The sequence below is a fragment of the Aristolochia californica genome, unplaced genomic scaffold, assembly GCF_029961685.1.
Source record: "Aristolochia californica isolate CCGP_79_NKW_82.1479 unplaced genomic scaffold, dmAriCali1.0.hap1 SCAF_12, whole genome shotgun sequence".
In the NCBI taxonomy this organism is placed as follows: Eukaryota; Viridiplantae; Streptophyta; class Magnoliopsida; order Piperales; family Aristolochiaceae; genus Aristolochia; species Aristolochia californica.
Genome location: NW_027181793.1, coordinates 25,116,305 through 25,228,637, shown reverse-complemented (window position 1 = coordinate 25,228,637; position 112,333 = coordinate 25,116,305). Strand labels below are relative to the sequence as shown.

General features: G+C 39.6%; 19 protein-coding genes and 1 non-coding gene across 28 annotated transcripts; 11 read left to right on the top strand and 9 right to left on the bottom strand.

Moving 5' to 3' along the window:
- Positions 1-3,847: 3,847 nt before the first annotated feature.
- On the top strand, positions 3,848-7,520 carry LOC137945994 (uncharacterized). Of its 4 annotated transcripts, XM_068792128.1 has the most exons (7): positions 3,848-4,178; positions 4,290-4,345; positions 4,450-4,504; positions 4,898-4,978; positions 5,075-5,116; positions 5,195-5,345; positions 7,202-7,520. In XM_068792128.1, exons 1-6 carry the CDS (start codon positions 3,971-3,973, stop codon positions 5,308-5,310), a joined length of 558 nt encoding a protein of 185 aa, XP_068648229.1. In that variant the 5' UTR covers positions 3,848-3,970; the 3' UTR covers positions 5,311-5,345; positions 7,202-7,520. The 4 variants fall into 4 exon arrangements, with proteins under 4 accessions (XP_068648229.1, XP_068648228.1, XP_068648226.1 ...); XM_068792127.1 differs by having other exon boundaries at positions 5,075-5,332; XM_068792125.1 differs by having other exon boundaries at positions 5,075-5,345.
- Positions 7,521-7,964: 444 nt separating this feature from the next.
- Positions 7,965-14,843, top strand: LOC137947047 (nucleoid-associated protein At2g24020, chloroplastic-like). Its single transcript, XM_068793337.1, has 7 exons — positions 7,965-8,222; positions 11,944-12,095; positions 12,187-12,287; positions 12,385-12,424; positions 13,253-13,324; positions 14,309-14,365; positions 14,634-14,843. The coding sequence occupies exons 1-7, from the start codon at positions 8,129-8,131 to the stop codon at positions 14,706-14,708; spliced, it is 591 nt and encodes a 196-aa protein (XP_068649438.1). The 5' UTR covers positions 7,965-8,128; the 3' UTR covers positions 14,709-14,843.
- A 1,359-nt stretch (positions 14,844-16,202) lies between these two features.
- LOC137947046 (serine carboxypeptidase 24-like) lies at positions 16,203-20,448 on the top strand. Its single transcript, XM_068793336.1, has 9 exons — positions 16,203-16,505; positions 18,016-18,123; positions 18,238-18,333; positions 18,411-18,503; positions 18,776-18,861; positions 19,066-19,466; positions 19,573-19,668; positions 19,886-19,991; positions 20,071-20,448. Exons 1-9 carry the CDS (start codon positions 16,214-16,216, stop codon positions 20,212-20,214), a joined length of 1,422 nt encoding a protein of 473 aa, XP_068649437.1. The 5' UTR covers positions 16,203-16,213; the 3' UTR covers positions 20,215-20,448.
- Positions 20,449-20,788: 340 nt separating this feature from the next.
- Positions 20,789-23,598, top strand: LOC137946341 (uncharacterized). The gene is made up of 3 exons (XM_068792601.1): positions 20,789-20,910; positions 23,083-23,233; positions 23,314-23,598. Exons 2-3 carry the CDS (start codon positions 23,084-23,086, stop codon positions 23,359-23,361), a joined length of 198 nt encoding a protein of 65 aa, XP_068648702.1. The 5' UTR covers positions 20,789-20,910; position 23,083; the 3' UTR covers positions 23,362-23,598.
- A 1,087-nt stretch (positions 23,599-24,685) lies between these two features.
- On the top strand, positions 24,686-27,830 carry LOC137945529 (magnesium transporter MRS2-1-like). Its single transcript, XM_068791465.1, has 5 exons — positions 24,686-25,313; positions 26,417-26,545; positions 26,624-26,959; positions 27,033-27,080; positions 27,203-27,830. Exons 1-5 carry the CDS (start codon positions 24,738-24,740, stop codon positions 27,431-27,433), a joined length of 1,320 nt encoding a protein of 439 aa, XP_068647566.1. The 5' UTR covers positions 24,686-24,737; the 3' UTR covers positions 27,434-27,830.
- A 396-nt stretch (positions 27,831-28,226) lies between these two features.
- Positions 28,227-32,982, bottom strand: LOC137946272 (uncharacterized). 2 transcript variants are annotated; one of them, XM_068792499.1, is made up of 3 exons: positions 32,831-32,982; positions 31,775-32,027; positions 28,227-28,628 (listed from the first exon to the last, which is right to left on the bottom strand). In XM_068792499.1, exons 2-3 carry the CDS (start codon positions 31,908-31,910, stop codon positions 28,534-28,536), a joined length of 231 nt encoding a protein of 76 aa, XP_068648600.1. In that variant the 5' UTR covers positions 31,911-32,027; positions 32,831-32,982; the 3' UTR covers positions 28,227-28,533. The 2 variants fall into 2 exon arrangements, with proteins under 2 accessions (XP_068648600.1, XP_068648599.1); XM_068792498.1 differs by having other exon boundaries at positions 31,775-31,936; positions 32,831-32,981.
- A 444-nt stretch (positions 32,983-33,426) lies between these two features.
- On the bottom strand, positions 33,427-36,563 carry LOC137945908 (pentatricopeptide repeat-containing protein At3g25210, mitochondrial). Its single transcript, XM_068791997.1, has one exon. The coding sequence runs from the start codon at positions 36,415-36,417 to the stop codon at positions 35,203-35,205; it is 1,215 nt and encodes a 404-aa protein (XP_068648098.1). The 5' UTR covers positions 36,418-36,563; the 3' UTR covers positions 33,427-35,202.
- A 656-nt stretch (positions 36,564-37,219) lies between these two features.
- LOC137945808 (early nodulin-like protein 13) lies at positions 37,220-38,164 on the top strand. The gene is made up of 2 exons (XM_068791842.1): positions 37,220-37,532; positions 37,645-38,164. The coding sequence occupies exons 1-2, from the start codon at positions 37,349-37,351 to the stop codon at positions 38,001-38,003; spliced, it is 543 nt and encodes a 180-aa protein (XP_068647943.1). The 5' UTR covers positions 37,220-37,348; the 3' UTR covers positions 38,004-38,164.
- A 5,043-nt stretch (positions 38,165-43,207) lies between these two features.
- Positions 43,208-45,687, bottom strand: LOC137945190 (probable N-acetyltransferase HLS1). The gene is made up of 4 exons (XM_068790967.1): positions 45,514-45,687; positions 45,153-45,304; positions 43,752-44,196; positions 43,208-43,627 (listed from the first exon to the last, which is right to left on the bottom strand). Exons 1-4 carry the CDS (start codon positions 45,685-45,687, stop codon positions 43,208-43,210), a joined length of 1,191 nt encoding a protein of 396 aa, XP_068647068.1.
- Positions 45,688-59,901: 14,214 nt separating this feature from the next.
- LOC137945726 (transmembrane 9 superfamily member 8-like) lies at positions 59,902-64,014 on the top strand. The gene is made up of 7 exons (XM_068791720.1): positions 59,902-60,231; positions 61,235-61,399; positions 61,492-61,601; positions 61,696-61,804; positions 61,893-62,005; positions 62,177-62,327; positions 62,436-64,014. Exons 1-7 carry the CDS (start codon positions 60,127-60,129, stop codon positions 63,591-63,593), a joined length of 1,911 nt encoding a protein of 636 aa, XP_068647821.1. The 5' UTR covers positions 59,902-60,126; the 3' UTR covers positions 63,594-64,014.
- A 1,502-nt stretch (positions 64,015-65,516) lies between these two features.
- On the bottom strand, positions 65,517-65,588 carry TRNAK-UUU (transfer RNA lysine (anticodon UUU)). The gene has a single exon. It is a non-coding gene; the product is annotated as a tRNA-Lys (tRNA).
- Positions 65,589-65,920: 332 nt separating this feature from the next.
- LOC137945828 (putative receptor-like protein kinase At1g80870) lies at positions 65,921-69,587 on the bottom strand. The gene is made up of 2 exons (XM_068791874.1): positions 66,948-69,587; positions 65,921-66,731 (listed from the first exon to the last, which is right to left on the bottom strand). The coding sequence occupies exons 1-2, from the start codon at positions 69,032-69,034 to the stop codon at positions 66,725-66,727; spliced, it is 2,094 nt and encodes a 697-aa protein (XP_068647975.1). The 5' UTR covers positions 69,035-69,587; the 3' UTR covers positions 65,921-66,724.
- Positions 69,588-71,110: 1,523 nt separating this feature from the next.
- LOC137946134 (uncharacterized) lies at positions 71,111-75,989 on the bottom strand. Of its 2 annotated transcripts, none has more exons than XM_068792334.1 (7): positions 75,247-75,989; positions 74,498-74,539; positions 73,738-73,820; positions 73,550-73,650; positions 73,242-73,451; positions 72,484-72,578; positions 71,111-72,396 (listed from the first exon to the last, which is right to left on the bottom strand). In XM_068792334.1, exons 1-7 carry the CDS (start codon positions 75,386-75,388, stop codon positions 72,149-72,151), a joined length of 921 nt encoding a protein of 306 aa, XP_068648435.1. In that variant the 5' UTR covers positions 75,389-75,989; the 3' UTR covers positions 71,111-72,148. The 2 variants fall into 2 exon arrangements, with proteins under 2 accessions (XP_068648435.1, XP_068648434.1); XM_068792333.1 differs by having other exon boundaries at positions 73,236-73,451; positions 75,247-75,983.
- A 609-nt stretch (positions 75,990-76,598) lies between these two features.
- On the bottom strand, positions 76,599-83,934 carry LOC137945447 (leucine aminopeptidase 1-like). Its single transcript, XM_068791341.1, has 10 exons — positions 83,680-83,934; positions 82,012-82,423; positions 80,524-80,718; positions 79,865-80,090; positions 79,636-79,762; positions 79,384-79,479; positions 78,331-78,408; positions 77,604-77,664; positions 77,266-77,453; positions 76,599-76,996 (listed from the first exon to the last, which is right to left on the bottom strand). Exons 1-10 carry the CDS (start codon positions 83,884-83,886, stop codon positions 76,868-76,870), a joined length of 1,719 nt encoding a protein of 572 aa, XP_068647442.1. The 5' UTR covers positions 83,887-83,934; the 3' UTR covers positions 76,599-76,867.
- Positions 83,935-87,657: 3,723 nt separating this feature from the next.
- LOC137945966 (uncharacterized) lies at positions 87,658-91,358 on the top strand. 2 transcript variants are annotated; one of them, XM_068792086.1, is made up of 5 exons: positions 87,658-87,902; positions 88,009-88,069; positions 89,187-89,294; positions 90,262-90,601; positions 91,131-91,358. In XM_068792086.1, the coding sequence occupies exons 1-5, from the start codon at positions 87,762-87,764 to the stop codon at positions 91,150-91,152; spliced, it is 672 nt and encodes a 223-aa protein (XP_068648187.1). In that variant the 5' UTR covers positions 87,658-87,761; the 3' UTR covers positions 91,153-91,358. The 2 variants fall into 2 exon arrangements, with proteins under 2 accessions (XP_068648187.1, XP_068648186.1); XM_068792085.1 differs by having other exon boundaries at positions 90,244-90,601.
- Positions 91,359-92,362: 1,004 nt separating this feature from the next.
- On the top strand, positions 92,363-95,654 carry LOC137945725 (uncharacterized). 2 transcript variants are annotated; one of them, XM_068791719.1, is made up of 6 exons: positions 92,363-92,626; positions 92,920-93,663; positions 94,513-94,570; positions 94,671-94,754; positions 94,838-94,979; positions 95,117-95,654. In XM_068791719.1, the coding sequence occupies exons 2-6, from the start codon at positions 93,180-93,182 to the stop codon at positions 95,483-95,485; spliced, it is 1,137 nt and encodes a 378-aa protein (XP_068647820.1). In that variant the 5' UTR covers positions 92,363-92,626; positions 92,920-93,179; the 3' UTR covers positions 95,486-95,654. The 2 variants fall into 2 exon arrangements, with proteins under 2 accessions (XP_068647820.1, XP_068647819.1); XM_068791718.1 differs by having other exon boundaries at positions 92,363-92,649.
- A 182-nt stretch (positions 95,655-95,836) lies between these two features.
- On the bottom strand, positions 95,837-103,688 carry LOC137945852 (probable WRKY transcription factor 3). Of its 2 annotated transcripts, none has more exons than XM_068791910.1 (4): positions 103,208-103,688; positions 101,938-102,530; positions 101,667-101,780; positions 95,837-96,505 (listed from the first exon to the last, which is right to left on the bottom strand). In XM_068791910.1, the coding sequence occupies exons 1-4, from the start codon at positions 103,589-103,591 to the stop codon at positions 96,064-96,066; spliced, it is 1,533 nt and encodes a 510-aa protein (XP_068648011.1). In that variant the 5' UTR covers positions 103,592-103,688; the 3' UTR covers positions 95,837-96,063. The 2 variants fall into 2 exon arrangements, with proteins under 2 accessions (XP_068648011.1, XP_068648012.1); XM_068791911.1 differs by lacking the exon at positions 95,837-96,505 and adding an exon at positions 101,031-101,196.
- A 1,292-nt stretch (positions 103,689-104,980) lies between these two features.
- On the top strand, positions 104,981-107,990 carry LOC137946537 (protein POLAR-like 1). Its single transcript, XM_068792880.1, has 4 exons — positions 104,981-105,228; positions 105,453-106,181; positions 106,623-106,993; positions 107,473-107,990. Exons 2-4 carry the CDS (start codon positions 105,578-105,580, stop codon positions 107,686-107,688), a joined length of 1,191 nt encoding a protein of 396 aa, XP_068648981.1. The 5' UTR covers positions 104,981-105,228; positions 105,453-105,577; the 3' UTR covers positions 107,689-107,990.
- Positions 107,991-109,115: 1,125 nt separating this feature from the next.
- Positions 109,116-110,993, top strand: LOC137946544 (pentatricopeptide repeat-containing protein At2g35030, mitochondrial). Its single transcript, XM_068792886.1, has one exon. The coding sequence runs from the start codon at positions 109,206-109,208 to the stop codon at positions 110,847-110,849; it is 1,644 nt and encodes a 547-aa protein (XP_068648987.1). The 5' UTR covers positions 109,116-109,205; the 3' UTR covers positions 110,850-110,993.
- A 619-nt stretch (positions 110,994-111,612) lies between these two features.
- LOC137946758 (uncharacterized) lies at positions 111,613-112,131 on the bottom strand. Its single transcript, XM_068793065.1, has one exon. The coding sequence runs from the start codon at positions 112,129-112,131 to the stop codon at positions 111,613-111,615; it is 519 nt and encodes a 172-aa protein (XP_068649166.1).
- Between the last annotated feature and the right edge of the window lie 202 nt (positions 112,132-112,333).

The window sequence follows — 112,333 nt, the reverse complement described above, 5'->3', positions numbered from 1 at the left end:
CCTTAAACAAGCTTAAGTAGCTTCAAATGCTTAGTTCTACAGCCTTATCTTGATCTTCATCCTCTTGAGTGGCTTCTCGTGCAGAGATACTAACCTAAAGATCCCTCTGCTTGTAAGCTCAGATACTAATCAGCCCAGAAAACGATTAACAAGGGATGTGCTGCAGCCAAGGGTCCAAGCAGCACTTGTGCTAAATAGGTATCTTTAGAGAATAGCATGTAGTGGAAATTGTCTCTGGCTATTGACAGTCCTCAACATTAAACTCTTTGCATGTGATAAGCTAGATGATTCTGATAAATAAACCAGTTAATATGGGTTAATAAGATGCATCAGAGAGCAAAATACTGTACAATATATAATTGCAATGAGTAATACAAGTGTACTAGATTTATGTATGTACGTACGTATACCGAAGCAACTTAAAGATCCCATGATCGATTAGGAAGCTGTGCAAACGTTCCTGTGATTGGGCTGCAACCACCAGCCACCATCTTCTTGTAGACTCCATAAGCCTGATCAGTATAACCGGGCATTATTCATCATACAATTTCCCTGCTTCATCCGCCATCCCAATCTTCCCAAGATTGAGTATTAAACAGTTGTATGTAAAGATCAGGACAAATGCCTTTACATTCCACTTCTGTGAGAAGTGATAATGCTTCCTCTACTTCGTGAATTTTCAAACCCATTAATCATAATATTGTAGGCAAATAAATCAGGTTCAAGGCCTTGTAGCTTCATTTTCTCAAGTGGAGAGCGTCAGGTACCCTGCCTGCTATGCCAAGGCTGTGCATACGATTTGACATCGGGTTTAACTCCTTCTCTAACCATTCGCTGAAATAATTGAAGTGATATTTCAATTTCATCTACCTTCCCAAACCCATTGATAAGAATATTATAAATAGTGCAGCTAGGCCTGCATCCATAACCCAGCATCTATTCAAATAACTGTTTTGCTTCATCCAGTCTGCCTAATTTCAAGAGTCTGTCTAACCCAGCTAGGCCGTATGTGTCAGGTTAAGGCAAAAAATCCCCACTAATCAAATCATAGTAGAAGTCCAAAGCCTGCTCTAATCTGTCTGCTTTGACAAGGCCTGAAATGATGAAATTATATGTTATGTTGTTTCCCTCACACCCCTTAAATTGCATCTCTTCATGAAGTGCTAGCATCTTCAATCTGGTTGGATTTGGTAAAATCACCATGTAATGAATCGAATGTCAAAACATCAGGAGCACAAAACAGTCCTCTTCATCTCTTCATATAGACCCCATGCCAAACCTGTGTGATTGGATTCAAGGAGACCATCAAAGAGCAATTACATGTCTTTCATAGCCTTTGGCCATCAATACCGCTCTTGATCTTGCACAAAGACTTGATTAAAGTGTACAATATAGCATTGCCATGACAAACACTACAAAATACCATCTCCTCACTGAACGTTTTTGCTTGTTCTATTCCAGCTTCAACCAAGATCCCCTCCATGAGGACTTCCCATGAAGAGCCATTGATTTGGAAACCTGTGAGTAAAGTTAGGGACAATTTTCAAAGCATCCTTGAATTTCTTCACCATTCCTGGAAGAAGGCTCCTTAAAGTTCTGAAGTCACAAAATACTACATTTCTCATCTGATGGTAGAGCCAGAATGTCTTTTCAACTCTATGCTCTTCCTTCAACCCATGAATCATCGTGTGGTAAGTGAAAACATCAGGTACACAACCTTGTTCAGTCATTTTGTAGAGCATTTTAAAGGCCGCCTCAACCTTCCCATTCTAGCAGAGGCAATCAAGAGTGTGTTAAACGTTACGGTATCAGGGGGACAGCCATTTACATTGATTCCTTGAAACAGTTTCATTGACCTTTCCTCTTCACATTCTTTGCAAAGCCCAAACAACTTGTTATATGTCAAAATTGTGGGTGGCACATTCATCTCCTTCCTCCGGTGGAAAATGGCCCATGCATCATTCTCTCTGTTAGCCTTATACAAGGTGTGGATCAAAATAGTGATTGTTCTGTCACCTGGATCACACCCTTTTGCCGGCATTTCATGGAACAGTTTTACATCTTCATCTATTTTCCCATCCTTTCTGTAGCATTTAATCATGATTGTATTTGGTGAAAACCAATATGAAAACAGCTTTTGCCCAACTGGGCTGGCCTAACTCTGCCAGACTATAAACAAACATTAAAAGCAACTACATTAGGTAAAATTCCCCTATTCTTCATCTCTTCAAAAGTCTTAAGGGCTTTTCGAGGCTATCCTGACTTCCTGTAGTAGTCCATAAACAGGTTACAAGTATAGGTCATAGGATGAGAGCCGCAAGCTTCCATTTGATTGAAGAGATGTTGAACTTCACCCAGTCTGTTTACTGTTAGAAGGCCAGTGACAAAGTATTATAAGTCTGCCGAGTTGGCAGAATTCCTTTATTTTTTATGGTATCAAATATACTAAATGCTTCATCAAATTGTCCTCCTTTGCAGAAAGCATCCAGAAGAATAGTAAAAGCAACAACGACGGTAACAGAACCATCGGTTTCCATTTCCCTCCAAAATTCTCTCACAGTATCTAATCTCCCCTTATCTCCAAACTTGTCCAATAATGTCAAATATGTAACTCTATCTGGATTCTAGAATTTTAAATGCATCCTTGATTCTACCACTTTGACCAGGATCCTAATACATATTGTAAATGTGACATTTGGTTTCGATCCCAGTTCTTTTATCTCCTTCAAGAGACCCAGAACAGCATCAGCATGCCACTTTTTCCCCAATGCAAACATGAGGACAGAGAAGGTCTTCAGACTTGGTTTAAGCCCTTCAGATACCATTCGCGTACAAACATCCATAGCTCCTTTCCAACACCTAGCCTGAAGAAGTAAACGTATCAAGCCTTTTGTATGAATAAGCATTCAAGACAAAACCTGCCTTCTTGATTTTTCCAAGAGCAGATGGAGCCTCCTCTATGCCTCCCTCCATGCACGTTAATGATATCTTGAAAATTATTAAATAAGAAGGTCCAAATTTCTCTTATAATTTGTTTTTACATCATATCACGCAGTAACCATCTCTTCCGCTTTCTCCTGTCGCCTCATAAGCTTAAGCGCGTAATTGCTGGACTCGGTTGAAAGGACAACAGCATTTAGCTGGGCAGAAGATATGAAGAATCATAAAGCCTCATTAGAAAGATGTCAGTACTACAAGCACGTCTTTTGAATTCAACCCTTCATAGGGTTTCTCCACCAAATAAGCCTCACAAAAATGCTCTCCCACAGACCCATGTGCTCGTTTTTTTCTGTGATCCAAATCTTCAAATGTTTGATTCGTTTTCGTTTCCCAAACGCAGTATATCCAAAACATGCGACCTTGTAATCATTTCGCTCATTGCCGCAGAATCTCGAGGAGCAGAGCTCCATTATACTCATAACGAATTCAAACACACTAAAAAAAACCAAATAGTGCAAGAAGATGAAAGGGAGGATGGGAGTGTACAGCATTTTCCCCGCGACGGTGAAAGATCTTACCAGCTTTCTAACAAGTAAACGAGAAGAACATGATGAAGAGCGTCAAATTTATCCGAAGCAGAGTTTACCGGGCGTTAGCTTGTTTTGAATTCCTGGTAAGCTAATCCGTTCAGAGGCGTGAGTGAGAACCGTTTCTTGCCTCCATTTGTGTCGAATGGTCCCACCGTGTCGACTTGGACATATGGCCTGATTTATTTAGTCCGACAGGAGAGCCAAATGGGCAAGGAATAGTCTTTTATATGACCCGCGAGTTACCGAACATCCAGAGTCTTCTCAGTGAGACCATGTAGCGAGCAAAAAACCTAAAAGCTATAAAACTGAGGAAGAAGGGTTGTTATGGTTTGGAATTTTGATTCCTGAATACTCCCACCGAACTCAGTACTTTGATTCTTCTCGTGCTTCCATTCAATAGTCAAAGGTTGTCTTCTCCTCTCTCTATTCTCTGAGCAGTAATGGGGAGGAATGACGGTGGAAACCAGATAATCCCGGAAATAGTATTGGAATCTACTGCGAAAACTCTCTCCAACTTGGAAGAACTAAAATCCCACTTATTTGACTTCCTAGCAGTAGCTGAACCAGATGCTTGTGCAGAGATGATGCCGCTACAGCGGGCTCATGCACTTCTCACGCTGGCGAAGACGATCTCCACTCTCTTCACCCGTAAGCCATGCTAAGTTGATTTTATATGCGAGAGATTTCTTTGCTTGAATCAGTGTACATTTAGGTTTCTATAAATGATTCTATAAATGAACTTCGAAATTCTTCTTGCAGTGAGATTAAGGTGTGGTGGAGTTCACCCAGATAACCATGCTGTAAAAACGGAGATGGTAAGTTGGTTCTGAAAATTTATAGTTTTACAATTGAAATTTCTTGGGCGTTTGAGAATACACTGACCTTACGTATTTATTCTTTGGTCTTTGTTGTTAAATAGGAGAGACTGAGCTTGTATCAGGAGAAACTTGAGCGTTTTAATGACTGGAATAAAGGTGATTCGCATTAGAAATCCAAAATCGCTTGTTCATATTTCATGTTAAAGTGGCTTTAGATGGTATCTTAGTTCTTTTCCATCTTGGAGGAACGTTCGTGTGGAGCAAGATAAGACTCTGCTTGTAACATAAATTGGTAGTTTGTTCAGGATACTCATTCCCGGTCCCTGTTTGTCAGATTGTTCTACATAACCATCTGTTTGAGAAAGTATGCAACAGTTTAGTTATGCATTAAGCTTGCTGCAACTTAGGTGGTTTGTATCACCAAATTGATCTTGTGAGGTTATCGCAAAATCATTCCATAAGAGGACTGATGCTGCACTTGTCAATCATATAGTTATCCATTTATCAGTGCCAGTTTACACAATGCTTGGGTGTTATTTATTCTTTCAGCACCTTTGCGACCTTCTACTACTCTCAATTGCCATGCCGCCACACGTTTCATTGAGCATTCTTTGCCTGATCTGACACCAGGTTTGTGTCTAAATTTCTCCCTTATCGAACTCATTTTTTTTTTCTATTTTAAATTTTTTCTAGAGTTAATCTATAGTCATAAATTTAACTTTTCAGAGCAAAGACAAAGTATGCAAGCTATAAGTAGAACAGAGGGAGGTAAGAGTAGTTTCCATGAAATTAGAAGTCAAAAGAAGAGAAAGTGGCAATCTTCTGATAATCAGTCCGTGCGGGTAGCTGCTCAGGTGTTTCTTGAGAAAGCAAGCCAAGAGCTTCTTGGTGATAAAGAACTCGATATGAAGGGGCCCTTGAGGGATGATATCTCAGATGATGAAGATGATTCTATGGCTTAGCTCTCCCAGCTATTATGGTTAGGTGCAAGAAATGAGTGAGTTGATTGATTTGCTTTCAATTTTGTGAACCTACTGACTTTTTCATGTTTTTGGATTCAATATATGGTAGAAGTTAGTGGGCTCTTGAAATAAATCTCTTCACAGCGTTTGCTATTTATTAGGTGATATTTCATTGCTTTATATCTTATAGAATTTTAGCAATGAAATTGTTAATGTCATACTCTTTAAGTTCTGGATGCTTTCTGTCTGTATATGAACTAAAAAAATTCAGATACAATTTCTTTCTACTAAAATCCACTCATACCTTGTAGCCTGATATCTTAACATACCTAGACACTTCATGTGAGAATAGCATTGTTATCTAGAACATCGAAATTATGGGTGATTGGTGATTCATTTCACTACTTCTATCCTTCTTCCTGGTATCAATAGTTGCTTCTTTATGCATGATTCCCTTCAGCCATGGAGGTATTGAGATATGTTTTGGGAGGTTTTAGATATTGCATCATCATTTTCTTGTATTTGGTCTCACATTCCGAGATCTGCAAATTCGGCAACAGATGTGCTTGCCAAGCAGGGAGCTTCCTTGCATTCTCTTGTTGTAAGGATCTGCTCCCTCTTCCTTTGTAAATTTTTTCTCTTGTTAATATAAATACATCTTTTTAAAAAAAACAAAAAAAGTTGCTTCTTTATGCCAAAACTTGTTGTTCTTCTTTCTTTTTATGCATTACCATTAACTGATGCTCAAGAACTTAGCATGTCGGTAAACTGGCATGGCATGAGAATTGAATTACAGTAAGTGAGAGTGGCTTTTCTTTATGGGCTGAGAGCCTGCTCGGATTGTCATGTGAAAGCTACATTTCTGCTATTCAGAGAACCACTTTGATAATTTATAGAACATAGTCTTATGTTTTCTACTCATTTTACTTTCAAGAATAATTAAGAAGAGAATCAAAACATAATAATAGTAAGAGGCTACAAAATGTTGCTTTGAACAGTAAAAAAGTACTCCTCAGCAGTCTAAAAGGCACCCTAAACTAATTCCATTCAGTAAAAGACAACAACCAAGAAAACATTTTCTTCATCTTTTCCTTCCTTCTTCTGTTCAATTTCAATATCTAGTACTATTATATTATTTAAATCTTGTTTTTGAAATTGCATCCCTGTTTGTAAGTGGTTGTTTACAAGTATCTTCTCTGAATTTCACATAATTTTTATGTGGACCCTCCTGAAAAACCTAACAGACCCATCTAGGCTATTTCTGGTTTGGTGATTTTGGAAGTTCACTTAACAGATTATATCTTCTCCTTATCAGTAAATTCAAACAGGCTGTTTTTTTACTTCCATTGCCTGTATATAGAATTTGATTTTTTGCAACCACAACTTATTGGTCTATTAAACAGAAATGCCCAGCCAGTCTTGCGTCTCTCGAAGATTATTCATTTGTTTATCTTTTGCCTTCACCTACGTGGTATCAACTGTTCCTGTGAAGATATTCATGAAACTGCTGCTGATACAACCTGGAACTGGGAATTTATTTGATTGACTATCATTTGTTGTCTCCATAAATGTATTTCTAATATATTGGTTGAGTTAGCATAGTCTTTCTGCAAGGGGTTATTGCAGTCCATTTTCTTTCTAGAGCAGCCTGTGGAAATCCAGCAATTGTGCGATGTTATAGAGGGAAAATTACTCATTCTGGTTGCAGCTTTGTCTTTTTGTAGATGACTGAATTAGTGTGTAGTATCTCATCCTCTGCATTCTTTTGTCCTGTGAATTCTTCTTTGTTTTACCAGCACAATGTGATTATGTGAGTTGTTATTCCATTCAAATTGATTCGTCTACCCTTTTCAAATTATGGTTTCTCTCGCTTTGCTGTCATCATATGTAGACACTTTACACCGCCTTGAAGGGGATTGGGGAATCTGAAGACGATGCAACTGGATCGACTGTCTTGCCCTGCGACATGATTTCAGCCTGTCGGCGTCAAAATCCTGTGCAAATGCACAAATATATCACACGAAGAAATGTCTGTGAATGGAAGAACTATCTGACGAGCATTTTATGAGTATTCATAGTGGTTTCACTCCTTATCGGTCGAGGATGGAATGCTGTAGAAATCCTAAATGAATCATGTTCAGCAACTTTTATTCATTTAGAGATAAAAATAAAATTCGATGTTAAATTAAGAATTAAGCTCTCTTAGATTGTCTAGGTCCTATAGAATATTATTTTACTTAAAATATAGTTTTCAAATATTTACCAGCTCTATGAATCTTCTCTAATGGCCGTGTCATGTTTACTCTATCAAAATTAATGCAGAGAGTTTAAATATGGTCTCTTCAAAGTCTTGTTTAGTAACAGGGCATATTGAACATGTCACATTGAACAGATAATAAAAATACTCGCTCTGACTGCGTAACTATATCGATATCTTGTTATCCGCCTTATTGACAAAAAATATTTCTATCTTCAACTAATTATATATAAAACGAAATTATTTCTAAGGTAAATTGATGAGTTGTGGACCAAGTTTTGAATCATGAAGACGGGGTTAAGCCTCAAGGGGCCACGGCGGCGTTGCGGACAGGGGTGAAAGGTCATTTTGACGCATAGGCGGGTGGGTGATGCTGAGTGCTGAAGCTTCCGACCCGCTTTGCTGCTGAATTTCCTAAAGAGGGATATCCCAGATGACCGGTACAAAAGGGTATTTTCATTCATGAAAACTATATTGAAGCCTCTGACTATATCTTTATCCTATGAAATAAGCTGCACTGCTCCGGCTCCGCTGCATTCCCACCCTTGAGTCACTCCTCCAATGGCAGCTACAAGTGCCCTAACATGTCAGATTTCTAACATCCACAAACTAAATAACAGCAGCAGACACCGTAGCTGCTCTTTGGTAACCATCGGTAAGTCTCATTCTGAGGTTTTATTTGTCGCATTTTCTTCGAGTTTTGTGCTCTAATTTGTGTGTCTTTTGCTCGATTCATCCAATTGCTGCCATTTCGTGCTGTTTTTTTTTTTTTTTTTTTTTGCATCGTCATTATAGATGCCCAATTTTTTCTAATGTTTTTTGCTAGTGTTGGTAGAGTTTTTCAGGGTTATTGTTGATCATTTATCGCATGAGTCGCTTTCCTTTTGTTCTTTTAGGAACAACATTTTTCGTATATGGGAGTGAATGCTTATCCTTACAACCTCTTTAGTTGGTGTATATGTTATTGAGAGTGGATATTTTTTATTTCAAGCTTCCTTTAATCTTTTTCCGTGACCTTGTGATAATTATAACGATGTGAACCTGTTGGGTTCTCAAATCTGTAATGCTTTTTTCTGTTCTCGTTGGGTTCTCAAACCTGTAACGATGAGAACCTAGTTGCAATGAAGTGTAACTGACTGATTGTTAATGGCTGTGATTCATCAGTGAAGCGATGAGTGTTATGCGATTGGAAATAATGGGAGTTAATAATTATTAGAACTTGTAGTCTCTAAATTATACTGACTATTTTTAACTTGTGAAAGTTTTGATTCATCATTCCCAAGGTACAGTTCTTTTCTCTTTGCTGGACCTAGACGAATTGAATTGTATCAATTATAATCAGGACATAAGTAATGAATTTCAATCTAACAATTTTGACGAAAAAATCATAAGGTACTTTGTTGATGAATTGCCACTGTATACATTTGATTAACATTAGAGTCACAAATTTCTATCAACTCAAACGTTGATCGGACAGTAAGACATAACAGAACATATATGGCAAAAGAATGATGTGAACATGATAGGGAACTCATGGAAGGGAAGGAAGGAGCTCCTACATTACCTAACTCTATTTTACTTCTTTTGTTGATTGATCAACCCAGACAAAGCTCTAGAGGCCATGACCAAAGCCCATTGCATTAGTTACCGTCTTTGAATTCCCAAATGAAGTAAAACTATTTGACATTCATTTGTTCATATAACTTCAGATATTTTTGTCTTTTTAAACCATTTTTTTTCAATTGCAGCCAAGTAAACTAAGAAATGGAGGAATTAAAGAGAAAGAAAGTGGAGGAGAAGAAGAAGAGACGAGAGAGGAAGAAGGATTGCATTGGGAAGCAGTCTCGTTAGGGTGCCTAGTTAATCCCTAACCTATTTATTAAACATCTTAAGCGATTATAAGGAAAAAAGTCCATAATGTCCGTACTGCACCTAAATCACTTGCAGCCATAAAACAGCAGCAGAAAAAGACAAAAATTACCTAATTAGACATGTCTAATTAATACCTTTCTAACTATAAGCTTAGGACGTAATATACCATTTAAATTACCAAAATGCCCTTGAACTTTAACAAGCTTCATGTCTCTTCTGAACTCCACATTAATGCCTATGGCCATCCTACATAGATGTAAGTGTTACCAGTATTATCAAATCCTCTCAGGATCCCTAAGTACCATTTGACAACAGTAATCTCATCACCATGTTCTGTTGGCCTTCCCAACCTGTTCATCCTCATGCAACACTAAAATGTAACTATTCTCCAAACACACATTGACTGATCTACCAAATTTTTTTCTTTTAAAGAATTCTGTGCAATAGTTTTTTTTCTTTTTCTGGGTGGAAACATATCTGGAAACACTTCCATAACCCTCTCAAACTGTTTTAATATTCAATTTTTACTTTCCTTGCAACCTCTTGGAATTCATTTTTCTGAACGTTTGTTTACATGTAAGTTCATAATATGGCCGGTTGTATGATTTTGGCTTATTTGCGATACTGCTGAATGTATTGTCAGAGTGGTTCCGTCCACTTTTGTTAGAGTTTGTGGTTTGAGTTAGGTACTTGGCTTTCCGCACCTTAAACGGCTAGTCTTTTCGGGTTGTATTGGCTAGGTATCTGACTCAGAACTCCGAAGTTAAGTGAGCTTGGGCAAGAGTAATTATAGGATGGGTGACCTCCTGGGAAGGACTCTTGCCTAGGACTTTGACATGGTATCAGAGCTAGGCACGCCACGGCCCGTGTTCGTATCCCGTGAGAAACGGCTCCAGAATGGGCGGGGTGGGTGTCAGAGTGGTTCCGTCCACTTTTGTTAGAGTTTGTGGTTTGAGTTAGGTACTTGGCTTTCCGCACCTTAAACGGCTAGTCTTTTCGGGTTGTATTGGCTAGGTATCTGACTCAGAACTTCGTAGTTAAGCGAGCCTGGGCGAGAGTAATTCTAGGATGGGTGACCTCCTGGGAAGTACTCTTGCCTAGGACTTTGACATGTATTTCCTTATGAAATCTAGAAAGCCTATTTGAAAGCCCACAATGGACGCTCCTATATATACCTGTGGGCAGAAAAGAGTGCCAGTAAAGTAAAATATTGATGCTGGGCTACTGTTATTAGCTTGCCCTGGATTCGTTAAAATTGTATTTTAATTCTGAGGCTGGAGACTTAGATCATCCACATCGTCAAGCCTCTTAAATGGCGGGTGAAGTGTGAAAGAAATGGTTTAATTGGTTCTTGCAGTAGACTGAAATTTAGATGGCTACAAAATATTTACAAGTAAATTTTTTTCTATATGACATCATCTTCATACTTAAAAAGTGTGATCTTGGCTAGCAGGTTGGCCAAATGGTCAATGGGATGCATCTGGACATGATGCCCTATGGCTGGTTCTGATGATCATTCCAAATGCATATGGTTTGGGACTGCAAGCATGCAATTTTTTAGTACAAGGTGGATATGTGCAGTGTATGGAATGCATATGCACATGCAGGCACAGACATGACAAACATGTAAAAAGTGAAAATCAAGTAGAAACCATAAGAGAACAGACATGGGTATGAAAGACTTAAGAAGAAAAACTACCTTCGTTTTTTTCTTTTTTTCTTTTTCGTTTGGAAAAGTATCTACATTTCTTATGTGGGCAATCATTGAGAACATTTGTAGTGATTTTTTCATTACAAAAAAAGACATGTAGTCTGAAATCTGGCAAACAGTTCTTGGAACAGGTTAATAGCTGTGTAATACTTATAAATACCCTGTTCAAGCAATCTCTTTGGGTGTACAAGAGGCCAATGAAGGTCAAGCCTAATCATTGAGTTAGTTTTTGTTTTTTGGCTGAAGTGAAATTAGAATTGCACAACAGTTGTCTTTTTTGTATTTCTAGAGTTGTTTCCTTGCTTCTTCTGTTCTGTCTTGTATGCAGAGCCTTGTTTGGGCGGTTTGTTGGCTGTACTAGATGTTGGCATGTCTAGGCCATTACAGGTTACTGCTACAAAGAGATTCACTTGATTCAGCAGATGATATGCATGCATAGACAATAGTGATTGGCTTCGTTGAAATAATAAATTTAGGTGGTTAGGAGCTTCCAGATAATTTGGCTTCCGAATGCATGCACTCATGTTCTACTAGAATCGAGCAATTTAGTATTTCCATTTCGCTTGTACTGTCATGTTCTTAATGCATCTGAATTGGAAATCCCCGACTATGTTGTTGAAGTTGTCTTTAACCTATATTATCTGTCCATGTTGTACGAGTAGCCTCAGTTGATGTTGTCCAGGGTAAAACAGATACTTTGTTGTGTGTTTTGTTGTCAGTCATGGTGAATTATATGTGCTCCTTTTGCTGAACCATTCAATGTCTTAAGTGTAAAACTTGTGTGGCTTAACAGCTGGAGAAGAGAACTCAAACTTGCATGCATTTGGTCAACATTCAATATCATGGCCTTGGAAGAAAACATTTCACAAAAGATCTGTCATAGTCAATGGTCTATTTGGAGGAAAGAAGGAGAGTAGCGACAAGAATGATGATGCGCCTTCTAAGGTGAACTAAGTGAATCTTTTTAATCAATATCTTTGTGAATCTAAGAAATTTGTGCTACTTTATTGGCTCACTATAGAGTGTCTTATTGCAGGCAGGAATATTTGGGAATATGCAAAACTTGTATGAGACAGTTAAAAAGGCTCAAATGGTTGTCCAAGTTGAAGCAGTGCGTGTGCAGAAAGAACTTGCTGAGTATGGTCTACCAAATATTTTATATCTTCTTTATTTTCTTTTGTTGTTACTGTCACAATCTCTCAATGAAAACTTGGATTACCTTTTCTTCTTTCAGAACAGAATTTGATGGTTTTTGTGAAGGTGAACTGATCACGGTATGCTACAAGTCAATATTCTGTTTATTGTTGTTGTAACACTTGCCACCAATCTGGACTCATCAAGTTAACTATTTCAAGTTGAGCATCAAGTTTCCTGTGTTGCCCCTTGGCCCTTGAAACATAATTTTGTGAATTGTTTGTTTTATTTAGCTACAAGTGCAAAAGATATAGCAGTGAGCCAGTGGCATACCTTGTGATATCCCTTGATACCTCAAATGAAGTGGAAAGTCTTGAAAAAAAAAGGAAAAAAACAGCATGTCTACAACTTCAATCCACTGTCACGAAAATGTGTATTGTGCCATCTGGAACTATTGCAGAAACTGAAACTTTCTTTTCCCAAGCATGTTGTACTTCTTAAACTAGCAGTTTTAATTCGAGTGAGTCTTTCATCACGATTGAAATGAAACTTGCCCATACCATCTATTCTTAAATGCTACCCTGTATGCCCCAGTCAGACTTGAACCAAGAGCTTATTCTAGAAGCCCTCCATGTGGTGATTGAGCCAAAGAACCAATTTGCATTTTAATAGTGCACCCACCGATATTCCAAACTTTTCCAATTTATTTACTGATATAGTAGCTATTACCATTTACTAGTAGCCTGTAGGGAAAATTGAGCAGTGAATGCTATGATTTGTATACATATAAAATTAATATCATGGCTATGATCATTAACAATTATATGTTGTTTATCTTCACTTTTTGTGTTTTTGGGAGTATTAGTTATTTGGATTCTTAAAGTTCCCTCTGCCTCAGAAGATCCTGCCTTGGATGCTGGAATAATTTTCATTATTCCTATTTATTTATTTATTTCTTTTTTCTGTAGGTTACTCTTTCTGGGAACCAACAGCCTATACGAACTGAAATTACGGAAGCCGCAATGGAGTTAGGAGCAGAAGTAAGCAACTTCATTCTCTTATGCGATTGCTAACTGTTTCAACTTTATGATTGTCTTTTTTAGTTTTGCAATTTAGTGAGGTTTCAACTACTACTGAGCCTTGATTTGCAATGGATTCTAGTTGTTGGAGATTTTGAACTTGAATTTCTATTACAGGGGATAGTCTTAAATGCAAATTACATTTGTTTATATTAACAATAGTTGTTTATATTAATCAAAAGAATTGTTAAGAAAGGGAAATGGCCAAAAGAATAATATGTCACTTAACCAGGCCTAAAGAGATATATATCTTTGCCCTGTCAGACTGCTCAAAATTATGAGATCTGGTTTTAGTGAACAAAACAATGAAAAATGGGAACTTTGTGGATTTTTTTTGCAATTTCCAGGTGTTCTTGTAATAAAATTGCTTCGTATTTGGAATCAAATACCCTCTTTCGAGGATGAAATAAGACGTTTTTCTTTTTAAACTGAAGCTTATGCAATATTTAGGGATCTTAATATACCTAATGACTGGAGTCAACTCTGAAAGAAGTTCAATGATTTTCTTCTTTTGTTAGCCGTATGTGATTGGTTCCCCTTCTGTTCCGTAAGTTGTTCTTCTGTGATGTTTGAACAAGCAGATAGCTGATTCATCAGTAGTATGTAGGTAACTCCGACATGTATGGACTAATGTCAACTAGCTTCTCTCTGATAAAAGACTTGGTAAATTGGGTTTGAGATTATGAATGCTCTGTTCAATAGTTTTATGTTGGCAGTTTGTAGCAGTAAAATTTTACAAGGGTCAGTACCTCCTAGTGTTTCAACTGGATCTATCCTCTCATTTTACTGCTGTTAGCACATCGATGACAATTTAGAGTTCTTTGACTGAATTTATTTTTCGTTTAATCATGACATATGTAACAGTAGATCATGTTTGTTGACAACCTCATTACATATGATTGAACAGTTTGCTTTGAGATTCCTAATACTAGTTTATGAGTGCAGAAGCTCTCCCTCCTGGTAACTGAAGCATACATGGATGCACATCAAAAGAGTGTTCAGGTAGAGAAAATTGATGAAAGTCTTTTAGTTGTTTTAATGTTGGTCATTTTAAAGTTATACAAGTAATAACCTCTGAAAATTTGTTTCACACGCCTGTTAAGCTTTACCTACCATTTGGGTAGACTACTTGTGCCAAAAATCCTTTTGATTAGGACAAAACCAAGTTTGCGACAGGGGCTCAACAAAAGGGAGAACGGGCATACTAGATCCCACACGATGAAATCAGCATTGTTTAGTGGACTGAAAATTGGAAATTGGATTTTTACAGGCCATGAAGGAGAGGATGAGTAACCTAGCGCAGAGCCTTGGAATGCCACCAGGTCTGAGTGAGGGGCTCAAGTGATTTCCAAGGTGTTGATAAAGATGAGTTTCAATTTTGTATACTAGCACAGCAAAGAGCTGTAACTGTTGTAAGCTTAATTGACAGGGCAGCTTGAGTTTTTATTTCTTAATCCCGTCTTTGAAGAATTATCTGCGACTCTCCTAAATTGTTGATCATTGGCGAACTGTGAGTTCTTTTCTGGATGAAGTGGTAAGTTGATCGTTTCGGTTCTCTTGGAATTACTTTTATGTCTGGCCTACGCGAAGACTGTTTTTTACTACACTAGATCAGCAGCGGATTTGTTGCAGTCTTCAACCCCTTTTTATGTTTATTGCAATGGTTTAATACCAGTTGCTTACCTCTTATGAGAATCTCATGTGACTATCAAGCTTACAACCCTCATCTAATTCAATTCCTTTGACCTTACCAAAAAGTCGAAACTCGTAAATCGCATCAGCCTCTCTTTAGCACTGAGAACGAAGTATCAAAATGGTCAAATATATCCAACGTGGTAGTATCAAAATAGTCAAATATAATGAATTTTCAATATTATTGGGTTCCCATCTCTCCAATATTATTGTTCAGGACGCAGACGCAGACACTGCTCAAGTGCTCATCTTTGATGAGAAAAAGCTTCCTCTGATTTGATAGAAAAAACTACTGTTTTTCCGTTGATTTGATGGAGCAAAACTGCAGGGAACAGTTCATCTCCTCGATTCGCAAATGCGTTTCGTTTCCTGAGCAGTAACAGCATTAGAATGCATGCAATTACAAGTCTAAATAGCCGGAAACTCCTGCTTTTAAGAAATTTTTAGGTGGGGAAAGGGTAGATGATTGTCGTTTCAGAGGATCTTTAACCACTTCTGGATCACCTGCTTCAATTCAAACATTGAATTTTGAAAACAGAGAGTAAATCCATACCTAATAACAGCTAATGTGAGGCTCTAACGACGATCTTTTTGCCTTAGATTAATCAATATTTCGGATGAAGACACCCGAGATTTGATGTTGAAAAGGATGCGGGTGGCTGTTTGAAAAACTCTCCAGTTTACGCATCTCCTTGTCTTTACCACATTCGTTGAATCCAACATGCCCAGCGTCTTCTTCCACTCTTCTCCGGGACCATATTCGGGTAGAGAGAGAAAGAGAGAGGGCGTGAGACTGTTGCCATGCATTTATGGTACTGCTTTTTTTTTTTTTTGTCAGTAACCTCTCTAATGAGACCTTCTCTTAAATGGGGTTGTGCTGGAACGCTGGCTACCCTCTCCGGTCTTCACCTTCTTTTAAGTTTTCAAGTTTTATCTCTCTGTGTACATATACAGGTTTGCTTCTGCTCTGTCTCTATCTTCTGGGGAGGTCCACATGGCTGCCCTTCTGCATTTGGAATTAACTCCCCATCCGTTCCCATAGTTAGCTATCCACTTCCGTCAGTCCCATGAAGTAAAATTTCCCTAGCAGCATCCCTTATAGACCACACACTCTCTCTCTCTCTCACTCTTCTTCTCTCTTGTGACTTACAGGGTGCAATGGAAACCATTCTGGGGAAGAAGAAGAGTCTCTTGTCCTTATCCTTGTCCCCGGCTTTCTTCTTCTGCGCATTCTTCTTATGTGATCTAGTTGGGACATCCAGAGCTAACAGAACCAATCAACAGCAGCTAGATCATATAACTGCTCTGCCTGGGCAGCCGCCGGTGAGATTCAAGCAGTTCTCCGGGTATGTCACTGTGAACGAGCAGCACGGTCGAGCTCTCTTCTATTGGCTGACCGAGGCTGTCGCCGACGCTGATAGAAAGCCACTGGTGCTTTGGCTCAATGGAGGTTACTTTAGTTTATTACCTACCTTTTTAGCTGCTCTGTTTCCTTCTTCCATTAATGGGTTTGTTAGAAGTTTGGGTATTTGCTTCTTTTGTCTGCCTTTTGGCTTCTGAGTCTCTTTTTTCTCTAACATATCCATTCGGAAAAAGTGCAGTAGTTTTTGGGAAGCTTATTATTTCAGAAGAGAGAATTTTTTGACTCAGAGACTGAAACTGTCGCAAAAGGAAGATAGCTTTTCTTTTCCTTTTACCAAGCCTTTCCTTCATGCTTTCTTCTCTCTTTTTTTCACGTTTAATGGGGTTTTTCAGATTTGAAGAAAATCGTAGTAAAAACAGTTCAGGGAAGAACTTTTTCGTTTTCCTTCTTTCCTTCTTTCTGTATTCAGCAATGTTTTCTGAAATATAGTACAGAGAAATACTTGGGGAACAAAATGCAGGTTATGGAACATTGTTTTCTCCTTCTTGGCATTGGATATTTAGAAAAGAAGAAGTATATAAAACACCCCAGAACTGCTCTAAAAGGAGACTTTTGGCACAGCTGATTGATAAAGAAAAATCAATCTCTCTCATAACTACATCCGAAAGGCCAGAACTGGATTCTTCAATTCCATGAAAAAAATAGAAAGTAAAACTTTCTCTTTTCAATTACTTGCTGTTGTCTATTGATTGCAATGTGATGGAACACCCATCCACGCTTTCGAGTCATAAATATGATTTGTGCCGCACCGGGCGTGTCAAACTTCCGCATGCCCCCGGAGCCCACCAAGCCATTTACTCCAGTCTCCAGGCAAGCGCGAAGAAGACGAAAGTGACGTACACACTCTGCACCCTCAGCTCACATTAGTCCCCTCTACATTCTTCCGCAACCCAGAAATCTCACCCATTGTCGTCTTCTTCCTCCTCCGCCAGAGCCCAGTCACTCACGGAACAAATCTCCAATCTCAGTGAGAGATTCCTCCGGTTTGTCAATGGCGGAAGACAAGAATCGTGATAATGAAAAAAAATTCTTTCTTTGGGCCGCGCGTGGCTGAAAATGTGTCAGCCTCCTTTCCAAAAACTGGGAAAAGTTTCCAACTTTGCAGGAATTTCAGTGGGCCCATCATCATTTGTTGCAGGATCCATTGGGCTGAATCATTAGGGTGGGCCCACTGCCACAGACGTTTTCGATTTTCAGGACAGCTAGTGCACCTTTACTACAATGATGCCACCGCTGACTGATCCCGGAAAGCGATGCCTTTGTTTTCTTCGCGATTTTTGTTTTCCCGACAGAGATGGGGCTCGGTGGGGTCTACTTCTCGGCCATCCTTCTTTCACAGGCTGTGGTCCCGGGATCGACTAGTCCCTTGGGTGAAAAGTAACTCCTCACAAAGTCGGAGGGCATATTCGTCATGTTGCTTTCTTTGTTTTTTCCGCCGGTCGTGTCGTGCACCCGAAATGAATACCCTGGTAATTTTCATCGAGATATTTCATCTACAGAAAATTAATGGAGTGGCAATATGGTAATATATGTGCAGGGCCGGGGTGTTCATCTATTGCGTACGGCGAATCGGAAGAGATCGGACCGTTTCGGGTCAACAAAACCGGTTCGTCTCTGTATTTAAATAAATACTCGTGGAACAAAGGTGAGTATTCTACTACTGCAATACTGTCTGCAAATTGCATGCAGCATCTGCTGCAGTCATTATTTAACACTGGCATAAACCGTGATCCTCCTTTCGTTCTTTTTATAATTGCAGAGGCAAATATTCTATTTCTTGAATCCCCAGCTGGTGTGGGATTTTCTTATTCTAATACTTCCTCTGATCTGAAGGACTCAGGGGACGAACGAACTGGTACAAATGCTTATAATTTATTCAACTTTGATAGCTTTTAGTTTTCTGTTTAGTTATAGTTCTAGTTCATGATGCAGCTCAAGACGCTCTAATATTTCTGACAAAATGGATGTCAAGATTTCCTCAATACAAATATAGAGATTTCTACATTGCTGGCGAGAGCTATGCAGGTATAATAACTAACAAATTGTTAGTAAAGCAAGAAAGAGGTGAAGATAAACTGTTTGTTTATATTCGGACTTTTGTTTTTTATCTCTGTTTATGTAACTCGATACAAATATAGAGATTTCTACATTACTGGCGAGAGCTATGCAGGTATAATAGCTAACAAATTGTTTGTAAAGCAAGAAAGAAATGTGAAGATAAACTGTTTGTTTATATTCCGACTTTGTTCTCTCTCTCTATTTATGTAAATGCATGTCTCTGTGGTGTATCTTTGTAGGTCATTATGTCCCTCAGCTTGCAAAGAAAATCCATGACTACTACAGACCTTCCAAAAGGCCGATCATCAACCTCAAAGGCTTCCTTGTGAGTATATTCAGGCTTCTCTGCAATTCATGTTTGATTGGATTTCTGGAAGTATGCGTGCATTCCACAGATGGGGAGGGGATACTTTAAATCAAAATGGACAAATTAGAGTTCATGGTTAATTAAGTGTTTCTTCAGTGACAAACGAGAATTAAAAATTCAACCGTTTAACAGTAACTGAATAGGAATTCCGCTCACATATAGGTGGGAAATGCTGTAACAGACAACCACTATGACAGCATTGGCACAGTGTCATACTGGTGGAGCCATTCAATGATCTCTGATACGACATACAGAGCCATCCTATCCCTCTGCAATTTCACCCATGTTGACAATTCCCCCGGATGTGATAAAGCCCTGGAATATGCCATGAACCATGAATTTGGCAACATCGACCAATACAGCATATATACACGGACCTGTATGTCTTCGTCTGCCAATGCCACCAGACATCACCGACTCAAGAAAACCTTTATACGCAGACGAGCATACAGTTATGACCCATGCACAGAGAACTACGCTGAGAAGTACTTCAACAGGCCGGAGGTTCAGAAGGCCATGCACGCCAACTTGACTGGCATTCCCTACAAATGGACTGCTTGCAGGTGTTTCTCTTGTACTGTAGGGTCTCTGTAATGAGTTTGCAGTACCACAGTGAGGATGGTCATTATCAGTGTATGACTTTTTTTCGACGTGGGTTTCTGGTGCCAGTGATGTTCTGATCAAGCACTGGAAGGACTCTCAATTTTCAATGCTGCCCACCTACAAGGAGCTGATTGCTGCTGGCCTCAGAATTTGGGTTTTCAGGTACTTGAGTCCCATTGTCAATTCAGTCATCACCTTCCCTTCAGTCAAAAGTCCAGAAAGACACTGTCCCTGAAGCATCGAATCATATTTGCTTTTCATTATCAAAAGAATCAAATCTTGATTGACATATTGAAAGATTCAAAATCACATCAATCAACCTGGTCATGGTGGGGATACGTTATGTCATATCTAATGGTCAGTATCGTATTTCTTGCAGTGGAGACACAGATTCGGTTGTCCCGGTGACAGCCACCAGGTTTTCCCTTAGCCATCTGGGCCTCTCTGTGAAGACCCGATGGTATCCATGGTATTCGACTAGACAGGTTCGTCTGCTCTGAAAAACAGAACTCAGAAAGTTTCAAGACCTGTTTGGATTTGTATTAAGAAGTTAACGTGTTCCAGGTGGGAGGCTGGACGGAGGTCTACCATGGATTGACCTTTGCTACAGTTAGGGGGGCAGGCCATGAGGTTCCTCTCTTCCAGCCAAGGAGAGGTCTTCAACTCTTCAAGTCGTTTTTGGCTGGCCATGAACTACCAAAATCATGACACAGATTCATTCAATCAACGAAGAGTAAAGTTGTAAAGGGTGGATGGATGATGATTCGTTGAAAGTGTCTTGGGCTTTTGCAGCACTGATTCTTGAACTCTTAACCCATAGAAGTCATGGGTGAGAGATTAGCTATGATTTGTCTTTTCTTTTGGAATGAAAAAAGCCATGCAAGTTTATTATAATTGTTGTTGTCGTTAATTTTTCTTTGTATTGTAATTAAATGTTATTACTATGGGCTTTACAAATTTATATTATAGAAAGTTTGTCACATTATGTGAAACTACCATAACAGACCGCAGTGTACAATTTTCAGAGGATAATCAGAAATTAAGTAGTATTGACAGGGCAAGAAAGGAGATACAGATATTCGTTCTTGGCGAAATTTAAACTTCAACTTAACGATGATAATATATGTAGGGATCATAAAAAAAAATAAAAAAATTAGAGTAATTATTTTTATATTTTTTTTGCAAAACATTTTTTATTAATTTCTGGTGTTTATATTTATAATTATAATAAGTATATTTTGGCGACGCCAAAGAAGCGACCTACTCAAGCGGCGAGGGTAAAAATAGAAACATAGAATGACAAGTTTTCAGGGACAACAAAGGGGGAAAATTGATACGGGTGGGATTACACAATTCCTTGATTGCCTCTCGTCTGCGTGAGAATCTTCTGAGCTAGCCGATCAGGTAGTTTCTTTGTCGACCTGGTAAAGGATTTACTCTTTGTTGATGAATTTTTTTGTTGGAAACGTATATTAACTTGGGTTTTAGCTTTGTCTGATAATCCGATTTCGTTGCCTTCTCGATTGAGTAAAATGTTGGCAGAAAACTGGAACAGATGTGGCATCTTATCGAAATTTTGAACTTCTATTTCATTTCCGATTTTCCTTACTTTTTCAAGAAATTATTCCCAGGGGTTCCAATCTATTTCTGGCATTACGTTAGTCCCTCAAGGTCTTTTATTGGGCTCTGCTTTCATTAGTTGAGGTCGTGGAAGGGTCTAAATATCCACGGTTATGGGTCTCACGTGAATTAAATGTTTTTTCTTGTGTTTTGGTCTTCTTATAAGAATATAGAAGTCTTGTCTATGATGACTTTTTTTTATTTATCAATGAGTTATATCAAAATATGATCATGGGAAGAATATGAAGAGGATTGGTCATACGTTCTTTCACTGTAACAGGTAGTTTAGATTTTGCACAGTAAGATTTGACCACTGGTACTGATGAAGGATTTCTAATATTTCATGGTTCTGTGGTGTGTGATTCAGTTGATTTAGAACTATTAACAGTTAGACTTAGAGAAATATTTATATTATTCTCTGTTTTGGTGAGTAAGTTTGGAGCTCGATTAGCAAGGTTTCAATGAAAAGAGGTCTTTTGGCCTTATCTTCTGGTTTCTGCTGCCCTCATATTGATCCCCCGGAATGGAGATTTTGGTGGACCTTGGGTGTCCATAGATCTGAGGGAACCTGTGGGTGTCATTATCAAAACCGATGTGTAGTATATCTGTTGGCACTCCAATTTAGGCAGTCTGTGAAATGCACGAATGGTGTTGGTTGTTAGCTTTCTCAAGTCAACCCAGTCCATAACTCCGTCACTTTCATGTCATGTGTCTACTTGTATGGAGAATATGTGTTTCTCTCATGTTTTGTCCTTCTAATGGCAGAGGAAATGGAGAAGCTTTAAGGTTGGTCTAAAAGCCACGATTATGAGCATATCTTTTGGGTGGGATTATTGAGCAAACATAGAATATGTGCATATTTTTAGCTGTAAGGTGAAGCCATGTGAACCAAAAAAATGGATTGTTTTGTCTTGTAGGGTATCACATACAGTCTTCATTTGTGCCCTTTCAATAGAAGTTTCTTCCCTCTGCTCATGCTGCTTGGTTATCTCTATCATTTTGAACTCTTTACTCTAGTAATGTTTTCTTCACTTTGCTGCACTTATGGGGAATAATTTACACATATTGTCACCATAGCTAAGATAACTGAGGAACTGCATGATTGCCCACTACTGAACTCAATAAGAACAAGGCCAACAGGTGGACTGAACCTGATCATCTTCTATAGATCTGTTACCAAACCATCTCTACTGTGGAATTCCTACAACAAATGAGACAATGATGTTGTTGCCATCTTCGAGGAGAGAGAGAGAGATTTGTGGAATGAAAAAGGCTTTACAATAACTATACGTCGGATCACCTTGTGTAGATTGTCAAACATACAGGTTTGGTAATATTTATCCTAAGGGTGATGATATAGGGACTAGCTTGTCCAGCTCTATTCAGGAACATATACAGATAAAAGAGCATCGCTTGGTGAAGGCCAAAAGATACATACGTGTTTTTGTTTTTTTGAGAGGGGCGTGGCGCAATTCGAACTCGTGACTTGACACACCTAATGTAAGAAGAATACCACTAGACCAAACGGATACATACATGTTACAAAAGCATACTGCAATTTTCTTTTTCTTTATTAATTACAAATGTATACACCCCTTTCCCTCTGGTGAAACTTGAACTTAAGACCTCACACTTAAAACCTTCCATGTGACCTTGAGCTAAAGATCCCAAGCCACAAGTTGCAATGATTTCTGACTCCAGTCGGTTGCATAGTTGCAAAATGACTGCTAAAATTATTGGGTTCCTTCTCAAGTTCTTTACCATAAACTTATTTAGCTGTATTAACTTTTGTGGATGTTGCAAGACAATAAATCAGAAGCTGTTCAATTTCTTTAAGTTAATAAATTTTGAAGTGGATCAGGTTGTGGTGAAGCAGCAGCAATGCCTGTAAAGTGAGCATACTAGAATGTCCATTTGAGGTAGATAAACTGAGCTTCTTCACTTTGTTAAATGCAGGATGTCAGAAACTATCCCAAGAGACAAGCTTATTGAGAAGCAGAAATATTTTCAGAGCATTCACAAACATACCTACTTAAAGGGTCCTCTTGACAAGATTACATCTGTTGTTATTCCCCTTGCGTTGGCTACCACCTGTGGATTTATGATTGTAAGTTTTTATATCTTTGCGCTGTATCCATCTCAAACATTGTGAAAATTGATGCTGATAAGAGGGTCTTTTCTGCCTAGGCGCGAGGAATCTACAACATGTCACATGGGATTGGAAAGAAAGAATGAGGGCTCTAGTTTGGCCTGGATCAGATAAATGTAGTCTTTTCCGAGATTGTTGGTTGATGGTAATTGTGTGAAGTTTTCTGTTGAAGCCTAGCCTTTTCATCCTAATAATGATCGTACTTGTATTGGGGTTCTCCATGCAGACCAGCTGTAGTTTCTTCTTTTTTTAGAAATGTTATTGCTTCATCTCAGAAGATTGATGTTTTTGGTAATCTTATATCATTATGGGGCTTTGACTTCTTTGTCTTTCTTCTGCACATATCATTTCCTAGTTCGTGTCGATCTCAATGCAGTTTGCTTGGTTTTTTTGTTTCCATCAATGGATTTTTCAGTGCAAAGCTTCTCTTAACCAGAGGTGGGTGCCCCATGTAGGTGAGACGCCCACCCCTGTTTTTTATTCGGTTTTTGAGCTTGGTTTGCAGATCTGGGCATACCTTCTCCTGTTGAGACTTGGCATCTTCAGTTGGCATTCCCGGGCGCATTCTTCCTATCTTGGACTGAAGAAGTGATATCGAGAAACACGGAAGCATTGCATTTAATGAAGCAGAATGAGTTAAACAGTTGTCACAGCAAGCAATTACTAACTTTCGGAGATGATTTATAGTTCAATAGAAACGAAGGCGAATGAGTGATGCTGCCATTCGCCTTTCTTTCGAGGCTGCCCTTCTAGTGACGCTTCTTATTGTACTCAAGAGCATTGGCTCAGGAGTTATTGTAGGCTCACATATGTTTGACATCAACAGCAAGATTGCAGTTTGACAGCAACAGCACGGTTGAATAGTTCTGCTGATGGTCAATAGAAGGAAATGTGATTGCTCCAATGTAGGCTCGAATCTGACCCTAAACCGATCTGCCCAATTTTCATTTTCATTTAATTTTTTATGAAAATGAATCTAAATGATGGTGAACTAGATAAGTTGGAAAACCATAAGTGTACAAGCCTAGACATTTTCATTTTCATTTAATTTTTTACTATACAAGCAATCTCTTTGCTCGATAGTCAATGTTGGAGATATTATTAAATAAATTATTTATAAATATGACATGAAATAAATACATATAGATTATGAAAATTAGATTAATATTTTTTTAATATTTATTAATGTTGTCAAAACCGGATTGAATAGGGCAGTTCAATAGAGTTAAATTAGGAGCAGGCTCTTTTTTGTTCTTATTTAGATAAAAACCGGATTTACCTTGAAATTACATGTAGATGTTACTGGTTATTACAGTAATTACACGTTACCACGCCTGTGAGGCCGAAACTGCCCCACCCAACGGAAAAACAAACTCTCCTCGTTTCAACATACAAAGAAACAAAACAAAAACTCAGTGCCAGTGCCGCTGCCGCTGCCTTTAGTCTCCTCCCCGGCACGCTAATGGCCGACCTGAAGGAACCCCTGCTTCAGCCTCCGCGGTCATCTTCATCTTCAAACCCTAATCCCCGAGACTCTTCTTCTCGCCCTTCCGCCTCTGGTCGCCCTCTCTTCCAAGGCCTCGACTTCCTTGGCCTCAAGAAGCGGGGCCAAGGACTGCGGTCCTGGATCAGGGTTGACTCCTTGGGGGATTCCCAAATCATGGAAATCGACAAATTCACGATCATGCGTCGTTGTGACCTTCCGGCTCGAGATCTTCGACTCCTTGACCCACTGTTCGTCTACCCATCTACAATTCTGGGGAGAGAAAAGGCGATTGTCGTGAATTTGGAGCAGATTCGGTGTATAATTACTGCTGACGAAGTGTTGCTATTGAATTCTTTGGATAACTACGTTTTGCAGTATGTGGTGGAGTTGCAGCGGCGATTGAGGGAGGGCGGAGAACCGGGAACTGCGCGGAGAGGGGGCTTCAATTACGAGGATGTTTATCCGCACAATACATCCCCAGATTATCTTCCATTTGAGTTTCGAGCTCTGGAAATGGCATTAGAGGCGGCTTGTACGTTCCTTGATGCTCAGGTTTGTAAAAGGTCAATTTTGTTTTTACTATTCGAATGTCCAAATATCAGTTCTTCTTGTCAGTTTTTATGGGTTTAGATGTTAACTTCATCTGGCAGTCGAAGTAAAAAAATTCCATGGCATCCAAGTTTTATTTGAGAAGCGAGTTGCTCGGTTTCAGTTTTTATGTATTAAAATCTGCAGTATTTGACTCTCTCCAGACGATTACACCAGCATAGAATGATCGAATCACGTTTTGTATCTGATAATAAATAATGCTGTTAAGGTTGATATTGAAGAGGCAAAGTATCTTTGTTCATCAAGAGGACTACATGGGAAAGATATTTGGTTAAAACTCTATCCAGATGGCAACTCACAGGTTAAGAATTTAGAATCTAAGCCTGGATGTAAAAGCAGGTCCTTCTCTGCGTTCTGATTGACATAACTGATCCAACTTTAGTGTAGCACACCATTGTCAAAACTAACAACGGGAACTGAGTCATACTATTGACATTAATTGATTCTCACCTTTTCATACCCTTTCAATCTACTGTTTCAGGTTAGTTTCTTCGCAGCTGTGTTAATCTCTCAATATTTTGTGGTGGATTTGATATTAGGTTGATGGGGAACTGTCTGTCTTATTTGTATTGTTGTTTATATATTTGGTTGAATTTCTGCTAGATATTGTGTTTACAATGGATGAGATTGTCCACAACCTCACCAGACCATCTTCTCTATGAGCCACAGTCGTCAGGATTAAGGTGCAACCTGTTCCTGAATTTCAGTTAGTTAAAATGGCCACTCAAGATTTGTCCATACTCCATAGGTGGTGGGGGATGACATATCATGCGTTCACCCATCTAGATTTCTCTCTCCATAACACTTCTCTGAAATGCTTAAGTTGGGATCTTCCTCTACCAGTAAAGAAAAATCATGGGGATATTTGTAACAGGACATGATGATTCCTGATCATCGATTGGCTGCTTCTTGCTTATGCTATTTGTTTAAAGCCAGTTACTCTTGATGATTTTCTAATAGGAGCTTATGTCTCTAGGCTGCATATACGTCCAATTAAAAATTATTGGAAATTTAACATGTCATTTGAAACTCTCCTGGTTGAACAGGCAGCCGAGCTTGAAATTGAAGCATATCCATTACTAGATGAACTGACTTCAAAGATTAGTACCCTAAATTTGGAGAGAGTCCGCCGCTTGAAAAGCAGACTTGTTGCTCTAACTCGAAGAGTTCAAAAGGTCTTTCTACATGTCATTTCAGCAAATCATACTTCATCTAGTACATATTGAAATACTTTTACGATTTTGTTTGTGTAGGTTAGGGATGAGATAGAGCAGCTAATGGATGATGATGGAGACATGGCTGAAATGTATCTTACTGAGAAGAAGAGACGGCTTGAATCATCTTTTTATGGCGATCAGTCTGTTGGGTATAGTTGTGCCAGTGGCCCTGGTTTATCCATGTCTGCCCCTGTTTCTCCTGTCTCATCACCCCCAGAGACACGAAAGCTAGAGAAGAGCTTAAGCATTGCAAGGAGCAGGCATGAGAGTATGAAAAGTTCAGACAGCATGACAGATAATATAGAGGAGTTAGAAATGTTGTTGGAAGCATATTTTGTTGTTATTGACTGCACCCTCAATAAACTAACATCAGTACGTAAAGTAAAATCTTGATGCTTTCATTTGCTGTCAGCAAAGGTCTCACTTTTCTTTACCTATTTTTCAGTTGAAAGAGTATATAGATGACACTGAGGACTTCATCAACATTCAGCTGGTATGCATTCCTTTTCTCCTCGTACATTTTTTTTGGGTTCTTTGATTTCCAGTATTTACTTTTTAAAAGAAAGGGCATCGGGCAAGTACCTACAGTTGCCTTTGTGATCTTCAAATTTACAGGACAATGTCCGCAATCAGTTGATCCAATTCGAGCTGCTGCTGACAACTGCAACGTTTGTAGTTGCTATTTTTGGTGTAGTAGCTGGAATCTTTGGAATGAATTTTCCCATATCGTTATTCGAACAGCCCAAAGCATTCAAGTGGGTAATTATCATCACTGGAATCTGTGGGCTCATAATTTTCTGTTCATTTTTGTGGTTCTTCCGGTACAGAAGACTAATGCCTCTATAGGCGTGAAGCAGAGGAATGGCAGAGCAAAGGAAATCATTCCTCCTTTTGTTGCTCTGGTTTTTAATTATATTTTGACTAGGTAAATGATATCATTGTTTTAGGTGTCTTGTGGGGTAACTCTTTTCCCCTTCTTTTAGTTTTTTCGTTTCGTATACTGCGAAGCACTCCATCCCAAGGCTGAAGCTAGAAGCAGGGTCTCTCCAGCTAATTTGGTAAAATCTGGAGAGAGAAAGGTGTGCTCTTTTCTGGGTTCACCTAGTCTATATGTAAATTATTTCTAAACTTATCGGAAATTTGCTTATCAATTCTGCTAATGATTACGAAATAGTCATTTAAGTTTGGGTTCAGATCTGTTAATACATACGTACGGCTGTCTTTTTCTATTACTTGAAAAGGTTCAATGGGACTCGAGAGGAATGAGTTTCATCCATCCTCTTTATTTGGTAGAAAGGACTAGTCTTGTTAGTACAAACAAATCTGAATTTACTTCTTCAAATGAACTTGACGATTGACCAGGAGAGTGATCTCTTATAAGCCCGGGAAAGGATGCAAGTGCTTACTTTTTGGCACTAATCAATTACTTAGCTTTGACAGCAGAACGTTTGAACAAAATTATGTTTAGCAGATCATCTGTAAACGTGAACTGCAAGCAGATCAATTATGCCGTTCATCTTAGTTCTATAACTGAAGTGACGAGACACCTTCGCTGGAGCATCAGTGAATTTTAAAATTATCAATCGAACTCGGAGTTTTATTGTTCCCGAGTACAACCAGGTATAAACCCATTGAAGTTAAAAAAAAATTGACACCGGGAAATGATATTTCCTCGTCAAATTAAGTCAATTACGACTCTCAACCACTTCAACAACGCATTATTAATTCTCACGCAGAGCTTCTTGTTTTTTTTGGAGAACAGGTACAAGTTTATTGAAGCCTGAAGGCAAAGAGAATAAATACTAAGAGAGAGAGGATCCCTTATAATGAGATATTGGAGGGAAACCCCTCCTTTTAACATAAAACCGCAGTTTTGGCTTTTTCTGGACAGAAAAAATTTCCACTTTATTTGTGCAAAATATTTTCTTCTACCAAAGAACACCATGCTACTGTTTAACAGACGATGAGCCTGCAGAAAGCCTTTCCCGCCGAGCTTGTTCAGCTTTGTCCATGTAGTCCTGGTGAGACTGATGCTTGCTTCCTATACAAAGTAGTTGTAAAAGAAAGTGAATTGAAATGTGCAAATATTAAGAGCTATGAACTCATAAAATCCAATAACGCTTCAAAACTTAGATACAGCATGCCTGACAGGAATTTGCAATGAATTGTATAGTGAACCAAATATAATACCGAGCCACAACTTATGGGATGCCCACAACTAAACAAAAACTGGAATTGGAAAGAAGACAAACATTCTATTAAGAAAGGAAGATGCAAGGAGCTATAACAGAGAGCAATAGGAACAGCGAACATGTGCACAAGCTAAAAAACTAAAAATACAACCTAATCCAACAGAGGAAAGCAGTCGCAACATGCACAAAAAAAAAAACAGTACAGAGATGAATTTGATTGAAATTTGTATGCATTGTGTAGATGAACTCCAAAGACAAAGCCTTACTCCAATAAACAAGAAGACACACCGATCAGCCAACGGCTTTGAATTGGAAAAAGAATGAAAAAACTATAATTATATCTCACACTCTATAAAAATGGGGTAAAAATAAAAGTATAACCATTCAAAAGGAACAATCAGTAACAGGGTAGAACCAAAAAATTAAACACAACAGATTCACTCAAGATACGAAGTGATGAAAGTAATAAATAAAGCATCTGCCAATAGAATTTTTTTTGTAGTTTTAATGAAAAATATGGGCCCTCCACACGAACACATCGTGCACACTATGTAACAGCAGAAGCTACTATTTACTAATGAATGCCAGAAAGGCATCACTTGTTGGTAGGCTAGTAGTTTTCTTGCAAGACTTGACCGTGTAACTAAAAATGTACATTTCACTGAAGAAAATCTCAAAATGTACATTTCATTCATGAGAAACTAGTCTTAACAAGAGTTCAAAGGTTTAGATTGATTGATGCCAACTGAAACCAGCCACCCATAGCCACCATAGAAGGGGGCGTTCCCACTTCCTTTACTCTGAGAAAGCCCCTTTTCCGAATGTCAGCAGGAGCAGGTGGGCAAAACTCTTTTGTCTTCTTCAATACTGATGAAGCGGTAAAAATTTACTCTGGTATCACATTAAAATGGTGTCACTGGATCAGGGTTTCATGCGAGAACTTTTGGTTCCTTAACACAAGAGTTGATAGAATTAATCCATGTAAGCATCACCACAGCACTTCCACTCCATCCTTTTCTTTAGAAGATCAGGATTACAGGTAAACAAACCATCCATCTTTTTCCCACAAAAAGCATCGTAAGTTTTTACCAGCGAAATAAGAATTAAGTCAATAAAAATAGGAATGAAACTGAGAAAGCAAAATAAAATCAGGTGTCAAAACAATAAGAAAAAAGGCCAGAAAGAAGAATAAAATCGAATGCAAGACTTCCCACCTGAAGCAACTTCGGTGGGCAAAGGGTGTTGTTGCCCCTATATTTAGTCTCTGAATCGGGGGCCAGCAAGTGGTAGAATGGGATTAACAGTACCCCAAGCTCCATGATTTAGGGTCAGTGGTTTATAGTATGATACGGCACTCTTATGGAAATAATTTATAAGTTTTAATTTTACGTATAAATTATAAAGTATAAAAAAATTATATTATTAAAACAAGTGTTATAAATTCGAACTAGTATCCCACCTAGAGGCTAAAAGAGTGTTTGGGTCCAATTGAACTTGGATTAACTAAGGTTGACAACAGATTGATTCATTGCTAATGTCATTTAAAAAAAATTAAAAAACACAAAAAAAAAGTCCAAATGAAGCAAGAAACTAGCTAACTGATGATGAAATATGCAATGAGGGTTTGTGGGTACTGTCCAGAAGTACATGTGGAACCAAGTGGACATAAAGCACAAATTTTTTTCTCTAAGTGGGGCTTATTGTATACTGACTTTTTTTCTGGGGGGGCAGGGATTACACCTTCCAATCATTGTATTAATGATTAGGGTAAAGGTAACTCAAACTCCCTTTTCACAGGTTACAGAAGAAACCTATGACAAAAAGAACGACTTTCAACTTGTGCCCATCCAAGTTCTTGAACTTTTCATCTAACCATTGTAAACTCCCCTGTCAGCCATTACAATACAACCACCTATTTTTGTGGCACTTGATACTTTTAAACATTAGCTTCACCAAAACTTGCATATTCAATATCCTTAAAAATGGACTCGCCCTGAATTTTACAAGTTTCAAAACCCTGTTTTCTTGATCAGTGTTTGCAGTCAAATACACACCCAGTACATGCAAGACATCCATGAGATTTTGAGTCTAATGCCTCACACAAAGAGATCTTGCAATCCATTTAAAAATAAGAATCTTAACAGTTTGCAAAACCAATAATGCCTGCAAGTAAAGTCTGACATTCAAACTCATTCGTCTCTCTGGGCTAGAATAAGATACCCCAGTTGGAAAGCTTCATGTTGTCCCATCGATTTCATAACTTGACCATGCAAATTGTCATGCAAAGAGATCTTGTAATCCAATTAAAAATGAGAATCCTAACAGTTTTCCAGACTAATAATGCCTGCAATCAATGTCTGAAGTCCAAATCACTTGTCTCTCCGAGCTACAGGAGAGGTAGCCCAGTTGGAAAGCTTCAAGTATTGTCCCATCGATTCAGAACTCGACCATGCAAACACTCATATATCCTCAACCTACATATATCTTCTCCTGTTCCTATAAATTTATATTCATACTTCCCAACCCAAGCCTAACGTTTTTTATAATATTAGCAAAGCAACTCTGACTGGAATTCTAAAGTTAAGCTCAAACCAACAAATTGATCAACTTTGGATAGAAGCCTATGTTTCTCATGGAAAGGACTAGTCTGCTCAATTTCTCCCTCCAAAGAAGAAATCTAGTATAGACAACCTTCTCTGGAATTCCCACTTCAAATCATGATTCCAACCCGGCTGGTTGACCCACAACTCGGCCATGGTCGACCAAGATTTTCATGGGCCGGATCAGGTGTGGGGTCAGACCCGTCCCTTCTAAATTGGGCGAGTCCCCTTTGACCCACCCCAAGTCCAGCCACGTCCTGGAGTTAAGCCAACCCAAGCCAGGTCAGGTCTAGATCCGGGTTGGGAAAACCCTGCTTGAAATAAGGGAGAAAAGCAGTTACATGCAGATTATGTAAAATTACATTGAAAAAATACCCGGTAAATAAGGTACCCACCTCTGTTCATAAGAATCCAAGGGACACTGAAGACGACCCCGATAATGGCAATGCCGACAAAGACATGCTTTTTGTCACCGCTGTAGAGGTAATACTCCATCCTGGAACGAAATCCATTACTGCTCTCGCTCCCCATGCTGTCTTCCTTCGAGATTTGATCTTCTGGAATTACACAACCCACTCCCTAGTGAACTTCGGATGATGAAAATGTGGAAGTGGGTGCCGTCTACTTACCCGGTAACCGGGTGAACAGCTAAACGGATAAATAAACGTAAAATAGAGAAATTAATTTTCAATAGACAACCTCATTTGATACGTTTCAGATTTGTGTTAACCTGTACACATCCAATTTTATCAGTCTCAATTTTAACACCAAGAGCCTTTACAGATTTGAGAGAACCAGAGACTACAACCAACCCATTAATTGATTAAAAACAACAAGAGAAAGGCGTAAATATTCACATTCCAAAGTCAGAAAATACAATTGATACATCAGCGTCTGAGGACCTATGACTCTCTACCCAACAATAGACAGACATAAACTCCCGGAAAGACAAAGAAGAAAATAAAGAGAAAATTCACATAATCCCTCCCTATTCAACACAACCCGAGGCTCCACAACTCCTTTAGTTCAGATGCAATGTCCACCTCTTCCGTAACTCAAAATCTCGTTTTACCTACTCATTTCCTTGTCCCTTATTATATTGCATAGACACATACAGATACATAGATAGAAAGCAGAAGAGATAAGCGGTTCACTATGAACAGAAGTATTTCGGGAAGCTTGCTCAATCCTTTCTTGGGTAGGGGTCCGGCAACTGTATCATCTTAGAGCTTATAGAGAAGACCCATTTGATTGTCGACAAATCAAAATTTATAAAAAAAGGTGAAATGAGAACTGTATAGGAATGGGAATGGAGCTAAAGAGGGAGAAAGATTGACGAGTAGGAGACAACAGATGCAAGGGTTTGAGAGTGACAAGGGACGAGAGACGGAGATAGAGAGGGCTTGAGAGAGGGTTCGAGAAAAGAGAGGTGGTTGGTAAAGAGAGCATACCTCTGGAGAGAAACGGGAAGCCGGAGCCTGGAAGTGGAAGACCGAAGCGAGAGAGCGAGCTTGAGCTAGTTTCGGCGTCTCCTCTCGGACGACGGTGGACAGTGGGAAAAGAGAAATAGGGTTAGAAAGTTAGAAGGGAAGAAAAACTATTACCCGATTTTGTTCTATTTAAACGGGTAATTTCCTATCAGATTATTGGTTCAATAGGCAAGCGGTAAGGGTTAGTCCTTCGTACTGGACGAACTATCCTGATTTAAGGGGGATTTAATAAAATAAAATAAAATAAAATAAAATATACCTTTTCTTAAAAGACATTTTCTTGTAAAAAGCTACTGTAAAGAGACAGCTTTCAATATCTTGTTGATTCTTTGAGGTTGAGCTTCATTTACATAAGAGGTGAGACCCAAAGCTATTGTTTTCAGCAAATACACTTCTCAAATCTTTGGGAGTAAAATTGTAATTTAAAATTCAAAATTTGAACAATGTACTACTTTCTTTTAAAAAAAAAAATTATAGACATGAGAGATTTGAAGGGTAACACTCTAATTGGCCAAAAACTAACCACAACTTTCAGTTTCGAAGGCTCCATATTTTGATCTCAAACAAATCTCAATCCTGCTACTAATCCATAGTGACACAACCTATTCCCACAGAATAGAAGCACTCAAACCTGTAGATTTGTAGGACTTACTGTCTTTAACAGGTCTCAACAAACTCTTTGCTTTCTCCATGAATCACAATCTGCCCTAAAAACAGGTTGAATCAGGGCTCAGTGCCAAAAAAATGGATGTGACCTATGGCTGATAGATTGCCCCCACCAATTGAGTGAGAATTATGTTAGTAGTATTTTGCAATGAAGCTATACAAATTATAGACGGCTCTCTATAGTTCGTATGATCCAAATTGAGATGAGAAAACAATGCTACTTGTATGAGAGAACAAATACTATTGGACTTGATTAAATGTCACTGATTGCTCCTTGATGTTTTGTCATCCTTTTGGATGCCCATTTCTCATTCTACTTCCATTCTGGTGTAACATCCACTCAACATGCGTCCCAGGAATTAAAATATTTAATCAGTAAACGAAAGCAAACCATATCCCTTAATCTCCAAGAAAGTAACCGAGTGGGTAACTAAAGCCAATATTTCTTCATTGATAATATAGAACTGACAATGAGTAAAGTGTTTTGCTCCTCCAATCTCTCTGCTTCATCTACAACTCTTAGCTCAATTGAGCTAAAGCAAGTAGTTTACACCACTCAAACTCACATGAAAACAAGCCAGAAAAACAGCGCAGCCTAACTTTTACTTTGGAGTTCAAGAAAACGAGGTGACCCAATCCCACTTGAACGAGTCCTCCCTTCTATCAGGCATTCTTTCTTCCTCTTTTCCTCAAGAACCTCCAAAACACCTTTTCCTGTCTCTATCCTTTCCATACATATTATTTCAAGTCTCTCAGTCCGTTCTTTTATCTAAGAAAACCCCGAAGAACATCTATCTTGACTACCAGAAATTCCTTAGCTACTAAAGCTACTGAACTTCTGAGACTAATTCAGGCATGCTCTCCAAGTCAATGGTTGACAATAACAACTCTTTGGGGATGGGGAGTAGAACTCTTACTACATAATAAGCAACAAAAAGTCATAATTCAAGAAATGGAGCATCTTGCTTCCTGTAAATAGATTTGGTTCTCTTACCATTTTTCAATTAGTCTCATGGGGGAAGAGCAACTCATATCATTCACATGAATACACATGATGCAATGACCTCTGTATCTCACAACCCCACTAGACGTACTCTTCATGAAACGCATGATGGCATAATGTATGTCCATATAATCCTCTAAGCAAAGTTGAAGCATTTACCTCTGCAAGTTACCAAAATAAACAGAAACAAACTCTGTGCCAACATTGTTTTCCCTTCAAAAGTTTTGACATGGAATGTCCATCCAGTATTTTCCATCTGAGAAATCAGTCAGTCTCCTCCATAATTCACAAGCTCTGAACTTGGATTTCAGGGGAAAAAGGGACACAGAATAAGAGGATCATATATGATTAACACATTTTCCACATCTACCCATAAACCAGTAAAAGTAAACCGTCTTCCTTCATTTCCTCCAAAAGATTGAAGTGATAGGAGCAATCCCAACAATACAAACATGCCCTGATGACGATTCTGTACTGGCAAAATAATTCTTTCAATAACAGTCGAATTACTACTCATCTACACTGTGTAGTTATCAGCTTCAAAAATCATTAGACTAAAGCAAATTCAATCTAACCTGGATGCTTGATTCCATGCTCGTAGATATAAGCAAGAAAAGGGGCAGCTTAATTTCTTTAATTCAAATCTCAAAAAAGCATGCCCGTTCTATTCTTGACTATGCAAATGCAAACTATCCAACAGATTTGAGTAAGTCCGCCCATTCATCAACCCTTCCTTGGTCCTCAATTCCTTGAGAATTCGGAGGGCATCCTTTTCCCTCCTTTCCCTGCATAGCCCTTCCAACAATGTCCTGTACGTCAAAAGGTCTGGCACCTTTGAATTCTCCAGCATGTCATACAAAACTTCAATAGCCTCTCCAAATCTTCGTTCCAGCGAAAGGGTACATATCAAAGTCATAAATGTACTGCTACTTGGCACAAAACCTTTATCCCTCATCTCTTTGTAAAACTGTACTCCTTGTGCTATTCTCCCCTTCTCACACAATCCTTTGGTGATACAACTGTAAGTATAGTCATTTGGTTCACACGCATACAAACCCATTTCACGGAAACTTCTCAAAGCTTCATCCATTTCTAGACATTTGGCGTAAGCGTTGATCACCAAATTTAATGTATACGTATCTGGAATGACACCGGAGGCTTTCATCTGCTTGGTCAGAGATCTCACAGCATGTAGGTAGACGTAAGAAACATTCAACCGATTGAAGCGCCTGAGAAGGCAATTTAGCAATAACTTATAAGTCTCAAGAGATGGCTTGCAGTTGGGTAATTTCTGCATTTTCTTGAAAATGTCAAAAGCCCGATTAAATAAGTAGCGATGAGAGCAACAGTATTGGATCATATAATTGTATAGAGCAGGAGTACCGGTGCAAGCACCTGCGACAACTTCTTCGATTAGGGTTTCGGCATGGCCGTATCGACGATTGTCCGCAGCCATTTCGATCATTATCAGGTAAGTGGCGGCGTCGTGGCGGTAATGTCTCTGCTGTGCAGTCCACCTGAAGATATCGAGAGCGAGATCGGGATCAGACTGAGCACGAAGAGCAGTTTCAACATCGGCAGTGGTGAATCCGGGTTTCAGGTGATCAATCCAGGTTTCAAATTGCTTTTCCAGTGGGGTCTTGGTTCTTAGGCTAGGGCTTAGAGAAAGGAACTGGGAAGTTGGTGGAGGATCTCTATGGTAGTTGCATAGCGGACTTGAAGGGGAGAAAACAATGTGATAGAAGGATAGGCTGCGAGTGTTAAAGTTAGGGTTTTGGAGAGGGGAAACAGAGGAGCATAAAGAAGAAAGCAAGAGATCGGCGGCCCTATAGTAATTCAGAATGTAGGAGAAACGCAGTCTTGACAAGCTGGAAATCATCCCTGTACCCGTAATTCTGAGAGGAACTCTGATACTTGCGCAGTTTCAAAGGCGGAGAAGATTAATCAAAATTGCTGGAGCTCTACTGCGAGGTCGCAACTCTGCGAGTACGATGACATATGGTCAGAAGCACAAGAGAAGCTCATTTTTGGAGGCCTTTCATTTCACTTTGGAGTTGGGTCCACCAGATCAACGGTTTCTGGCAGATCAGCGATGATTGTGTAATATAATTGTAAGGGCAATATATAAATGGAATAAAATAAATTTCTATATTATTTCATTCATATACAATAATTTTTCGTCCGTTTGGGTCAATAAATTTGATTCTTATTTCGTCGAGAATTTATTTTCACTTTTAACGTTTTGTCGAGGGCATGAAATTGAAATTGAAATTGAAACGCGATAATGATGGTTGATTTCTTATCGTTGAAACCTTTTTGACCCTTCCACCAAAGAAAAGCATTACTGGTGTGGAGCCCTTCATCTCCTGGGCCCACTCTAGACAAAATACACACCAAGGGTGTCAGATCGACTGTAACGCAGGGGGGGGTACTTCAGTAGTTTCAACTTCGGCACATCTCTCAGGCGTTTTGCTTCGGATTCTCAGCCTTCCTCAGCCAATTTTTCGACCGTTAACAAACCGACAAACATCCAAAGCATGCTTTGTTGTTGACACGTGGTGACCGGTCGTCCTTCGGATCACCAAACCGAGGTCCGAACCTGGTGTCTGAACCTATTGTAACGGCTATTTCTAGCTTTTTCTTCGTTTTAAATACAGCAGAAACACCCGAGGAGACTCACTCGACTCTTCAGCCTTCAGCTTGTATTTTTCGTCTCTGTTCTTTCTCTCTCTCGGGCAAACTTCTGCAGAAGAGAGAAATTTTCAGCTCCGAAATCTTATATTTTTCCTTTTTCTGTGAGTGAGAGACTAATGGCTTCTTTGGGAAGGTCTGTTTCATATTCTTTGATCCTTGTTTCACTCCTTTTCTGCTTCTCAGAAGCTAAAGATTTCTTGGTTGGAGGCAAAGCGGACGGCTGGAAAGTCCCGTCTTCTTCCAGTGAAACTCTCAACACATGGGCGGAAGCAAACCGATTCAACATTGGCGATTCCCTCGGTAAGATTACTGATCTTGATTCCAAATAAAGTTAGATATCAGCAGCCTTTTTCGTCTGGGTGTATGAATGCCGCATCTGATGTTCCTCATTTTTTGTATTGAACGTCTGCAGTTTGGAAAATCGATGACGAGAAAGACTCGGTTCTGCAAGTTACTAGGGAGGACTACCAAAGCTGCAACACATCGAACCCGATTGCGTCCCACAAAGACAGTGAAGTGAAGATCAAGCTTGACCGCTCTGGTCCATTATTTTTCATCAGTGGGCTGAAGGTGAACTGCGACAAGGGCGAGAAGATGATCGTCGTCGTCTTGTCCCGTAGATCAAGGGGTTTCTTTGGCACCTCTCCTGCGCCTTCTCCAATGGAATTCGAAGGTCCTGCGATTGCTCCGACCAGTGGAGCTTTTTCCTTGGCGATGCGGAATGGAGCGGTTTTGGGTGTTTCGGCTGTTTTGGTGGCCGTGGTTTTCTGAGCGGGACATGAGGGATTTTGTTTGGCGTAGATAGTAATATAGTATAGCTATATAGAAGTTAAATTCTTTCTGAGATCCATTGCTTGTGGTTGTATTTAATGTTTTGCTTATTATATTATTTTTTATATATATGGAATGGAGCTATATTCGTTACATCGTCATCGTCATTTGAATCTCCTCTCTTCTTCGTCAAGCGTCAATCTATCCCAACCAGTTTGACTGGAATTACAGCTACTAAAAAAACGCAGTTTCCCCCTCCCGAATGGCCGCATCCTCGAAGTACCACAAAAAAAAAAAAAAAATTGCCCCCCCTCACCTCCCCCCCCCGCCTCACCTGGACACCAAGACTGCACAATCAGTCTTTTTCTGTTCTCCAAATGAGAAAACTGGAAGAGATCCAGTTTCAGAGCTTTCATCTTGTTGTAAATCTGTGGCAATGAAATCAGTGAAATGAGAGATTGTTTATTCCCATCCCGTTGTTTCACCTCATGATTCCTGTAAATTTCAATTGAAAATGTTCTAAAATTTGGCATAGTCTATGTATTTTCCCTTTCCCCTACACTTATAGCATTAAAAACAAATAATAAATCTGTTCAACTAGAGTCAAATAAATTGGAAGCCAAAAAGATCATTGCTTTCCTCTAGCAAATATTCTCCTGTCGTGATAAAGCTTCGAAGTTCTCTCTCCTTCTCTGTTTCCTGGCTATGGTTTTACCCTGTCTATCTGGGGAATGTGGCTGCTTCGAAGAATTATTACAAATTGCACATGCTTTATTAAAATTTCCATACTATCTTTGTCTGGGATTGTTATTACCAACTACTGAACATATCTCAGCACATTTCTATGTACTTTGTTGTTCTTTGCAGCTTAGGTTTTAATCAAGAAAATCTTCGATTGGTGTTTAGAGTCCCATATAAGATTTCATCTCTACAGAATTTAAACGTGTTTTTTTTGTCAAAAGCAATTATCCTCAAAATGTAGATTTGCCTCCACACTATTCAAAGAGGGAAAAGAAACCATTTCCAGGACCTGTATTGGAGCTTAGGCGTGCAGCAAGAGAGAGACAGAAGAAGCAAAAGGGCAAACCCAAGAAACCTGTCATCTATGTGTGGCATGTGTCAGATGTGAATGACCCTCTGCTAAAGCAAGAGCTGGGGAGCTTTTATGGGCAGGCCCCTACAGTGGTGGAGATCTATGTGCAAGGAGGAGCTGAGACACCTGAACAGTACAAGCAAACCATGAGGTTGGACTTTGGAATCCCTAAAGATGCTAGAGAAGCTGAAATGGTTGTATGAATTTATGAATTGCACAACCATTGGGAGCCCCTCTGTAGTCACTGAATTCTCACCATGGGGATGGGTATTGAGCATTGATCTTCATAGGCTTCACTTCTTGGAACTTTAGAGAACAAAAAGGGACAACATCTAATATTTTTTTTGTTTTCTAGAAGAACAACATCTAATATAAACTTGGACAAACAACATGTTTGGATGAGAGATTCTTGGATGCCCTACTGAAACTCTGCAACTTTAACTTTCTAGGAATGGCATTGTTGAGCAGAAAACTTTTAAACTTTTGTCTCATCATTAATTATACGATATTTTTTGTGTCATTTATGAAATCTAAAAAATATTCATGTGTGTAGGAGTGACATGGCTACTAAATAAGGAAAACTTTCATAAAGATGACATAGAGTTGTATGTCCTCGTTTATGCAAACTGGTGTATATCCTTTACATCTTATTTCTTTTGAAGCATAAAACTCTAAGGGCATTATAATCATTGTAAATACCTTCCCACAACTATAAACATAACCTCAAGGAGGCATGGGTAGAATATTCAAGTCTTTTCCTCTTATCTCAAATTCGTCCATACACTTTTCGTTTTTTTCCTCAAGGAGGCATGGGTAGAATATTCAAGTCTTTTCCTCTTATCTCAAATTCGTCCATACACTTTTCGTTTTTTTCCTCTTCCTCCTCTCTTGTCTCCTTCCCTTGAGATTGTCCCTAGAAATCAACATGGTATCATAAAGTAAACTAAACTTCGCACATTCTCAGCAAGTTCAAAGATCTAGAAATTCAGAAACTAGATCTTGATATGACACCTCCAAGCAAGGTTTTAACATTTCGAACCTTCCACAGAAGTCTTTTTAGTCCTAAAGAGAGATGCGATAAACCCAGAGAAGACGGGGAAACCAAAAGAGATATAAAGATAGTCATTGTAAAGGGTATTCAGTCATAAGAGCCAAGATATCCGTGCCCTCATGTAATAACGTAAACATTACTGGAAACAAGAAAATAAAATGGTAAAAGCAATACGTGGTAAAACCAAAATGGCAAGGTAGAAATCTGGACAAGCAATACGCTTACTTGAAGTTGAGATACTGCCCCAACAAGAAGAGGACCCGGCAGTACCAGGGAGGCCAGGATAGCTGAGCTACAGAGAAAAGGGCGATAAACTGCAGGATTTTAAGGAAATGAGAAATCTGAGCCGTTCTGTGAGATGGGTCTGTCTGTTTCTTTTCCACATAAATCCACTCATGTTTGGGGTATGTCCAGAGGAAGCGGTAGAAGATGAAGGGAAGCTGCAAAACTAGACAAATCCACTCGGACCAGCTCGTAACTGGAGTGTCTCTTGATGAGTCCATCAATGGACTCAGCTCGAGCTGACCTATATAATCATAACACTCTTTAACCTATATGATCAAAGCAAAGAATAATTCTAAAATTCGAATGATGAGACCATGCATATGACGTAGAGTCCATCACATGATCGTACATATGCATCACGCATGGACATGCATTTCATTTCTCTCTCTCCGGTCACCAGCCCCTCCATGCCCTTTGGAAATAGCTAGAAGACTTAGATTCGCATTTATCACATGACTGCATTTAACAATGCAATTACACATGACTTTGTATTCTTTTAGGGTTTCGATGAGGAGTCAGGTGTTGCTTTGGTGAGCCACCGCATGTGTTAACGTGTCCATTGTTCACTGAGATTAACAAATACCGTCAAGCTCGTGTTTCGTAGCCCGCGGATGACACATATTTCGTAATAATAATATTAATAATAACTATAAGTTATGCGGTATTTATAAATTAATAAGACTAATAAGTTATACCTTGGAACTTATCAAGACTTGATCAAATTAACAGACCCATCGAGTGGGGTGTGCTACGGCCACAATCAGTAAGGTCCGAAAAGTCGACGCGCCACCAGTTGAGGTCGCCATCGGACTACCATCGCTTCCCGAATGCTCCCGACGGACGATACGTGTTTGGGGGACCACAACCTCAGGCCTTGCCCCGACCTCGTTCCTTCACATGTTCACACCTAGTACTCGAGACAGGACACTACGGATGGCACGTGTCATTCCTCCAGCATCTAATTTTTCACCACATTTTACTATTGGGGTGGACTTTTTCTACACGAGCCGAAAGCCGAAAGCTTCCGCACTTTTCCCTGTAGGCGACAGTCTTTGATGGGAACCTTCTGCGGTCACTGAATTTGATTGGTCCCCCTCGAGGTAGGGTCAGCCAGGTTCTGGGGACCACTATGTGATGCTAAAGATCGATGGCAGAAAAGCAGATAAAGCCACTACTACAATTGTGGTACACACATGATGAAACTTTTTCTTTTCTCTTTTTTAAATAAATATAAGAATTAAAGAAAAAGTAACAAAATTTTAATTTTAAATCAGAAACTTAGACTCAATAGTCTATTTTTTTATATTAAAAACGAGGTTTAATATTTCCATTTTCATGAAGATATATACACAATTACATACTCAAAAATAAAAATATGCATTATTAAAGGATATTTTCCGTTATTATTAGAAAACAAAATAATAATTTAAAACTGTTACGTCTTAACACCGTTGGACATTTTCACACTCTGGCCTTACTCCTAAATAGCTACACAAGCACAAGGACAAAATACTCCAAAATATGCCCTTGTCGTTGAGTAAATTTTGTAGACCATTATTTTCCAATCAATTTCCTAGGAAATATTTTCTTGTGGAATTTGTTTTTCTCTTGTAACATTTTTCCTATCAACCCCCATAAACTTTTTTTTTTTCTCTAGTAATACTTTATACTATAATGTTATTTAATAGTAATTAAGTGTACTTATTATAGTATTTTAATTACTTTATATTTTAAATATATTTTCATAATATTTTAGATTTAATTATTTTAAATTTTATTAAATTTATGTTTATACATGGTCTAAATTGTATAATTTATACAATTATAATGATTTATCACTCAATTTTATTAATGTTTCTTCAAATTAGTAATAAAATAATAATAATCTTATATTATTCGATTATATACAAAAATAAAATTGCATATTTATTTAACTATGTTCTTTACTTTATATTCTATAATATTTAAAAATAAAAATATTTTAAATGACTTAAAATTAAGGTGAAGATTCCATTAAAATACCTTTCTATCATTTAATTTTTATTAAATAAACTATTTTACATAAATAAGCCAAAAATCAAATTTTTGAAAATTTCCCTCTCAATTTGTTTTTGTTTTCCCCATTTTAATGATTCGATAAAAAACAATTTTAAAATATAATAAATGTTAAAAAACATAAATTTCAACATAAAATATAATCATTTTTAAAAAAAATAATAAAGGAATACCATATACTAAAAGTATGTAATGAAAAAGAGAAGAAAAAAAATAGTAAAATTTTTAAAAGGAAATCCAATTTAATCTATATGATTGGTTAATGTGAACCAGCGTGACACTTTTGTGACAAACTTTTGTTTTCAATATGCAAAATATCGAGCATAAATAAGAGGTGGAGATACTAACTAATAAACGGTGGAGATATTTGATTTAAAAATGAGTGTGCTAATTTAAATAAAGTGAAATTTATTTAACTTCAAACTAATACATTTAATAATTTAACTTAGTCATTTAAATAATTAAAGTACACTCAAATTAAACTTTAAAGACTTTTTTTTAGTAGAATTAAAATTTCGCCTAAATTGGGCAAAAAAATTGAGTGAATTGTTAATGTAGAAAATGGTATTTCGTCGAAACTATAGCAAATTATTTTAATAAAAATTTGACACTCAATAATTATACGTGCATTCTATAAAGAAAACAATAACAACAATAAAGGAATACTGGGTTAAGTCGTAACTCGTAGCAGAGAGAGATACGACAAAAAACCGAAAAATCTTAAAAGTCTCTGGGGTCCACAAAAAGTACAGAGGAAGATGGCCTAGATCTCGGCCAATCGGAATGCCCACCAACGTCCACGTCTTCCTGGCCCACCAACCTCTTCATGCACCAAATATCTTCCTCCCAAGAGAACCTCTTCCAATGTGGGACCGCTTCTCGGACCGGGTCGAGCATCCCGACCTCGGTGACGACCGCCCCGCAGTCCGGGTCGGCCCGAGCCATGTTGTGGACGAAAGCGCAAAGGGCTCGCATCAGCCCCGCGCCGGCCTTCCCTTCCATGTGGAGGCCGTACATCAGGTAAACTCCGAACGGCCGGAAGAAGTCCGGCACGGAAGGGATCCTCATGCACGGCATGCACGTATCCAGCACCCGGCTCCATGCGCACCACGACTTCGTTAGCGTCGACGCTCCTTTCACCTGCAGGTAGCCCTCTAGTTTGTTGTACGGGTTGTTTTCGAAATCTAGACCAAAAAATCCGGCTCGGGTCGACTCGAGCGAGTGAGTTCAAGATCTATGAAGTGGAGGCGAATGATGTACGTACCTGCAGCTTATACACTTCCTTGGTGTTCCAGACGCTGAGTATGGCAAGACTCGGAGGAAGCACTCCTTTCAGTGGATCCCACACTGGGATCCATGACTTCGGTAGGGCCAGGAAGGTGCCAAGGGTGAGCTTGCTGGAGAGAACAGCGTCGATGTCCTTGGGGAAGAACTCCGACGTGGAGAAAGCGCGACGGTAGATTGAGTCTGCGAGAGATGGGGCCAGCGGGACGACGGCGACATCGGGGTCCACCGGGACGCGATGGACGTGGACAGGATGGACAAGTATGGCGGGGGTGCGGAACTTCAGGTAGGCGCAATTTAGAGTGAAGAGGTTGATGGAGGCCTCGTTGCTGCAGTCGGTCGCCATGTACGCGTACTCCACGCCCTGTTGTTGCTTGCACCACGCTTCCAGCTTTTGCACCAGCTTCGTGGCTATACCCAGTCGCCTGCACAGTCGGCGCAAGTTAGTGATGGTAGTAAGTCACTAATCACCACCATCTTTCATCTTACTTTGGTTAACACCGCAAAAGGAAAAATGAAACTTCATTAGCGCGTGCTTCGTTTCATCTCTTTTAAGTCTTTTCAATTATTTCACGATTTCTCCGTCTTGACTCTCCCTCTTTCTTGTCCCAACTCTCATGCGCATTTTAGCACGATTGACAGTAAGTTCTAGCGTGCGCTGAAGGCATTATTCCGGCCCATGGTTTCCATCCACGTCAAAGACCCAAACGAGGTGTCTGCGGGCCAGAAAACACGGCGAACCGGCTCGGGGAAGGCGACAAAGTTACCACCTTTATCCTTCTTTTTCGAGGGAGGTGCGGGTGGGGTCGCATTTATACGGCTAATGCTAACCATAACCCAATAAAACTAACGTGCGCCCCCCGCCCCGCTCGCCTTGTTTTTCTGATATTGGACCTCTGGTGGCCACTGCCCTGAAAACCCGGAAAAATAAAGTTTCCTCCTACATGAATGAAAGACAAGAAAAACCAAAAAATTAACAAAAAATCGATTTGCTATATTTTTTACAGCGGCCGAAAGGTGTTCATGACAAAACGGGTCCAAAAGTTGAACCCTTTTTTCCTTGGGCTTCTTAGAGTGATAACGGTAAAGCCACCAACAGAAACCAGTTATATTAACTCGCACACAAGAGAGTGGTGCAGAGATCTTCTTCTAATCTTTTTCCACGGATTTCCGGTGAAAAACCAGGGCCAACAACGACTCCAATTAATTCCCTTATATGCATCCTAGTCCCACTTTCATCAACCACGGATGAACCGTTTGATCAAAATGGGTCCAATTCCGCTTTCTGGGGAGCCATCAGATTTTGCCTGGGACCCGATGCTTATTGCTCCCACTTATAAACAATGGCAGAGAGAGAGAGAGAGTGAGTGAGTGAAGGAACCTGTGTAAAGGAGATACTCTGAGGCCGAGAATGTAAGCAACCTTGGTAAAGAGAGGAGAATCAGTGTTGGGTTGTTTTCTCCCTGTGGTGACTGTACGTATGCTACCTCTAATCACCCCAACAATCTCTCTTCCTTCTCCATACTCTGCAACCTGAATATAAACGCAGGAAATTCGATCAAAAGCTCAACTTAATCTTATCGTGGGCAGCTTCCCGAAAAGCTTCCGCTCTCTTTAGAACGACGACCCGTATCAAAGTGGGTAGTTGGTCAGTTGTTCTAAAAAGCGCAGGTGAAGAAGAAGATCAACTGCGTAAAAGAAAGAGAAGGGAGAGAGAAGGAAGAAAATAGTAGTTTCTGTACCAGCATGAGGAAGGCCGGAGAGTGACGGACGCGGGAGAGTGGGTCCCCCATGCAATCGGTGTAAAGAGAGACCTTCCCACTGGGACCCACCTGGCACCTCTTCTCTAACTCCTCCACCGCTCCCCAGTCTCTCTGCTCTGCGTATTCCCTCACTGTAATCCTCTCCTCCCCCATTTTCGCTTTAGAAACAGAGAGAGCGAGAGAGAGAGAGAGAGAGAGAGAGGATATAAGATAATATAAATATTAACGAGTGCAGTTCAGTGCACAAGTGCACTCTTCTAAAATTAGAAGCTCTAATCTCCCACCTTTCTCTTTCTTTCCTTCTTCTTTATACTCGTTCTTCTCGAGCCCCTATATATACAAATGGCTTCCATGATGATGAGGTCCATGATGCTATGATAGCACGATGAGGAGACTGATGGATGACATTTATAATGGTGTTTATTGGCCAATCATTGGTGGTCAGGGGTGAGATCGTCAGTCTTCGCCGCTTCTCTGCTTCTCACGTTTAGAATTTAGTACGAGCTATTTTCAGAGGGGAAGTTGATGCTTGGATGATGGTGCCATGTAGCTACCCCTTCCATGCCCATCAAGTGAGGGGATCAGGTCTCTATCTGATGAGACGCGTCTCACTGTTGCCATTTAAACCGTTTCGTGGTCTGGGGAATTAAGGACGTACGAAACGTGTCGGCGTCCCTTCTTCTTGTTCATGAGAGAGTCCCACTTCTTTCTAGTCCACAACACAAGCACTCTCTTCAACAACAACTACTGTTAATTGTAGCGTTCATGGTTAGGCCCCTTAATATCAATTTTAATCACTAAAGTGTATCTGACTCTCAAGTCCTGAAACATACCCTTAATGGAACCATCAGACCACAACTCAAGTTATGGTCAATTAATTAGTTAATCAAGTGTTTGGAATCTTTCAAGTCAAGAACGAAATGCTGTAAATCTTGCATCTCTTTTGTGTCTTAATGGGTCAGTTTTAGTGGTATCCGATTACAAAGCTGTCATGGCTCGTTTTTGGTTGGGTAAGCTAGGACCTGTTCTGATCCACTTCTCACGGTAAGGGGTTCCGGTAGTTGGGTCTTGTTGAGCAGCAGTAAAATGAAGAATGAAATTAGAAAGAGCACCGAGTCCCAGCTTCTTTGGCGCGAACTGTTCTCTTAAGAGGAATCAATGCTCTCAGCATCTCCCTTTTGATGTTCCGGATTCATAAGAACTGAATTTAATTCGTACCACTCATGTTTTATGGCAAATTCGATTCGATCATGCTATCTTCTAATCTCCCTTTTGTGGATTTTTTTTGCATTTATTTTACCCGGTCAAGATCAACTGTTGCACTGCTTCTGCCATTCTCCTATCCTATCCATCCTCCATTAAAATGGTCTCATTTGATAAGCTTAAAAAGTTTCCACTTGCTGATCCAAACGCACGATTCTTAGTAACGATCCTTTTTTGGCAAAAAAAGAGGTTCTCTAGCCTCACCACCTCAACACTCCTGAATTAGGGTTATTATGCTTACGTCCATCTCCACCAAGAAATGACCCACATTTCAGCTTCGAAATCCCTTCCACAAGGAGGAGAACAAGATTGTGTTTGCAGTGACTGAATTTCAAAATCCCCATGACTTTTCGACGTGAAGCAACAACGGACGGACGGTGTTCCTCTACCTGTTATATACCAAAACACCATGAAACAGATTGGATCATTTTGAGAGGTATCTAGTAAAAGGCACAGAGGAAAGGTTCGGACCTGTTACAACTCTCAGCACGTGGGATGTAATATACCTTCAACAATTCAATGTCTCTGACTTTATATCTTCATCTCTATCCTCATGTTTCAAGACTAATGGTAATGCTTCCACTTAGAGGAGTCTTATCCTTGAGGCTTTAACTCTGACTGGCTTTGTTCAATGGTTTTGATAATTTTGACAGAGTAGTTGAGGCTCCCATTGTTGGAAATTTTTACCTGTTTTGCTATCTCCTTCTCTTAAATGCCATTTGTTTTGATTCAGTTACGGATGAACAAGAGCAGGTAAGGCTCTCTGACCAGATGCATGTGGGTGTCTATTTCATTTGAAGCAGGTAATCGTGATAAGATTTAAAGAGGAATTAGCAGAAGAATACAATATTAGGAAAGGTCATTAAAAGAGCTAACGAAAATACATATGAGAGCTGTAGTTTGCTTACGATTGTCTTTATACAGGAAGAGTCCAAGAAGCTAACAGACAAGAAGAACTCTCTTTGTCCTGATGAAATTGACATTGTTGGGGAAGAAACTGTTAAGTTCAAATGGATGTTTCCAACTGCAACCTCATACACCTCTCTATTTGCAGGAGAGCATGGACCAACTTCTGAAGGAATGTCTAGAATTGTTTTGTTCAGATTCAAACCCCTTCAGAAGCAAATATCATGCTGACAGCATCTAGATAAACATGATGTAGATTTTGTTCCATATTTTCCTCTTTTCCAAAAGGCAACCCATCACATTCACATAAAAATGCAAAAGGAAAGCTGAAGAAAAGTGTGTATGATACCCCTGTTCAAGCACATGCTCTTTGTCTGGGGGAGAATGGAGAGGAATCAATCTTCTTGGAACCTTTGAAGGGAGTACAGGTGAAGAAATGGACAACCCACTTCACAATTAGATGATTAATTAAACAAACCCACCATGGATTACACTTGGAGAAACAAAGACGAGAATGATCAACAGGAGTGAGGCATATCTGCAACTCAAGTGATGATGTCTGGAATCTTGTCTATAGTTGCTAAGAATTTTGCAATTGCTTAGAAAAACCATTATCATCTTAAAGTGTTCAAGTTGAAGAATATAGAGCAGCAGAGACTAGTGTAGGATTTGTTTTATTCAGCACTAGTAATTGAAATAATCATTTTCAATTACTTATGAGATTACTGAGAGGATATTGAATCTTAAGAGGAAAATCAAACTGGGAAAAGATGGGTACCTGTGTACTTCCTCTAAGAATATAACTCGAGGAAAAGCAAAGTACCTAGTAGACTGATTGGGATTGAGTTGAGGCACACAAAAACACCCTTTCTTAAATTTGAAGATTCATCAGTTCCATGTATTTTATTCAAGTCAAAAGACAAAGTCATGTTTTGATTAATATAAAATCATTCAAGTTGAGCAAAGTTGTTCACTAAGGTGACAAGTTGAACTACATAGGTGTAAAGGCTATTACTAACCCAAATAGAATCGATAATGGTTGATATGAGAAAGAGGTGAGCCATGAAACAAAGTCATGGAATGCTGGCATATCAGAATGAATCAAGCCCATGGTGCTAGCCATGTGGGGTGGCTTTGAGGCCTTTTGTTCAAGCCTCTTTTAGTGCTAAAGTGGCCATTTATTCCCCTAATTAAATAATTAAGTGGTTCCATATCTACATCAGTATTTTTAAGACAAGAAATTTATGTAAAGCATGATTGCGACTTCAGACTTATTCTCTCTACCCTATACGGTCCCCCCAAGTAACAACTAACACGTTGATACGAGCTATTTCACAAGCACCCGACCATGAAAGGGCAAATTGGACTAAGTCTGAATTGTTAGTCTTTGTTTGTTGAGTCAATTATGGAATAAGTTTGAGTGAGACCGTGAGTCTTATTGTGGATGGCGCTATTCTTAGCCTATCATGATCATATCTTTTAGTTTTTTTTTTTTTTCTCATTGTATGACTATATAAAGTTTAAGAGAATTCAATAAACTAAAAAACCTGATCAAATTCAATTGAATTCCGCTCAACCATCAATCAATCTAGATCCAATTTAACTTGATTCAACTGATAGATCTAATCCGGTTTTCCAACACTAATCGTGATTGTCATTATAAAATGTTTTACTATCTGATCAATTGAACCGAGTTAATTCGGCCCTGGTTTTGTTTCATGGCAAATCCAATTTTATAGTATCGTTGGTTTGACTTAGCCCAATGGTCTGGATCCTAGTGGGAATGTTACGAGGCCCTATGCACTACTCGGCCCGCAAAAGGTAGCGTAAGCCTGGGTGAGACAGAGGACAAAACCATGGTGTGGCCAGACACCAAGGAGGAAGACTGTGCGAGTCCAAAGCACAACGACGGACAAGGCCAAGTGCAAAGGCACGGCCCAGAGGGGCACACGCATATGGCCAACCCGGCCGCAGCTGCAGAGGAAGAAGACGCACTTGAGTTGGCCAGACGGATGGTCAAGCACAAAGACGGGCAACGGCCCCAACAACCGGTCAAGACAAAAACCGTATTCGCATCAGGCAGCACGACGTGCGCGCATGACCCTAGCAAAAGGCGCATCCGCGTTTGGGGTTGACGAGGGAGAAATGCACACGCGTACAAGCAGCGGACAGATGAAACGCATTTGGGGTTGCCAAAGGTAAGATGCACCGCGCACGCGCACGTCTAGGCAGTAGTGTGGTCGTCCGAGTTATGCAGAATTATGATTATGGTTTCGTGGCAAAATTTGGAAATATACTTTTTTGAGTGGGACTCTTCATGGGCCACTCAGATCTGACCCCTAAGGCATTTAGTACTCTTTTTATGGCATGACCTAAGGGTTGAGTAGGCGGCTAAGTGTATGAAGCCATATAAAGGTCCAAGTATGTAAATGGGTCAAATAAGGAAACTTGGAAGGATTAAATTAAGGAGATTTGAAAAGGGAGGATGTCTGCTCTCATTGGACGGAAGCATGAGAGAATGGAGGGGTCAAAGCCTATAAATTCCATGGTTGACAACCCTTGTATCATCCTAGAATAGTTGGAAAAGCATAGACGTGAGGGAGAGTTTTTGTAGAGTGTTGGCCTTCCACCATGGATAGCCACTCCTTGAAATCTTTTCTACCATTAATACAGGTTACTTTCTCTCCCAATTCCATTGTCTCTCTACCTTTTCATTGCTCGTACTTCACTTGAGAGGAAGGAGTTTGCAACGTTGATCTAAGGGACGAGAGGTTGTACTACCTTTGATGGATTGAAGGTAGACCTTCACAGGAGTTGGAGTTTAGCTAGCCTAAGTGAGTTTTAAGTTCATCTGACCTCATGACAAACTGGTATCAGAGCGTTCGTTGCAATCGATGACTTCAGCAAGTGGGGAAGACGCTTTAAGAGCAAGACAACCAGTAAGTGACTTCGAAAACCAATTTCTTTCCATTGAAGATCGTTTTTCTGGTCTTATACGCCTCCAGCGACTTCAGAGGACCTTCTGTCCATACAAGTCGAGGAGGGCATTAGGCAAGCACTGGAAAAAAGATATCCAAGCCCGGAATGGCTCAATGGCTTGGAAGAAGACATAAGGACTTCACTAGCTGTGATGCGTGTTGATCTCAAGGAAGCTGTGCAAGAGATGAGCGCAAGGTTGGATGATTTGTGTGCACGATTTTCTCTCCATGAACGTGCTCTTGCAAGTGGAGGCAACACCCAAGGAAATGCCAAGATAAAAGTACCTAAACCTAAGTCTTTTACCGACAAAAGAGATCCAAAGGTCATAAATAATTTTCTATGGCAAGTGGAGCAGTATTTTCTTGCAAGCAAGCTGTTGGACGAGCAAGCTAAGGTTAATACTGTTGCCATGTTCTTATCTGATGATGCTATACTCTGGTGGAAAAGATGTATAGGAGATGAGCAAGAGGGATAGGACACTGTCCACACTTGGGACGATTTCAAGAGGGAGCTGCGGGGGCAGTTCATTCCCAAAGATGTCGAGTACCAAACAAGGAAGAAACTTCGTGCATTGACGTAGAAATGCACTATTAGAGAGTATGTACAATTCTTCACTTCCTTTATGCTTTGTATCTCCAACATGTCAGATGAAGATCGTCTCTTTTCCTTTCTTGATGGCTTACGTCTATGGGCTGAACAAGAATTGAGAAGACGGGAAGTAAAGACATTAACTTCAGCTTTATCAACTGCTGAAAAGTTAACTGATTATGAGAGAAAGAATGATTCGGCTATAACAAAGTGTCTAAGGAAAATAACAATGGTAAAACAAATTTTAAGAAGAAGGAGAAAGGGGAAAATAAGCCAGGGGCAAAGGACACCAAGGCTAGGCCAGAAGAGAAGAAAAAAAGAGACAAACAGAAAAAGAAAGTTTATTATTTCATATGTGAGGGATTGTCCTAAAAAGAGGTTCCTCAATACTGCTCAAATTGAGGCCAACAATGGAGGAATTGAGCCTAGAATGGGCTCCCTAACACTTCTCAATGTTGTTGTCTGTTCAAAGGAGGAGAAGGCTGCTCCACTTCCGGTAAAACCCTTAAGAGAACTTCTTTTTATCTTTCTAACACTTGCTGGACGTACTATTAGAGCAATGGTGGGCACTAGCGCCACCCACAACTTCCTTTCGTAGGAGGAGGCTAGGCGCCTAAAGATACGATGAGAGAAAAATGGGATAGAAATGAAAACTGTAAATTCTGCTGCTCGAGAAGTCCAAGGCATTGCCAAGAACGTCCCGGTGGAGATAAACAAGTGGAGTTTTTCACGGTTTGTAAGGCTTTTGTAATGTCGCATGTTGGGGTAGTGGGGATTATGGACAAGCAAAGTCCTTTTACTGTTTTTGAATTTGACAACAAAGATGTAACAAAAAAGGACTTAATGCTAACAACCCTCCAGCTTAAGAAAGGTCTTAAGCAGGGCTGCTCTACATACATTGCTTCTATTTGTGCTATAGAGCAGGTTGAGGTCATGCCTACCCCTAAGGAGATACAAATCGTACTGCATGAATATAGAGACGTTATGCCTAAACAACTGTTAGCGAGGTTACCACCTAGGAGAGGGTAGACCATCGCATAGAGCTTGAACCCGAAGCAAAAAATCCAGCACAAACACCATACAGTATGGCGCCCAAAAAGCTGAACGAATTGCGAGGACAACTCAGCGAACTGCTGGACGCTGGGTTCATAAGGCCAAGAAAAGCACCTTATGGGGCCCTATACTGTTTCAGACAAAGAAGGATGGAAGTATGAAACTGTACATCGATTATAGGGCGCTCAACAAGGTAACTATAAAGAATAGGTACCTTATTCCTCTTATTGCAAATCTTTTTGATCAGTTAAAAGAGGCGCAACTTTTCTCCAAACTGGACTTGCGAAGTGGTTATTACCAAGTTCGGATGGTTGAAGGAGACGAGGGGAAGACTATTTGTGTAACCAGATATGGGGCTTACGAATTCATGGTTATACCCTTTGGCCTAACCAACACACTTGTAACATTCTGCACTCTCCTGAACGAGGTATTTTTTGAATACTTGGACAAGTTTGTCGATGTTTATTTGGATGATATTGTAGTGTAGAACAGGAGTATGGATGAGCACAAGGAACACCTTCGAAAGTTGTTTAAAACATTGAGACCAATCAATTGTACGTCATGGAGGAGAAATGCTCCTTTGGGTTGCAAAAGGTGTCATTTTTTGGACATTAAATAGGGGGAGGACGGATATAGATAGACAACAAGAAGGTGGAGGTTGTGCGTGATTGGTCAATCCCTTCCAAGGTGTGTGAACTTAGGAGTTTCCTTGGTCTTGCAAATTATTATAGGAGGTTTATCAAGGGCTTCTCAACTATAGCAACCCTCTTAACCGACTTCCTCAAGAAGGACCAAAAGTGGCAATGGACAGACTCATGCCAAAGAGCATTCCAACGGCTGAAAACCACCATGGTGGCTAAACTAGTGTTGCACCTTGCTGATTTCAGCAAGTCGTTTGAGGTACATACAGACGCCTCAAACTATGCCATTGGAGGTATACTAGAACAAGACGAACACCCAGTCGCTTATGAGAGTAGGAAACTCAATGAAATCGAGCAACGTTATATTGTACAAGAGAGAGAGATGACGACATTGTTTACATTTTGGAGGCATTATTTTTTAGGCTCCAAAATTACTGTAAGGACTAACAACGTCGCATCTAGCTATTTTCTTACGCAGAAAAAGTTCAGTCCAAAATAGGCTCGATGGCAAGATTTCTTGGCCGAGTTTGATTTTTAGATGATGTATAAAGCGAGGAAAGCCAATGGTGTTGCAAACACACTGAGCAGGAAGGTGGAAGCACCTAACTCTTACGAGGAAGAGACTAGCCAAAGTTTGGCGCACATGGCGCAGCTAGCACCAGCAAGTGCGGTCTTGGCGCACGCAGCAACCCTTCCAACTTGTGCAGCAACCAGCAGCCAGGTGCAAATGCAAAGGGCGCAACAGCTGCTTGCAAGGGCGCAGATGCGCACGGCGTAGTAAACTGGAGCAACATGCGCGTGCACGGCTAAGTAGGAAACGTGGACGACACCTTGCATTCGAGCGACGGCAACACTCATACCACAATAGCCGACACTTACTTCACACTCACCACGTGCAGTACGGTAGCAGCAGAACATGAAGAGGTGCGCGTCATGCGCATAAGCGCATGAGAAATGCTCTTTGCGCAAGGCGCACGCGCATAGAGGATCATCTTGGCGCAAAAATAGAAAATGTGACTTTGCGATTACGAGCCTTAACAACAATTACATAGGCAAGTGCATCGTTGCTAAACAAGATTCACACTGGACTTCGCCAAAACGCCCAGGCTTACAGCAATGTGTAAGCTGCAGCTTGGGCGAGACAAAAAGATTCTGGCTTGACGACGGATTGCTCAAGACAAAGGTAATCGACTTTATGTGCCTAAGTACGATAACCTATGACGTGACCTCTTGAGGGAATGCCATGATACCTTGTGGGCAAGACATCCAAGTCAAAGAAGGACGTTGGCCTTGCTGTTTGGCCAGTATTATTGGTTGGATATGGAGAATGATGTGGAGGAGTTTGTGCGCACGTGTTTTATCTGTTAACAAGATAAGATTGAACAACGCAAGCCTAGGGGTTTACTACATCCCTTACCTATTCCAAAGCGGTCTTAGGAGTCTATTTCAATGGACTTCATCTCTGGATTACGTAAGAAAGATGGGTTGGCGTCTATCATGGTGGTGGTGGACAGATTTACGAAATATAGTACATTCGTAGCGATGTCAAGTGATTGTACAGTAGACAGAGCAGTTAGGACATTCATGGCACATGTGGTGAAGCATTGGGGCTTGCCCATAATGATCATCAGTGATTGTGACCCCAGATTCACAGGGAAGTTTTGGACTGAGCTCTTTAAACTATTGGGAACATCTTTAAATTTTTCCACTAGTTTCATCCTCAAAGTGACGTTCAAACAGAGCGTGTAAATGCTTTGTTAAAATAATACTTACACCATTTTGTTGCAGCAAATCAGAAAAACTAGCCACACTTGTTAGATGTGGCCCAATTTTCATACAATTTGCAGAAATCAGAATCAACCGGGCACAGTCCTTTTGAGTTGGCGACAAGACACTTCACGAAAAAGTCCAGTAGCTCATCAGCTGGCGAAGAGGTGGAAAGAGAAAACAGAGTTGGCACGGGTCTTATTGCATAAGGCAGCTAAAAAGATGAAGAAATATACTGATCTTAAGAGGAGGGCGTCTTCTTTCAATGTAGGTGACCAGGTCCTTCTCAAACTCAGACCTGAGCAATTTCGTCACCTAAGGAGCAAGAACAAGAGTCTTTTGAAGAAATACGAAGGTCCATTTCCTATCATTGAACGTGTGGCCAACTTAGCCTACAAACTACAATTGCCAAAAAGGTTTAAGTTTAATAATGTATTCCATGTATCAAACCTTAAACCGTACTTTGAAGACTCGGACTCGAATAGGATAGTTGACCCCCAAGCCCCCATGGATATACCCACTACCTTTGACAATAGGATAGACTATATTATTGCAGACCGAGAAGAGCACCAACAGACCGAGAAGAGCACGAAAGGGGTAAACGGATGCAATACATGGTCAAGTGGCAGGTAGGTGTGGCATCGAGCCGAGCTGAGCCCGAACCTGCCTATGTTCGAGCTGAACCTCGTCTTGAGCCTAAAATTGTTATCGAGCTCAAGCCCAAAAATTTTAACCGAGTTCAAGCCGAGCTCGAGCTTCAACATACATTTAAAACTTTTCAAAATATATATATAAAATAAATTGTATATAAAATTATGCATATATTTTACATAAATTTGGGAATGACATCTACATAAAATTGGGCATAACCTATATATATAGTACATGTATAAGATTGGGTATGACCTCTACTTAAAATTGAGCATAATCTATGTATATAATACTTATATAAAATTCAGCATGACCTCTACATAAAATTGGGCATAATCTATATACATAATACCTGCATAAATACTCCATAAACACTCCATGAAATTGTCTATACATTCTATAAACACTCCATGAAATTGTTTATACACTCCATAAAATTGTCTAAACACTCCATACAATGCATAATATTATGAATAAACTCCATACAATAATCAAACACAACAAAATTAAATGGAATATCACTATCAATTTACAACCAGCAAAATAAAAACTATAAATCCTTTAAATAAAATTCTATTACTATTAGAGACTTACTAGAAAATTACAAGAAATATTTTAAATTTTTCTTAGGAAAGTTAAATGGACCTCTTATTACCTTTTCTAAGCAAATAAATAAAAAATAATAATTAATCTAATATATTATTATACTTATCGATAATTTTTAATCAAATAAAATGTCAAACACAAAATTGCTATGAAAATTGCCTCATGCCAAAAGGATTATATCATCAACTGTCAAATACTTATTCAAAATTTTTCTATACGGTTTTCTAGCCCATCTTGGCAAGAAAATCTTACTTAGAAAATTATATTATTTTTTAACAAGAATTTATAATTAGAAAAATATTTTCAAAAAACATGAGGCACTAATGGTATCTATATTTCTACTAAAAATGTATTTTAAATATTTATTAAAAAAACCAATAATAGTCTCTAGAAACGTATTTCTACTAAAATATCTTTTCAATTTATTCAAGAGTCGTGAGGAAGGGACAAAGAGTTTTTTTTTTCCTTGTTTATGATCTCGCACGTAGGGGTGGCTTCGAATAAATTATATATAAAATTATGCATACATTTAGAAAAAATAATGATAGGGGAGGTTCAGGATTGAATTTCAATAATGAATATTAATCTTTTTTACTCCAATTGTTGTCTAGCTTGTTTTGTAATTTTTGAATCTGGCCATAAATTTACTATGGCCTCCTTAGTGCCTCTAGATGAAAATTTATATCCCAGGAAAAGCTAGAAATATTTTTCCTATGATACATACTCCCAAAAAAACCTTTAAATAAAATCCTATTACTATTAGTGACTTATTAGAAAATTACAAGAAATATTTTAAAATATTGAAAGTTAAATGGACCTTTTATTCCCTCTTCTAGGGAAATAAATAAAAATTAATAATCAATCTAATATATTATTATACTTATCAATAAATTTTTAATCAAATAAAATATCAAACACAAAATTGCAATGAAAATTGCTTCATGCTAAAAGTATTACAACATCAACTGTTAAATACTTATTCAAAATTTTTCTATACAATTTTCTACCCCATCTTGGTAGGAAAATCTTACTTAGAAAATTATATGATTTTTAATAAGAATTTTCAATTAGAAAAATATTTTAAAAAAAAACATGAGACACTAATAGTTCATAGAAACTTATTTCTATAAAAATATATTTTAAATTTTTTCGAAAGCTATGAGGAACGAGAGTTGAAGGAAAAACTTTTTTTTTTTACTTTATGATCTCGCACGTGCGAAATCATCTTCTCGCAGGGGAGGCGGGAGATTATTTCTCCCCTTAACTTAATGGTTCAGGTTTTTCACCGAGACGACGCGGAGGGAAGGGGGTTACGACGCTGGGGAGGATTTGTCGTTGGGGATGATGGCTGCGATGACAACGAAAACAGGGGCGACGGCGAGGAGAGGAAGAAATCGAACGGACGGCCACAGAGGCGGCCGACAAACAGCGGTCGAGGGCAGTAGAGGAGGCGACAACAACCAATGGGAGGGGCTCGGCGATGACGAGGGGAGGAAAAAATTCCCCCCCCCCCCCCCCCCCCCCCCCCCGCTCTCGCTCACGCTCCCGACCCGATACCGATCCCGACTCACCTCCAGCCGGCTCGCGAGCAACGAACCGAACCAGCCTTTAGTCGAGTTCGGCTCGTTAAGGTAAACGAGCCAATTTCAGAACTCGAGCTGGATAGATAACGAATTGAACCGAGCCGCTTGCGAGCCGCCTTGGTTCAAAGCCATCCCTAGTGGCAGGGTCAACCGAAATCCGAAGCAACTTGGTAAGATGCTGCCGAGTGATGGCAGTTCGAGAAGGAAGTGGCTACATATCGTCAGGGGTTGCAGACGAGGGCGTCTGCCTTATGTGGTGGAGTATGAGACAGAGGACGAAGTCATGGTGTGGCTATACACCAAGGAGGAAGATTGTGCGAGTCCAAAGCACAACAATAGCAGTGACGGCCAAGGCCAAGTGCAAAGGCATGACCCAAAGGGGTGCACACAAATGGCTAGCCTGACCGCAACTGCAGAGGAAGAAGACGCACTTGAGTTGGCCAGACGGATGGCCAAGCACCAAGATGCGCAACGGCCCCAGCAGCCGGCCAAGACAGAAATTGTATTCGCAACAGATGCACGTGCAACACACAGGTAGCATGACGCGTGCGTGCACACGGCCCAAGTAGAAGGCACATCCCCGTTTGGGGTTGTCGAGGGAGAAATGCGTGGGCGGCGCAGAGGCAGCGCACAAGCAACAGATGGATGAAACACATTTGGGGTTGTCAAAGGTAAGATGCGCTCGCGCGCACGTCTTGGCAATAGTATGGCCGTCCAAGTTATCCAAAATTATGATTACAATTTCGTGGCAAAATCTGGAAACTTAACTTTTCGAGTGGGACTCTTCATGGGCCACTCAGATCAAACCCCTAAGGCATCTAGGACTTTTTTATGGCATGACCTAAGGGCTGAGTTGGCGGCCAAGTGTATGAAGCCATATAAAGGTCCAAATACGTAACTGGGTCGAAGAAGGAAACTTGGAAGGATCAAATCAAGGAGATTTGATAAGGGAGGATTTTTACTCTCATTGGACTGAAGCATGAGAGAAGGGAGGGGTCAAAGCCTATAAATTCCATGGCTGACGACCCTTGTATCATCCTGGAATAGCTGGAAAAGCATAGATGTGAGGGAGAATTTTTTGTAGAGTGTTGGCCTTCCACTGTGGACGACCACTCCTTGTAATCTTTTCTAGCATTAATACAAGGTTACTTTATCTCCCAATTTTATTGTCTTTCTACCTTTTCATTGCGCGTAGTTCGCTTGAGAGGAAGGAGTTTGCAACGTTGATTTAAGGGACAAGAGGTTGTACTACCTTTGACGGATTGAAGGTAGGCCTTCACAGGAGTCGGAGTTCCGCTAGCCTAAGTGAGTTTAGGCTCATTTGACCTCATGACACTAGGGCTTAAGACTAGATCCTTACTCAGGCTTCCCAAGGAGAAGTCACGAGGCCAATCCTCTTAAATGGGAGAATTCTATTCTAAAACTATAATATTTTATTTTATATAAAATATAAAATATGAGTATTGATGTGATTTCTGTTCACATTTTCAAGATATCGAATAATAGACGGCTTAAGAAACCCCAAATATCTAATAATTATTATATAATTGCAATGTGTTAGATGGATAATGAACACACTATGCACCAAACACAACCTTAATTGTTATGTCATTTTTTTTTCTTTTGTCTTCACTTTTTTAGGGTATGTTTGGAAACCTTAGAAAATAAAATAAAATAAAATAAAATGCGAATTTGATTATTATTATTTTAAAAAATAATTAGTGAAAATAAGATTATAATCAAATTCTTTTTTTCACTAACTATTTTTTGGAATAATAATGGTCAATTTTTTATTTTCTTTTATTTTCTGTGAGGTTCCAAACAGACAATTAGGTTGTGTATGGAACATAGAAAATGGAGAGAAAATAAAGAGAATGAGAAATAAAAGAAAATATATGAGGTTTTTTTTATATTGTTTGGACTTCTATGGAAAATGAGAGAGAAAATAGAAGAAAAATATTATTTTTCTTATTTTTTAGGATACAAGTGAAAAAGAAAAGAAAAAAGTCAATTTTAAAAATTTGATAATTAAAATCGTCTCTTAATTTTTTTTCTTTTTTACCCTCATTTTATGACAGAAAAATTATTAATTAAGAGAGCACGTGATTTTCTTTTCTCTCAACGATTGATAGTAATTTTATTTTAGCCATTAAATGCAGCCACTCCCGAGTCGTTTCGGTCGGGTTCGGATGGTCTGCCGCTTTCTAGATCTAACCGATGCCCTTCGGCTCTCGTGAAGAGAGACGAAATTGAGGTCGAAATCGTAATTTGCTGATAAAGCTTTTAATTATTTTTCAGTTCTCGAATTCATTTCCAAGCGATCCTGTGGAACCACCGATCGGAGGGATAAAAACGTTAACAAAGGGGAACAAACGAGATTTTAATTTTTTTAGTCGGCGACGGAGAGGGATTTTCTTCTCCTGTATTAAAAAACAGAGAAGCGGGAGGGAAACACGAAGAAGAAGCTTTTCAGATCTCGATTTCATCTTCTTCCTCCAGACCTCCGCATCTGAAGCTTGAAGGGCTTAGTTGTTTCGCTGGGCTCTCTTTTGACCATGGCTATCCAAAGATTGCATCTCTGGATCTTCGCGCTCTGCCTCCTCCTCTGCAACGTGCATGCCTTCTACCTCCCTGGAGTCGCCCCCGAGGACTTCCAAAGGGTCAGTTGTTCTATTGCGGACTTTCTCTTTTCGTTTTAATTGCATTTTGACTGTCGATCTTGTTGATATTGGTACTTTTTGGGCTGGATCTTAGGACTTGGTTTGGAATCTCTCCGTTTTTCGATATTGGTGGTGAAGTTATTTTCTCTTGCGGGGTCATGAATTGTGAGAGACTGGGGACGAGATTCGGAATGGATTGTCTCTGGTCGATTCATGAATGCGGTTTAAACATTTGAAATTTGAAGTTCGGAAATGTCTTTTAGAGATGTTTTTGGAGAAAGGATGAGAGCCGTTTTGAAAGCTTGCTGTAGTGTTGGTGCATTTCTAAGTCATTTAGGCTTTCTGAACTTTCTTGCTTGAATGTGGTTTGCGCATAGAAATTTGGAAGTTCGGAAATATGTTTTGGAGTTGTTTTTGGAGGTAGGTGGGGCGTTTTGAATGCCTGTAGTGTCGGTGCATGTTTTTGTTCGATAGATCTGTCGATACTCATCTTGTACAGACCTTTTTCTTCTATCAGTTTATGAATTTTTGTCAAAAAATCACGTATATTTCCTGTTATCGTGCATTGACATTTCCAAGTTTAATATCTCTGGCGAAGATAAATGCTTATACGTGTGCATAATATTTTGAGGAGAGAGGGTTTCAAACTTTCTCAGGTCAGATGTGAAATTTTAAAGCACTGAATTGATGGGTTGAACGTTGCTACTGTCTGGTAGCCTTGATCTGACTTCATTGTTGAGTACAGATTCTCAATAGCCCCCCGACCACTTGGCGTGCTGAAAGTTGTAGTACCTTTTGGCATATTCATGTAGTTACATGCACTTGTGCGTCTTTGATATTTGGACGAGCCATAATCTATGAGTTGGATCGAGATTAGGCTTCTTTTTTGTTTTGCTTCATCAGATTTTGTTATTTAAAATAGGATATTCTTCGCCTTGTTGAGCCTGTAATGTTGGTTGTCTTTAGTTTTGTACTGTGAATTCTGATTGATTTCTGAACACAGGGAGACGAGCTGAAGGTGAAAGTGAACAAGCTGACATCAATTAAAACACAACTTCCTTATTCATACTTCTCTCTTCCTTTTTGCCGTCCAGATGTCATTATTGACAATGCAGAAAATCTTGGAGAAGTTCTTCGTGGTGATCGTATTGAAAACTCCCCTTATGTGGTCAGCTTATTCTCTGAGATACCCATATTTTTATTTTTTTTCCTGATTAAGTTTCATTATGGGATCTCTGAAGTTTGCTGCTTTGTTTGCAGTTTCATATGAGAGAGCCTCAGATGTGTAATGTTGTGTGCAAGATAACACTTGATGCAAAAGCAGCTAAGGATTTTAAGGAAAAGATAGAAGATGAATATCGGGTCAACATGTACGAAGTTTCTGACAGAGATTTTTATTTTCTTTCATTTAGAATTACTCCTGCACTCGATATATACTTTTTTGAATCATCTTGCACTTCACAGGATTTTAGATAATCTTCCCCTGGTTGTACCTATAAAAAGACAAGACCAGGAATCCCCTCAAATTTATCAGCATGGGTTCCATGTTGGTCTTAAAGGGCAATATTCTGGAGTAAGTACTAATATTAACACCAACTCCGCCACATTTTGTAGACATAAGTGGACTTTGAGAGAACTAACAAACTCTTCATTTTCTGCAGAGTAAGGAGGAAAAGTATTTCATCAATAATCATTTGTCATTTACTGTCAAATATCACCAAGACTTTCAAACAGACTCTTCAAGGATAGTTGGATTTGAGGTCAAACCATTCAGGTTATTACTATTGTTATCATTATTTTTATTTTGTTATTGCTATTATTATTATTATTATTAATATTTGGGACCACTGCAACTGACACCTGGGCTGCTGTTACTCCTATATTTATGCATTTCTAATGTGATATTGTTACTTACTGTTAATTTGTCTAATTATGGTTATTCCAGTGTTAAACATGATTATGAAGGTGAATGGAATGAGAAAACTCGCTTATTAACATGTGATCCTCATGCAAAACGTGCCGTCTTAAATTCTGATTCTCCTCAGGAGGTTGAAGAAAAGAAGGAAATTATATTTACATATGATGTGGAGTTTCAGGTACGACAACCACAAACATTATAGTGGTTTCTTCGCATAAAAAATTGCTTATTATTGAAACTGTGGTTCCTTTACTTGGTATCTCATTCTCTGATCCCCTATTTACAGGACAGTGATGTGAAGTGGGCGTCTCGATGGGATACCTATCTTCTGATGACAGATGACCAAATTCATTGGTTCTCTATTGTTAACTCGCTTATGATTGTTCTTTTCCTCTCTGGTATGGTGGCAATGATCATGCTGCGAACTCTCTACCGAGACATCTCCAAGTATAACCAGCTGGAGACTCAAGAAGAAGCCCAGGAAGAGACTGGGTGGAAGCTAGTTCATGGTGATGTCTTCAGGCCTCCAGCAAATTCTGACTTACTATGTGTATATGTGGGGACTGGTGTCCAGTTTTTTGGGATGTTACTAGTCACTATGAGCTTTGCAGTTCTTGGCTTCCTCTCCCCATCAAACCGAGGTGGACTGATGACAGCCATGCTTCTGCTCTGGGTCTTTATGGGTCTGTTTGCCGGCTACTCATCAGCCCGTTTGTACAAGATGTTCAAGGGAACAGAGTGGAAGAAAATCACCATAAAAACTGCCTTCATGTTTCCTGGTGTAGTCTTTGTCATCTTCTTTGTGCTGAATGCTCTCATCTGGGGGGAAAAATCTTCAGGCGCTGTTCCCTTTGGAACCATGTTTGCACTAGTTTTCCTCTGGTTTGGGATCTCAGTTCCACTTGTATTTGTCGGTAGTTATGTTGGGTTCAAGAAGCCTACAATTGAGGACCCTGTCAAGACCAACAAGATCCCAAGGCAGATCCCTGAGCAAGCTTGGTACATGAATCCTATATTTTCCATCTTGATTGGAGGAATCCTTCCATTTGGAGCTGTTTTCATTGAGCTGTTCTTCATCCTCACTTCAATTTGGCTGCACCAGTTCTACTACATATTTGGATTCCTCTTCATTGTATTTGTCATCCTTATCGTCACCTGTGCGGAGATAACAATTGTGCTCTGCTACTTCCAGCTCTGCAGTGAGGATTACCTATGGTGGTGGAGGGCATATTTGACTTCTGGCTCTTCAGCTCTCTATCTATTCCTCTACGCAACTTTCTACTTCTTTACTAAGCTTGAGATAACTAAGCCAGTCTCTGGAGTATTATACTTTGGGCACATGTTGATTGTTTCGTATGCCTTCTTTGTGCTGACTGGCACAATTGGTTTCTATGCTTGCTTCTGGTTCACTAGGCTCATTTACTCGTCTGTGAAGATTGACTAGTTGTGGTTGGCCAGTCAAGATTTAGGATATCCGCTGCTTTGGTTCTGGTGCAAGTGAGCGGATTTTGAGGAAAGGCTGTTACATATAACTTCAGGTTAGCATTTTGGCTTCAATTTTTGAGTATTAATTGCACCCCTATTTCTGTTATAGAAATTGATGTAAGTTCCTTCATGCATCTTGTTAGTGGGTAGTTTGCCATTTTCTTTTTTACCCTTTTTTTCTGTTCTATTTAAAATTTTCCTCTTCTCGTTTCCGGCCTACTACATTCTGGTTGGATTATGAGGGTTTGGCAACTCACGTACCCTCCCTCATTTGCCTGCTTGGAAGAAGAGAGGGGGTTTCTTGTAATTTGTTATCCTGTTTGGCTCTGTAATGTTCTTCTAAATAGGAGAAGGAAAACCCTCGAATTTATTCTTTTATCTATGTGATATACTAATGATCAACGCATACTTACATGTTTGATTGTGGTTTATGGTTTAGAAAATTTGTGTGCGGTGCCTTTGTCACCATCGCTCTCATGGGCTTAAACCAAGCACAACTTTTTTTTTTTTTTTTTATGCATTATTAGTCTGAAATACGTATACAGAGTGTGATATGGAAGTCATATAGTAGATGCATTAGCAAAATCTGAAAGTCTCGAGAATTTATCTTCCAGAAGATCCTATCGGTTGCCTAGTTCAACCCTGGAAAAGAGAGCTCTAAGTCGTTGAGAACTAAATTTTCAAATGAAGAAGAAAAACATCATAAAAGTTGTCATATCATAATAGTTATCGTACTCCAAATGCCCCTTAAACTACTGAGTACGATCTCCCATAAAGACTAGTTCCATTCTGTTTACTCATGAAAAAAACTCAAAAACTAGATTCTTCGCTATACCATGCATCCATCGATCCTTCTCATCTTATTCTTATTCATTCATCGATTAAACAATACATTTTCCTGTTCCTAGATCATGCGAGATTACCAGATTAGAGAGAAGGAACGAGGACAAACAACGACAATTTACCAGATTACCAGCATCCTATTTTCAAGAATCAGGATGTTGTCCATTTGCGGCACTACTGAAATGCGATGAGCTATTGTAATTATTGTCATGCCTACGCATTTGCCTGAGATAGTATTTTTGTATTACTGAAGCTGTCTCGAGTGTCAAAGTTTACTGTGGAAGTTGCTAAACAAAGAAATGACTACTGCAGCATAAGAAAGTGCCAGTAGACACAATACATATTTACAGAGTGGACGCAACTGATGCTGCTAATAATAAACAATCTGGTGAAGTAAATAGAACTTACCAGGATAGGTGTCCCATAGTTAACCGAAAATCTTCTGATGCACCCAATCACAGCCTTGTAGCTATGAAAGAGATTAAAAATGCAGCCAGAGACAAAGAAGAGATACATACCAGTGGTAATCAGAAACTTTCAGAAACCTCTAAAAAGGATAACATTCTTATCCCAAAGACAAAATACTCTCAAACAGGAGCCCCACTCTATGAGGTTGAATTTTTCTAAAAATGTTGATATAGACACCAAATATGATATTCATGAAAACAGCACAGTTCTCTCTGCAACATCTAATTAATGGTTGATTTAGAGCACGGAAAAATAAAACATAATTTTTTTTATGATCTTTATCCTTTTGATAGAACAAGTTAGTGATAATACTATGTCTATTTGCTACGACAGTTGCCCCTCATGTACCTAAGCAGGGGAATCTTATCCCACACTATTGCCCATATGAAGTGAAGACGTCTAAGAAGGTAAAATTTTTTTTTTTTTTCAAACAAGGAGGATGGACTTTTTTTTTCAAATGAAGAACACAAACGCAAGTCACCAACTTGAACAAAGAAGTTTTTTTTTTTTTTTTTTTTTTTTGCAAATAGGTTTTGTGAGGAATATCCAAAGAAAGAACAATTAAAAACTTCGCCGTCTGTGGGGATCGAACCCATGGCCACATGGTTAAAAGTCATGCGATCTACCTCTGAGCTAAGATGGCTTTGTTATTTTTGAAAAAAATAGAAATAAAATGTAAATATGTATTGTTCCAACAGAGAAAGTTTTTAACACGAACATTACTGTTCTTTTTCCACACATTTATCTGCTCACAGATTGTTATTGATTTCGTCTAAATCATTTGGAAAGATCACGGAGAGAACCCAAGATTGAGTGGATGCGACGGTAAGTTCAGAGTCATGTTGCAGAAGATCAGTTTAAGCAGAGACAAAAAACAAAGTGAGATCATCTTCTTTTGCAAATCCTAGCTTTTCTTAATAACAGAGTTTTATGATCCATATAACAGTTCCGTTACCTGAGTAAGAGAAACAAAGCTGCGTGTGGCTAATCAAGCATGAATTCTTAGATGTTTTGACCAGATTGCAGGTAGATGTAACGGGGCCAAGAAAAAGAAAACACAACACCCACAAAGTTCCTGATAATCTACAGTTCAGTATGAAGTTTTCTCGTGAAGATTTTCTAAGATTCAATGCTACCAGCCCTTCAAAGAGAAAATCCGTTCTTTCACCTTTGTGTCATTGTTTCTTGTTTTTTTTTTTTGGGGAATTGCAGTTTCCTGAGTTTCTCACAACAACAACCATTGGGAAACAGTTTTAACTGAAGAAATCCCATCGTCTTTTCCTCTTTCTCTTCGATTTCCTTTTTCTTTCTGGTCGACTCTTTTTCTTTTTGTGGAGCCTAACAATGTGCCGACGATCGCATCATAATATTCCCTCATGGCATCGTATACCCAAGCGAACCAGGAGAAGTGAGGGAGTGGACATCAAATGATATCACAGAGCAGCCGTGAACATTCATGACGCAGCAGTTCCAAATCGAATATCTATTATCTCTTGCCGAAAAGGTGACCTCCTTCATTTTTTTAGCTTTATCAACCATGATCATGCCGCCCGTTGGCTTCACATAATCACTTCTAGGTACACAAATGCCGTCATGGAGGGGAAGATGCCTTTTCTTGCCTTCTCATTAAATTTCAGTTTTGATCATCACTTATACCAAGAAGTGAAGAATTACTAGAGTGAGGAGTGATGATCTGAAATTTACAATTGTTTGGCTCAATAGGAATGCTCTGTTTGGACCTCAGATAATCCATCAAAGACTGCTTCAATTCATATTTGCTCATTTCCTGTAAATGCAATATAGAACCAAAACCACAGCAGTCATGGCCACTCCCAAAATTTCTGAAACATACAGTATTTACAAGAAAGAAGTTGAAACAAATCCTACATCATATCCCTCTCACAACTCAAAGTTCTGTGCACGTTCAAGGACACAGGACCAATTATCTGTGATCTCCAGACCAAACGAAATGAGACAGAATGTAAAAAGCTCAGTGACTTACTCTGCATCTGTTGCAGGTCTTCTTCTTGACTTACTGAAGAGTTTTGAAGGTGGAGATGAAAAATATTCTAGTGGAAGGGAAGGAAGATCCATCTCTCCTCTTAGTATCTTAACAATGTCACCAATATCTGGTCTTAATTCTGGCATCTTTTGCAAGCACATCAAAGCCAAATTAATGCACAAGCTTGCTTGATCTTTGTCAAATTGGTCCTTTAGTCTCTCATCCACCATCTCTAAAATGTTGCCATTGTAAGCCAACTGTCTACACCAACTAATGAGGTTAGCTTTCTCAAGCTTCATTGGGGATGTTAAAACATGCAATGGCCTCCTACCAGAGACTGTCACGAGTATGAGAACCCCAAAACTGTAGATATCAGCCTTCTCCATCAAGTATCCACACCCACCATATTCAGGGGCAACATAGCAGATGGTGCCTCTCATGCTCGTTGTACTACTGAGCTCCCTGCTGAACAAATCCCCACTCCACATTTCACTGTTTCTCGATCGATTTTTCTTCTTCTTCCACCCCTTTCTGAAGCTGAAATCTGCACCACGATCATTCTCTTCATTCACCTTATCTCTCTGCCCAGTCTTTCTAAGTTGGAACCTCCTACCCAGACCAAAGTGCATGGTTTTATAGCTGTCCTTCCACTTCCCCTCAAGTTTTCTCAATTTGTGGCCCTTCTTACTGATCTCTGCAAAGTACTCTTCCTTCCACCACTCTTTCATTTTCTTGTTGCTCTTTCCGCACCCTCTATCCTTTGCATCTCTCCTCTTTGACTGACCACTGGGGCCATCTCTGGATCGGGGGTCCTCCAAGCCACCTGGTTTTACTTTTGAGTTATCCAAAACAGGTTTTGTAGAGTGTTCTGTCTTATCTGTCTTACTGTCTTCGTCCCAATCAGGATTCGCTGATGGACAAATTTGGCTTCCTATCCATTCCATAACGTAATCTTTGCTACACAACTCACCACTTCCATCTTGTCTCCACCACCAATCTTTTCCCCATTGCTTAGAATTGGCGATTACATCGTCACCAGGAGAAGACGAAGGATTCAAATTCAACTCTTTGCTATGATCAGCACTATAAGAGTCGTCATCATAATTTATAAACTTGCCCAAATCTTCCCCACTGAAATCCACGGTAACCTCCTTTCCTTTGGGATTATAATGACTATAATCAGCATCACCGCAATTCAAGCAATTTGAATTTGTACTTTTCGTGTTGAAATCTAATCTACTATTCTTACATGAAGAAGAAGCCTGTATAGCTAGAGTAAAATCTACCTCGTTAGTTTCCGATGCTGGAGCCAGATTTCCCGAGAGTTCTTGGCTTTTCCATAGTTCCCGACTCCGACCCAGTTCTTGACTAAAAAAATCAACCCCGAATTCGCCCTCCAACTTAACTCTGGAAAGTCCAAAATCAGAGATCTTAGCTCGATATTCCGAACCCAACAACACATTACTGGGCTTCATATCCCCGTGAATCACAGGCGGATCACACTCCAAATGCAAGAACTGCAGTCCTCGGGCGACGTCGAGAATAATCTCGAAGCGCTCCGACCACCCTAAATTAGTCGAGGAAGGCCCATCTCCAAACAGCGCCTCCTGCAGGCTTCGATTAGGCATGTACTCGTACACCAAAAACCGTTTTTTCTTCTCGATGCAGTAACCCAAGAGCGAAACTATAAAGGGGGAACGGAGGCCGCCAAGGATTTGGATTTCGTTTTGGAACTCGCGGTCGAGCTGGGAGCAGGAGAGGTCGAGCTTCTTGACAGCAACAGATTTTCCATCTTGCAAGATGCCCCGGAAGACGGAGCCGGACCCGCCTTTGCCAATAGCATTGCCAGGGCCGAAGGAGCTGGTAGCTGATTTGAGCTCCTTGTACGAAAATCTGGTTAATTTCAGAGGGGTGGTCGCATCGAAGGGGATGGTGCGAGAGCGATCGAAGTGGGAGAAGTAGAGATAGAGAAGAAGGAAGATAAGGGCGAGAAGTAGCAGCACGGAGACAGAGATGGTGAGAGAGAGGAAGAAAACCCTAACCTTGGAGTTGTGGTCTGGGGTATGGAGGAGGGATCTGGAGGTCATTTCCGTTCCTTTTCACAAAGTATCAGCTCCACAAACAGAGAGAAAGAAGAAGAAACAACGAAACAGATAGAGGAAGCTGAAGGCACCAGGCAGCAAAGAGAGAGAGTGTGTTCACTTCAACGTCCTCCTTTTCTGGGTTAAAGAAGGAAGGAAGCAGAGAAAAAGACATCGGAGAGAGTAGAGAAGGGGATGGAATGGATTACAGTTGTTGGTAGCAAAGCAGTGGAAGGTGTTATTTTAATGGTGTAGTGAGATTTAAAGTAATGGCGGGTCCCAAATACAGAGAAATGCTTTTGACCCAAGGAAAAGAAAAGCTGCAAGACATGGGGGAGTGTAGACTTAAGGAAGTTTCACAAAGTAAAAGAGAGGACCTGCCATCGGAAGGCGAAAGGAGATAGCATAGAGGAAGAAGAGCTTAAAAGAGAAAAAGTGAAGAAGAGAGGCGCGCGGACGACCAGAATCACCGGACACTGAGAGGACGAGATCGCGCACTGATCCTCCATTCTTCCCTACAAAAGAAAGAGAAAAAAGCAGCGTCACTGATTCAAAGAAGGGGGACCGAGGAGCCAATGGGTACTGCAGTTCAGTGTTGGATTTGTGCTATTTTGGGATTTGCAGCGTTTTCTGTCTGTTTCTTCGGTTGGTTGGTTGGTCGTCTGTCACCTTTACCTTCAGCTGGAGCTGGAACCAACTGGTGTCTGCAAGGCAATTAAGAGAAGATTAAACTATCACAAGGATACATCTAATTCAACACTGTAAAGCTGTTTTAAAATACGAAAATGTGTTCTATAAACTACACAGATTCAGTTTTTGTTTTTTGCAAAAAACATCATATCAAAATCGTCTGTATCGTGTGGTCACCCCTTCAATGGTATTTTTTCTTTCAAATCCGTAACAGGTGGATAGAAGCGGGACGGATATGCCAAATCGACAGGTTAAACGATTACGATTAATATACGCTAGTGCCTATCATTATACTAAAAATCATTTCCAGGATAAAAAGCAAACAGACAAATTAGTTATGAGTCTATAAAATAACAACCGAAATCCAAAAGAAACAGATGTTAGGGGCCCCGAGCTTTGACAATCAGAACGAAGAAAGGTTACATTTTTGGATCAAATTTTAACAAGTAAACCAGCTTTTGGAGGCAACAGTAATGAATTGAAAGAAGGCGGGCCTACCCCAGCAAGACAATTTCACATGCGGTGCCTGCAATTATTAAGATGGAAATCTCCGCTTCTTTACGGCGTGTTGAGGTGACTTCGACTGGTCGAGGGGGGAAACCAGAAGACAAACGAATTAAACCAAAACATGGAAAAAGGTTAGAAGAACACTGGAGATACGAGCAAAGAGTCTGTCCGATTGTCGCAGAGCCCGCACATGTGCGTGCGCGCCTTTGATAGGACCCTCTCATTCTTTTGTAACTGAAGGGCACAAAAAAAAGCTAATGTAGATGAGCTCAAAGAGGTTAGAAGATTTCATCCTGTAGGCAGAAGCATGGGGAACCCTGTCCCACATTCTTAATTATCTCATCACTGCTCGTAAGGAATGCTTGGTTGTGTTAATTATAAAAGTCTTTATAATGCTCAAGATATCCAATGTGGGATTATGTTACCTCCACAATCAATCTCATGACGAAACTGGAGCAGCGGCAAGGATTTTACAATGTTGAAAGAGCGGAAGAGCGTGGTAGTACTTCCGCTTCCACCGCCGCCGTCCTCTCCTGTGTGGAGGGGAAACCTCACAAGGATAGCTCCTGCGGAGGGTCTGATCTCCGTAGGGGATTCGCGGTCTGGGGAGCGCTATTCTGGTGTTTTGATGATTTTCCTCGGCTGGATGTGAGATCTGTAGTTCGAAAGATCATTTGGCTAAATTTTTTTGACGGGAAGGAGATTAATATGGTCTGTCTCTAATAGGGATTAGCAGTAGTAGCACTTGAGAGAAGGTTGTAATGTTTTCTTATTATCAATCAAATTACGGACCGAAATTACAGAAACCTCTTATGTTTTAACCAGTTATATGCCCATAATCGACGTCAAACAAAAAAGGACAATAAATGCATTTCCATAATAACCTCAAGTTTCCTCCTCTTTGGTACATAAAACAGAAAATTAATTAACAAAATAACACCACAAACGCAGAGAGGTGGAAAATTTAGTTGGGTCGTAGAGCACGATTGGTTTCCGGGTCTGAAACGCCGACGGCGGCCTTGGCGACATCAGCGGCCGAGGCTTCCGGCTTCTTCTTGACGTATAGCGTGAAGTATGCGATGGCGCTGGTGACCACAAACCCCACGGCGGTCATCGTCTTCAGACTGTACGGCAAGCTACGACGCTGGTGCAGGACTTCCCCGGGGTGATGCCCCGGCTGCCTCTTCGACTCCTCCACCCCGTACTTCTTCAAATCCTCTGGCCCCATCTTGTGCGTGTCCGCGTTCGTCCTCGCCTGATTTGCCATGGGTTTTTTTTTCTCTCTCTGGTCGATCGCAACACAATTAAAAGGTCTCCAACAAAATTTCCTGCATTCTCTTTTGGGTTGTCCTTGTTCGTCGTGTTTATATCCTCGCCTGTTGGTAAAAGGATCGAAGAAGAACGAAAACGTAGCCACGTTACATGTCTGCATGGTGAATCTCCATCTGTGCAGACACGTAGCTTTGAATAATTCTCCTGGCCACAGGTGGACAGATGAATAACACGACTCGCTTTACGATCTCTTGTGTACCCACTGGATGCCAACAGAGCTCAATAGGAAAAGAAACATTCAAAATTTTCCCTTGTATTTGGAAAAGAAGAAAAATGATCGCTGAGTTTGTTGCATTAAAGCCTCCCCTTCGAATAGAAAAACGCTAGATAGGACTCGAACTCTTTATCTGTATGCGACACTATTTATTGCATTACGTAGAAGCTCCCCCTTCTCTCCAGACTCAATAAGACTCCGGATGGTTATGAGGATGATAAGAGAAACAGGAACTGGTAATTCGTTTGTGACATGATTAAAAAGAGATAATATGAGATTTTTTGAGATGCAGACAACAAGGAGGTAGTTATTTCATCTGCGGTCAACTAAAAAGGGCAGATAAAAAAAAAAAGTTCAAAAGAACGAAAGAAGATTCATCAACCACCTTCCGGCTCTTCAAGTAACCTCACAGTACGAGGAAGCATGAACTCTGCAAATATTGGGTAGTGGGAAGAGGGATATGAGCCATTTTCATTGTCATCAACAACTTCACATGAAACAGGTATCAATGCACGGCCTCGGTACACAATCCAGTCAATGTGCAGATCTTGAGTTTGGCGGTCCCAGCACAGGCAAAGAGCTCTAAATATCAATTTCAAGAATTCAAGAGCTCCCTGTTTGTTTCCTGCACACTCACAAAAAAAGCAGTTTCAATGGAGGTTACACAGAAGAAAATTCTTGTGTTGAGCTCAAAATCATGATGTCCAGTTACCCTTGAATCCATGATATGTCCGTATCAATGAGACATTTTTCCTCAACCGAGCATTGGGCCATGCATCCCTCATGTCGCCTACCATACCATGCTCTCTGAATCAATCATGATGAGAACTCAGCATAACTTACACTAGTAGCTATTAAATCACTAAATATTTGTAGTAGTCTCAAGTTTCTAGTAACTCTTAACTAACTTTTGTTAAGTCTCACCCAAGGTAAGTGGACAAGAAGGAGACGTGATGGGTGAATCTCTTCAGTGAATCTAAATGTTCAAATTATGCAAAGTTGGAAGGTCCATCACAAACCAAGCATCTCTCAAATAGCTATATGCCCCCACGTCTCCCAGCTCTCTTAGCTAATTTAGTCCCTTCTGAGAAAATAAAATATGCAGAGCCATACTGCTGCTTCACTACAGGGTAGATATCTAGAAAATTATATTTTAGGAGGCTTATCAGTTTCTGGTATCACCAAAACACACAGATTTTAGTTATAAATAACAAAGCTTGAACTAATTAAATTTTTCATTAACGGTCCTCATGATGAAAATTGCAGTAAGATCATCCATGTGATTCATTTTTGTACTTCTTTGTCTCCTTTAGCAACTATTCATTATCCGATACCAATTTCTTATGATGAAAATTTCATTAAGATCATTTATGCAATTCATGTTAGTTCTGTGCTTCATGTAGCAGCTATTCATAATCTGGTATCGATTAGCATGAGAGAGAGAGAGAGAGAGAGAGAGAGAACCTTGACCTCCCAAGTAAAAAACGTCCAGTTGTCGATTCCTTTTGTGTATTAAACCCACCACAATACACCACAGGTAGGCTTGGAGGCAAGGATGCTATGTGCTGCCAGGTAAGTAATGCGCCTCTTCTGCGGGCACGAGGACTCAACTCATCCATGTTTGTATTTACAATTTGGAAACTGAAGCCTGGGGGCTCAACTCTCTTAAGTTGAAATGTGTGGAAATCAGGTCAAAGAATCAAACCATAAAACATTCCAAAAAACTAAAATTAAAGGATTAATATGGCCAGAACTTAAAGCTTAACATAAAGGATATGGCCCATGTTGCAATGCAAGGAACTAATGAACCCCACGATATGCTTCCAGGAACAGAGGGAGACTCTGATAGCCAAAATGTTCCACCTTCTAGAAGTTCGACCTACACAGTTCAATTTTTATTTAGGACAGTTGGGTGATTTTAATAACATCTTGTGCAACCATTTAATCAACAGATATAGCTAGATACCTTCTCCTTATCATAGAATATTGTGCAATGTTCATCTGAAGTGTCCTGAGATCCTCTTCTTGAAATCCCAAATTGATCATAACCTTGATTACATAAGACAATCAATTCCCAAGGGTTATCAATTTGAGAATATATAATCTGAAATAAGGAACTAAAGAATTGTCATTGCTCATGCAATGCTACACATATGCTCCAGATTGGATATAGACTAGCAAGGGAATAGAAAAAATAACTATTACATACTATACTACAAAGAAAATATGCTATACAGACTTTCGGAGCATTCACTCGGCAGTATGGAGCAGTATAATTAGAAGAAGCAACATGGAATTCTGTGCATCGATCTGCATAGTGTAGTGAATAAAGGGCAATGCCTAGTTAGCAAAAAACTACTTTTCTTCAATCTGCTGTTTGTTTGATAAAAAACAACAAGGTTGAGTCTCATTATGAAGCTAAAATTGTTTATTGTGTTCATTGAAAGCTTAGGCCAAAGGGTAATTATAATATTACATTTATTCTGGTTATTGAGCCCATAAAATCACCATGGAGAGTAGAGACTCAAGAGTAAGGATCAGAAACTATCATAAACTAGTTTACTTGACATCCACAGAACAGGTTCATCAGACTTTCCTTCTTTTTTATTCTTCCATTTCTTTTTCTAGACGTTCCCCCCTCACCCTCATCATTCAATAATCCTTGTAGTAAAAAAGGTTAGAAAAAAGAAAAAAAAATGAAGGACACATAGAATGCAGATATTTACCTGACAAAGCCTGCTGAAGAAACTCCAATTGCGGTTTTGTGCCTAGAAAATAGAAACCATCACAAATATTTTAAATTAGAAGATACTCAACACCAGCACCAAGAGGAAATACAACTTCCAACCAAGAGAGCCTCTCTGAAATTCAATCCACAAGAATGACACAAGCTCTATTTAGCAAGGGTAAATCAATGAAAACATGGCAGAATAAATAATAAATCCTCATCAGCATAACATAAAGCAGACCAAGATCGGCAAATGCACTGTTGGCACAGAAACGAAAACTTAAAGCTAGAGCCCTCGATTCCAGACACCTAGACATCACGTCAGAAAGACCGAGATCTTGCAAACTCCAAAGACACAACCGCCTCAAAATCTAAAAACCGACCATTACATGCATCAGTTTACCACAGAGGAAAAGGGGGGGAAATCCAATTACACAACAGTAAGTCGTTTAAATATGAAAATCCCGTCTTTTAGTTTCCACCGGCAATCCAGCTAATTTCGTTTCCCTACATTCCAGAAAGAGAAAAGACACAGGCAGCTTAAATAAGGAAAAAAACAAGGTCCTAGCCATCCAGCTTAGGAATATCTAGCATCGACCTTTTCCAATCAAGTCAGTATAAGTCCAAGAGTTGAGACGAATCCTTCACGCCAAACATCAGTACAAGAATACCTTCGAAATATCAATGACAGAAACAGAAGACCTTCGAAAAATGAATCAGATGGGGATCAAGAAGCCAATAGAATACCTTGCTGGGTGCAGAGGATCATAGGAGAATAGCAGCTGATGACCGTGATACAGAAGTCCCTTCGTTTCTCCCACGAATTCGGACTACCATTTGGCTGATCTTCGAGGAGATTGAGGGTCATTACAGTGAGAGAGACGCTCATTTTCACAATGCAGTTCAGCTTTTCATATGATCGCCACTTAAGAAAAATCAGTGCAAAATCGCCATCTTCTCAAACCCACCCGTTCCTATCCGTAATCTGCTACAGGCAAGCTCCAACGAAGGATGAACTTTCAGATCGTTTCTCGTTCAGACAGTGGATGAAATGGTTCTTGAAAGCTGACTCCTTACCCTGAAGTAAAACTGTAAACAGAAAGAGAGAGAACGGCGAAGAGTCCCGAGGTTTTAATAATCCAGAGGAAGTGAGAGAATTGATTCAGGTAACCATCACATGACAGCCCACTTGAAACTTAAAAAGTAGTGAACTTGGGAGCTGTAATCCATCCGAGATGGGAGAGAATCTCTTCATAAATGCTTCATAACGGAGGGAAGGTCGGAAGTCGCTTCTCAAGTAGGTCTCACGATAAAAGTCAGTTACGCCATCTTCTGTTTGCTGGAAAACTTATCAGAATCACTGCTGCCGTTCTGGGTTTACTCTGTACTCTCGTCTGCGGTTCTTCCTACGGCTATGACCAAATGAAGATGAGAGGAAAAGCAGGGGGTCCCATTATAGAAAAAAAGGCCGATCCTCGAATTCGGCTCTTCGGATGCTAAAGTAACGAGATCGCATCGCAGAAAACTAGAAACAGCTTTTGAAAGTAAATCCAACCAGGGCCTCGCCTGTTTAAAGCAGTACTCTACAAAAGGAAAAAATGGCCGTGAACGTGCACAGCACCCTCCGTTGCTGCCATGGCTGTCTAACTCTCGTTGATATTAAAATAGATATACAGAAACAGAAACACCCTGCTCGTGGGACTCGAGTTTTTGTTTGACATGGATGGGAGCCGAAACGAAAAAGAAAGATCGATGGCAAAATGATGCGGATGTCCTATTCAATTCCCTCTTTCAAGGCGATCAGGGAAGCTACTTTCCTTCGATGTCTCTTTTTTTCATTTTTGGATTCTTAAATATTTTGGTATCTTTTTTGTAATTATAATGGTTCTTCTCTATGGTGCCTGTGTAGAATACTTTCAAGCATTAGAAGTCAGCCCTTATTATTGATGGGAAGTAGAATTTTTAGTGATTTCCCAGGTGCCCATGACAACAAACCTTCCAGTGAGTCGAGCATAAATGCAGTCCAACACCTGCTGATGCCAGAGCAGGGCGAAAGGAAAGCTGGAATCCACATCCAAAGAACTAATTCGTATCGTGAATTGACCAGTGGAACTACATGCTGATTCCGTATTAATGAGTTTGAAACAATTCATTTCAGCCAACAATGAAACGGCAAAGAAAGGTATAGTGCTCACCACATCTGTGTCACCCTCTGACTACCTTACTCGGGATGAATATTCAACAAAATTGACAGGACGCGCAACAGCTTGAACTTCTGCCTCTTCATTGCATTGCTTTATTTGTAACTAACAGGATCTGACTTCAGCACCTTACCTAATCCTTTACTTCTCGGAAAAGACAACAAAGTCTAGGAGGAGTTTTTCTGAACCCACTCCACTAAAGTTGAAACACCAAAACCTGTTGCAAGCCGTTTCTTTTCATTGTACACAGGAGCAGCCATGTCTATGTGCATCCATTGCACCTTTTCATCAACAAACTGCAAGAAAAAAGATGAATTAGTTCCAGCTAATTGAAATCAACTAGCCAAAAACTGGGAAAGAAAGACCAGTTAGCCTGAACCATAAACAATAAATGGGATATAAATCAAGCTTTCACACAGCCCCTACTTTGGTTGGAGAGAGATCATTGTTCGTATTCAAGGACTAATCCTTAGTATGAGGATTTATATCAAAGAGATTATCAAATAACAGAAAAGATTCACAAGGAAAACCCTATGAACACCAAAATGCCAAAAAGAGATAATACCTGTTTCAAGAATAGAGCAGCAGTGATAGCCCCTCCTGCACGACCCCCTGTGTTAACCATGTCAGCTATTCCCGACTTCATGGACTCCCAGTAGCTTTCTTCTAATGGCATCCTCCAAAATTTCTCTCCTGTGGCCTCTGAAGCTGAAAAGAACTCCTTTGCAAGGTCATCGCTGGGAGTAAAAGCTCCTATATAATGTTCATTAAATTAGTGTAAATATGATAGATACTCATAAAAGATAAACACTAATAACATGATTTCAGTCTCAGAACTCGACAAAGTCACCAGTAGAGAATCTATCAAGCAAAAAGCTTAACATTGTCGCATTAAATATATACCTGCAATAGAGGGACCAAGTGCAATCATACAAGCTCCAGTCAGTGTGGCCAGATCAATAATCTGCATGAACAGTTTAGATACTGTCATTAGGAAAAGGCCTTTAAATTCCAAAAGAATCTAGCCATCAACATGTTTCCTAAAGATACCAAGCAGCATGACAAGAAAAAACCAACATTCCATCTACAATTGCAAGCAAATACACCATTCGATGAATTAAAATATGCATTTGCAACTGACATGAAGTCCAACACAAACTATTTGGCTGACAAAACATAAAAACTAAAAAACCTAGTGTAGCTCATTGCAAGGAAAAAAGGCCATCGTTTTCTTTGACATGCTTATTAAGGAAAAAGCATGAAAAAGACACTTTATGAATGTCAAAACTAACTTCCAACAAAGCTTATGAATGCTCCTCATTTCAGCATGCCCAGTAGCTTACACCAAAGAAGCACAAATTTCATCTTGACTCCAGCTCCAAAAGCATGGGACTGAGCTATTGATCCAAATATTGAGGAAAACCAAAAAATATTTCTGATTAAACCCATTTCCCTCATACTAGGGATAGAAATCCCTCATATTAGGAATGGAAATGACACGCATTCAAGTATTAACATGTATGATCATTCATCTAGGTCCAAGCTAATTTAAACTTCTACAACATATGCAACCTAGCATAATTTGAAAATATTTCTACTGTAACATGCAATCAAGCTTTGTGACACCTACCTTTTCCACACCTTGGTTGCAAGCATACACCAGAGCATCGGCAAGTGTCAGTCTACCTTCAGCATCGGTATTATTGACCTGAAACAAGAAAACAGAAAAACAAAAAAAGTGTCAAGTCTGAAAGGCAGTCATTAGTTCATCACATCACAGCATCACAGCCTACCTCCAACCATGTTGAGGTCAGCTGGATGAATCCCCTTTCACTGGATTAAAGTATTTACATTTAACAAAAGACAAAGGTTCTGAAATATACGCTGGGTAGATTGACCTCCATCAAGTCTATTCTACCACTTTCATTCATCTTATTTTAGGCTTCTTCTAACTCTTACCAATTCCTCAAGCAATTAGCAACAAGAAACTTGAGTTTATAGATTAACATCTACACTTTTTTTAGTGGTGCTATTCCTATCTGTCCTCTTACCTCTTCATTTAATTATTGCTTTTTCTTTTCTTGCCTCAAATCAACCTCACTACTCTCACATCCTCCTTCATATCATAAGGGTGTACTTACTGCACTAGACCCTTACATGGCTGATATAACAATTGGCTTGTACACTTCACCCCTTGCAACATACAGCTGTTAATCTTTATTTAGCTACCCAACATTTATTCCGTTACATCCCTTACATTTCCTTCCTTTTGAATGGTTGAGCCTATGTAATGAAAGAATTGATAGGGTACTGCTTGAACCCCCACCCCCATGTGCACATGGAGACACATCCTCTTCAATTTTCCATTAAAATGGTAGGTCACAAGTTCATTTTTGTTTCCATGCAAAGAGAACAGATGTGGGTCATAAGATCATATCAAACACTAAAAGATAATCACTGGAGTTAATTAATTCCTTTACATTCAACAGTAAAACTTCCTATAAAGCACCCCCCATCACAACTAATGTCAACCATGAGACTTGCTACTTGGAAAAAATCATGATTTAAAACATTACAACCAGATAGCATTAGCCAATTATATGATAATATGATTACTTGTATTCCCCTAAATGCAAGAACACTGCATTCAATAGATGGAGATAGAAACAATCAAAATAATTACCTCAATTGTCTTTCCATTTGATGCTGTGAGTATGTCACCTGGTCTCATGCCTGTGCCACTGATCATGTTCTCACAAGCAGCAACAATAAAGTGAACCTGTAAGAGAATCCATCGATCACCTCCAAAAGCAAACCTCTCTTTAAGATTTTTTTTTTTTTATAAAGTTCTCTTTAAGATTAAAAAGCTAAAAAATTCCATAAACATTGTCCATCTGTTCATTTGGTGATTCTTAACAGGAATAAAAAAACTTGCCTCCACGCCTGAAGGTTTAATTTGACCAATGGCCTTGACAGCACCCAGAACTGCAGCTGCACCTCCCATATCAAATTTCATGATTTCAATCATACATCCCGCTCCTGTCTTAATATTGTATCCCCCACTAAACATAAGAAAGAGAAACCAATTGGTCAATGATCCCTATTACCATTTCTTTAATAAAAAACAGCTAGCCTTTTTAAAATAAAAGGCCTGTTGCTACCACCTGTCAAATGTCAAACCCTTCCCAACAATGGCTATCTTGGCTTTTACTTCTCCATTTGGAGGTTTATAGCAAAGGTGGATGAAATGAGGAGGATTCGCAGACGCAGCAGCTACACCCAAATAAGAACCCATCTTCAACTCTGCACATTGCTCAGCATTCAATATTGTTGCCTTAAGGACATCCCCATATTCCAAGGCAATTTTCGAAGCTTCCTCCGCCAGTACACCTTTTATGGAAAAACACAACTCAGACGTTGAACCAAAATTTAGACTGTTGAAGAGCAGATATGGAAGAGTATTTGATGATTCTCATAGTAAGAAGTCTCACAGAGACTGAATTAATATGGCGGAATCTTACAAGAGTCTCACAGAAGAGTCTCGGTTAAAAGTGTTTTAGTTATGCTAGTTTTCTATTTATGTTCAATTATTCAATTGTTCTAAGACTTATGTTTTACTGTCTTAACTTTGGGTATAACTAAGATAAGGATAATTTAATTGTAACTGGATTATATCTGTTTCCTCTATTATAAATAGAGGCTCATTGTACTCAAATTACATCAAGTTGGTGAAATTTTTCTCTTTTCCAAATATTCAACATGGACAATTTAAGTCAGTGAAAAGAAGATGTGCACAACAAAATGAAAGCCAACTGTTACATACCAGGAGTCAGCACATTGGCAGGTGCATTAGTAAGCTCTTTGCCAAGAATCACCCCACTGCAAACATCATTAGCGTAATTAAGCTTCTTTTCTATTTCAGGTCCAACCCCCAGACCAAGAATATCCACTGATTTAAGTGATGACTTCTTTGATTCTGACTTAAATCTGCTGTCTTCATGAACTCCTAGAATGGTTCCTGAGACAAATTCCCAAAGAATGTCAGTCCCAAAAACAATACCATGCAAACATTATGTGATACTTCGAGCTAAACATATCATTCGTAAAAATACACTACCATAAATATAACCTAGGAAAAGAAACAAAAACTAATACTTCAAATGATGTAGATACTCTTCCCAAGTAATGCTAAACACCACTGTTGTCATATAAAGCCTAACTAAAATCAAACATAAGCAGGCATGAAAGTGAGAGGGGGGGAGAGAAAGATGTATAGCAGCATCGTGGATATGGAAACAGTGCAACTGGTGAGGACCACTAATACAGTTTGACACTATGTGAATGAAGTCAATAAAACATGAAAGAACCCTTCACATGTGACTAGACCATCATATTAGATTAGTAATCTCTTCAAATGCATTTACATCACGAGGATAAGAAATTGCCCAACAAGGCTATTGAAGAACATCAAGAGAGTGTCCCTGGATGGTTAAAGGACTCGGAGTAGTTCATCCCCAACAATAAAAACAGTACCTGATCAATGTGACCATCTGTAGAGTCATAAAGACTCCACAAGAACCTATAGCCCATATGCTACTTCACCAGATGTAAAAACTAAATTTCATGCATCTTAAAGGACAAGTTGAAGGGCAATTCATTTTAGAACTCTAAACCTAAACGCCAAAGAAAGCATCAAAGAGCACAAAAATGACCATGCAACAGAATGCAACCAAAGATTGCTACTGATTTTGACTCAGGAAAGTGTTTTTTTTTTTTGTAAAAATAAAAAATAAAAAAGTGTGGGATTTAGGGGAAACAGCAATGCAAGTCTGGATTCTGCCACTGAAACAGAAAGCAGAAAAAGGACTGGCTGTGCGCCCTAGTTATTCAAGATCGCAAGTGTGAAGGAAGTCAATAATTTCAGCACCTTTACAATGCTCAGATCTCTCATACAGAGATTATTCTGTGTAACACCACAGGAAAAGAGGAAAGGAGCTGACCAATGCATACCAATATTGGGAGGCTAACTGCATAGTATCAGTCAAAGCAAAAACAGCAAACCTTTCACCAGCATTTTCCCATAAAACGGACTATGATACAAGTAAAGCAAAGAAAAGCTAAGCTAAAGAACGAGTAAATGCTTACCTCTCTTTTCACACAATCGTAGAACATATAACGAAATCCACTACCAAGTAAATTTTTACATGGAGCCAGACTAAGGCATAGTAGCAAATTGCAGGACTTTTGAATTGCATGACTATATAACCAGATCAAATTTTATATCCTTCACAATTTTAGAATAGAAGCATACCTGATGCTACCACATAAGCAGCATTAAGCTTAGAGTCTGAGGAAAGTCCCTCAGAAGATGCGAGAACAATGGCTGCACTAGTTGCTTGGGCAGTTTTCACAGTAGCTGCAACTGCCTCTCCTAAGCCCTTGTAAGCAGTGGAAGCTGTGCACTGCCCAAGACCAATAAGACCAAGACGCTTAAATCCCAGACCTGGAAGTCTCAGAATAGTTGACTGCCCAGCCTTTCCTGTGAAGTCCTCCTCAGCTGAAGCTTCAGCCAAGAGCCCATTAAGCTGACTGTCAAGTTTTTTTAAGACTGGATTCTCAAATTTGGAGTTTTCATCCTTAGACATGTCCTTCTCTGATACAGCAACAGCAAGTATGTCCCCTCTCCATTCAGATGCATCAATATCTTTTGCAGTAAAAGCTATCTGCATTGGAAAAGAAATGGAATGAAAAAGCATATAACAGAAGAATGGAAAATAACTATCCTAATCCATCCAGATATATCTTACCATAGGTTTCCACTGATTCATATTTTAGAAAAATAGAGAAATTTAAAACTGAAAACTTGGGTCAAGCTAGAGCTTGAACTCATCTAAAACTTTCGAGCTCGAGTTTTAGTTCAATTTAAGGCTCAACGCTGAGCTTGAACTCAAGCTCAAACCTGCACAAGTTCAAGCTTGGCTCGACTTGATGCCACCACTAAGTGCAATAATCCTCAACATCTACATATTAGATAAACACAAAAAAAAAAAAAAAAAAAAAGCATCTAACACATCCAAGTATATTATCAAAGTCCCAAATATACAGAACAAACAATTTCATTAAAGACCATACAATTGCTTATACAAAGAACTTTAAAAAAAAAAAAATTGATATAGAGATCTTGCTCATACGACCAGTCCAATAGCATGAAAACAAGAAACGTTAAACAACATCGTACTACACCATATGATGGCAAACAAGTACATAACCCGTTAAATATCAAACAATCCAGGAATAAATGAACTTAGAGATTATCTAATAAGATTGCCTGCGGCTAATGTCCAGAAACCCATGCAGCGAATAAGATCAAAAACCGAAACAGACAACCTATATACTGGGATCACGGAGAGATAAATATCAGGGACAGAAAGTACAATGAAAAATGCCAGAAATATAAATGGCGAAGATAGAGGAAGGTGCAGTTATCAAACCAAAACGCTGTTAACAAAACCACATCTTCAATGGTAATCGCAATAATCTCTAGAGTAAATATTACACTAAAAGATATAAAGGACACCAAGACAACGACTGCGAGGTATTAAACGAGGTATTTGAGAAGACGCATTTACTTCACTTTAAAGATACACAATAAAGAACGATCAAATCGATCAAAACATCAGACAGTTCTTACTGATCTACCAACCTGAAATATTAACACCGAACAACAACGAAGTTCATACAGAGAGCTTTAAAAAGGTCAAAATACAAATTATCCGATGCCAGCGAAGAAAATGGGAGGGACAAGAAAAGAGAAGCAAATATCAACACAAACCAAAAGCGACACCACACAGAAATTTCATCAAACAGGTAGCACTCGAACAAGAAGACTACACGCGAACCGAAACAAGCCAACACCCGCAATACGCTTTACAGAAAAAAAGACGAAATAGCAAACCAGCAACAGAAACCGGCGAGAGACCTGAGGAAATTCTGCTGGCGCAGGTTTAGTGAGCCCAAGAGTCGCCCGAGTTGTCAATGTCTGAGCCATCCTCACCCCCCGACTCAAACTTCGTTGCCGGTCGATCGTAAACCTGAGAAATGGAGAAGTAGACTGACGAAGTAGTAGCGCTCGACTGAGAAACACCGAGGAAGACGAAGATACCAAAGTGAGCACGGCGGCAGCCATTTATCCTTATGACCCGGGATTTATATTTATTTACCAAAAAGAAATGCGAAAGCGGATGAGCATTGACCAATGCCCACCATCGTTCCCTACTAATCAATCCTCCCGGCCTTTTCATTCCCATGGGCCCAGCCACGAGCTTTGGGTCGCGTGACGTGGAGCGTGGCCTCCATACGACGAAGGACTATTTATCAATTATTTTGTTTGTCACGAGTGACTAGGAATCAGATTATTTTACAAATACTGATCGGATCCACTGCAATCGTCCACTATTGGCTGACAGTAAGGTGAACTTTAGTGTGGATTATGATTTCGAATATTCGTCCGAGACAGCGACTCCGATCACAAATGGTTTACAATAATTATGGGGGGTTAGTGTAAGGGCACGTGGGAGGGAAAGTAAATGTTTGGGACGGTGAAATGGAAAGTAAATTATTTGTTTGTATTTTAGTACGATCAATGGAAAGTTAAATCGTCGGTTGTTTCGGGTGCACATCGGAAAGTGTGGTGTAAAGTATAAATAGATTATTTATTAAATAAATATTTTTTTATATTTAATTTTTAGAAAATTAAATTAATATTATTTAATAAATATAATATATTAAATATAATAATTAAATAAATATTTATTTTTATATTATTAAAATTGTAATCAAATTGTAATTTTGTAATATCTAAATATGAAATAATTATACAAACATCGTACTCACAGTGTACTACACAAACATTATAATAATAAAAATAAAAATAATATAAATATAACTCAATCACCTATTTAATATAAAAAAATTATAATTGTACCTACAAAAATACAACACAAAAAATATTTGTCGAATTAGGATGGGGAAACTTGATAGATCTAGGTCCATTTTTTAGCCTTTTTTTTGTCAAATTAGAAGTTGGGGTTTAAGGTTAAAAGTTCGGGGTAGAATTGAGTTCTTAAAAATATGGCTCGAGGTTAGGTTGAGTGTTTAAAAACTCCACTTGACCCAAACATTAAACAAAGCTAAAATTATTTTAAAATGAATGAAAGAAAATAAAAATAAATTATTAGTTTTAATTATACTTTATAATTAAAAAATAAATTTGGGAAGTAATTAAATACTAAGTATTGCATAATGAAAAAGTCCAAAATATGAAAATAAAATCGAAAACAAAAAAAAACAATATTATAAAAAAATAAAACAAAACATAAATAATAACAATGGTCATTTAAAAGGAAAAAATAATAATAGTAATTATGGCGTGCGTTGCATTGAGTTACTGTAGCTCATCTTCCTCACTCAGCGAGTGGAATGAATAACGGAGGTTGCAGCGAGTGGAACGAATAACAGAAGTTGCAGCGAGTGGAACGAATAACGGAGGTTGCAGAGAGGGGAGAGAAGTCGTCGGTGCTGGGGACGGTGAGAGGAAGAGAGTCAAGCGTTGGGGAGAGGTCGCAGAGGGGGCGATTGAAATCGTCGACGATCGCGAGCGAGGGAGGAGCCGGAGAGGTTGCAGAGAGGGGAGAGATGTCGCTCGTGGTGGGGACGGTGAGAGGAAGGGAGTCGAGCGCCGGAGATAGGTCACACAGAGGGCGACTGAAATCGCTGAAGGTCGATCGCGAGCGAGAGAGAATTTTTTTTTTCTCTGAAGCCCTCCCTCGACATAGCCTTCCTTCCCGACAGCCCGAGCCCGATGTAATTGAGGGAGGGAAAGTGAATTCAAAGTTCGACCCCTCTGAATTCGCTTTCCCTCCCATTATGCCTAAATCGGGGAAAAGTGAAATACATTTGTATTTTACTTTTCCCCTGCACTTACGTTGGGCACTAACGGCTTTTGGCTCAGTGGTCATTAAATGTAAAAAGAAATATAAAGCCTGGATTTCGTGGATGTATTATTAGTCGTTTTATACCGCTTTGTAAATGGATATCAAAATAAAATTGTTATATTTTAATAATTTTAGTGAGTTACTTGTTTACCCGCTTATCTCCGTCCTTAAACCCTGATCGAACAGTTCAAAGCTCAAACTCTTGATAATTACATTTGCTTTAAACTATCTAGCCCCAAATATGGCCATGCTGAAGCATGGTTCCCTTGGTTAGGCCGACGATGGATCAAATTCAGGTCAACCTGAATCCGACTATTTTATTTAAATAGTTGTAACATATGTGTGTAATTAGTGTGATAAAACCTGACATGTAAGATTGATTGAGTAAATTGGATTCAATCAAAATCTGTTTCGTGAACTAAGTTAGGGTTTGGTAATACCTGAGGAGAAGGGAAAACCCTAATTACTTGGTGTTTTTATGGGTCAAACCAGATACCTAAGGGGGGGTTAGTCAACTTGAAGTCCGAGATGAAGATCGACCGCATGACGCCATTCATCAGTTGAAGTCATTAGTGGAGCACATATGACATTTCATCTGGATGCTGGGGATGAAGCGGTCCTTCATCTCCATGTTTTAAAATCCTTCATCTTGTTGAAGACCATTTTTTATCTTCTTCGAGATGAAGGACGCGCGCGGCTTGGTTTTTTTTTTTTCCCCTCTCTCTCCTAGCACCCCCCTCTCTCGCACGTCCTCATTTCCCTTTTTTCCTTCCTCTCCCGCACCCCCTCTCTCGTCTCCCTGCGCCCTCGACGTCGCTGCTCCCTCTCTTCTCTCGGACTTTCATCTCCGGACTCCGTCTCCCAGTCTTCTCTCGGATTCGCCCTCTCTCTCGCACCCCCTCTCTCGTCTCCGTGCCTCCTTCTCTTCTCTCGGACTCGCTCTCCGTTTTTCTCTCTCACTTCTCTCTCTCTCTTATCCCTCTCGACCTCCCTTTCTTCTCTCTCTTCTCCCTTTCTTCTCCCTTTCAGCCTCCCACTCCCTTTTCTCTCTGGTTATTCTTTTTTCCCCCAAAATACCTTTCGATTTTGTTTGATTTCCCATTTCAATTTCAAAGATGAAGCTAAAGATGAACTTGTCCACACTAACACCCTATTTCAAAGATTTCGAACATGAACGTGTCCATACTAATACCCATTTCGAAGATGAAGATCATGTAGATGTATGAGATGAAGATGAAGATGAAGATAAAATTTCCAGTTTGTTGACTAACCCCCCTAGTGATTAGGGGTGGCATCAAGCCAAAACTAACAAACCATTTTTACTATACTCGGCTAGGTTCGGTTTTTACTTGAGATTGGCTCAAACTCAAACTCAAACTCAAACTTGAAATAAAGCTCATTAAATATAACAAGTCAAACTTGAGATTTTCCAAACTCGACTTGCTAGCTCGTGAGCTATCTCGTTAGAATAATATTTTTACAAAAATACCCTTTACTCTAATTGTTTTGGTCAATTAACTTTTAGTCGGTTGATAGTTATTCTTATTTACCTCAAACCTCAAAGACAATCGGTCATTCAACCCTTTTGGGTTCCTCAACATTCAATGTTGTTGTTTGCCAATAGAATAAATACTATTGATGAAGGTATTTATTTTTTTCTTTTAGGTCTATTAAACTGATTATTATACATTAGTATGCTCAATTGCAAAGTCTTGAACCCCTATGTGATAAATTCAGTTCAATGCTACTAAGTTCATCATAATATTTTTTATTATTTATTTTTGTAGTTTAAAATGTAGGTTGGAAGTTTGAACCCAATTTGAGTTCGAGCTCAAATTAAACTAAATCTTTTTGGTTCTAAGTAACTCACATTATATGGACTAATCAGGAAAACTATCCCCTGCTAATCCTAATCTACCTTTAACCTCATAAATCCAACAAATGTTTTGAGCGTTCGGGGTCCCGTGACTGTTCGCGTGTTTCTGGCAGTGGCGGTTCTCAGAAGTCTCAACTCTCAAGCCCTAGATAGCTGAAGTGATATACCGTTACCTCAAAGACCCAGCAAAAGATGGTGGCAACTAATCTCAAAGCGGAGACCTTCTCCTTGAAGGAACAAAGAGATGCGATCGAGATTCAGATGAATGCTATCATTGAACGTCTCTGCGGGCCTGGAGGGCCTGGAATTACAGGCAATCTTCTCGACCCTGAGGCAAGAACTTGTTTGTCACAGTGTCTTTGGTTAGTTTTATGCACTTTCTCATGAACTAGCGTCTGATTTCGACAATTAACTGTGTGTATTGCGCCATTTCTTTTAGGGGTTTCCTCGATCAGATATTGATATCCCATTTATACGAGCTGAACGTCGTCGTCTTGCGGGTATGGATATAAATTTGGTTGTCGGTTGTAGTATATTCATGCTTCTAGCAGCATATGGTGTTCTCATAAATGATCAGTTGTTTGGCATCTACTCGTATTCATGTAGGTTTGAGTTGGATAGCGACGCAAAATTTTTACGTGATTCCAAGTTCAAATAAATTTCCCTAAAACTTTATCTTGCTATGGATTTGATTTTTGGTAACCTTCCTGTTTTTGCTTTTATGTGTCTAACGTATTTGATTATGAGAGATTTGTAATAGTGTAGGTGGTGGTTGACAGCACCTTTTTAGGGTATTCTAGATGTTTATTTATACGAGGGGATATTTTCTACTACGGGCTTCGTTTGAGATAACACTGAGAGTCGGATTGCCTTTGTGCACCTAAGTGAAACTGATATGTAGGTGCTTACTTCAGCTATAAGAAGGACGGGTTGTCAGGAAAGTATTTCAAGATTTTTTCTACCAATTGAGTAAAAACTGGTTAAAACTTGCCATTTTAGCTGGAAAAATTAAAGCATGGATCTTTTTTTCTCACAAATTGCAAGGTTATATTTACAAACAAAATTGTAAAACTTAAGTGTTTTACTAAATTCTAAGCAGGTTATGCCTTTGGAGAGCTCTCCTCAACTACATAGGTTGTGTAGGTGAGATGAAAGAGCACATTTTTTTTTTTTTTTTAAGAAGATGTATTAATAAAACGAAAGAGAAAACATCATGGTTGATTTTTTATAACCATTGTTTACAATGCCTTTACCCAAATGTTGCAAGGGACGACTTCGGTTGATTATCTTATTGGTACAAACATACAATTGAAAGTGAAACAAGTCCCTACGGACTGCTTCAGAAATATCACTGCTTAAATATAACTAGAAGTGGAACTTTTTCTCTTAGTCATAGCATGTAGTGGATCTGAAAACTAGTCATGTCTTTAAACCTTTACCACATAACACTTTTTCTTCTGGTGAAAATAGATACCAAGTTTGCTTGAGGGTTTTTATAATTGTGTCAGTTGTCTCCAGCACTTCTTTGGCATAAGACTTGGAATTGGGGTTTTGGATGTTATTTTTTGTGTTTGATCTGTGAATTGGCAGCTTATTTTTCTCACTTTTTTTTGTCAGTGCTGCGTAATGATTACGAAGATATTACAGAGAAAATAAGTAACAATTTACAACTTCTTCATTCAGCAAGGCTTGCTCCAAAAGTATCTGCTCCTTCTGGCAATGAGGGTAAGGTGCTATGTAAATTGGATGTGCTTTTTGCACATTCAACCTGGTTATTTGGTGAAGTCTTTTTTGTCGATCTTGGTTCTGGTCCTCGATATGTGCTGATTCTTTTTGGCTATCTAGCTGCAAGTCTGAGAGACTTATATTTCCATAATTGATTCGAAAGTGAGAAAATTATCTTCCTTGTTTGGGGAAACTGGCATCCCCTTGACATCTTTGTGGAATTTATCTTTCATGTCTAAAACCACATGCATGATACAGATAACCAATTTCACTTCCCATTCTGCTATCATGTTGCTAGGGTTTGGTGATATGTGGTACTATGCATAAATGTGTGTTGAAAAGAGTGAAATGCAAAATTCCGTTGGCTGTTTTGAGCAGGCTATCATTTATGGAGCCAAGATTATTGCAAAAATCTTGACGGAGCCAAATTTTGCATAATGAAGAAGCCTGCATGAAGAGGACGAGGGTGCAAAGATGAAAATGTCGTGGTAGACATGCAATGTAACTAGGAAAAACAAAATCAGAAAAAAGGAAAATATTGGAGAACAACTAAGAGAAGCATTGACATATAAGAGAATAAGAGAGAGTTGTGTGAGGTGGTGTAAACTAGTTTAACAGAGGTTAGGGGGTTTCAACAAAGGCCAATTTAGTGATGAAACTAGCCAGTGATGGAGAAAACAGAGTAGAATTTGTAGCAGGTATGTATGATGGTAATCTATTCCAAGTGAGTTATTAACATATCTCACAAATATTTAAGGCGGAAATTGATTCATGACATATTTTCTCTTCTAGTAATGCTGACACATCTCTTTTAACTTGTATCTTGTCATAATGATCAAAATCATTACTAAAGATGATCTCTCTCACCTTTTCAGAAGAAAAAAAAAGGATAATTCTGTGTGTTTGTGTTAGAATAACTAATCCATTCTTTGAATTTTTTTTCTGAAAGTTAATGGTGGTGAGACAGGAACTCAAGTATCACAAAATACAGAGCCAATTGTCTTTTTGCATGGTGATAGTTCTGAAGCTTCTCCCATGGCCATGGATGTGGAACCCATTAGTAATGTACCATTTGCAGCTGTTGATGAAATAACAGAAGGATCTCCAGCAGCTGTAGCCGGAATACAGCTTGGTGATCAGATTGTGAAATTTGGAAATGTAGAAATTGGGGATGATTTGGTGCGGAGACTTGCTTCTGAGGCCCAGTCCAACCAAGAATCTGCCGTGCCTGTTGTGATTCTGAGGCGGGGCACATTAATCAACTTGAGTGTAACACCAAGGCCTTGGGATGGCAGAGGTTTGTTGGGGTAAGACTGCTATTTGGATTCTAACTTCCAAATATTTAGCAACTATTTCCTCCATCTGCTTTTCAAGTTAGAACAATATGTCCAACTAAAATCAGATAGGCTCCCCGATGGTTCTATCCAGCATTGCTTGTGCTCAAATTGGAGGATTCAAAATTTACACATGAATTTTCGTTATCTTATTCAAAGCTTACCAGAATGGAGGGGGGTTTATAAGCTGACTCCAGTATAATTGAGGCCAAGTGGTGGCTATGATGATGAGCTGTCCTTTTGGTTTCACTGAATCAGTCTGGTTTGAGAACCAAAACAAGCCATGTGTCTGCCACCTACGTATTTCTTTTCCAGTACCTGCTGTTTTCTTGCTTATCTCATCTAGGATTGCTGATTTCCATGTGTTTTTACAATAATGATTTTCATTGGAAAGTACTTCTTACCCTTTTAGCTCGTTCAACCAAATGCTGCTATCCTCTATTTTCTTTATTCTTTCTCTTAATGGTTTTTTTTTTTTCTTTCTGAATATGACTTCCTACAGGTGCCATTTTCGCATTTTGTGATCGGTGGGAGGAGGAAAATCTGGTTAATGTTCTCATGTATCGAATTGGAGCGCTATACAAGACGAGCCAGAAACTTGGGTGATAAGTTTATTTTCTAGAAAAAAAGAGTACTTGTGACTACCATGGTTATAAAACGAGTGTTTATTTTTTTAGTAGAAAACTGTCTAATTTGATAAAACTATGTTTAAGAAAAGGTTCACGTTCAAGTTTCTGCTGATTGCAGATTGTTGTGAAATAAGGCCCTAAATTTCATTGACGAACAATTACACAAAGACTTCTCTCATGGACTAGCTTTTTACAGGTAAATGGAAGAAGGATAGTAATCAGGAATATATAGACCATGGTAGACGTGTCAATTGTATCGATGGATAGCTTGCCGGGAAAAAATGACAAAAAAAGAGAGGAAATTTAGGTAGAATTCTAGCGTATTAGGATAAGCAAGGATTAATTAACCTCTACTTACCATAATTAAATATTTACCTAATTAATTAATTAACGAGTAGCTTAAACCCATCAGGTAGGAAATATTAACAAAGAGTTAAAGAAAATGAAAAGTGTACGCAATTGTAGTATGTTAGGTGTTAAAACCCGCACCTGTCAGATCCTATAAAAGTCAATTGCAACGTTCATGTGCTCTAATCAATGCCTGAAATCAGTCCGATGTGGGGCCAAGTTTCTGAAAGCACCGGGCCCACATATCATTAAGCTAATCTTTCTTTCCTAATCGCATTTGGTCAATACACGAGTACAACTTTCACTTGTTCCTGTGAGATGAATCTCATAATAGAAAGATGCTAAAGGCTTATGATTCATCTCATCTAACGGTTGACAAAAAGTTGTGGGGCCCTCTCCTGGATTTTGAACTGGGCACACTGTTCCTGTCAAGCTCGATATTTTAAACCGTGGAATTTCTCGGGAGATGTAACTTTGGACGCCGTTTCGCCGCCGCTTCAAACCCTTCCTCCGCCTACAAACGAACAAATCTGCCCCCCGTTTTAAAAAGCGAATAACGGATAGTGGCAATTTTCGTAATTAATGTCTACTATCGCGTCAAATCGAGTAATTTCAAATTCTGCCCAAGAAAGATTCCCGAACGTTTTACCGGCCCTAACCGGTCGGCTACCTGTTTGAAAGGCTACTTCCGGTCACCTCGTGTATAGTCCTCACCTCCTTGACCGCCCCACTTCCTTCCTTGTTGTTCTTTCACACTCGCCATTCCTCCCCTATCTCTGATCTCGTCCACGACAAGCTTTGCCAACTGTCTTCTCTGAGTTTCTCTTTACGGATCCGAGCGGGGTTCTCTGCAATCCTCGAAGTAAAATCAACTCTGATTGGTGGAAGAAATTGGGGCTTTCTGCTTTTTAGAGGGTTTCTGAAGGTCGTACATTGTCTTGGCAGCTTTTTCTTGTAAAAGGCTGGATGAATGAGGGTGTGGGAGGTTTGAGAGCTGCCGAGTTCGGATGCTGGCAATGCGGTATGAACCGTCTGTTTTGGACGGTATTGTGAACCCTGAATCCAAAATGGCTCTTCTGAATAGGTTCTGTAATCACTAGGGTTTCGTGAAAGGTGGAGAACTTGTTATTTGTGGAAGGGGGAGCTGTCTCGCAGAAGTAGATCTGTCGTAAAAGGAAAATAATGAAATTTATAGGGGTTGATGAAAATTGCGTCCCCGTTTTTGTGGGGTTTTGGATACTATGAGGCCTGCTGCTGTTCTTGTATGTGAATATTTTTGGTAAGTTATATAACTTAATGTTTGAATTTGATCAGGTGACATGGCGGGTGAGCACCTGGTCAAAGTTGGAAATCGCGGAAGCAGGCTTGAGTTGATTCTGAGTATTTTGGGTAGTGGACGGATGGTGCTGGAGCTGTACACGGCAGTGGAGTATGGGTTCCGATCGGAGTAAAAATAACCGCTGAGTTTTGAGCTTTACTTCGAGAGTAAAGGCGCATTTTCTAATTTAACTCTGGAACCTGACAAAGTGGCCTGCAAAAACCCGAGTTTGGAAGAATATCCAGGAGTTCTATCAATGTCAGGGGCTCCAAGGGTTCGGTCTATGAATGTGGCAGACTCAGAGGCTCGGCCGGTGCTGGGTCCTGCTGGTAACAAAGCAGGATCATTTCCAGCTCGCAAACCAGCTTCAAAGCCTTTAAGAAAGGTGGAGGGAGCTCCTGAAGTTGTGAAGGAAGAAAAGAAAGTCGTTCCACCTCGTGTTCATGGTTCTTCACCTCCATCGGTGCCTGCTCTTGGTATTCCCTCTATCCTTCGGAGGCATGAGCAATTTTTGCACAGCAGTTTGTCGCTCAATGCTTCTTGCTCTTCTGATGCTTCTACGGATTCAGTACAAAGCCGGGCTTCTTCAGGGAGGATTGCTCGATTGAATACCATGCGGCAGAAGAAAAAACAGTGCTCCCCAAAGCCAGAAAAGGTTGTTCCAGATAACATCTCAGTGTCTCCCAAGGGCAGTGTACAGATCAACAAAAAGAGGTGTGCTTGGGTGACACCAAATACTGGTGAGCCTGCAATGTTCCCGCTTTAATACATTTGTTTTATGTGGATTAAAGCTATATCCCGAACTCTCCTTGTACTTGTGGTTTCTGAAGGACGTTGTTAGAGTAGACAGAGATAATAATTCATTTTCTAATTGACACTTGCATACCTATTATTGGGATACATGTATTTCTGTTTACAGTTGAAATTTGGAGAGAACGAAAAACTTGACAACAGATATTGCTTAACCACTGTACATATGATTTAGAGCGATTTAGGGGTCACATTCTTGGAGACTTGATTAGATTCCATAAGTTTGGACATTTGGAACATTTCCTAAGACTTGCAGAATGCAAGTATTAACTGATATATGACGAGAGAACCCCTTTCCTCCCATAAAATCTTGAAGCTTAATTTGGTGGGAGCTCAGGCAGTGGGGCATATTCACTGTCCTTTAGGCATGTGGGAAGTTGTTAGCATCGATGCATACATAGTAGGAAAAGATACAACTGCTATTTACTGATGTTCTGTGCCAATCATGAGATATGTGATTCGTGAAGAAGCCTGGAACCAAGATAAATGTTTCATTGTAGCCTGACTTTGTTCAGTATAAGTTTCTTCAGACACTATGAAGTTTTTCTGCCCGTTGATGAGTTTCATTTTTTGCCATTTAGATATAGTTCATTAATATACTGAGAAGACATTTTATATACTCCAATATGCTGCTACTCTGAACTGTAACTTGTGAAGAGTGTTTTCTTCTCTGATCATCTGGACATGAAACTATGCTGCTTTTTTTTTTTTTTCCTCAAAGTCTGGGTGCAGTCTTGTGGCTATCTTTTTTAACATTTGATTGGTGCTCGTTCCAACAGATCCACTTTACGCTGCCTTCCACGATGAAGAATGGGGAGTTCCAGTCCATGAGGATAAGTATGCTCTCTGTCTCTCTCTATCTTGTGGAGGTGCTCACCTGTTGACATTGAGCACAGGAGACAAGACCCTTACTCTTATGTCCTTACAAAATTTGCAGGAAGCTGTTCGAGTTGCTTGTGCTATCAGGTGCATTAGCTGAGCTTACATGGCCTGCAATGCTTAGCAAAAGGCACATATTCAGGTATTGTTTCCTCTGTTCTCCATTTCTTTCTCCAATTTTCAAGCAAAGCTGTTAGCATCGCTTCCTGACACGTCTTTACACAGGGAGGTCTTTCTAGATTTTGAGCCGGCTTCAGTTGCTAAAATGAATGAAAAGAAGCTTGTAGCACCAGGAAGCACTGCCATGTCCTTGTTGTCAGAACCAAAGTTACGTGCCATCATTGAAAATGCGCGACAAATATCAAAGGTACACATCATGTGTCTTCGTTGAGTTAGCTACTCTGACTAGTTAGAACTGCCTGAACCTAAAAGCCAATGGTTAATTAGTTGAAATCATTCCATGGTCTCTCTATCCAACTTTCTTTCCATTCTGAACTGGCACAGATCATTGATGAGTTTGGTTCGTTTGACAAATACTGTTGGAGCTTTGTCAACCACAAGCCAATTATGAGCAGATTCCGGTACCCTCGCCAGGTTCCAATGAGGACTCCAAAAGCCGATTTCATCAGTAAAGATCTGGTGAGGAGAGGTTATCGGTGCGTAGGACCCACTGTAATCTATTCCTTCATGCAAGCAGCTGGACTAACCAACGATCATCTCATCAGTTGCTACAGATTTGATGAGTGCGCTGCTGCAGCAGCATCAGGTTTTGAGGAAAAGGGTAACGATAAAGTGGAAGATAAGAAGGTCGTAGATGACATTGGGAGTTTGGAATTAGTGACCGCTGAAGATCAACTAGTCATCTCACAGTGACCTTCCTCTGTCTGGATTGGAATCGAAAGGTTTTGGGCAAAACCGATGGCGGTCTACAACTACTGTCTTTCATGGTGGGATGGTAGTTTGTGTATAAAAATGTGACGAATTTTCCTGTATTTTTGTGTTTGTAGATTATAAATGAGAATCATCAGCTAATGTGCTACGACGACGCACTCGTTTGCTACTTGATTTTTTCTTCACGCTTCCAACCTCGAGCTGTCGAGCTCGATGACCCCATTCACAGACATAGCTTTCGATGATCCATTCACAGGGCAAGATGACAACCCTGCAGCGTCCAAACAGCAACTAGCATGGCTGCAAGTTGAGGCACTAGAGAGGAAGTTCAAATTTGACACACAAGTGTTTCTTTTCGTTCATATTATTATTTTTTCATATCTATTTCCCTCTCCTGAAGGAACAAATAACAGAAATCCTTGCTGCGTGCCACAAGAAAGCGAGCAGATATAATTTAGGAGAATGTACAAAATGCTGGAGGAACAAGATTGCTTACAAACACGAGTACTGACAAATGACTTACATACAGCAAAATTCATCAAGCCTGCCGATTCAAGATTTCAGACAGAAACCGCTGCATGATTTTCATTAAATAAAGGTCCTCGTATGATGCCAGGATTCTTGGTTCCTTCATCACTTTCGGATGGACCTGATGTAGTGAAACCAATACTCAGAAGTGTTTGAGCTGATTCTAAGGCCTTCTCACCTCCAAGTTCTGCAGCCTTCCCGGGCGTCATTTCGCCTTCCTCGGTTGGTTGGGAGGCTGAACGATCATCTTCTAGGGAATTGGTATTATTATTTTCAAACTGTTGACCAGTGATAGCAGCAGCAGCAAGAAGAAGAGCAGTGGCTGATTTGTCGTATAGCTTCAACTTCTTCAGAGTTGGTTTTTCATGGTTGTGCGTGCCCTCGTAAGTCACCAAGAGCGCTTGTCCATCATCTGAAGACCTTTCCACATGCTTACGCACAGGACACCCCTCAAATGTGCATTTGTAGTAGCTCCTAAACATTTCTTAGAGAGTTAGGAAGTAATTTGTACTTTTGTCTTACAACTCATAAAACAAAGATTAGTACATAAGTTTAAACTTCCACATTATAAGGGCAAGTGCTGATTATATATGGACACTACACCCATTCCCCAAATGAAACTTATATATGTAGGAAGAATGTCAAGAAAGCATTTGCAACTTGACATTAGAAAGATCTTTAGAATCATGCAAAATAACTTGCCGTAAAAAAATACAAACTCAAATAACTTTTATCATCTGAAAGTAAGATATGATGTGCTTTCATGCACAAGCACATGGAGAGGCTTTCATAATCTCCTCCAACAAAATGTTCATACTGAAACTTCCTAAGACTAGGCCAACTTCCAAAAAACCGGGCTTCAAACAATTAACTCAATCTCCTTTCAAATACTATTTATTCTATAGCAAGAGAGTCCAAGAATAAAGAAAAAAGAAAAGAAAGGAAATGTAAACATGAAAGGACACCATTACTAAAAAAGGCAATACCTAGAAAAATAATTATAAATAGGAAACTTTCAAAATAGAAGAGCTTATGATAGAATTTTTTTTTTTTTTTTGTAATTAGAAGTAAACTTACGTGGGCCATGCAAGGGGGAACTACGTTTGTTAAATTTAGAAGTCCTGAAGTGCCTTAGGCGCCAAGCAAGAAAGGAGGGTGCCAGCCTCTAGGGGTGTTTTGGGCATGGGCAATGTCTTTTCAAAAGCCAGAAAGTTAATAAAACATATAAAACTACTCCAATGGATCTCATGCAACATTTTCCTATTCCAGAGAGAATATAGGAAGATGTTTCCATGGATTTTATTGAGGGACTGTCACCTCTAAGAGAAAGATTGTTCTTCTAGTAGTAGTAGATAGACTGAGCAAGTATGCTCACTTTTGTAACATGCAAACTATTAAGTTGGATCCAAGACCCATCCCAAAATGACTAGTCACTTAGGAAACCTCTTCTGTCAACTAATAAACTCAAGATATTGGATCTCACTAATCCATGTGGGACTATTCCTTAACACTCCCCCTCACAAGTAAGCACATGGATAATTTGGGTGGAGGCCTTCACGTGTAGGCACATGGATAATTTTGGGTGGAATGCCCACATACGAATACTTGCTCTGATACCATGTTTAGTTGGGTCCAAGGCCCATCCCAAAATAACTAGTCACTTAGGAAAATTTTATGGTCCTTGGGTTAAGTACCCATGCCTTCCGCTCCTAACAGGCCGGTCTTTTGGGTAGTATTGGCTAGGTGCTTAACATTTGGTATCAGAGCAGGTACTACGTCCCACACCCTTGGCGAGGCGCCGTAAGGGAGTATGGGCTCCTGACCCGATCCCCGTTGCTGTGTTAAGGCCGCCGTGGTCATCGGCTCGAGAGGGCGGGGTGTACTGTTATGGTCCTGGGGTTAAGTACCTATGCCTTCCGCTCCTAACAGGCCAGTCTTTTGGGTAGTATTGGCTAGGTGCTTAACAGAAACCTCTTCTGCCAACTAATAAACTCAAGATCTTTGATCTCACTAGTCCATGTGGGACTATTCCTTAACACAAACAGTTGTTGAAGTATATGCTATACATGTGGCAAACTCTATGCAATAACACATATTATAAGTCTTGGATAGAAACTCAGTTTTTCTAAGCTCATTTTGGAGAGAATTTTTTGTTTTGTAGGACACACTTCCTACCACCCTCAAACCGATGGTCAGGTAGAGGTAGTGAGTCGTTGCTTGGAGATATACTTGAGAGGGTTTGCCAATGAGAATCCCAAAACTTGGAATTTTTACCTATCATGGATTGAACATTCTTACAATATTTCCTATCACACTTCCTTGAAGATATCAGATTTTAATGTTGCATATAGCAGGCTCCTCCAATTATTTCTTCCTATGTTGTGGACACTACAAAGGTTGCTGCTCTAGAAGAAGCCTTGCTGGCACAAGATCAGTCCTTAAAGCTCATTAAACACCACCTTAACTTAGCCCCAAAAGCGGATGAAATTTCAGCATGACAAAAAGCACAAAGAGGTGGAGTTGTGGTTGGTAACTTGGTCTACCTCAAGTGTCAACCCTATAGGCAACAGCCTCTTGTGGTCCAAAGGAATCAAAGCCAGCTCCACAGTTCTCTGGACCTAATAAAATACTTCAGAGGATCGGAAAGGTGGTGTATAGGTTGGAGTTGATGGAAGAAGCTGCTAGTTATCCAGTCTTTAATATTTTCCAGCTTAAGAAACATATTGGAATCTCATGTTGTCTCTACCATATTTCCAATCATCGAAGCCAATGAGGTTGCCATTCCTTTAGCCGTTTCCGAAAAGTGGCGTGTTCAACACGGTACCAGATTATACACAAAGTTGTTGGTGCAATGGGATCATGCGCAGATTGAAGAAGCAACTTGGGAACTTGAAGAAGACTTCTTACAACTATTCCCCAGTGTTCAATCTTGAGGGCAAGGTTGGTCTTCTAGGGGAGTGGAATGATAGAATTCATAGTTTTTTTCTTTTTGTAATTAGAACTAAAATAACATGGGCCATGCATGGGGGAGCTAGGGGAGTTAAATTTAGAAAGTCTTGGGAGTGCCTTGGTTGCCAAGCAAAAAAAGGGGGCACCAACCTCTAAGGGCGTTTTAGGCATTCTCTTGTCAAAATTGAAAAGTTAGTAAAGAAGATGAGTCTTAAGTTAGAAAGTCATGTTTAGGGTATGAATTTTAGTTAAGAGTTTCCTACTTGATGTAATTGAAAAGTTATAAATAGAAGAAGCTTGGATAGGGCCAAAGCCTTTATTTTTTTCCTTCTTGTTCTTCTCTTCCCTCTCTCCATACGTGCCCTGTCTCTTCTTTCTTCTCCCCTCTTCTCTTCTCTTCTCGTCTTGGTTTCTCTTATCTCTGCTTTCAGCCCTCTTAATCTCCATCCTACTCAATCTTCCCATGCACTTGGCTAAAAAAGTAGGACCTTCTCAAAGAGGGTTCTATCAGATTAACGTAATCACCTTTTAATAATAAAAAAACTCAAACATTCCAAGGGCAGCTACACCGATTATCGTCAGGCAGATTCATTCCTTGGCTCTTATTGAACCTTGCTATGTTGACTAGGTTGCCAGTCTTTTAACATAATAGTTAACAAACTGGTTTGATCTACATGATCTTACCAAAGTCTAACCTAATTTCCAGATAATCTAATCCAATTCTTTGGTTAGGACAGTTAATGTTGTTGGAAAATCCTGTGCAGGTTTCCGGTGCAGACTTTCCCATGAGATGTTGATTAATTAAAGAAACTAGAGTTGTGACCCTAATGGTCTTGCTTCTCGAGGCCCAATTTTTTCAATCACCGAACCCTGATCAACAAATTGATTTAATATCAGCCTGGTCCATTTGATCACACTTAGATCGCCAGCTGTTTTTCAAGCTACAGACTTCCAACGCCATAATACTTTACACCACATAGCCCGTTCAAGATATGACAACAAGAACAAACTCCATCTAGGTCCAACATCTATAAAGATCAATAAAGGTTCATCAAGCAAGGTCAACTGTCAACAGGATGGGTCAACCTGATTCATATGGAAATCGGTACATCCTCCTATCCCAAGGCAGTGCCAGGGTTAAAACACACACACACACACACAAATGGATTTGTGACCAGAGATAGGTACCCCCTACCCTGATCTTCAGCGACTTGTAACTTATTTAGCCCCCTACATTTAGAAAATGACATCAGTTAGAAAGAAAAGCTGCCAAGCACAACCTATGACTTATTTACCCCTAAACTTTCTGCAAATCATACTGATGTTTAGAGAAAACCTTGTTGCTAGGGTAGGTTAGTTCCCAGTAACCTGTCCCATTGTTCAGTGTATCACGTCTCCCTATGGTTGATACTTCTATAATTATATGTCAATAGTCCCTGAAACTAGTTTTCCTTATGCAGGCGCTAAGACAGTTGACAGCTATTCCTATCGGGGTTTTCGACACTTTTACTCCTCTCTTACTAAACCCAGAAAGCCACTGCAGAAATTGAAATAACAATAAAGTTCCTTCCACTAGCAGATAGACATTTTTTTTTTTTGCCTGAACCTGAATGGCCCCTTGCCGATAGATACTCAATAAGATAGACAAAAAAATGATGCAGTTTCGTCTTTTACAAAGAGAAAGTCTGGGAAGTGAAAGATCAGATACAGATAGAACAAGTTCTTCAAGTAATACAATCTAATGTGAATATTTATCATTTTGGACATTCACCAAGGCATCTACAAGGTTTTCTATTGTCAAATACCTTGGAACTATTCATTGTTTTTGGTAGGCATTTGGTAACTGTTAGAACAAAGAAATCAAATTGCTCACAAGTAACCACTGGAATATATTATGAAGACTCAATGACGATTATGTTGTGACCTGCAACTAAATTTTCCCATTTCCAAACTTGCCAAGGAGAACAGCTAGGTGCCTGGCCTACAGTGTATCTTTAAATATATTAAAAGTCTTATTGGGTCACCTTGCTGTTTTGGTTGTAGACCCAGGGGGGAGGCCGCAGCATTCTAGAGTTCAAAGTCTGGTTTAATACAATAACCATTTATAAATAGATATACTTTCTGCGAAAATTAAAAAGATGAAATGTAAATTACGGAGACCTGAAGTATGGTTCACTATGAGCTCCAAGGGCTTAGCCAAAATTGGGATAAAGCACCTACATGATTTGCAATTCAGTAGGTTCAAATGGAAATAGATGATCGACTCTATTAGACAGATACAAAATAATATAATTCAGAGTACCAAGATTAACACCTCAATCTGTTATCTGACTAACTTCAAAATATCATGCACATAATGTGATCAAGAAAGTACATCAAACATTTTTTTGATCACTTTCCAGAAAGTTTAATCTTGACCATCTTTACAAGGGACAGCAAGTTGATCTATACTGTACCAGCTTAATCCGTGTATCATTGCCTTAATTCTAGCAGATGAACATAAAATATGGTCAATACCACCAAATGATAATTATTGAATTTTTTTTAGAAAACAAGCAATAATGATTAAGATAGTATGAAATCTATTTTTAACAATAAACATAAAACGTATATCCCTGTCCACCACTTTATCTAGGTTGTCTGATGCACATGCTGAAGTCTGCAAAACAAGAGACAAAGAAATTACCTCGGATTAGGGTTTCCCTTTACCATTTTCTGACCATACTTTCGCCACCTATAGCCATCCAGAGCTCCAGGATCACTTGCCGTCTGAATAATAACCTTTGGAGCACCCTTGATCCTGCTTGACATGCATACTAACATGTTACAATACAGCACCAAATATTACAGAAAATAATCTAGTTAACAGCACGGTAGACATGCACCATTACATTCATGCATACTAATTAGAATCCCCAATACTACACCCGTGGTTCAGCATTTTTGGAACTACTTGCCTTCGCTTGGGATCACGTTTGTCCTTGTGATCTTCGTCACCATCACTTGACGAATGAGCTGGTGGTTCTTCAGGAGGATCAGTAGACTCAAGTCTGCCAGGAAGAAACCCCCCATCTTTAGCACACCTAACTTTTTCTGGACGTTCATGGTTGTGTTGACCCTTGTAAATAACTTGAGTGACATCGCCCACTAAATTTCTTTCTACCTTCTTCTTGACAGAGCAACTGGGAACTGTGCATTTGTAATAGCTGCGAGAACAATCAATGCCTTTCACCTGTTTCTGACCATACTTACGCCAATTATAACCATCACCTATGGGTCCCTTGCTGACGACAGTGGAAGGTAGAGGTTTAGGGGCTAAAACAGTGGATTCTTTCTCTTGTTTTAAGGGGTTATCCTCTTGTACTGACAATGCTGGTATTTGCTGCAGTGGGGTAGGATTAAGAGGTCGTGTCAAGGCCTGTGAAATGGGATCGGTGGATGTAATGCCTGATAGAGTGGAGCCAACTTGAAGTTGTACTCCTGCCTGTGCTTGAGCAGCCTGAGCTGTGACACTTGCCAAGGCTTCCTGGTGGGACATTTCGAATTTTCCCTGGCAAACCAAAACAATAGCACCAAGCCGATACATAAAAGAATCATCCACTGGAAGAATTTCAAAGCGAAAAATGCAGACAAAAACATGCTAAACATCAAACAGAGTTCATTCAAATCAAGCAGATCTATGAGCTCGACATAGAGAGTCACACCATAGTTTTATGCTCAGAAACAAAGGTTGATAGTGCATATTAACAAATCATAAAGGAAAAATGCATGCAAAAGAATAACATGAGCGAAAGAAACTAAGAAATAACTAATACAGGCTATGGACCTCTTTCAATTCCCACACGAGGAATTGGGGAAAGAACAACTAAGACCATCTAACCGATCGAACAAAAGTCCAAGCCGATTAACGGAACATACGAGCAACTTTTATATAAAGAAAAAGAAAAAATCCAAGTCATAAATTATTTACACGGTGGAACGAGTTCAAAAAAGTGTGTATTGTTCATACTCGAGGGCAATAGGATGGCAAGTTGAGTTATCTATACTGCCCAATGTTAGCGACATATTTCAGGTGTAGATCCAAGGTCAAAGTTTCAAAGTCACAGTCAAGTAGCAAATTCTACCACCAAAAAATGGAAAAAATAAAAGAAAATGAAAAGCGAAGTCAATAAACAACAACATGACCAGGTTTCAAGTATTTACCACAAAACGCAATTAATGACAAACCTGAAAACCAGGTGGCGTTGACATGCCAACCAGACCCTGAGGCGAGACCACCGCAAACCTCAGCGCGTCGACGCCGATAGTCAAAACCGGACCCGGTTTAATTTCAACGTCAGTAGTGGAAGCATCCGTCGGCGAAGCCATGGCGCCGGCAAGAAGCTCCGAAAGCGACTGGCAGTTGTCTCCCTCGTTACCAGATATTAGGGCTAGGTTTTCGGAACCAGAGTTTCGAGCACAAGTGTCGTCAAACGGACTACGATGAGGAACAGCAAACGGCGATACAGCTTTCAGCTCCCCCGAATTATCTTTCACCGCCAGTTCTTGTCCTCCATCTCCCTCAGTCTTTTTCGTCGAGGCGCCGTCATCCGCCATGGAAGGCTCCCCCATCGAGGACGTGAGGAACCGGTTTCGACCCGGTCCGGACCGGTTTCGGACAACGACCTCTTCTCGATTAATCTATCCGGTGTCGACGGAGAAGGCGGAGAAGAGCGACGGCGGAGTGTGATGTTTTAAAAGGACCAGAGATTTCCTCTTTGACTGATGTTGACCGCGCCCAGGTGCTTTCAGCAGTATCTTGACGGCGTTACATCTGCCAACTGGCGGTGGGCCCTATTAAGAGGGAACACATAACGGCACCTGAGGAAAAAAGACGCCGCTTTACATTGGGTTTGACTCGGGAACAGTAGGTACCACATACCACTAAATGACAAAAGTCCATGGCTCCTTAACCGAGATGAATTTGGTATCGGGTGATCCGGTGGAAGTTTCGGGTTCGCCAGAGGTGACTTTTGAGGTCTCAAATTAGCGACATGGGTAGTGCTAGAGCAGTTTCTCTCCCACAAAGCGGGATTCGAGGCATGCTTCTTGGAATCTGTCAGATGCTAAACATCACTCAGATGTCATCATCGGAATAATATACCCAATTTAAAATGGGCTACTATCATTCTTCTCTCGGTCTTTGCCTCGAATTTCTGCCTTCGCATGTCTCTGCAGAATGCAGAGCATCGTTCACCTGCCCGGGGAAGGTATTAAACAGCAAGAACTGTGGAATACACCAGAAGTCTGACAGGTATGTCCATAATCCATTTTCTTTTCATGTTTTCGGTGATAAACTTCTACGCCTTCTTTCATTCAGCTTCGGTAGAATTTGCTGAAATGAAATAGCACATGCGAAACCTTGTATTAGCATTGCAATCATCCTCCATTTGTTCTCGTAAGCAATCTGTTCTGGAAACAGAAATAGGTCGTCAATTTGATTGCAGTGGTGGGAAAGAGAGAAACGAAAAAGGGCAAGTGGTCTGCGGGTTTTGTTCTTTTCTTTGGAAATCAGCGAGTTCATTTTTTAATTCGGTAATTATATTTGTTATGTGTTCTTTGAATTAGGATCAGAGGATTAAAGCATCTACCAGAATACAGCACTAAAGTAATAAAAGTGCCTCTCAGCAATTTTGAAATCCTTCCATGGAAAGGAAGGTATTAATGCCTTGTCGTGGAGAACGCAGCTCTTCTTCTGAGGTTGGCGAAACTACCCCTTAAATTATTTCTTCAGGTGTTTCTGCATCGAAGGTTAATTGAGGAAATTATGCATTTTGTGTTTATGATCGAGGAGATTCACCCTGAAGCTACTATAATCGCAGTAAAAGCCAATCAATTCATTCCGCGAATTTCTGCAGAATTAATCGCGAGTTGGAAAACTGTAGAAAATTCAAAAGAAGCCCATTACTGCTTCATGGGACCAAAGTTGGAGACCTGGGTCCTGCTAGAAAAGCGAGACGGTTGAGTTTTTACCTTCAACTAGAGGGTCCTGCTTCACAAAAGGCAGGTGTAATCAGACTTCCATGTCTTGCAAGAAATGTCAAGGAAGAAAGGGATTACCAGACCCGCCATTTAAACGCTTAGTGGGAAGTGCGCGCATTTACAATTCTCGTGATCCATCACCTGTTTGAGGCTGCGTATCGAAACCAGCATGATCTGCAACGCTTCGGTTTTCTCAGTAAATGCTGAAAATTGGGTTATATTCTCAGGTATCCATTTCCTCATATTTGTTCTTGCTACAAGTAGCAAATTTCTACTTGAGCCGATTATCTACTCTTCTTGGCTGCAAGATGAGGGGATGAAGTCGGTTTGTCCGGTAACTATGGTCCTTTCGAGGAAAAAAAAAAAGAGAAAAAAAGTTCGCATTCCTAAGCACTAGTGATTGATTTTGACATCTGGGTATCTTAAGCTTCTTCATTTTGTATAATTACAGGTCTGATTTGATCGGAAATGTTCTCGATCTTGTTACGAAAAATCAAGAGAAACCCTCTATCGAACTTTTGTAAGTTCTGAAACATTAAAACAGTGGAAGGGTCCATAGATGGGGGGCCACATTTCATGTTGCGGATGGAAGCAGTAGCCAGCGGGAACGCGGGGATGAAGAAGACGAGACTTGTGGACATTCAGAAAGAGTCGTCCAATGACAGAGAACAAAGAGGAGAAAGCTCTTCAATTTTGCCTTCTTCACCGAGGTCAATGATCTCGAAGTGGCTCTCATCAATCAGACGATCAAGGGAATCAAGTACTCAGCGGAGTAGGTTGACATCCACTGTTACATTGAGCAGGAATAAGAAAGATGGTACTCAAGATTGTGCAACGGAGTCCAGTGGCGACAAGAGAACCTCCGTCGTGGCTTCTCTTACGAGGGTGGTTCCAGAGAACGACGAGCTAGATTTGAGAATGAAGAGAAATGAGCTCGATCAGAGGAGGTCGAGGAAGGACACATGTGTGAAGTTGCCGAGGCCTAATTTCAGCAAGAAAGCAGAGCGGGGAGATGACTCTTTTTACGCTGCAGTCGATAAAACAGAAAAGATTCAGATGTTATCTGCAGCGGAGGCTGGTGAAAGAACTGAACCCATTTTGACGAACTTTGAGGAGAATAATAGTTTCCAGAATAGTACTTCTTCTTCTTCAAAGTCGACTCAGACGGTCATGCCATCAGGTGAATCATTTCTTCTCAGTCCTTCTTTTCATTCTTAAAAAAAATTCTTTTGTTTGTTTCTTGATTTTGCACTTTATTAGATCATTTTCTTTTTAAAAGTTCTACTAGTTCCCGTTGGGCATCCAGACGCATGAATAACAATGCATATATATGGATCCTTTACACTACCATATATGGTTGATAATCATTAATGGGTATAGGTTACTCTACCATAAGAGGGCTCCTTGTAGAAGGTAAGAATTAATGGCCGGAATAAGCAAATGAGTGTCTACTTGTTGATTCTAGACTCAGATCATCTGGCCAAATGTTTCAGCCAGCCAAATCAATTCCAGAATTTTAAAGAATTTTTACAGTATTGCTTTTAATGTATATATTCTTGCATTTTCTTCTTCAAAAGATTGCTCTTTTTATACTACTTACATGTCAATTTTCCTTTTCCAGATACATTTCCGGGAGCTTCATTCTTCAGTTTTGGTTTTGGAGTTGGTCTTGCTTTCCTTCTAAGCTACAGAAATGAATATAATAGGATGGTGGAAGTGCAAAGGCAAATCGAAGTTCTGCTAAAAGATATTAAAGATGAAATGCAGAAGAGGGACGTTTCTGCTTACTCTAGAACATTCCAACCTCATTCTTTTGTTGCTTCTGATTCTAATATACAATATGATCGTTTTTCGAAGTTTGATTCAACATCAGAGACTGCAAAGCTTCATGAAATCCATCAGCTGGAAGCTGAACTTGAAACTGAGTTGGAACTTCTTCAGCTGAACTTGGAGAGTGAAAATACATCAATTCGTAGGCAACAATGCATTGAGGTACAGATTGATAATTCTTTTGCATCCTACTGTGCATCTTGGGAGTTCTTAGTGGCATTACTTTTCTTATTTGAACAATTGTTTTGTGTTTTATATTCTTTTGCAGTTATTTACTTTCATGGAGAAGCTTTTAAACTGCAAGTTCATGATTATGTTTTGATGAGTTTCTATGCAGAAGTTTTTGGACTGCAATTCTTGAGTGATTGGTGGGTCTAGTTAAAGCCAATGGCCTCAGAGTGTACTAGGATGTGGCTAGGTGTCTCAAGTTCAGATTATTGTGCCTAATCCATTGAAGATGAATTGCCTTGTTTGGTTAATATGCATATATTGTGATTAATTGAATTTAGATCTATCTACTTAACACCCTTTAGTTTATAATATTTGCTGAGGAATTAAACCTCTATAACTGCTATTTGGGCCAAATATCTACTTAACATTCCAAATTCCTGAGTTCTCAATGAGAAAGAATGAAGTTGCAGGTAGTCGAGACTTCTGCTGCTGAAAATCTTTGTGAGATCTATGGAGAAGAGGATAATCATTGTGGAGATTTTTATAGTGTCTGTCCATATGAACTTGAAAGAAGATTGTTTGAGCTTCTCCAAACCAGACAGCAAGAGCACATTGAGGAGCTGGAGTTTGCTCTGGAACGAGCCCGGAGGGAGCTTCATGAAAAAGAAATAGAGGTCTCTTGGTGAAAAGAAAAGTAGTACCACTGAATGAACTTCCAGATGTTTCTTAGATTTGGATAGCAAGTTTACCCATCTGCATACCTGGCTTTGTGCAGTGTTTTGCTCATGGCAGAAAACCTTCCGGTACTGGCTACAGGATTGAGAATTGCAAAGGTGAAATTGGGTCTTTATCTTGTTCACATTGGTCTGGAGAGTGTTTCTACTTCTTTTGAAAAAATTCATAGAAGCAACTTTTGATATGTAAGAGTGAATGGATTAGTTGAAAACCACTTTATATCAAAATGGGAAGAGTCTAAAACGTTATCTATCGTGACCACTTTATCTATCCTGACTGGTGAAATATGAGGAAAATGAAAAAATGAAACCAGCATCTAACAGCAACAAGAGATTGGGAGTTGTCTGGTTTCAGGGAAAATGATCATTAATGAAGTAGAACGAAGTATATATATATATAGAATGAGACCCATGCCTATTCCAAGACCTTACCCTATTACACTTACTTTGAAAGTGAATTATTTTTTTGTGTTAATGTGGATAATAAAAAATTTAATGAAAAATCAAGAATAAGTTTATTAATAAAATACTATGATAGATTTAACTTTATTAAGATAATTTTATTTATTTTTAAAATTAAAAATAAGATAAATAATTTATTTTTTAAAATAAAAATATTAAATTAATTAAATTAAAAACTAATATACCTAAACAAAGACAATATCTAAATTATCACTCTTAAAATTGTATATTTAATATACTATTAAAAGTAGTGAATATATCAAATAAATAAAAATGGTATTTTATTAATAAAATATGATAGATTTTTGTTTCGTCTAAATTAATATTATAATTACAAAGAAAATAAAGATATTAATTTAATTAATTAAAAAAATATAATACTTAAACAAAAATATTAGTCTATGTACTTGATCAAATTCTTACTTTTATTATATCTTAATTATCACTTTTAAGTTAATAATATAATATAATATTAAAATCGTAAATATAATAAATAAATAAATAAATATTTTATTAATAAAATAATATAAATATTTTCATTAAAATCCAACTGAACACGTATTGTACTCTGCGTCTCACCCCCGAAAATATTAAAAAAATAATTGTACATAAAACTTAGAAGCCGGAAGCTACTGACCCTGTCCGTCGCCGAATCAAGTACAAGTAGGGACGTATCAAGATATGGCTTGCCTGAGATGGTAACTAGGATTCGCTTGAGAATCTGGTTACTCGGTTGCGGAAATTCCCCCAGATATCATTCTCAGTCTCCTCCTCGGAGTTTGAATCTTCCTGCGACTCTTAACTTCTCTGATTCGGGTCTACCTAATGGATATGTCGACCACTATTTCAGCACTCTCTGCAGTTTTCGTTCATCTAAATTACCGGCAAGACTATCTACAGGTCAGAGAGATCGAACCCTCAATCATAACATATCCAGGTCAAATTACTTGATCACTAAACTATGCAGAGAAGGCAAAATCACCGAAGCTCGGGTGTTATTTGATCAAATGCCTGAAAGAGATGTCGTCACCTGGACTGCTCTAATTTCTGGGTACGTAAAACATGGGATGATGAAAGAAGCTCGTCTTCTATTCGACCATCCTTCTGCCAAGAAAAATGTAATCACTTGGACGGCTCTACTTGCAGGTTATTTCAGGTTTAAGAAAATTTCTGATGCAGAGAAAATATTCGAACAAATGCCTGAAAAAAACGTTGTTTCTTGGAATACCATGATATCTGGGTATGCAGAGAATGGACGCATTCAAGATGCCTATGATTTATTCAAAATTGCTCCCGAAAGAAATGTGGTTTCATGGAACACAATCATAACCTCTTTAGCCCAAGTCGGTAAAGTAGACGAGGCCTACGAACTTTTTAAGAGAATGGCTGAGAGAGATGTTATTTCATGGACGGCAATGGTGACTGGTCTCTCTCAGAATGGGAGGATAGATGAAGCTAGAAAGCTTTTCGATAGAATGCCTGAAAAAAATGTAGTTTCGTGGAACACCATGGTCACTGGTTATATTCAAAATATGAGGCTCAGTGAAGCACTATTCTTATTCGAAAGAATGCCTGAAAGGGATCTGCCCTCATGGAATACCATGATCACAGGATTTATTCAAAATGGAGATATGAAAAGGGCTCGGAGGTTATTCGATGATATGCCTGAAAGAAATGTGATTTCATGGACCGCTATTATCATGGGTTTTGCACAAGATGGGCAGTGTGAGGAAGCAATAAAGCTCTTCTCTAGGATGCAGAGAGATGGAATCAAGCCTAATCAAGCGACTTTTGTGAGTGTTTTGGGTGCTTGTAGCAGCTTAGCGGGTATTATTGAAGGAAAGCAAATTCATCAGATAATAAACAAAACAAATTTCCAACTTAGTACATTTGTTGAATCGGCTTTAATAAGTATGTATGCCAAATGTGGAGAGATAGGCACTGGAAGAGAGATATTTGATCGATCCAACCAAAAGGACTTAGTATACTGGAATACAATGGTTGCAGCCTATGCTCATCATGGTAATGGTAGAGAAGCGATTTGTCTCTTTGAAGAAATGCAGGAGAGTGGGTTCAAACCGGATGATGTAACTTATGTGGCTTTGCTTTCTGCATGTGGCCACTCTGGTTTGGTCAAGGAAGGGCTGAAGTACTTTGATGAGTTAGTGAAAAATGGCTCCATTGAAACAAGAGAAGACCACTTTGCTTGCTTTGTTGATCTTTGTGGGAGGGCCGGGCAGCTTGATGAAGCTGTGAAGTTCATTGATGGGCTTAGAATCAAACCTTCAGCATGTGTATGGGGCGCTCTTCTTAGTGGCTGTAATGTTCATGGCAATATGAAGATAGGAAAGCTGGCAGCAAAGAGACTCTTGGAGGTGGAGCCTAATAACGCCGGAACTTATATGCTGTTAGTAAATATATATGCTTCGGCTGGAAAATGGAAACAAGCATCAAAATGGAGGTTGAAGATGAAAACTAGGGGTCTGAAAAAGCAGCCAGGTTGCAGTTGGATTGAGGTGAATAATAGAGTACATGTCTTTGTTGCCCATGATAGATCTCATGGTGAAGCCAAGGGGATTTATTGCTTGCTTAAAGATCTCTACAGGGAACTGAAGAGGGCTGGATACGTACCAAGGGTAAATGTTGACTGATCATCCTTTTCTTTAGATTCAATTTCTCTTCTTGTACAATTTTATATTCAATATAATTATGCTCGGAAATTTCTCTACTCCAATATTTATTGTTAAACTGTATATTTTACTGAGCAACCATTGCTATCATTGATTGGAACAGTTATGTACTCTCTTGAAATTTAGCTATGTGAATTCATTCTAACTGGTCTATATCTTTTCACTAAATTATCTTAATCTTGATTCAAAAGGCTAAAGAGTTCAGTTAACCCATCGAAAATTTCCTTGTTTGTTGCCTCAGATACAATCAGTATTATCTATTTATGTAGATAATTGAAGTCTCAAAATTGCTGGTTAAGTGGATCAAGTAACAAAGTATGATTATCGACATTATTTGCAGTTCATTACAGGACTCTACACTCGAGTTTAATTAACAAAACTGAGCAGGTGGAGACGACTGCTGACCGGTAAAAAGTAACATCTGCAGTAAAAAGTCCAGAAAGATGGACGGTCTCGATCACCTTATACATCAGTACCCTTCAAGTGTAGTTCTCGTAAAAAAATTCATAGTCTACATTAAATGGTTTTCATGAGAATCGTCCGTCTTCTCGTGATCATTTTTAGTCGCCTTCAGCCACCTTCATGGATTCCCCTAAAAATATCCCTTTTCGGTGCCTAAAATATCTCCCATTTTTTTCTAACCAAACTACCCTTATCTCCTCACAGAGGCGTCAACACGTCTGAAGCCCAAATCGGTCAATTGAGAACTGGCTTCTCTCCCCCTTCACGCCACGGCAATGGCTTCGTGGCCTCGGCAGCTGAGCGCCCTGAGGAACCTCCACGAGTTCTTGTTAACTTCGTCCCGGCATCCGGCGACGGAAGCTGGGAACCCGGAGGGTAACCAGGGTGACGGGCTGAGGCGTCTCTGCCGATTACGAATCTCCTCCATTTCCATCTCCGCGGGTGGTCTGATCAAACCGAACGTCAGCAAATGCCATTTGTGTCGCCGAATGGAAGAAACTCTCAAATATTTTCCGCTCCGGACCTTAGGCGACTCCGCGCTTGAGCCCCTTTGGAGCTTTCGGTGGCCACCGCGAGGACCATTCCTGGGTTCCTGGAACAACAAAGTGTCCAGGGAATAAGACCGCTGATGGGTGAAGGAGCCCCCAAGGGGGGCGTGGTTCTTCTTCTTCTTCTCCTCCTTTGAAGGCGCTCTGTAACTGTTTGGCAAAATAGTTCCATGAAGGAAAACATCCTCTGCGGCGCACATCTCCGTGCTGACATCGCTAAAGAACTCGAACATGTCTTGGTCCGGAGACGGCCCTCGCCGGTCCTCGCTCTCAACGTCTTTAATGGAAAGATCACAGAGGGAGAGCGCCTCGTCCGCCTCCGACGACTCTACAAACTCTATTGATTGCTGCTTGCCCCAGCTCCAAAACGTCCTTACTTCAAGTTACGCCGAGGTGAGCACCATTATAAAGCTCCCCAAGAGAAGAAAAATATGA

What these genes read in the sequence shown, in the direction of transcription:
- LOC137946537 (XM_068792880.1), top strand. Translation starts at nt 105,578, where the DNA reads ATGTTGCGGATGGAAGCAGTAGCCAGCGGGAACGCGGGGATGAAGAAG. An exon ending in TCAGACGGTCATGCCATCAG is followed by an intron (nt 106,182 to 106,622) that starts GTGAATCATTTC and finishes TTCCTTTTCCAG; the next exon opens with ATACATTTCCGGGAGCTTCA. An exon ending in GTAGGCAACAATGCATTGAG is followed by an intron (nt 106,994 to 107,472) that starts GTACAGATTGAT and finishes ATGAAGTTGCAG; the next exon opens with GTAGTCGAGACTTCTGCTGC.
- LOC137945908 (XM_068791997.1), bottom strand. Translation starts at nt 36,417, where the DNA reads ATGATTTCCAGCTTGTCAAGACTGCGTTTCTCCTACATTCTGAATTAC.
- LOC137947046 (XM_068793336.1), top strand. Translation starts at nt 16,214, where the DNA reads ATGGAAACCATTCTGGGGAAGAAGAAGAGTCTCTTGTCCTTATCCTTG. An exon ending in TACAAATGGACTGCTTGCAG is followed by an intron (nt 19,467 to 19,572) that starts GTGTTTCTCTTG and finishes TTCTGGTGCCAG; the next exon opens with TGATGTTCTGATCAAGCACT. An exon ending in CATGGTATTCGACTAGACAG is followed by an intron (nt 19,992 to 20,070) that starts GTTCGTCTGCTC and finishes AACGTGTTCCAG; the next exon opens with GTGGGAGGCTGGACGGAGGT.
- LOC137945828 (XM_068791874.1), bottom strand. Translation starts at nt 69,034, where the DNA reads ATGACCTCCAGATCCCTCCTCCATACCCCAGACCACAACTCCAAGGTT.
- LOC137945966 (XM_068792085.1), top strand. Translation starts at nt 87,762, where the DNA reads ATGGTGGCAACTAATCTCAAAGCGGAGACCTTCTCCTTGAAGGAACAA. An exon ending in TGAACGTCGTCGTCTTGCGG is followed by an intron (nt 88,070 to 89,186) that starts GTATGGATATAA and finishes TTTTTTTGTCAG; the next exon opens with TGCTGCGTAATGATTACGAA. An exon ending in TGCTCCTTCTGGCAATGAGG is followed by an intron (nt 89,295 to 90,243) that starts GTAAGGTGCTAT and finishes TTTTTCTGAAAG; the next exon opens with TTAATGGTGGTGAGACAGGA.
- LOC137945529 (XM_068791465.1), top strand. Translation starts at nt 24,738, where the DNA reads ATGGCCGACCTGAAGGAACCCCTGCTTCAGCCTCCGCGGTCATCTTCA. An exon ending in GTACGTTCCTTGATGCTCAG is followed by an intron (nt 25,314 to 26,416) that starts GTTTGTAAAAGG and finishes CTGGTTGAACAG; the next exon opens with GCAGCCGAGCTTGAAATTGA. An exon ending in TAACTCGAAGAGTTCAAAAG is followed by an intron (nt 26,546 to 26,623) that starts GTCTTTCTACAT and finishes TTGTTTGTGTAG; the next exon opens with GTTAGGGATGAGATAGAGCA.
- LOC137946758 (XM_068793065.1), bottom strand. Translation starts at nt 112,131, where the DNA reads ATGTTCGAGTTCTTTAGCGATGTCAGCACGGAGATGTGCGCCGCAGAG.
- LOC137945808 (XM_068791842.1), top strand. Translation starts at nt 37,349, where the DNA reads ATGGCTTCTTTGGGAAGGTCTGTTTCATATTCTTTGATCCTTGTTTCA. An exon ending in CAACATTGGCGATTCCCTCG is followed by an intron (nt 37,533 to 37,644) that starts GTAAGATTACTG and finishes GAACGTCTGCAG; the next exon opens with TTTGGAAAATCGATGACGAG.
- LOC137946272 (XM_068792499.1), bottom strand. Translation starts at nt 31,910, where the DNA reads ATGGGGAGCGAGAGCAGTAATGGATTTCGTTCCAGGATGGAGTATTAC. An exon ending in TTGGATTCTTATGAACAGAG is followed by an intron (nt 28,629 to 31,774) that starts GTGGGTACCTTA and finishes TACTTTGTATAG; the next exon opens with GAAGCAAGCATCAGTCTCAC.
- LOC137945725 (XM_068791719.1), top strand. Translation starts at nt 93,180, where the DNA reads ATGTCAGGGGCTCCAAGGGTTCGGTCTATGAATGTGGCAGACTCAGAG. An exon ending in TTGGGTGACACCAAATACTG is followed by an intron (nt 93,664 to 94,512) that starts GTGAGCCTGCAA and finishes TCGTTCCAACAG; the next exon opens with ATCCACTTTACGCTGCCTTC. An exon ending in AGCAAAAGGCACATATTCAG is followed by an intron (nt 94,755 to 94,837) that starts GTATTGTTTCCT and finishes GTCTTTACACAG; the next exon opens with GGAGGTCTTTCTAGATTTTG.
- LOC137945994 (XM_068792127.1), top strand. Translation starts at nt 3,971, where the DNA reads ATGGGGAGGAATGACGGTGGAAACCAGATAATCCCGGAAATAGTATTG. An exon ending in ATGCTGTAAAAACGGAGATG is followed by an intron (nt 4,346 to 4,449) that starts GTAAGTTGGTTC and finishes GTTGTTAAATAG; the next exon opens with GAGAGACTGAGCTTGTATCA. An exon ending in TTTTAATGACTGGAATAAAG is followed by an intron (nt 4,505 to 4,897) that starts GTGATTCGCATT and finishes TTATTCTTTCAG; the next exon opens with CACCTTTGCGACCTTCTACT.
- LOC137947047 (XM_068793337.1), top strand. Translation starts at nt 8,129, where the DNA reads ATGGCAGCTACAAGTGCCCTAACATGTCAGATTTCTAACATCCACAAA. An exon ending in GTGCAGAAAGAACTTGCTGA is followed by an intron (nt 12,288 to 12,384) that starts GTATGGTCTACC and finishes TTCTTCTTTCAG; the next exon opens with AACAGAATTTGATGGTTTTT. An exon ending in CACATCAAAAGAGTGTTCAG is followed by an intron (nt 14,366 to 14,633) that starts GTAGAGAAAATT and finishes GGATTTTTACAG; the next exon opens with GCCATGAAGGAGAGGATGAG.
- LOC137945852 (XM_068791910.1), bottom strand. Translation starts at nt 103,591, where the DNA reads ATGGGGGAGCCTTCCATGGCGGATGACGGCGCCTCGACGAAAAAGACT. An exon ending in CAACGCCACCTGGTTTTCAG is followed by an intron (nt 102,531 to 103,207) that starts GTTTGTCATTAA and finishes TTGGTTTGCCAG; the next exon opens with GGAAAATTCGAAATGTCCCA. An exon ending in AAACGTGATCCCAAGCGAAG is followed by an intron (nt 101,781 to 101,937) that starts GCAAGTAGTTCC and finishes CATGTCAAGCAG; the next exon opens with GATCAAGGGTGCTCCAAAGG.
- LOC137946544 (XM_068792886.1), top strand. Translation starts at nt 109,206, where the DNA reads ATGCCTGAAAGAGATGTCGTCACCTGGACTGCTCTAATTTCTGGGTAC.
- LOC137945447 (XM_068791341.1), bottom strand. Translation starts at nt 83,886, where the DNA reads ATGGCTGCCGCCGTGCTCACTTTGGTATCTTCGTCTTCCTCGGTGTTT. An exon ending in GCAACCAAGGTGTGGAAAAG is followed by an intron (nt 77,665 to 78,330) that starts GTAGGTGTCACA and finishes CTGTTCATGCAG; the next exon opens with ATTATTGATCTGGCCACACT. An exon ending in CTGCTCTATTCTTGAAACAG is followed by an intron (nt 76,997 to 77,265) that starts GTATTATCTCTT and finishes TTTTTCTTGCAG; the next exon opens with TTTGTTGATGAAAAGGTGCA.
- LOC137945726 (XM_068791720.1), top strand. Translation starts at nt 60,127, where the DNA reads ATGGCTATCCAAAGATTGCATCTCTGGATCTTCGCGCTCTGCCTCCTC. An exon ending in GATGAATATCGGGTCAACAT is followed by an intron (nt 61,602 to 61,695) that starts GTACGAAGTTTC and finishes TGCACTTCACAG; the next exon opens with GATTTTAGATAATCTTCCCC. An exon ending in CATATGATGTGGAGTTTCAG is followed by an intron (nt 62,328 to 62,435) that starts GTACGACAACCA and finishes CCCTATTTACAG; the next exon opens with GACAGTGATGTGAAGTGGGC.
- LOC137946341 (XM_068792601.1), top strand. Translation starts at nt 23,084, where the DNA reads ATGTCAGAAACTATCCCAAGAGACAAGCTTATTGAGAAGCAGAAATAT. An exon ending in CCACCTGTGGATTTATGATT is followed by an intron (nt 23,234 to 23,313) that starts GTAAGTTTTTAT and finishes TTTTCTGCCTAG; the next exon opens with GCGCGAGGAATCTACAACAT.
- LOC137945190 (XM_068790967.1), bottom strand. Translation starts at nt 45,687, where the DNA reads ATGGGGGAGGAGAGGATTACAGTGAGGGAATACGCAGAGCAGAGAGAC. An exon ending in AGAGTATCTCCTTTACACAG is followed by an intron (nt 44,197 to 45,152) that starts GTTCCTTCACTC and finishes CCGACTGTGCAG; the next exon opens with GCGACTGGGTATAGCCACGA. An exon ending in AGGAAGTGTATAAGCTGCAG is followed by an intron (nt 43,628 to 43,751) that starts GTACGTACATCA and finishes GGCTACCTGCAG; the next exon opens with GTGAAAGGAGCGTCGACGCT.
- LOC137946134 (XM_068792333.1), bottom strand. Translation starts at nt 75,388, where the DNA reads ATGAGCGTCTCTCTCACTGTAATGACCCTCAATCTCCTCGAAGATCAG. An exon ending in TCTTCAGCAGGCTTTGTCAG is followed by an intron (nt 73,821 to 74,497) that starts GTAAATATCTGC and finishes TATGTAATCAAG; the next exon opens with GTTATGATCAATTTGGGATT. An exon ending in GACATATCATGGATTCAAGG is followed by an intron (nt 72,397 to 72,483) that starts GTAACTGGACAT and finishes GTGAGTGTGCAG; the next exon opens with GAAACAAACAGGGAGCTCTT.